The sequence below is a fragment of the Echiichthys vipera genome, assembly GCF_963691815.1.
Source record: "Echiichthys vipera genome assembly, chromosome: 21".
In the NCBI taxonomy this organism is placed as follows: domain Eukaryota; kingdom Metazoa; phylum Chordata; class Actinopteri; order Perciformes; family Trachinidae; genus Echiichthys; species Echiichthys vipera.
In genome coordinates this window covers 13,993,462-14,136,636 of record NC_139846.1, presented here as the reverse complement: position 1 = coordinate 14,136,636, position 143,175 = coordinate 13,993,462, and the positions used below count along the sequence as shown (strand labels likewise).

The 143,175-nt window shown below is 41.8% G+C and overlaps 4 protein-coding genes across 7 annotated transcripts; 3 read left to right on the top strand and 1 right to left on the bottom strand.

Moving 5' to 3' along the window:
* Positions 1-41,658: 41,658 nt before the first annotated feature.
* Positions 41,659-44,635, bottom strand: xkr9 (XK, Kell blood group complex subunit-related family, member 9). The gene is made up of 5 exons (XM_083936315.1): positions 44,607-44,635; positions 44,081-44,200; positions 43,545-43,989; positions 42,581-42,792; positions 41,659-42,506 (listed from the first exon to the last, which is right to left on the bottom strand). The coding sequence occupies exons 3-5, from the start codon at positions 43,871-43,873 to the stop codon at positions 41,860-41,862; spliced, it is 1,188 nt and encodes a 395-aa protein (XP_083792441.1). The 5' UTR covers positions 43,874-43,989; positions 44,081-44,200; positions 44,607-44,635; the 3' UTR covers positions 41,659-41,859.
* Positions 44,636-48,165: 3,530 nt separating this feature from the next.
* tram1 (translocation associated membrane protein 1) lies at positions 48,166-55,197 on the top strand. The gene is made up of 11 exons (XM_083935688.1): positions 48,166-48,409; positions 49,982-50,045; positions 51,459-51,577; positions 51,661-51,777; positions 51,875-51,933; positions 52,082-52,166; positions 52,378-52,448; positions 52,624-52,728; positions 52,830-52,973; positions 53,353-53,504; positions 53,713-55,197. Exons 1-11 carry the CDS (start codon positions 48,287-48,289, stop codon positions 53,781-53,783), a joined length of 1,110 nt encoding a protein of 369 aa, XP_083791814.1. The 5' UTR covers positions 48,166-48,286; the 3' UTR covers positions 53,784-55,197.
* A 1,557-nt stretch (positions 55,198-56,754) lies between these two features.
* On the top strand, positions 56,755-117,466 carry ncoa2 (nuclear receptor coactivator 2). Of its 4 annotated transcripts, none has more exons than XM_083936287.1 (22): positions 56,755-56,820; positions 71,442-71,527; positions 83,230-83,337; positions 84,152-84,324; positions 87,927-88,030; positions 92,695-92,872; positions 94,370-94,558; positions 97,323-97,424; positions 98,181-98,321; positions 98,654-98,801; positions 99,231-100,593; positions 106,445-106,643; positions 106,819-107,019; positions 107,560-107,769; positions 108,279-108,408; positions 108,582-108,756; positions 108,858-109,151; positions 109,555-109,632; positions 111,065-111,545; positions 112,430-112,607; positions 113,601-113,805; positions 116,232-117,466. In XM_083936287.1, exons 3-22 carry the CDS (start codon positions 83,249-83,251, stop codon positions 116,241-116,243), a joined length of 4,650 nt encoding a protein of 1,549 aa, XP_083792413.1. In that variant the 5' UTR covers positions 56,755-56,820; positions 71,442-71,527; positions 83,230-83,248; the 3' UTR covers positions 116,244-117,466. The 4 variants fall into 4 exon arrangements, with proteins under 4 accessions (XP_083792413.1, XP_083792414.1, XP_083792415.1 ...); XM_083936288.1 differs by lacking the exon at positions 56,755-56,820 and adding an exon at positions 56,964-57,083 and having other exon boundaries at positions 108,582-108,747; XM_083936289.1 differs by lacking the exon at positions 56,755-56,820 and adding an exon at positions 56,964-57,083 and having other exon boundaries at positions 111,065-111,299.
* A 4,269-nt stretch (positions 117,467-121,735) lies between these two features.
* prdm14 (PR domain containing 14) lies at positions 121,736-125,849 on the top strand (the record flags this gene model as incomplete). Its single annotated transcript, XM_083936085.1, has 8 exons — positions 121,736-122,372; positions 122,632-122,685; positions 122,801-122,961; positions 123,075-123,345; positions 123,439-123,641; positions 124,077-124,178; positions 125,153-125,372; positions 125,692-125,849. The coding sequence occupies 8 exons, from the start codon at positions 121,736-121,738 to the stop codon at positions 125,847-125,849; spliced, it is 1,806 nt and encodes a 601-aa protein (XP_083792211.1).
* Between the last annotated feature and the right edge of the window lie 17,326 nt (positions 125,850-143,175).

The following is a 143,175-nucleotide window of genomic DNA, read 5'->3' as shown; positions in this document are numbered from 1 at the left end:
CAAATTACATCACCCAGATCCTCTCTCTCTCTCTCTCTCTCTCTCTCTCTCTCTCTCTCGCTGTCTCTCTGCCTCTTTATGAGCTCCCCACATCCCCGAGAAGAGAGCAACGGAAAGGAGAAAAAAGAGGGCAATGAAACCCAGCTGATACCCATGTGTGTGTTTTTTCTTTTTACTCTCATCCCATAAACATCCTTCAACCTTGTAATAAAAAAGAATAATACTCATCTTTTCTACAAATACTGTTCAAAGAGATTTAGGGCACTGCTGCTTGAATATCATCAACCATGTTACATCAACAGAAAGAAAAAAAATGTATAAATCACCATAGATATTCTATGTGTACACAATAAGCAGTGTGTGTGTGTGTGTTTGTGTGTGTGTGTGTGTGTGTGTGTGTGTGTGTGTGTGTGTGTGTGTGTGTGTGTGTGTGTGTGTGTGTGTGTGTGTGTGTGTGTGTGTGTGTGTGTGTGTGTGTGCGTGTGTGTGTGTGTCTGCTCGTTTGTTAACGAGCAGGAAATTAATCAGGGGCCTGAGCTTTTCTCTCCTGATTATAGCACGGATGATCTACAGCGTCACACATATGTTTACACTTCATAAATGTACTTTCCCCTCCATAACATAACACAATACATACAAACTTGTAAACTATCGCGGGATTTATGAAGACATGTTTAAAACTCGCAGTCTTCAAAGTGTGCACGCCTTGTGGGCTCCTGTCACGGAACCAGAGGAACTCTCGAGCTGAAGACATGAAATCAAATAAAAGGGAATCTACTGAGCCACAGATACTGTTTTGCTAGCTGCAGGCTGTGGACCTCAGCCAACAGTAATCACTGCCCACTAGGAGGGAAACAGCCCCACCTGCTTCAAAACCATCACATGCAGGCTTCCACTTCTCACAGTTTTTTTTGCTCGTGTTATGCCATCATCTCACTCACTTAATTTTTTACAAAGGTGTAATCATTTCCTAAAAAGCTGGGCACTGTAGCTTTTTAGCAAATATCACTCAAACAGGAGTAAATTTGCATTTGCGAGGGACTATTGTCGACTCTGGATTAATATACGTTTGATGTGGCAGTGAATATTGCTGCACCAGGAAGGTGTACATTGACAAAAGCTTTAGAAGTTTATTGCAGTAATGGAAGATGTAACCCTGTGCGACAGTGTGACTTATTTATGTTTTTAATAGTTTAGTTTTATCGTATAATATTTAAAGTGTCTGCATTAGAATGTCTAAAAACGACTAGACCTAGATATATTTTGTTGATTTGCGTACTTAAATGTTTTCAACAACGTTCAAAGCAGAGAAATCTGTCATTTCAATTAAGGTAACGGTCCATTTGGTTCCATTTGGTCTGTCAATGGCGTCATAACTCCTTTGCACATGCGTGACCGTTGTGGGTGTCTGCCAGAAGCTGTCATAAACTGACTTTTTATCCAGTTTTAAGACACATCTTTACATTGCACTTTTTTAGTTCTTGGTCGTTTTTGTCAAGGAGCCAAAACTGGATTCAAAACTGGCTGGTAAATACCCCCTGGATGTCTGAATCATTTCAGATTCATCATTTGTCCACCAAACAGTGTCAGAGAAACACTGATTTTGAACGTTAAACTGCTGTATTCAGTGTTTTTTCCTAGCTGCAATGACGACCGTGGTAGTGAAGAACATGAACAACTTCAGGTCCCACGCTTTACAACGTCACCAAACTGCGCCTTTTGTAATTGTTTTGTCTAGCAGCAGAAGATTACATGTTATATGTTTGAATAGCTGTACAAGCCAGTGATATAATTCTGTGTTTTCACCTGCAGACTTTGTTACTTTAGTCAGACCTTCAACTATGGCACATACTAGTAACGCAGTGATTAGTGTTTGTTCTTCTTGGGTGCGATTATTTAATTACCATTTCGTAATCTCTTTTAATGGAAGTTTTGTATTAATTGGCAAGTTTTGCAGACTGGCTGCTTTAGACCTTTGGTTTATTTTACTGTAGCCATCAGTACATTTTTCCCCTCATCGTTAAAACACATTTCTTAATAAACTACATAGAATTGTTTCATCTGGCAAAAGGTTAATCTCCTAAAATCCTATGTTGGCTTGCCTGCAGCCTTTGGAAAGGTGTGCTTGGGTTGATAGGGATTGCATATTTTGATGTGATCCTGTTTCTTCATTTCCTGCATTGGCTTGGAATGGAGGGGGGGGGCAGCACAAGCTGTAGCTAGACCAGGCGTTCTCCCTTTTCTCGCTCTCTTCCTGTGTCATTCTTTCTCTTCCTGTCTCGCTCTGTCAGTCAGATGGAAGATGCCAATTTGACATTTCTCCTTGGAATGGGGACGATTGGAGCTCTTTGGCATCCAACCCCGGCCAGTCAGCACCGCTGTTCGATGCACCGGGGCCCCAGTCCACCTTCGAACACAGTTTTCGAGACTGGCGCACATTCCTGAGCATATGTGTGTGGTGCTGTGTGTGTGTGTGTGTGTGTGTGTGTGTGTGTGTGTCTATATTGCTTGTCTATCTGTAGCAGTTCACTCAGGTGCCAGGGCTTGTGACTGACCTGCTCTTTCCTGCTTCAAATGGAGTCTGCCTTGTCAAGCTGTCATGCTTCAGGACAGTAATATCTGAGCCCCCCCCCCCATCAGTCAGAAATTGGGTAAGCCAAAATCATGGCACACACACTCCAGTCCTTCTCTCTCTCTCTATCTTTCTTTCTTTCTTTCTCTGTCACTCCATCCCTCTCTCCTGTCGTCTAAGGTTTTCCTGTCACCAGGCCAACATCTAATTGTTCAAAGCTCTGTCAGCCTCCAACACTTTGATATTTTTCCCAGGCTTCAAAAGAGCATGACAACAATAGGCTTGTGACTGCAGGGCACGCCGAGGTAGCCAAGGATATATTAGTTATCACGTCTTTATGTCTTTATGTTCGCTGGCATGGCTCACAGACTTTTACCGGGGGGAGGAGGGTGTTTCGGAAGGAAGCAGACTTGTTAGTGGTTTCTCAGGCGGCTTGTTCGATGCCCCAGGATATTTTATTTTAGTTTGCGACTGACTTTCTTACGCCAGCTCAGGTAAATATCAGGGCGAGTGCGGTGTCAACGCTCAAAATGGTGGCGTGTCTTGTTCTATGTTAATAGCGATGTTGAGGTTTCTGTAATTGACACTATCTTAATGGTGCCAGTTTTACACATTGTTCCATGCCTAACCACAAGACCCAGTCTGTATTTAAGGGTCTGGGATGATTACGCCTGCAAAGAACAGACAGGGATCAGATAATTTGTTACAGATTTAATCTTGGCAACACTTTAATCAAACTGCAAGATAGTATCAGAGAGATATTTACCTCATAATTTCTTTTAACAAACCTCCGGACAAACCTCTTTTTTTTTTTTTTAAAGTCACTGTACTCAGCACTTTAATATAACATCAAATTAAAAATATTGTCTGTGTAAAGACATAGTGGAGTAATGATGTCCTCAGCAGAGAGTGTAGTCACTCTCCCTCTGTGTGCATTGTAATCCAAGTTTCTCTGTTATTTGTTGCCATAGATGGTCAGAAAAAAACAAAGTTATATCACGTATTGGGGTGAAAGCCATGTGGAGGCAATCCCAACCCACTTTTTTTCAGTATTTCAAGTAGAGCACATTTAAAGGGAGGCTACGTTACTTGCAAAACCGAGCAAAGGCGACTTAAAATTTGAATTCTAGCAAACTATTACTTAAAGCTGCAGTCGACAAGTCTGGCATAAACAGCATGGAATACACGCTACATGGAGGTAGGCTGGCTAACTTACTCATAGAAAGCAACTTCTAACATAATTTAGAGGATGCCTAGTTTGAGGCGAGTGCCTGTGATATTGTAACATGCGCGCACAGGGAGGGGGGATCTGTGGTGTGTGCACGAACTGTGCCTGAGAGTCAGCCCTGCGATGAGTGGACAGGATGACACGGGCGCTGTGGATTTTTGAAAAACACACAACTGGCTCTATGTGCACTTATAGGCGCGTTTAATTTTCTAAAACCAGATGATTTAAGTTGTTCTATCGGAGCATAGTGTCGGCTTCAGTCAATATGATCAAACAAATGTTGTAGGACAACTATGTTGTCTTGTATGACTTCTAGTCTAATGTTAGTTAAAGTTAGCAAATACTGGGTGAATTTAGCAGGATAAAGCTTATTCAGTTTGTTGATTTTATCACTCATCTCCAGTTGTGCTGGCTTTTACAATAGCTTAGCAAAATGCTAAATTGCTTTTTAGCTAAATTATTCAACAGAGTTTTAGCTAAATACAGACTGTCCTGACCAAAAAAACAAGAAACAAAGGGCAAAGGCTGCCCGGGGGGACCTTTGACAACCGAAAAAAAAAGGCTGGAGTCACAGCAAACTCTCCAGCACCCATAGTTATACACTGGGAATCAGGCAACTGACATCAAATACACACAAAGTTCTGAGTCGGTGTTTAAAGATACACCGTCAATTTGAGAAGCCACAGGGAGAACCTCTCACTACCTCTGAAGGTGAGATAATGAGTCAGCACAGAGCACTGGAGACTCAGGGCATATGACAACTCCCAGAGTGCACTGAGTTGATTCTCTCACCACTCTCACAGAGCCCAAAGATTGAGTGCCCTCACATCCTAAACTAACCTAACTAAGTAGTTTTGTTGCCTAAACTTAACCAAATCGTACCGTTTCACAACATAAAATAAAATGGTCACATGTTTAAAACTGCCACCGTGCCACCGTCTATTTCACATTGTTAAGTAAAAAACGGTCATTTAATTGTAATTTTTTTATTGTTTGACAACCGATTCTGTCATTTCGGGACTAGTCTGATGCGGGGACGTGGGGTATAATAGTCTTATCTCAGGACGTCTGTAATATAATTGGCCAATTTGCAGGGAATTAAGAAATCCCTGTATTCTACCAGAAATGTTACTCGATCTTTGTGCTGCTGTCACCTCCTTGTCGCCTTGTGCGTGTTACGTTGCTTCCTGTTATCACAAAATTAAGTAAATGCAAAACTAAAGGACAGAATCTATTATTTAAAAAAGTGCTTCGACAAGCGCCTCTGTGCCCAAAAATATGTGGAAACTACGTATTGATGGGATATGACAGTATATCAATATATGTTTTACAGAGGGTCGTATTCGGACTGGACTAGTTTTACCTGAGCTAGTTTTTCCAGACTGTTTTATAGAAGGTGAAAATCTAAATTTGACTGACATTCCCCAGAATAATTACTGACATGGCGCTTTCAGACGGACTAAAACCTAAAACCTCAAAAGTGACCTTACCCCATGTCCCAACATAAAACTAATCCCATCCCAATAGGGCTTTAGTAACTCCAACATGGATGAAAATGAAAACAGGAAACACACTAAATATCTAATTAGTTCGGTTGATTATTTTATAGTATTTTATTTGGAGTGAGAAACAGATTTTTAACATTAATCAGGTTGAGAATTTTGCCGAATCAGACTTATCACACAATCCAATCTAAAGACACCCCGTGTTGTTATTCAATTACTTGTAATGTAATTCTGTCAAGGGAACCAGCACTTGACAACAATAAACATTAGATTGCGTTACACTTTCTTGTGTTTTACTCCACATAACATTAGTTCACTTTTCACACAACAGTGATCCAATTTCTGTGTTTCTCTGTAACAAGTATTGTTTAGCGTGGAGGTTGCCAGCAGCAGGTTAGCACCTACTCAGCCCTGCTAACATGATATGCATTCACCTCCATGGGGGATATGCTCCACACGTTCTATATATGGAAGCTGAGTAAAATGACACTTCACCCTCAAACCCCTCTGCCTGAAAGGGGGAAAAAAGATAAAGACCATTCTCATATGTAACATGCAGGACAGATTAGGGCAAGAGATGGACAAGACATACAGAAGTCATGTCTGATATAACAACACATCCGCCAGGAAAGATAATCCTTCTTAGATCCAGATTTCATTGAGGACACTAAGGAGAAACTGTTCCTTTTAACTTAGAAATTTCACTTATTTGCTTTCTTTTCAAGAGTTAGGTGAGAAGACCGATATTACTCACATATGTGTCTGTCAACTATGAAGCTACACTCAGGAGATTATTGTCTTAGCTTAGCATGAGGACTGGATGAGACAGCTAGCCCATTTCTTGGTGACCAGCCGCAGAAATAGTCCCAGGATGTATCCCCATAAAACTTTTTAAACTTTTGTTTGTGTGCAGATTAAGCAAACAATGTACTAGTTACTTTTTTTCTGTTTTGGATAAAGCCAGGCTAGCTATTTCTCCTTTCCAGTCTGTATGCTAAACTAAGATAATCGTCTCTGCAGTCCCAAACGTATGGCCTTTGTGCACCAAGTCTGTATTTTTCATCCAAAACTGTCACACGTTTAAAAATACAAACCTAGACCTTAAAGTTTTTTGGAACAGTTTTGATTTTCTGCGTTTTTTAACACATTAAAATGGCTTTTTTTTAAACCACTAATACTGCTCCAAATAGCACCAAACCTCTGCAGTAGCATGAGAAGAGTCCCTACACATTAACCGAAGCACCAACAACGTAGTTAGTGAACACAGAGTTTATTAAAAAGAGTGTTTTGAAGGTAAAAAAAAATTGTCTCCAAGGCTTATTTGATGAGTGTATTTGCCTAAAAAGACCCTGGGAGGACTTTACACCGGAATTTCACTTTAAAGGATGGGAGAAAGATCAGACTGTAGTTATTGTGCTTTAGGCAGCTAAAGAATAGCTTGATTCTAATTCCATTCATTCATTAGACCTGTTTGGGACTTGCACTATCAATTGCACCCATGTAACTAATTCAGTTGCTAGAAGGCTTTGACTTTTTATAGAACAATGGCCACTGGCAACTTCATTTAAATCAGGAGAGACTTAATGATTCCAGTTCTATATGCGAAAGTTAGAATTTATTAAAAATGCATGACAATATTATTTAATACGATTGTGTTAATATGTCTTTGGCGATTAGACTCCATCGAGACATCAGTTTAAAGGGGTAGAGAATCCAAGGGAAGAGCAAGATACATTGTTATTATCAAATACAGACTTGGTGTGCAAAGACCCTCACAGTTTGAGTTTATAGTACACTCTCATGTCTGTACACTGTAAGTGTTATCCATCAGCCAAAATTACTGTCGTCAGACCCAAATAGTAATAAAATGGAATTTTCCCTTCAATGTAAAATACATCAAAATACATCATGTAAAACAACTTAGCCCCCTCTCCACCCATGCATGTAATAAGTAAAGTGACTGAAAACACCTTTACCAAGTAGAACAATGTGTGAAAATGGTTGTGGGCTCTGGCCCTGACAGGAGCCTTTGTTTTGACTGAGTCTCTTTTCAACTCTGTGGGATTTCCTCCAATATCCCAGTGGTCCCGTTGAACGAGGAATGGGATAAAGGCGGAGCGGTCTAACAAGCTGCCTTCTCCGTCTGAAACCAGACTTTCACTCGCTCTTGCAGAAAATGGCACTTTCCTCTGGGACAGGAGGTTTGGCCCGGGCTTCAGACGCAGTTCGCGGTCAGCTTCGCTGGCAGTAGCAGCCAGTCAGTCCCCAGCTCCTCTTCCCCACCTCGGCAGCTGGGAACAGTGGGAGGTGCGGGCTGCGATCGCTGGCCAGGACAGAGCCGAGGTGAGCTCAGACTTGCTGCTTTTCACTCACTCACCGGGAGCTCTGTTTTTACAAGTCCCCAAACGTGACAGGAAATGGGAAGCAAATGAGCTCCGATGTCCTTCATCAAAACACATTTGAATCCTGTTTTCCCATGGTAAATTTAAAACACAATTACATACTGTATACCCTCATGTTCTAAGCTACTGTATATGAAGCAGACGTTTGAGAGAAATGTAAACCAACACTTAAGATAGCCTGCCTGTATTCGTCAGGTATCAAATGTCAAATCTGCATTTATGTTCAAGAAACAGTTGAGACAGTATTTACACAACAGCTGGCCCTCACATACATTACCATAAAATCATTTGTACATACTACGGGAAGTACTACATCTTTATCTTTAGATTACCCCTTTTCTCTCTTTTCTAATCGCTCTCTTGTTTTTGTTCTGCAGACTGGGGAAGAAAAAGTTGTGGCTATTTTATGTTAGTTTGTTTTCAAAAGACAAACTTTATTTATTTCTGCATTTTGCCACCCTCGTCCCTCTGCCTCCCTGCCCGTGGAGCATCTCTGTTTATCGTCATATGCTCAAGCAAGCTATAGCAATAGAGAAAAACATATGGGATATGTAACACACTGGGTAATTTCCTTTGATAAGCAATCAGTGTCTGGTACATGCATTATGGAATCAGACATGGCTTCAGAGCAGATTGGCTCCCAAATGCAAAATGATCTTTTCATCATGTCAGCGAAGGGAAAACAGAGTGGGAACAATGAGAGATGGCCTACTTCTCTCTTACATGTATCTCACACAACAGCGAAGTTCATCCCAGTTCTCCAAACTGAGAGAAGTATGCGGCGTCTATTTTGACACATGCATACCGTTAAGTCTAGATTAAGTCTGGAAGAAATTAATTGTGATTCCAGAAGCTCCTTGTATATTTTTGCAGCAGCTGCAGTAGATATTAAACTTTTTTGCAGAAAAAAAAAGCTGCTTCCCTTAAAAAAAAAAAAAAAAAAGCTGAAATCATCTGCATCACCTGGCGATTCATGTGCTTTCACATGCCGCAATAAAACCGCATAGACGCTGTAAATTGTGGATGTCATGTAAAAGAAATGTGTAAAGTTTGATGATTTTCATGCTTTTGTTCACGACGTTCTTTTATATATTCGGGTGATTTACAGCCATGCATCACATGAAACTATCACCAAAAACCTTTATAGCTTAAAGATTGTCAATATAAAAAAAGCCCTTGAAAAAACTTTTTTTTTAAGCTTTAGGGTTAAGCGAAATCCTTATGCCACACTCTTACTGTGCCATTTCTTCTCATCCGGTGACAGCGAGTGGATTTATGTGTATGTGGTTGCCCAGAAGACCCTCTACTGTACCCTCCCTGCAGAGCCTGTCACACAGGCTGATGCATTCCCCTCCGCCTCCTCTCCCTCTCCGAGCTTTATGATGGAAACTGATACAAACACTGTGATAGGGTTTCGGGATAAATTATTCACGCTTCCAATGCTCTCTGCTGCTGTTCATAGAGGACGTCCATTCTACAAATGGAGCCCTTTTTTTAGACCTCATCCTTTTAATTGATCCGTGGCAAAGAAAATACACGTGTGATTGAGAGGATTGCACTGTAAAAGTTCAGCGCGGGCCCGTTTGTGTGTGTGTGTGTGTGTTGTCGGGTGCTGGCGGCTTGTGCTGCGGGGCATTAGGTGCCTTAAGATTTACTACCTGGTAAATGAAATGGCTGTCCATCGGTTGCAGGGGCGGCACATCAACAGAGCACTGGCCTAATGCCTCTACCATCTGGTAGGATAGGCCTTTAATTGAAAAGAATTTCTGGACTGAAGGGGAAGAGCTGGACCAAGTCTCCCAGTTCCCCAAGAGAGCGAAGTAATGAAAAGAAAATAACTTCTCTCCTCTTTAGTGCCTATGGAAGCCATAAAGAATAACAGGACATGGTGATATAACAGACACACTGCCGTAGTGAGTGGGTGAATAACTTTCATATTACAGCCTACCATCTGCTAAGACAGTTAAGAAGTCAATTGGATTAAACGTTATGGCCATTTTGCTCACCGCGATTTTTAGGACTACCTTCAGGTGGCAGTTCATAAAGCATTTCTTTGTCAGATTTATTTAGACATGAAAGATGTGTTTTTACGTTTGTGTCAGACGCACCCACTCCATACTCCCACTTTGAGATTTTTCTAAAAACAAACAGGAGGGAGGGAGGGATGGCAGACATCCTGGAAGCCATAGAGGATAACTGATGAGTCTAGCAGGACTGAACGCAGAATAACAACACTCACCTTTAATGTGGCTTTTACCGATGGGATTCACTGCGTCCCAGTCACAGCCGGTGTGTGTGTGTGTGTGTGTGTGTGTGTGTGTGTGTGGGGGGGGGGGGGTTAGGAATCATACAGAATTATTTTTATGTATCAAACAAATCCTGAATGGGTTTGTCTCATGTGTTTGGATCAGTTGTAGAGATTATGGGTGAAGTGTACATCACAGCTTTGGTATGCTCATGTGGCACACAGACACACTTGACAGTAATACCGTCTGTGATGAGCATACTCCCAGTAGCTTTGCATGTCTGCTACCAGGGCCAGCTGAGCTGAGCTGGCTCCGTCTGGGACGACCCTCCAGACTCTCAAAATGTGAGAAAATATATCAATTACATTCATTTTTTTTTTTTTTTTTATAAGAAAGAAAGAAAGCTGTACCAAAATGTTCTGTATGAGCCAATTCCCAGCTGACAAGTGTGTATACTGGATGAGGTCATTGGCGAAATCATTTCAAGCACCCAAAGGAATCACCCACACCCAACGTAAACAGATATAGATACTAAAGGTAAACAATAAAGAAAGTCAAATGTAGGCAACATCAATGGCCGACACTGTGCTGCAGCAGATGAAATAAAAACAAGCGGTAATAATGATGATTTTGAACATCTATTTTTCCACGTCTTCGTGAATGTCGGCAGTGTTGAAATTAGGCAGAGAGGCCCTCTTCGAGCACACATCTAATGTCTCTTGTGTGTTTTGGCATTTGTTGCTTTTTATGGGCATCACGCATTTGCACACAGAAATGAAATTCCACGCCAACCACACCCACACACACTTTTGATTTTTCACCAGTGTTTCCAAATTTGCTTAGGAGTGGTGCGTTTCTTAGACAGCTCATTGCATTACAAGTTTCTCCAAAGACAGGCAAAGGATGGACTGGCAAAGGCTGCGATACTTTTTACTTTCCGGCCCTGAGTTCTGAGTTGACAAAGTAAGAACCCCGTCACTGAATCTGCAAATAAGAAGGAAAACGCTCCTGTCAGCAGAGCTAGAGTGCCCAAGTAAACCACAGTCTTATGGCAAGAAAAAATGTAATCGGATATCTCTGGTCACAAATACAGCATTGAACAAATTGCACAAGAGTAAACCATTTTGTTAAAACAATAGTCAGGAATAGCCAGGGTGACACAGGCTCTGTCGCTTTGTGTGCATGTGTGTGCATGTGTGTGCATGTGTGCGTGTGCAGGAATGGGTCACAGCTTGTCCACTGACATGGAACCCATTAGATCAGATGACAGCACTTCATAATATTGACACATTCACAGTATGAGGTGTGCTATTCAAGAGGTCACAGGCTGATGATATACTGTATGCACCTGACGTGTCAAAGACTAATTTTGAAATGAGACAAAATGAGAGAAAGCTGAGCCTTATGAAATATTATATTCTAATGCAACTCTGAGAGAGAACATACATGTACACATACATTATGTGCATGCATACTAGTGTATATATACATATATATACATGCATAGCTTCACAAAGTTTTTAAAGCACAAGTTAAATATTTATATATAAATATTTAATGTGTTTGCTGTTTTTTTCTGCCTCTGGTGATGTTCCTGTTCATGTGCAGTTAAGGCATTAAGCTCATGGTCATATACAAAGAAAATCATTTTAAGTTATGTTGATTTTTAAATTGTCACACTTAGCAGATAATAAAACTGTGTGAACATTTTTCAGCAGCATATAATAGATCGTAACTATTTAAATGATTCAAGGTAATTATCTATACTCATTTAAAAAATATTATTTTATGTATTTGAATCCACCGTATTTGCCCTTTCAGAAAAGGTCAGATTAACTCTGAATAATTTGTCAGTGTTTGGAGGCCAAATGGGGTAATTATGATGTTGACGGCCCAGAGATGATTCAAACTCATGCTGAAGCCTCCGCAATTATGTGTGTGAGGTAAAGTGGCCTCAGCCAAAGCCAATGAGAGCGGCTGTGGCTCTCCTCGCCTCCTTGCTCTTAGACAAACACATCAGTCAGACATCAATAGGAAGTGTCTCTGTTTAAGCACGGCTGACCTTTAGCTGCTGTCCCAGTCTGTGCCCACCAAGACCAGTCCTGCACGTCCCAGACATTTAGCAGTAATCACTAACACCCACGTAGCTCGCCCACGCAAATTACATCGTAAACCTAGTGTGACCCTCCCCCGCCATCAGTGGCTGTGCCCAGCTGATCTGCAAAGCATAATGGACAGATGCATTGCTTGAGACAACAGCAGAAGACTAAAATAAATAAAACAGTGCTGGCGGATGACAGCGTGGGGCTGATGGAGGGTGGGAGAGGGAGAGGAGAGGAAAAAGAGTGAGAGGGCATGATTGTAAGTGTGTATATGGATGTTAGAGATAGCATACGCGGGGGCCCTTGCGGGGCTAACATAGTCTGTTATGCCATGCCACGGGGCCAGCTGGCAGGGTCCAAAGCTGGCATGACAGAATGTGACAGAGGATACGCAGAGCAGGGACTCGGGGAATCCCGACACAATAATGCTGATGGCAGGGGCTAAAGCCCAGATTTAATCACAGTCATCACCCACCTGCCAATAGAAAATTACACAACGGATATCAATGGCAGCCTCCCCATAGTGTTGAGCCCCCAACAGAGTTTCCAGGCCGGGCCCAGCTGTCAATCACTGGGCTTTTATGGTGGAGCTCCCAGCTCCTAGACAACACAATGACAATGCTATGTAGTGAGCACCATATAGTCACAGCTGAAGACTGCGACGGTCAAGTCTGTGGAAATAGAAAATTGATTTCCAGGACAGCTTTCTTAACCACCGTGTGTAATTCATTTTATAGTCGACAGAAATATATGTTAAGTGTTTTATTTTATTTTTTGGCGGTGATTTTATGAATGAATGAATCTAGAAATGATTATTTGTTTGCTCAATTTGTAGTCAATAAAATGTCAAAAGATAAAGACAAATGTATACATTACAGACAAAAGCAGGACATCTTCAGTGTGTTATAAGCCAGACCAATGAATTACTCCTAATTGCACTGAGTAATTTCTTGTAGACTAATTGTTTCAGAAGTTAGAAATGTATAATTACAGAATATACGTGTAGATGTCCATTTGGAAGGGATTTACCAGCATGCATGTGCATATTTCAATATCCCAATTTTTCTCTGTATCTAAAAACATATTTATAGTTTCAAATGTCAGCTGTCTTTTTCTTTTCTTTCTTTTTAAAAAAAAAAAAAAGCATTTGTCTGCCTCATCGAGGCTCAAGTTCTTTGCCAATTCCCTTTTTTTCCTCCTGCATTGTCAGATATCAAATCTCTGAGAATTTGGATTATACAATGCCGTTGTCAGTCTGGAGCGGAGCAGCACGCTCTGATTTTAACCAGAGCTTTTTTTTAGTGTCTCGAGCAGGCCTGGGTTTCAATCATATATAATCATGTACATACACACAAATTTACACAGGGACACGCACACACACATCTCATCAAGTTAGTCAACGCTGCTCGGACTTGACAGGTAACGGTCCTGCGGTTTGGATACCAATCAGTCTCCCAAAATGTTTACATTTCGACTGTGCTGCATGCTTTGACTCTCAGGTGCCCCTGTATAGATTGCTCAACCACAATTAAGATCTATTAAAATGAGAACGATTTTACACACACACACACACACACACACACACACACACACACACAAAGCATACAGTAATTTTTTTTGTAAGATTCACAACAACATATTTTAATTGCTAGAAATTTGAGTTTCTTGAATGGTTTCTGTTAGTTTGAGGTATTCCGTCAGATAATTTAACTTTTCAAAATTTTGTCATCATACTCTTTGCCTGCAGCATTGTTCATCAGATTAGATCAACCAAAAAGTGACTCAGCCTTAACCATTCACATACGCTTGATTTCAGTCTTTCTTTTATGTCGGTTTGGTTGGACTGCATGTGTTTACGTGTGTGTGTGCGTGTTTATGCTTCTGTGTGTTGGATCCTGACAGCTATCACTTCTGACACAAAGTGGTTGTTTTCTGAAGGCTTTGCTCCGTTTCATGTTGTAATAGCTTCCCTCTGATGGCGGAGAAGACCTCTGCTCCACGCTGCTCTCAGCCATGACTCCTGCAATATTTACATGTTTACGCTCAAAATTTCCATCTGTTGTTTCTGGAACAATCAGCAGCAGGGGCCTGGAGAGAAGCACGGGGAACTGCTGTAAGTTGCGCTCAACTTGGGTTTCATGATTGGGAGGCTGGGCCTGATTATGCTCGACTGAGGGGGGGGGGGGGGGGGGGGGGGGGTTCGTTTTCTTTCCTTCAAGGCCCTCTCAAGGTTTCTGACGGAGCGCTGGAAGAAAGCGAAAGCTCTCTGGGGATGTGTGTGAGCTCGCCCTCAGAAAGAAGCTTCTCCAGGGTGAGATCAGGGGCTGTAACCCCGCTCACCCCTAATCCAACTGGCCGGGGCCAAAATCACTAATGGATTTCAGATACGTTACAAAATCAATCACAAGGTTCAAACGTGGTTAAAAGTATTTTTATGTGGCCAATTATGATAGAAATTGGTATGTTTATCTGCCATGAAGTTACAACAATCATTTAGAAACGAGCGGAAAAAATTCAGTCATGGTTAATAAGAGAGAGTTTGTCTTAAGATATACGTGTTTCTTTTCAACTTTGCATGAGCAAAATAAATAAAGGTTATTCATCAGTCTTAAAATGTTGTCTTTCGAAAAACTAATTTCAAGAAGATGACTGACATCACTGGAAAATGTTACGTACACTTGAAGAGTAATTAGATCTTATCGAAGTATCAGCGACACTGTTATGTGCTGCAAAATGGAATGCTAAATAATCATTTAGAAGTCAAAAGAAAACTATTACTACTGAGAAGTATAGCTTAACCCCCCGAGGACAAATGGGAGCTCTAAAAGAAAGGGTGATACTGATGACTGTGTGGATAGAGGGTGAAAGAAAGCAAAGAAACACAGGCAGGATGAAAGGGTGTGTTGGTCCCTTGTGATGTGGGCTGCAGACGTAGCGGGTCCCAGCATCAGCCTGGCCCAGCGTCGGGTTTCCCCATGCCGGAAGTGGTGCGTTTCCCCTGGCGACAAGCTCTTCCTGCAAAATAAAGAAATCATTAGAAAGATGACAGCTGGGCCAGCCAACAGAAAGCCCAGGGGGCCCGGCCTCAGAGAGCTGCCACCCAGCATTAGCTAGCCGTGCATGGCTTCACCATCACATCCTTCAGAAGGTAAACAACGCCGCTGCAACACAGCTCACTGTTCTCTATGTCACACTCTATCTCATTCCTAATTTTTCTTTTTCTATCTCTGATCTGAATGCTTATCTGACACTCGCTCTCACACATCCTCTAACTTCTTATAGTCCCCTAGGAAGATGGGTGGAGGAACAACAAGCGGCGAAAATTTCTGACATGTGAACCCCCAATCATGCGTAGAAAGTCTGAAGCTGAAGGGTCCGGGCTCGGGCAGTGACCCCTGGCAATCACGGCGTGTGGCAGCCACACTGGGGCCTCTGCAGCATGGCCTTCTGGGAGCGCACCGCGGCGCATTCCAGCCCGAAGTCCTCCCAAAGCATTTCCTCCGAAAGCCATCGCTTACTTAGTCTGCCAGACTAACGTAGCCAAAGAGCCAAAGGACTTAAGGGTGCATTAAGAGAGCTCTCCTGAAAACCATCAGTACTTGACCTCAGCTGAAATGATTACACTGTAAGGAAGATATTATAAAGTTGATCCCAAAAGATAGTCTCATCTTGTGCTTAAGAGCCTACAGGGGATGAATTGATGCTGCCCTTGGAGCAAATGATGCTGTTCTTGCATTTCGTTGCTTATTATTTCAGGAGACGACTGAATCATTCAGAAAGACCTTTTAGTTCTTTACCTTTTTTTCCTCTTTGATTTGAGAGGGCGTATTAGGCTCATTTTCAGGTTCATACTTATATTTTGGGTTTCTACAAGAACATTTTTATTGGCTTTAATGTAAAAAAACAAACACAATATTGTTTCTCATACTATCTGTCTGAATATACCTGTGTGAAACTCTACATTTTAGCGCCTATCTTTTGAAGCCCCCTTTACGAAAAAGCCCAATCTGCTCTGATTGGTCACTTTTCTGCATCTGTTCTCTTGTCATGGCAGCCGGGGAATGACTTTAACAGCACTGCAGCAGCACTTTCTACCTATATAGAAATTTGCGACATCACAACCATACAAAAGTCCTGACGGCTCGTTTAAAGGCTCAGTTTCTGAATACAGGCTGTGTGCGCTTGTTGATTGAGCATTTTGATACTTTCACGTTATTTATATAGCCCCTCAATCTGCTTTATAATTTAAAAAGATATGGAATTCCAACCAGAAGTTGGATTGTGTTACCTTGAGACAGAGCCTGGCTAGCTATTTCCAGTCTTTATGCTAAACTAACTGGCTGCTGGCTTCATCCTCATGTTATAAAACATACGAGAGAAAAAAAAAGTAAATGAGTGTATCTCCCAAAATGTAGGACGATTATTTAGTGAAATTATAACATGTAGTCACAAACTGATGTTATTTGTCTCTCAGTGCTCTATTTTGTTCGTTTGTGTACATGTAGTGGGAGTGTGATGATCAAAACATGACACAACCTTACAGACACCTCCAGGTGCCACGACTCTGTTGCCATGGCGATTAGGAGTGACATAGGTTAACACCTGCTAGTGCTCACTCATGGAGATTAATGTGGCCGCTCAAGCAAGACACACACACACACGGGGACGCAAACACAGGCGTGCACACTCACACTCGAGCCCTGTCCTCTCTAATGGGGACTGATAAAAGACAGGCTCCATCTCTCACAAACAGGACTGACTGGGCAGCTTGGGTCAGCTCCACTGCAACCATTTCCATGTGCTGCATCATGTAGTCGTGCAGGCCCATGACTAGGAAGCAGGACCCAGTTTCTCTGGACACACTTGGCCTCACTACACTCCCCCGCAACACTGTGACAGAAGGCCAGTGACGACACAAGATCACTATGTTTTCTCTGTGATATTAAGTTACAAAAACTCATGTCAGCAGGTCAACGCGGCTGACAGGTAGACAGATGTTGGCTGCTCTTTACTGTCTCTCCAAGAGATGTTTTAAGCAAGCTAAAGGCAGACAAAAATAAAAACATTAATCTGAGGGGGAGAGGGAGAGAGAGAGAGAGAGAGGGAGAGGGAGAGAGAGAGAGAGAGAGAGAGAGAGAGAGAGAGAGAGAGAGAGAGAGAGAGAGAGAGAGAGAGAGAGAGAGAGAGAGAGAGAGAGAGTCAAGTCATCCGGTCAGCATTGTCACCATGGAGCAGAGAATCCTAAATGAAGCAGGATGAGCAAGTTGATCCAAACTGCTTTTTGGAGGTTGACACACTGTGACTCATTTCCATTGCCCAGCGTGGCCGTGGCTCAGGATTATTTACACAAACAAATGAGGCAGACTGTGGAGGCAGACGTTGCCCTGATGGAAAGATTGTCAGGATCTGCATTTGACAGGACGAGCATTGTTATGGTTGCCTTGTCTATTCTGAACTCCAATTTCACTTCCCTCTAGTGGTACACATCCTGCAGATTTGTTTTTTTTCTTTTCAGCATCCCAGTTACTCACACTCCACAGGCCTCCCTATCAGATTCACATGCACTATTTCTTCTTTTTAGGGTAACTCCAACATTGGTCTATTAAATCTTTTATCCATGCTATCGACCTGGCTCTAGCGATAGCAATGTGGGCCAATGTTGGACGGATTACTGCGATATTTTGTGGTGGTATTCTTGGCTCCCAGATGATTCATCCGGATGACTTTGGTTACCCCCTAACTTTTCCTCTAGCTTAAGAGCTAATTAGCATCTGAACACACAAAACTATGATGATGTGCATGCTAGCATTCTCACTGCATAGCTGTTTAGTTTAAGTCTTGTTTAAATGCCAATTCCATTTATCTCCATTGTATTTTGATGATGGTAAAAACCTCCAGAGGAGATAACTCAAAATCTGGGAACAATTATCTATGTATACACCAGGAGTAATCATAAACAGAATAAACTACAGGATCTGTAAGCAACAGGACAAGGTTTTGGTATCGGAAGTGTGGTAGTTTTCATTTGTAGCCCGAGTACAATCACGTTTGAGCAGTTTGGTTGCATGCAGGTAGACAGTCCATTTGTAGAGCAAGAGAGGCTGGACACATTGGCCAAAATGTAATCTTAGAAGCAAAATCATCATCTGACCCATCGGCCATTGTCTGATGACGATTTAGGTTTTTATTAACTTGTTTTTTTTTGCATTCATACCCATATCTGTATGTAGAGATATCATAACTCAACAACACTCGTCTCAAGTTAATTAAACCCAGCACAGGGAAGAGAGTCCACTGGCGACACCAGAAAGGCCAAAGTATTGGCTGTTGCCCCCAGAGCCTAAATCGTCAACCAACAGCCATAGGGTCTAAGATTGCATTTGGTTAAACTGACCCTTTAAACTTGTATTGCTTACTATTTCAAATAATGATGTATTACTCACAATTAGTGTTGTTGTTGATGTCCATTCAAAAGTGCAACTCTGATTCCACAAGTGGTTTTCATTGGACTGCGCAGCCTAGAGCGGCTCCTAGCCTCCATGCCGGTGTGTGTCCCACTGTAAAACCCATTTGGGACACTAAGCCCTTAATGATGAGGGGATGCTGAGGTAAGGCAGGTACCCTGACTTCCCTCCTAAACTCTGATGGTTTTTGGACAACTCTAACTCCCCTGGACTCGGGTGTCCATCTGGGCCAAATCACTCACATGGTACTATTTATTTGGCCTGTTAGAGACTAAGGGATAATCGGACCCCCCTGTTTTTTCTTTTTTTTCCCTTCTTTTTCCCCTCGTCCTATTAGCAATTGATATGCGCTATTAGAGGGTATTCACTGTGTAGTTGTGCTCACATGAAAGCAGTGGTCTGTTTACAGAATTTTAAATGATTGGGATTTGGAAAGCATTGTCATCACGGTTAAGACCAGGGAAAGGATACAAGGCACTTAATAACAATGAAGGGAAAGATCCACAGGCACGCTTCACAGACAGGGCAGAATGTTGCAGAGAACAGACGCCAAATGCATTCACCGACAAATAAGCAGTAAACTGTGGACTGTGGCATTTTTTTATATTCTCTGGAGAATCTAAGGAAGTACATTATTTTCTAATGACTTGAGGTTCAAAGTCAAACAAAATCCATCAGCCAGAATATTCTTGGTTTACCGTGACACAGTTGTATGTTTCTTTAAGGAAACGGATTTGAACTCAACATACTGTAAAAGACCTTCCAAAACCGCTCCTACCATAGTTATAAAAACAAGCTCATTCTGGTTAAAATGGACAGTAATACTTCATTTTTGAGGAGGGTGGCTCCCTTCAGCTAAATCAAACACTGTAGGAATAATATTCATAATAACAGTATTTTTTCCCGTATAACATATGCCAACTGCAGAACTCTCTAATACAAGCAACATGGTCAGTCTCAATCTGTTCATGATTATCAACAACACATCACTCCGCATTAAATCTGAAAGGAGCTGTTGTCACTGTGCTGTCACGCTATGGGCTGCCACCATAATGGCACACAACAACAACAAGGCCTTCAGTCTTTTGTGGAACAGCCCTTTGGGCGTCATGCACTTATTCCAAAGTTCCCAAAATACTTTTTTTGCAATTGATCAGCCTGTCATTTTGTACATTGCACAGAAAGAGAGAGGAGGGAAGACAACAAAGCTCGGAGGTGTAAAAATAGCCTTGAGGGTTTTGGGATGCATTGTAGTCTCTCAATACAAAAGGGAGGAGTGAGAGGAGCTGAGGCTGGGAATCACCCCGGGGGGTGAGGGTGGGAAGGTGGAGGCACGCAGAGAAACAAAGTCCAGGTGACATCCTAGTGTCAGTGTCGCCCAATTAGGGGACAGTGCAGCCATATCGGTGACAAAAAGCGCTGCTGGCTGTAAGCTCTGTCAATGCTTTCGTGATCCTGACAGGGAGGAAACAAGTCAAAGTTTTCAACATAGATCATAAAAAGACAATGCTTCTTATATAAAGACCCCACTTATTGTACAAGCTAAATGTTGCCCTCTTTCACTTGGTGATGGATGTGCTTTTCATGGGGGATTGTTCCTTAAAAACATACAGTATATGGATGAGACAGGGGAATTATTCTTGTCTCCATTGAACGTTATGAATGTGCAATGTTGGGTATGGCTTCTTGAACACAACTAGAACTCTGGTAATACACCAAACCAACTTTTTTTGAATCAGTTGTAGTTATTTATAAAGTGACACATTGTATCAGAGATCTCATTCTTTTGGCTTTACCTTTAGGCCCAGCCACCTCTTCACCTTGACAGTGCGGTATTATGGCCATGTCACTTAAAGCCAGATTAAGCGACCAGAACTACATCATCTGCAAAAACGCAGAGACTCTCCCCCAAAGCCATCAAACAGGAGACTCTCCATGTGTGTAGAAAGAAAACCATTGAGGGGCCTCAAGCATCTAATCAGGATGCTTTCCCACAGAGTTATCCTCCAACTTGGAGGAGACCCCGGTGCAAAACCCATTGGGAGGATTTGCTTATCTCAACTGGCCCAGTAATGTCTCAGAATCTCCAGGAAGACTTGGAGGACTCAGCTACTTTGCTTAGCCTGTAGCCACCTTGACATGGACCCATATAAGTGATTCAGATTGCAGCATAGGACTTTGGTTTTGCCTCTGTCTCTCTCAGGTGTGAGTCGTTTCTGTTTTGAGATCCAGGCTGGGCCTCCTTCCAATCGCTGTGGTGGTCGAGCATTTTCCTATGACGAAGTAGGGCCTAGAGTAATGGATCTATTTAGCAGTAATATTCCTTAATGGAAACAGCCTAATTACAACCGCGAATAACCACTAGCCTTCACAAAGGATTAAATATACAATAGCAGAAAAAGGGCAGGTATGCATTTTCCAAATGATGAAAAAGTGAAACATCTGCTGTTCTTAGCAGGTTTTGAAAAAAGAAATCTGGATAAGGGCTCGGAGGGAGAGAGAAAAATGCTTTGTCACTTTAGATTTCACAGCACCAATTTGAACTACAAGGCGGCTGGCTTGAATTTCAAAGCCCTCTTTTTCCAGGGAGAAAAGAAAAACAAATATTTGTTTTGTGGTTTATTTTTTATTTTAACATGGCAGAAAGACAAGACGCAGTAAGATGCAGCTGCTGAAATCAAACAAAAAGGATCTGTCTCTTCCTTTGAGGAAGATTTGTGATTTTGATTACTGCCCAGTTTGATTCTTTGGGTTTAAACTTACGTTATGGTGCGAATATTTCAGGAAATAGGAGCTGTTTTTCACTCTCTCAAAGGATTTGCTTGACTTGTCCTGTCCTCTCCGCGATGGTCTAATTTCGATTGTTACCTGTGAGATGATCTCAGATATGAAAGCACAGACAGAACAATCTTCTTTAGAACCCCTCAGACTCAAAGGGTATTAAACAGAAACTACCTCTCCCAAACAAATAACAGTATAATATCCTCTGCTGTGTGGATAATTTCATATAAGGCCTGAATAGAAAACCAAATCCAAATATCTAGGGTTATAAATAGTGTCTACAGTTGATGACACACCATAGTAAGTGGCAGGTATGGTGAATTGAGGTCACCAGGGACTGCTGATTGTGAGTGAGGGCCTGTGATCATCACTCATCGCCAGGCGTTACACCCCTGTCGCTGCTCTTGGTTAGCCCCACTGGCTGCTAAAATTGAATCTCAAGTTGTGTCCTATTTTGGTTCGAGGAACAGGTGATGTGCTTGGCCCGACACGTTCCCTCGCCTCCACGCCTCCCTCTCGGGGCTGTTAGCGAATGCAGTGACAACATAGTTTTCCAAGAAAAGGAGCGGCGAAGACGGCCCCTCATTCTTCAACACAGATCGATACCTGATTAGAGTTGGGAAAGTGCTGCAGAAACCGTGGCACGCATGGTTGTGTTTAGCATGGGGGAAAAAGACATGTTTCCCATAAGCACCTCAATGTAAGACATTTGTCTCTGCTTTTGTTTGGTAAACTAAATCCATGTTGGACAGCGAGCGGTAATCAGTCCAGCTCTGTTTAATTTGTTGTCAGCTTGCGTAGCGCAGAGCTGTCTGTCTCGCTTTGTTGGCCTTTGTTGAAATATGCTTGACTGACTTGAAAATATCCAGTCAAATTAGACAGATCCTTTGTTCCTCGTGTGCACTGACAGAGCTGCACTGGCAAGAAAGTTGAACATAACACTGCAATAAACGAAATTCTTTTTAATTTAAAATTTTATAAATGGGTAAATTAGATATTCCCTCTGGTTTTGTAGCTGGAAGACAAATGGCAAAAGCGCAGTGTGGATCTGTGTCATTGTCAGCGGCAGCACACCTGGACTCCTCTTTGCTCTGCACCTGCCTGCCTGCTTACAGTGTAAACTCCAAACCCACCATTTACATGTAGGTCAAATCCTATTCAAATGGCTCGCGCTAAACAGAGGAGCATTTCAAAACACACACCGTCAACTGACTTGTGATTATGTGTCAGTTTATTTAAGGTCTCCGCAGACTAATGGAAATAATCAAATTGATGCTTCAGACAATAACCTCTGACTGTTTACTCTGTCATAATAGAGCCTTAAATACATTTTAATTAGTCTACAAGTCAGCATATTCCTCTTGGTCATCGTAAATCAATTTCTGGCAACTGTAAACATAAATATCTTCCCTGTTACTCACACAGCAGGGGTGGGATTGAGAGAAATAATGCTGCCCCGCTGTGACAAAATAGTTGTTATTTGCCTGGCACACTACCTAAGACTTTCCTACAATCTTACAATTATTTCTACCATGTGGACGATTAAGGGGAGAGCAATAGATATGCACAGGCAAATTATAGTCGAATCTGGGATGCTTAGATTTGAATACCAGCATGCTTAACTACAAAGACCATACTAGAGAAGAGCATGAATCATATAAGAGGGGGGAAATAAGAGGAAGAAAGCATGCATCCAAAAGTTCCACATCCTTGGTTTCAGGGCTACAGAGCGGTATTAGTGTAGGGTTATATATTATATGTAATTATGAGACTACATTTAAAAGGTTTCAAGGTAAAAGTTCTGCAGCATGGCCAAACATTACATCCAAGGGGAATATACCCCAATGCTGTAACTTCATTCAAAGAAATGAGCCGTTTATATTAAACACAATGAAGACAAACTGGTACAGTGGCTGCTCTCTCCTGTGAAAGTGATCACATCTTTATGGCTCCCGTCACTGCTCTTTACAGATTTGTTTCCCAGAGGTATTTGATGGGGAGAGCCAAAGAGGGAGGAAGTGTGGGTCTGCAGGCCCCGTGTTAACAATGGTTCTCCTCAGACCCCCGGCCCAGGCCCAGCCAGTCATGAAACACCATGGAGATGTTATTGACCTCAAGGTTAACTCTCCTCAGGTAAGCCTGGGAGATAATGGACAAAGAGCAGTTCTTTTATAGGTGGAGTGACACGGCATATCTGCGCAGTGCAGCTCCTCTCGCATTGACAGATTTTCTAATTCACTGCAGATTCCCATAAAACTGGGTGGCCATGGCCAGCTCTGCCCAACAGAGGGCCCATTCATGCTGGGTGGGATAGGGGACCCGGCCAAATTAACCTGGATTAATTTAAAAGAGCAAAGGATCCTTACATCCGAATAAAATGAAGATCAATACATTAAATGTCCGGGTCAGGATGTCAAGTTGCAGCGATGATCGACTGACACACAGAAAGCTACGTTCTTTGGCTGAGAGCAGGAGAAAAAAATGGTCGAAAAAGATCCTTAATTACTTTATTCCAAGGAAGAGAAGTGCTTCCATGCGTCTCTCTTTACATGCTAGAGTTGCGCTCCTATAAACACACTCATGTCAGTAAAGAATGCTCATTACTTCTCTCATTTGGCCCTGGGATTAGTCTCTGCAACAGAAAAAGAAACCACTGGGAGATTTTTAAACTTGTTTGTATTCCACAGTAAGAGTTATTATTTAATGTGTGATTTATGTCTCTCAGGATTTTCCATCAACTTCTGTTTTTTTCTCCATTTTGGCTGGTTCTCTTCTCTTCTATAGAGTAGGAATGGATGAAATTTACCCCTTCATTTTTATCGAATCATATGCGTTCAGCTAATGTCTGATAGACATTAAAGGTACCATACTGTAAAACATGAAATACCCATTTTTTTTCCTGTGAAAGTAACAAAACACTCAGTCCACAGAGAAATGCACACAGCCTGTATTCAGAAACTGTGCCTTTGAACGAGCTATCGGGACTTTTGTACTGTTGTGATGACACAACTAAATTAGATATAGGTAGAAAGTGTCGCTACAGTGCCGTTAAGGTAACTCCCAGGCTGCAATTAAAGTGCAGAGATGCTGAGAGTGCAGATACAGAAGACCTGGAAACACTGAACAATCAGAGACTGGTCTTTTTTAGGAGGAGGCTTAAAGAGACAGGCGCTAAAATGGAGCGTTTCAGACAGAGGGTGAATACAGGTATATTCAGACAGGCAGCACATGAAAAATAATTTGTTCAAATGAACATTAAAGCATGCAAACATATTTAAGTAGAAACCCAAAGCACAAAGTATGAACCTGAAAATGAGCGTTATGCCCCCTTTAATTTGTCCATCTGAGACTAGAAGTTGTTACCTCAGAGAAAAGATGTGCCATAAAGAAAAAAGTTGGTCATGCCCTCGTGGTGGAGCAGACCTAAACCTGAACCACAACATGTCAATCACTACATGATCAATTATCCAGCAAGGGCAGCCTTGTAAGGAGGCCATCTCATCATGCAGCCATTAATATATTAACAGTGTCTGCCTGGAGATGACATACAGGACAATGGAAAGAGAGCCAAAGAAATGACCGAGTGGCCCAAACCCAAGCTGTTAGCAGATTAAAGTGACTTAAAGATGCACAGACCCGGATTCTCCAAGACAATAGTTAAGGTAGCTGATACAGAGATTTTGGGTAAGGTCATTTGAAGGGTTGTCTCTGCCTTTCCTCATTATGTTAGAGTAGTTTATCCAAAGCGCTTTACAATTCACAAACACACGCACACACACACACACACACACACACACACACACACACACTCACACACACACACACACGCGCGCATCACTCACAATACACTTTAAAATTAATTCAGGGTTGAATTTTGCTTGTCATCAGATTCTCTGACATGACATGACAGATTTCATCCCAGGCACAAACACTTCACCATTTAACCTTGTCATTATGACGATTTGTAATTTCACAGAAAGTTTAGTTCTTACTCAGAGACATAATCATATATGGGGTGTAAAATAGGAATTAACTCCATTCACACATTGTAATTGTTTTGTAAAGGAACAAAACCAGAAAAAAGGTTTTCCATTTCTGAAGTGTCCCAATCTGAATGAAGAAAAAATAACATTTGTTGATTTTCCCCTCAACTCCAGTGTTATGATGCCCACAATGGCTTTCTGATTGAAATACCAAACCATGTCGCCGAGGCAGGCTTCGCAAATATGCCAACAGGATACTTCCTCAGATTAGCAGGACTGTTTACACAGTCCCCTGGTAATCTGGGCCACAGGGGACATACCTGTACTGTGTCAGAGACCGAGCTAGAGTTACACAGTGGGACCAACCAGCCACAACGGCCCACACCAGAATACGATCCAGAAGGTCCAGCGGGACTGGCCTGGCTCCAGCGGGGTTGGCACTGGGTACAACTGGCCTCGTCTCCCCCTGCCAGATAAGGGGAGGGGTTTGTGTGTGTGTGTGTGTGTGTGTGTGTGTGTGTGTGTGTGTGTGTGTGTGTGTGTGTGTGTGTGTGTGTGTGTGTGTGTGTGTGTGTGTGTGTGTGGTAGTGGAAGTGGTAGTGGGAGGGGGTATACCGGCTGCCACCTCTTCATCCTTCCTTCCTGTTCTTGTTTTTTTAGGGACATACTTTGGTAATTGGCTTGTCTACAGGTCCATAAGCTATACTGTTGGTACACACTGGCACACACACACACATGCACAAATGAAGAGGAAGTTTTCCGTGAGGTAAAAAAAAAAACTGCTCTTTGGGTCTTGACAATGACAGCATACAGGGAATATTGGTGGTATTGTGCACTGAGGGTAGAGGAATTTAATGGAGCCTAGAGCTGATAGAAAGATAATAAGTGTGTGCTCGTGCATCCGTGTGTGAGTTTGTTCTCCGGATAGTCCCCTTCCTCCCAGGTGCTCCTCACTCTTCATCCTACTGCTCCTTCTACAAACAGATGTCTCAGAACAGGGATGGTCCCCTGGAGAGACAGTATGCCATTATATTTATTCTTGATAAGTCACAACAGCACCTGGTAAATGTTGTGTGCCAAGCTCTCTTCTCTTGCATAGTACAGCAGGAAGGTCTGGTGAGCTCGACCGGTTCAATATTGCTTTACCTGCGACCATCTACCCATTGGTACGTCCATCTTTAACCCAGTGGGATAGGGTACCAGTAAGCAGGAGTGTACCACACAAAGGCTTTCTTTATCACACCAAGGCTTCAGCAAACCCAGAGTTCAGTTTTCAGAGGCTTATCAAGATCTTCTGAAAGTGTGCTGGAAAGCCACTGATACAATGTAAAGAAACACCCCTGGGACTTCACAACCCCACGCATATGTTACATGTGAGGTAGACCGTATGTGTACACAACAGACAGAAATGTAAGCAAACCCAGGTTTCATTCTGTGTAGTTCAGACACAGTACGGTAGCCGTTTAAACGGAAACAAAAGATATGATGAGAGAAACATATCAATGCCACTATTGACAATGACGGTGATAATGATGTCAACACGCTGCCCACCCTCCTCCCTTCCTTCCCCCCCTGCTCTTCCTAATGGGAGAGCAGCCACAGGGTGTGTTCAACAAGCTAGTGAGGCAGGAGGATGATTCTGGAGTAAATCACTTGTGGAAAGGTGAAATGTGGCCAGCACGAGTCGGCCCTAATCCATGCCAGACATGTGCAGAACAGCGGAGGAGCAGGTGCAAACAATTGAAGCAGCTGTCAGTGAGCTGCCGTGATCTCTTCTGATATCTTAATTGTTAGTCAATCCAAGAGCAATTTTGGCAACATTGCTGTCAGCCCTGGGACTTGCCCCACTCAGCTCCCATCTGTCAGGGGCTCGCAGGGATCTGGTGCAGCTCTCCCTCCCTGACTGAGGGCACATGTCTCTGGGATGTGTGTGTCCAGCACATCCAGCATCTCTGAGGGAAATCGGGCCTGATTGCTGCCATTTCCGCTCACTTTGGCGGTTTGGGTCGGGGGTGCAGGCTAATGCTGATAATTGCCACGTTTCAAAACTACTGGAATTGGTCGGGCCTCCCACCCAAACTCTGTCCAGCGCAGTCCCGACCCCCTTGTCGGCTCAATGTTCCTAAACATTGTGATTAGCATAGGAGTAGAGTGTGTGTCAGTATAGATTCAGGTCTCGGATCTGAAACTCTCCAGATACCCCCGTCGTGGAGCCGTTAGGACAGGGGTGATCAGGAGCTGCTTGGCCCGAGCTCCGCAGATGTGAGGCCATGCAATCAGACAGTAAACAGCACCACAAAGAGCTCGGTGAGCTAATGCAACTCTCAGCCAAAAGTAGCAAAAACTATTGTTCTAATTTCAGTCAATGTCAAAAAATTAAAGCTGAGGAGTCCTTTAAAAAAAAAAACCTGGATAACATGTATTTTCACACACATTCACAGACAGCAGAGAGGCGTCATTATAAAGAGATAACTCACAGTGCAATGACAGTGAGTGACCTGCTTCTACCCATTCAACATGAGGTGGAGGCCTGACTCTAGGCCCTGCCTGACCCTCCCGGTGATTTATGTGGCCCCAGTAAGCCGGATCTATTTGAGGGCCCGGCGAGGAATGAAAGTGTTAACAGTGAGTGTTGGGGAAGGTGGGTGCTGAGGGGAGAGTTATGAGTTTTCTCAGCTGAGCGCCCAGCTTTGGGTTTCTGACATTGTTTTCATCGGAGAGGGAAGAGAAAGAAGGAGTAGTAAAAAGAAAAAGGGGGGGGGGGGGGGTCGGCAGAAGGGGGGGGGGCATGGAGCCCGCAGGCTTGAACTCCACAGCTGAACCACTGACCCCGACCATCCATCAGGGCAGGGGTGTGACAAGGCAGGGGCAGGGGTATGTGACGAGGAGGGGGAGCTGGTGACGGGGGAAAGGGACTGAGGGCTATAATGGGCTTTGGACATGGGAGGGGCCCGGCACTGGGGAGGGGGCAAGGAAAGTAAAGGACGGAGTGTGTTTTGGAGAAAGGGATGGATGAAATAGGTGTGGTGTGTGTGTGTGTGTGTGTGTGTGTGTGTGTGTGTGTGTGTGTGTGTGTGTGTGTGTGTGTGTGTGTTTAATAGAAAAAGTCATTGAAGAAATATTAAAATGATGTTTCCTCAGAGAAATCTAAATCTACTTAGGTTTTTCTTTGATTAACTTGACTCAGAAATGTTGTTGTTCATGTTCTTGATAGAAACTGATATTTATATTCACCATGGATGGGTTAAAACTGATCCGACACGACTAATCAAGAATGAAAATTGGGCTTTGTAATTTCATGTGAATAATTAATTATACAGTAAATCATTTGCTTCCAGCAGTAATGGCCATTTGCAACATTAATAAAGTATTGGTGATTTTGAAATCAATGTAATGTCACCTTGGTTTTAAAAAAGTATCTGTTTCTATCATTATTTGCTATATTTTACAGATTGCTGTTTACTGATAAAAGTGAGAGAAAAAAATAAGATTTGTTCAACTATTTTACCAACTTGGAGCAAAAATCAAAGGCGCAACCTAACTATTGGAACCAAAAACCAAACTTCTGCTCGAGACAACAGCTACATTTTTGTGTTACTACTGTTTCCACTTTTGTGAGATTTCGGCCTCACTCAAAGCCAACCCTCCCCCATGTAGGCTCATACTGCCAGCGTCTTTCAGCTGTTGCCCAGGACTCACTGTCACTTGGCTCCGCACAATGCATGGCCAATGGGTAGACTGGATCCCAGCATCCGTCCTCAGAGGGGCATTGGCCCTCAGCCAGACAAGCCTGAGCTGGGGCCCCTGTCCCACTGAAAGACTATAGCAACACTAATGGTTAAGTCTGGGGAAGAGTCTGTGTGAGAGAGAGGGGAGGATCATTTTAATATGATCTAGTTTGGAACTCCATAACACATATTCCGATTTCATTAGGGGCCAAAGATGGAGCCTTATGTCGGCAGCATTAGCAGTTATTGGGGTGACTGTGTTTGTCTGTTTGACACTGTGTAAAAGATGGTTAAGACGTAGTGGATGAAGAGGGATGCGGCAGTGGAGGTTGAAGAGAGATAGAGAAAGAGAGAGTTCGTGGCCCTCCCAGTTAGGTGATGCCACTGCTGCATGGACAAATCCATGAGCAAGCGAAACCACTGTTTTAAATAGCAGGTATCTGGTGTCAGCGTGCCCTGAGAGAGGCCCTCTCCATCAATATGTTCTTTTGCCCTTGTCTGCTCCTGATATCTTTATCTTGTCAGGACCTCTCCTGTACGTTCCACCTCAATGGCTTCCGTCTGCGCTCGCCCTGTCCTGTGCAGATGGACCGCTGCTGGTCGCTCAGCTTAAGGCCCTTGAGGCCGGATGGGGCAAGAGAGTGGGGAGGGGGTTAGCTGAAGGCAGTCTTATGTCAACCTGTAGTCTGCAGGGGCCTCATTACACAGACGCCAAAGGAGAAGCTTTTAGAGGGTAATTAGACCATTACAGATAGCCAGGGGAATAAATGAACACTCCCTATGTCCTCTGAATAAATGAGATGTTAAAACATCCGGTTATTGTTTTTTTTTTTTCAATTTGTGATGAATTTAGGAATTTTCCCTTATCCAGTAAATATTGAAAAAATACACAACAAAGGAAGAAAACTGATCCAAAACATGTCTTTGTTAGCAGTAATCCATAAAACTTTAAAAGTTACTGAAAGAACCTACGAAGAATTAAATGCAAATCAACATTTCTGTCAACTTTATATGTTGCAAAAATTAACTCGAATGTGGTTTACCTGTTCCTATCATAAATCCAATGTGTTGAAATAGACCAAGATTGTACTCTGGTGGCAAGAGGAAGTCTCCACTGTTCTTTCCTGTAATTTCGAGCTTACCCTGAGATGAAAATGGGAGCGGGATTGTGGGAAATGACAGATGCGGCTCGGGAGGGCCATTGAAGAGGTCATATGTCATCACAGGGTCGCACACGCCCTTTGAGCAAGGGGCCGAGGGAGGGGGTTGCCTTCCCACACTATACCTGGAGAAGAGATGAGGCCTGGGAATGCAGCTAACCTGGACCTGACTGACTCCACTCACATGTCAGTCTGGTCATAAGTGCGTCCTGGATTTATGTTGGCCAGTCTGGCTGGCTCTGTCCTTCTACATGAGCATCTGTCAAAAAAACTGTCTGTAAAATCGACACTTTCACCGTCACGCCTGCCTCCATAAAACGGAAACAAACCTCTTGTACTTGGTTTATCAAACATTACACCTATAAATCATCTCCATCATCAACGGCATGTTCCTCTGCCTGGTATGTCCTGCCGGTGTTAGAGTTTCTGACAGACCGGCGCCTGCACTATATTTAATCTCTTCCTCTCTCTCCATCTCTTTTAGTATCTTGCAATGTGATGTGTATGTGAATGTGTGTGTGAGTGTGTGAATATGTGTGTGTGTGTGTGTGTGTGTGTGTGTGTGTGTGTGTGTGTGTGTGTGTGTGTGTGTGTGTGTGTGTGTGTGTGTGTGTGTGTGTGTGTGTGTGTGTGTGTGTGTGTGTGTGTGTGTGTGTGTGTGTGTGAGAGAGAGAGTGGAAGAGAGTGAGAGGAGCTCAGGACCAAGTGTGTGTGATTTTAATAGCCGTCGGTTACCTGCTCACATATGATACCCCTCCAGCCTGCTTGGGCAGATGGCTATTACTCTCCAGTTGTGAAAATCAAGCTTATACAAACACAGGCAGGTCTGAGACGCGCTGGACCAAGTATCCCTCTGATAGATAGTATATGTGTATGTGTGTGTGTGTGTGTGTGTGTGTGTGTGTGTGTGTGTGTGTGTGTGTGTGTGTGTGTGTGTGTTATGATGAGGGCTGATTCTCTGGCGTCTGTCATGCGCAGCCTACCCTGTGGAAATCATTAAGTAGGAGCACTAGGCCGTCACTTCCTGGCAAAGCATGCGAGTGAGATGAAGAGCTTTATCACTTTCCAGGACAGGTGGGAACATTATTGAAGGCAGGACAGTGTCAGTGTCAGACCTGAATCGAATGTGAAAAGTCATTTCGATGGCTTTGCATTTGTTGAAAGTCGTTGGGAGCTTTTCATTTCTGCAAATTTGTGAACATTTTGAATTGAAATCTAAGTTTTAGACACTGACTTTGTTTCTAAGCCATTCAATTACGAATTCAGATAATGAGTAAAGATGTGATTATTTAGACTTTTAAATTGGCATGTATTCTGCTGCTCTTGTAAAAAAAACTAATTTCTAAATCTAAACCGCTTGCACAGCTTTGATTTGTAGACATCCAACAGCCAACTGTAATTTTCCGGTTTCATTAATTGCGGGCACTTCATTTTAGGTATGAAACCTGAACTTCTCCCTGTCTTGAAACTCAATAGTCCTTTTAGTGTCAAGGTTGGCCCTGTCCTGCTGCCTCTCTCATGGAATCTGCCGTCATGTGACTTGCCCCCACTGTCCCAAACCGCTGGGATTATTGATCACTGGCTGTTGTGAGTGAGACATTTACTGTATCCCATATTGCTGCACACCAGAGAGCTGCGCACGGATCACTTCTTTTCTGTACACTCAATCGATAGATAATATTGTGGTAAATTATTCAGCCTCTTCGACATGTCGCCAATGTATTGTTTAAATAAAATGAGTAATAATAATAATAATAAGAAGAATTTCCTAGAAATACTTTACTTTTGCATAGACAAGCCTGAATATGTTGCATATTATATTACCTACTTTACATGTTACATAGAATTAAAACAATAATTAATAATAATAATAATAATAATAATAATAATTACCGTAATTGCTCTATTAGAAAGTTCAGTTGAAATTAAAATTATATGAAATGCAACACGATGAATTAAAAAAACATATGTATTTATTAAAATAGCAGTTTATCCAATTAGACAGATTTACTGTGGAACTTTTGAAGGCTATTTTCATTATGTTATTATTATTATTATTATTATTTACCTTATATTATTACTTTTTTTAAATTGTTTCTTATAATATTGTGTTAAGATTCCCAACGTATGGATATTCTGTAATAATTCCAAGCATTAACCATGCTGATTAGAATTAAAGGCCCTATAGAGAGCTTTTGAAAAAGAGAAGCATTGCTGCAAGAGAAATATTAATTCTACATTTTTCTCTTTAAGTGTTCATGATTTTCTCTGCTAATATTTTTTAATTATCCGTTGAATTCATATATTTCAGCCCGTTTTGTACTGTGATATTTAGAGTTGAATCATCGATTTTTGTATTAGTAGTTATGGCGGCAAAAAAAAAAAGTGAGATTGTAAAACCAGTGCATGTCAATCGTTTGTCCGTGGAAGGGACACAAAATACAGACTTCTGGACTTAAAGCAGTGCATCCATTAAAAGGTATTCATTAAAAATGTCATTAGGCAAAGGGCCGGCTGCTCGAGCTTTGGCCGCTCCGGCTAATTAGTGCGGAGTGGTGATGAAGGCACTGAGGCCGGATCAGGTGTCTCTCTCTGACCGCTGGACTCTTGCTCAGACACGGGCAGCCAGCGACTGGGAGCCGTGGAAGGCCGGGGCCTTAAACCTCTGCTGCTGGATAGCGCTTCCATGTTTACATACCGCCATCTACTGGCCAGACACCAGGCAGTGGCATGCACTTAGTCTCTAGCTGTCATTTATTTGGAAATTTGAACATTAAAATAGTTAAGATGCTATATTCTCGAGCACTTATAAAATAAGCCTGCTGCATATTTGTATTTTTGCAGGGGGTGTAATGGAAAATGAATAGGCCTAGCTCATAATAGAGAAAATAACTCCAAATACACTCGTCAAGCCCTGTGTGCAGCAAGAATGAAAAGTGTGAGTAATCTTACATTTTCATGTTTCTGAATCAATATTAAGAAAACAAACAAAACAAATCAATATACCAACACCATAATGAGCTACAAAGGGCCCCATAAGCCGAATGCTGTACACAAGTTAAAAAAAGTTTTTTGCTGAAACTCTGTATGTAGTTGCGCGTCTGTGGGGGGAAATCCCACATGTGCCTGAACTCAGAGCCCTCTCTGGGTATATATGGTCAAGGCCGGCCCGGACAGCACCCTAAGGTGGCATAAAGTATACTTTTTGCTTCACACGGTTCATAAAATTATCAATAATAATCATAAGTCAAAGTCAGAGCTCCTATCACAGAATGATTTGTTGACATTGGGACGCAGGGGAGTGTTTGTTTGAGCTCCCCATTGCCCATTTAAGAATGAGGCACTTACGGCCTGAATTTGGTCCAAGTTCTCTATAAAACAGCACTTGTATCATTTCCACTTTACTCGTCAACTTTTACCCAGCATCACCTCTGACCGCACTCCTCTGTCTGAAACCTTCATAAACTTTCCACAGATTTCTCCAACAATATAAACTCTCAAACATGTTTGGCGAAAATTATAGTGTGCAATCCCTCTGGCATGGGCTGCATACAAAATAAACTGCCTCTAATTGTGATGCTTTGACCATCTTCCCCCTGACTGTTGTTTAGCTTGGCCGCTGCCCGGAGCTTTGTGGTTTCAACCCGAATAGCTTAGCCGGTGTGAGGGGGAGAACACGTTGTTATTCTTGCTGCCCGCTACACTGCACATGCTAATAAGGGAGGACCACTGGGATGCTTTAAAAAAATTTGAGGAGATGGTGATGTCATCAGTGTGCTTTATCTGAGTAGGGATCTGAGGGGAGTATAGTTTCCTCTGGTAGAGACTCTGGGGCCCAGGAGTGAACTCGTGGCTGTGCCAGGGAGCCTGTTTAAGGAGATTACTCAGTCACCACACCTTTGTTGCATTATGGGCCGGAGTGAAAGGCCGTGCACTGTGGACATCCCATGGAGACGGCACACTGACAGCTTTTTCGACACCCAAATCAACATGGACAGACAGCAGCGTTCATCTGAGCCCAGTTCTGTATTTCTGTCTCGGATGCAGAGAGATTATTAATTTATATCCCTGTGAAACCATGCGAGATGGTCCTTGAAAGCAAACTTGCCAATGAGAATTTAGTTAATGATCTGAGTCCTGCTTTATTTCCAATCAATCATCAAATGTTTGATCACAGACTATATGGCATTGTTAGTGCAGCGTTATATCAGTTACACAGCATTAAGTGTTCATGGCAGACTCATGAAATCAGATAAAACTAAAGACTACCTCATACAGTAAATTGGTGGTGGTCTCATACAGTACATGTGATCAGATCCAATGTCCTGAACAAATTACAATTACAAAGATGAGAAAGACACACTTTGAAAAAAGTGGATAGCCTCTTAGGAATTATTGTGGAACCCACAATTGAATCAAGTCATTTCCTCATGGTCTGGTAAAGAGATGGTTGAAGTCCTCAGTTACTTTCTGCATCCTCAGTATTTTAGAGGTAGCCTATAAGGTCAAGTCTAGGCAACAAGCAGCGGCAAAACGCGGTAAGCCTACATGTTTGGTCAAAACATATGTGTTTTTATGAGAAATAGCCTATGTCATAAAATGTACGATTTCTGTGAAAACAGCTTTTTACATCTGCAATTACAACAAAATGGAGCCAAAATAGATTTAAAGTCAAACCACAGTGCGCTCTGCTGATGTAGTTAACTACTGAATTCTGACTTCGTACTGGAGTCCATGTCTGCAGTAACTACACACTGTTCGGTCATTTCTGTTCTCTCTGCCACAGAAAGACAGCCAAAAAGAAAGCTATATCATGTTAAAGCTAGTTGGTGAAATAGCCACCCATGGCTAGCCTTAGCTAATATCTTGGTATCCAGTTAGTCACTGCGCATAACAAAATGAGGCAGTGGCTAAATCCTTTCAAGCAGAGGGGGCTGGAACATCCTGCTAATGCTAACTAGCTGTAGGCTAACAATAGGAGCATCACGTCCGGACATTTCTGTTACACACATGTAGCACATGAGATAACAAGAGATTCTCTGTGTCAGACACAGCCTCACTTACTGGAAATACTTTTATGTTTTGAAAGGTGCTATATAAATAAAATATGATGAGATAATGAGTATGTTCTTTATTATTTTCTTTAACAAAGAAAACAAGCAGAGAACACATTTTGGTGGCACTTGGTAGCCTTCTCTAGTTATTTCAAGTTCTATGGCAGTGATTTCTTTTTTTTACGGAGGCATTCCTTTGTACAGTAAGTGTTTCGCAGTAGGCCTATGCTAATCAGCCCAAAAACGTTCTTCTAAGCTGCACTGCTTTACTGCATTAAGGGCAAACTTGGGGTAAACTTTACACTTATTTCCCATGGCAGTAGAGGTGTGAGGGTGACAGTCTGAGACTCAGGCTGATCCTGGTGGGCGGGGGACTTCCACAGAGTTTTCCAGCCACACAGAGCCTGATTTTATTGCCCTGATAAAAAGTCCTCCAGGGTAATCGTGACAGGCAGTTGCCCCTTTTCATGCCCGCACTGCAACAGCATTGCAAGAGACTCACACATCCCATTTCTCACACTGGCCTGTCCCTCTTACTCTAGCCCGAAATGCGTTTTATGGGCATTTCCCCCCGTTCGCTGCAGATGGGTTAAATATTACATCAAAGCGTCTTTAATGTTTCACAGTACCTCTCATATTTCTCCTCAGTATCGAGTTCAAAACTGGTGCAGGCTGCATTTTTACAGTAGATTTAATGGATCAATGTCCATAATCACATTAGCACTGGCTTAACATATAACAAATTTCACCGTACCGGCATCAAAGAACTGACCTCTTGTTCTAATCAGGCATAGCATCTTTTCCTCCACTCAAGATCCATGGGCCCTCTATACTGGGAGAAACAGAAAATTGTCAAGGGGGTGATAAGTTGTAGTGAATGCAGCTCAGAGGGTAACTGTATGAGAGAAAAACATTTGTCCCCCATAGTCACACAGTCACAGATGCTGTGTGCACCTCCTCGCTATTTTCATGGATCATGCTGATAATCCTCTCCTTCCCCAGCTCAAAATCTGAGGCTGAAAAAAACACAAACTTCAAAATACCAGAAACTTTCGTTTTTAAGTATCAAAACGTTCAATCGACAGAGTCATGTGAACTCTGTGCCTTTAAACAAGCCCTCAGGACTCTCTACGGTTGTGATGTCACAACTACATAGGTAGAAAGTGCATCTACAGTCATTCCCCGGCTGCTGCAATAATGATGAAGACACGCAGAGAGTACAAATGCCGACCCGGAAACGCTAACCAATTAGAGTAGACTGGGCTTATTTGATGAGACAGTCGCTGAAGTGTTTCAGACAGAGGGTGAATACAGGTATATCTTCAGACAGACAGTATAAGAAAAAGAATGTGTTTTTTGAACATTAAAACCTGTTCTAGTAGAAACCAAAATACATGTATGAACGTGAAAATGAGTATAATAAAATATCATAATATGTCTCCTTTAAAGTCAGGGGGCAGATGAAGGTGGCCCAACTGAGAGGTGCAAGTTTTTGTGGGAAAAAAAGAAAGCAAGATGTATGATGTCTGTGTAAGAAATACCACGACAGTCTTCACTCAGCACTTCCCATACGAGGCCAACAGGCCATCACTGAAAAATACAGATTAACAAAAAATTCAAACAGACAAACTGCAGACAAACTAGAATTGATGGCTTCCACTAAGCCACTCAGGGACCAGGCCATGACGTAAAAGGAAAAACATGTCGGGTTCCCCCGGCCAGGTTAATCAAGACAAGCTTCCCCTGCAAAAAGACGAGTGAGTGTTTGTGTGTGTGTGTGATTGCAGCCCAGTACTTTTGTATGTATGTGTGAACCCATTTCTCATTCATAATATGCAATCTTATTTTACGGCTGATTGTATTTGCCATACATAGGCTGTATGCATGAGGTCTTTGCCCATATACCTCTACCCAGCACAGCATAAATAAACAGGAACACTCTATAATCCATCATCCTGTGTGCTGTGGGAGCGTGCCCAACACAAACATGGCTTCTGTTTTCTATCTGTGTTAGAGAGACTGTGTGTGAGGGCTAGGATGGGTAGCACTATTATGTTAGTGCTCAGTCCATAGACTGTGAAACATAAACCGGCTGCACTAAATGAGGATTATACAAATGAGCTTCCTTCCTCTTTGTTTCCCACTCCCTGGACAAGATGCAGAGTAGATACACTTTGATTAATTACTCCCAATTCTTTGAAGTCCTTTTAAGATGACTCCCATCTGAGTTTGAGAAGAGCTCATGATGTTAAAATGTCCTGTTAAAATGGGAAAATGGCTTACAATTAATTTATTTCATATTAATTTAGTTTAGTTTACAGTTTATGTCAAACAGTCATTGTGCTAACTGGAAAATCACAAGCTGGAGCCATGAAGCGGCTAGGACAACCAGGAAGTAATGGCACTTTCCTTCCTCAACAAGTATCATTGAATTTCCAAATACCACTTAATACCAACTGTCCCGATGGAGCTGCTCTGGGGACAACAGTAGGAGTCAGTATGACCAGCTACCTGATTTTATCATAAAGTTAGAGGGAGGACATGGTAAACTATATACCTGGTAAAGTGTGACGTAGCCATCTAACGTCACCCATTGGTTTGTGGGCGTTTGAAGCCTCAAGTTGGGCATTGTTGGCCGCCACTATCTTGTTTTTTTATGGAGCAGCCCCCTGCTGGCCATTACAAAGAATGCAGGTTTGAGGCATTTACGTTTTCGCTTCACTTTTCAGGCCTGGAGGTTACCACTTGGGCATGTTAGCATGCCACTATTAGCATTTAGGTCAAGTGCCACCATATCAAAGTACAGCCTTACAGATCTGCATGGCTGTGTCTCTTCTAGTTATCTATTTTAGCTATTGTAACAAATCACTGTTTAAAAAAAAATCGGATTACCTTTGATTGTTTGATAAAGGTAGCAAGTGCCGCTACAGTGGCGTTAAAGTCAGTCCCCGGCTGCAATGATCAGAGCGCAGATACGGAAGACCCAGAAGACCCAGAAGACCCAGAAGACCCGGAAATGCTCACTGAGCAGATTTAAGAGACAGACGCTCAAATCGAACATTTCAGATAGAGGGTGAATACAGCCTATGCCTAAATTAATTTCTGACATGATGCATTTCTATACAAAGGAAAAATACATTTTATTGATAGGGTCCCTTTAAAGTCCCAGAAAATAAAGATGTATCCTACCCAAAGCTCATTCTCTTTATGACTAGTTATTGTTGGTAATTGGTGCCTTATGTTGGATTTATGGTAACAACTGACCTCATCCACAATATTTTTTTCTTAAGTCTAGATTGACTGTTGACTGTTGCAGTCCTTGTCATACTTCACCAACTCTGAAGCAGAAATCCATATACCGTAGTAACAATGGTGGGGCTATTGTATCCAGCATAATGCACTTTACAATATCCTGATTCATTGCATGAGGACTTTATTTACAGAGCCCCCTTGGGTAATGCAATGCCATGCTCTGATCACACACCAGCCCACTGCATGTAATTATCCTCAGCCTGCTCTACAATCTGTCACTGCCCAAACTCATTTGTAAGAGTGCATGTACAGTGATTAAAGAAACTTATGTGCCATTGCAAAAAAGAAAAGGGGGGGGGGGGGGGGGTTGGGGCATCTAGTTCCATCAGTCCCCTCCCGTCTTCCTCCTTCTCAACATTCGGGGAATTCTCCAAGAACGAGGCGAAGCTGCCATGTCAGAGTGAGCCAGGCAGACATGTACAGATCGCCAACATTGCTAATGCATCTGCAGCACTGGTGCAGCAGTCAAGTCATAATAATTAAAGACATACAACATCTCAGGACTTCATTAATCATGGTTTATATGGACTTTGAAGCCCTAATGAAAAACAGCCTGCCTCTCTGTGTTTATTGTGTCTGTACAAATTGTGGGGATGGCGTACGCCAGGAATGCCCCCCTCCTGACCGGCTGTTACAGGATGTGGTGATGGAAAACAAAAAGATAAGATTTGGTGAAAAGCTAGGGATGTTATAGAGAGGTCAGCGGTCAAGGTTGTTTATGTAGACGCTGAGCACCATTCAATCAGACAAACGTGAGATGCTAACAGTGACTGCAGTGTGAGTTTACGCAATATTGCGGTTGCACATTTGTCCCCTTGTGTGTACACTCAGTGGTCAATGTTTTCTGTCCTTGGCTGAGCGAAATGAAGGCCTGTAGTTCTCTGAAGATTCATCTTGCACTGTCTCATATCATCATCTTTGATGTGCTATGAGATCTCAGATTCTCACCATGCTCTCTGGCCCTTCTGGAGGTGCATTACAGTGAGATCAGAGTGAGAGATTACTGGGTATTACGCTCTCAGAAGTGGAAATTACAGAAAGGTTGTCAACGCCAGAGTTGTCTCTGCTTGTTTTCTCCTGGAGAAGGGGGAGGTAATACTTTACTCACCGCGTTTCATCCCAATGGCTTGTGACTGGTCCCTGGCAGGGCAGTCAGTGGTGAGTCACAGCCAAAAGTATGTGTAGCTCTAAAGGAAAGGAAGACACAAATGGGACACACTGCTTAGCACTCCAGCCCAGGACATATGCATCTTCTCCCAATAAAAGTCCCTTTGGCAGGTTTACATTGCATTAGTCCGCTGAATCCAAGGAAATATACAGTGGAAAGGAGAGAGGGGACCATCCATTATCTGAAATGCAATGGGTGAAGTCATTTTTATTTTCTACCTAATGATGTGTCCTACCTACAAGTGCAGTGGTGCTTTATCCTTCTTTTGGTTCCAAAGGTAAGCTATCAGGATTCTATCCATCTTATCTACTCTACATTAAAGGTCCCATATTGTAAAAGAAAAAAATAGATTTGCCTGTCTTTTCTGTTTATAAAGCAGGTTGAGGTCCTATGTAAATATTGTGAAAGTATCAAAATGTCAGGTATTCCATATGATTGTGATGTCACTAGGTTGTGTAGCCTACTATATATAGGTAGAAAGTGGGCTGACAGTGCCGTTACAGTCATTCCCCTGGTGCAATGATGATGCAGAGACGCCCAGAGTGCAGATGTGGAAGACTCGGAAACACTGACCAATCAGAGCAGACGGGGCATTTTCCGGGAGGGGGGCTTAAAGAGACAGGAGCTAAAACCAAACATTTCAGAAAGAAGGTGAATACAGGTGTGTTCTTTTTTTAACATTAAAGCATTTGACAATGTTCTAGTAGAAGTATGAAAATGACAATGAGCATAATATGTTCCCTTTAGCATCGTATTTACTTTATAGCTATTAATGTGTCAAATACCTTTGCTTACTCTAAATGCGCATACAACAAAACAAAGACCCAAAGAGTTAGAATCTGTCCACTGTAGCTCCACTTTGAAACTGTATTCTGTGTGGTAACTACTTGGCAGTGATTCATTTCCTCTCCGACACAAGTTCATCACTTAAATTTGTCATTTTATGGAGTGCCTCTGACAGAGCGCAACTGACAGATGAAAGTTTAAGTGGCCCCTTGGAGTAAACAAGTCAAAAAAGCTATGAGTTTGGCTGAAATAAAGGAAGAGAGTTTATTTGAGAGCCAACAAGCATGGTGTTCTCTGGACCCTGCGGTTTGTCAGCGTTCCTACCAGGTGAGCTCACACTGGGCCAGTCGAGCCTGATCCACCCCCCCCCTTGTCCCCTCTGCCCTGGCCAGGAAGAAACAGCGTCCTCAGCTCTCCCGCTCAATATTTTGCTGGTAGTCAAAACAAAATTAGCACTGGTTTGTTATTTTTAGTTTGCTCACCCATACCTCCATCATTTATGAGGAGAGGGAAATGTTGAGTTGCCACCTTTGAGTTTCTAAGGATTAGGATGAGAAAGATCAGAGGCGTAGCTGATATATATACTTTATTTTGAAGTCAATGAGGTGATCTCGGTGGGTTCAAGAGCAGGAGAAGCTATATTTAAGCATGTGCTGGTCAGCATCTGTTCTGCTGCATTGTCACTGAGCGAGAGCTTTAATTCCTGGTCTTGGTAAACAGTACCTGATCCTGCACTTTAGTTGTTCTGTGAGGATTAGTTTTACCATTTTGTTATCATTTTTCATTATCATTAAGCTCAAATGCATCTCCACTTCAAATAAAGGACTTAATAATCTAATTAAAGAATCACATAAATCATACAGTTACAGTATGTTTTGTTCATGCGGATCGAGCAGAACAGAACCTCACCTTGGAAAGTCAGCCTAGACAATACCTCCACCTTGTGATCAACATGTGTATTACAGGCTGGAGAAAGGAGGGTCTGAGAATACAGCTTGCAAGTAAGCAACATAGCAATTATGCTTCTTGTTGTGTCTTTCTACATAAAAGTGTTTATCTAATACTGAAATGAGAGAAAACAAATGATTGTGATATCAGTTTTTTTTTATTAAAGCAAGAATAAATAAAATGTAACTCAAATTGCACTTCATTGCTTTACTAGTCGTTTGTATCAGTGATAAAAAAAATTAAACTTTCCTCAGAATATTTGTAAGATATAACTGATAGCAGCATTATTATATATTGAATAGCGAGCAAAATATCAAGAAAACACCTCTCTGTGCGGGCTTTTCTTTTAGTAGTCCAATTGCTCAGTAGTTTCAATCCTTTTCCCCTTTTCTCAGCACTCCCATGGCCAGAAATAGATCATCAAGGCTGTAAAAAGTTCCTTGTTCTCCTTGTGCTCTTTACTTCCTCCCCCAGGCCATCCACCTCATCCCCCTCATCCACCTCATCTGCCTCACGCAACTTCTCTTTGGGATGCAGAAGGAGGTAGTACAGCACGAGACACACCAAGCCCAGCAGTGAACCACCACAGATTAAACTGCTGACTGTCAATAAAAACGTGGCCGTGTACGACTCTGGCTTCAAGAAAACCAGCAGTGAAGGAGCCGTAATGTTTATTGAAACATAGAACAAGTAATAGATGATCATAGCTACTTTGGTCTTCTCTCCTTTGACGTTGAAATAGGTGAACGTGAGGATGACTCCGATGACTGCTCGGTACAGAAGTTCAAGCTTTCTGGATGTGCAGAACTTGGTCTGAAGCACATGTGCCCAGATTGTCCCCAGAAGCCAGAGGACAGTGAGGGCTACTGCGCTGTAGGGGCTCACTATGAGGAGGAGGGCGTAGCTGAGGACGTGGCTGGTGATGGTGAAGAGTTTATAGAGCAAGTAGACTGCTGTGGGGAGGCCAGAGGGCATCTCCCTGATGTGGGGGAGGGATCTGCGCAGGCAGCGGCGATAGTCAACCAGGGCCCAGGCAATGTTAAAGAAGGAGAAAGCCATCGATAAATCTGAAAGAAATGGACGGATGTTATAAATAATGATACATAAAATCATAAATCTATTGCATTCTGCTTCTACCTACACTGCATGACTGAGCACTCCTTGTGTCCCAGCAGTATGTATAGTTGCAGAAGGAGTTGGGGAACACTTTCCAGGAAAGCCTCAAACAGTTTGAGCATGCTTAGATCTGTAGCCAGGCAAAACAGATCGTGGTGCACTTCTCTCCTCTCCTCCGTGTCGGAATCTTTTTTAGTCCAAACCACTTTGAAACCTTTTTGTAGCAGGTCATAATACCTAGCAACAGGTGAACACAACAACAACAACAAAGTCAGACAGGTTGTTCCACCATGCAGGACATTTGCCACATATTTTTTTCATGTTGCAAAGACGATGATGCCCATCCTACAATACACAGCAGCTGAAATGTGGATATTCCAGTTTGCACATCCCATTATATAATGCCATTGTGCATGATTAGCATACTGTACATTCTGAGTCACAGCAGGCAGGCTCTACTTATTGCATACTTCAGCAGCTCATCATATTTTGCAGATATAATATAATGCAGTGCTCTAGAAAAGTGTACTTAAGTGTATTAGATCGCATACTAAAGTTGTTAAAAGTATACCTTTAGTGCTTAATTTAAAGTATATTTACTTTTACTACAAAATAGATGTCGTTGGATTCAACATCAATGTACTTATGCTGAATTAAAGGTTATTTCTTTATTCTAAGTCTAAGTTTTTAAAGTATACTAAATTGCAAATATTTACAATTGTAATTTAGTATAGTAATCAAAAATATATATTACATTTCAAGTCATTTGTAATAGCAAATTAGTATTAAGGTGTACTTTAATTTCACTTCATTTAAAATGTTGGTTAATTAAGTATACTTAAATAGTGCACTTTCATATATATATATATATATATACATATTCATTTTAAACTGTATTTGAGTGTATTTTAAGTAGAAACATTGTAAATGCTTACTGTGGTAGTTTGGTGTTCTTATAATATACTCATTTTAAATGATCACAGTCATACCTGGTGAATATGCCAAAGCCAAATAGGTGCAGGACAGCAAGTCCGGCTCTGGACAATCCTGATACGGTTGGTTTTCCCTCAGTGTTCATCAGAACATCATTCATGTCATCCTGGTACCAGGCATAACTGAAGATCTGTGTCACCAGCAGCCCAGCCAGAACAAACATTAGAGTCAGTCCAGTCCACACAAAATGTTTCTCTTGGAAATATTTCACTGCAAGTCTGACATCTGTCCCAATGTCCACCACATACAAGAAGAGTCCGGCAATGGTTAACAACCATCGCAGTTTAGTGTACCGAAAGTCCGACTGGAGCATTTTAGTTGTCATTTGAAAAGTTCAAGGAAGGCTTTGACTCTGTGACTTAGTTTTGCTTCGAAGGTTCTGAAGAAAAGCTGCTGTGGGCAGTTTCATGTTGGACCCCAGGCGGAGCAGTTCTGGTCAATCTGCAAGAGCATTACAATGTGATTTAGAAAAATATATATATATATGACATAAAGCGTGCAAACATTCTGTTGCAATCTTGTGCAGGTTTACCACAAATCTTGTGACGGTTGTGAAATGCAACGTGGCTGCAGTCAGCTGCTGTGTCACTCTCCTGCCCTTTGATCTATATCATAAAGACTTTATTATATGGAGGCCTGGTAAATGACATCCCTACAAGCTGTTACAAAGATAATCAATGACGTTATCAGTGGGAACAATAAATGGATATATAATGCTTATTCATGCTCACTCTTATATAAGGTATATGGTAGCACTGCTCACAGAATGGCATTTAAGACGTACTTACCGAATTACAAAATAGCTACATGTAGTGCCTCTTTACATCATTCAAGTCAATTGAAAACTGTTTTATGAATTGGCATGGTCCTATATTCTTCTCCTCAATGAAATGAAATCATAGCTGTGTTAGTTTATTGAATTTTCAGAGCGATTCTTTATTTTTTATTACTTTTTATTCATTTTCTTTCTGAGCTCGTATACAAATTCCAATTTGATCCCATTCTGACTTAAAATACACACAGTTATTAGTGCATGTCATCAAAAAAAATGAACTTACCGGTATATATATCGCCCATAGTAGACAGCCGCACAGTCACAGAGAGGCAGAAACTTCTGTATGCAGCAGTTCTCTTTCTCTTTCCTTGAAACTCACGACAAGCTCCACCTCAGTGACACACTCTGAACTAATATTATCAAGGTGGAGAAAAGATCCTGTGTGTGTGTGTGTGTGTGTGTCACAGCCTCCCATCCTTCAAACTTTAAAGACATTTTTTTGAACGGCTTACATATCTCATATTACATATCGGGGGAATTGTTTGGTCTTTGTTTATCATAGAGTGTGGTCTTATCCTAGTCTGTAAAGTGTCCTGCGATAACTTCTGTTATGATTTGGCACTATAAATAAAATTGAATTGAATTGAATTGAATTGAATTGAATATCAACCAGCCTGTGAGAAAATCCCTAAGTATCCCTGCGCCTTTTTACAAACGACACAAAGACAGGTGTATCTTTTGATTGCTGAAAACACAAAGGGTGGCCTAACACCTTGCCTCTAACCTTGTCATCTAAGTACTTACAGTAAGATGGGTTATATATTTATCTGGAATCAGGAACTGGGTAAAGGGCTTGATATATTTTCAATACACCAATACCCTCTTTTGTAAAAAAAAATTCCCCTTGGGGATTAATAAAATTTGATTGATTGTTTGATTGATTGAATGTAAAATTGAAATACTCGAATGAACAAATTGTGGTAGCTGTATTATGTCACATACAATTACATTTAAAATTAAACTTTTTGAAAGAAAACATTACACATTGTTTCCCCTAAAAAAGTTAAAGTTTGATCAATAAGTAATAAAAGACAATCTTGCTCCATTAAGTACTCTCACAGGTTTTACTGCTACAGCCTTATTTGGTGTGGTATCAACAGTAGCTTATGCAGGCTAATGTTAGCTAGTATTACCAAACTGACTTTATGACTCTTTGTACTTGTTCTACTGTTCTGCTAGCATTCACCTCTATAACTGCTACCAAAGTAGTCTTGCTTCAAGTCTAAATGTCAACATGCTGATCCTCCTCATGTGTATTCACATAAATCAAGACGGTGAGTCCTCACAGAACTCATTTCAAAGATCAGTTTATTCTTTTACGTCTTGTTCGTGATGAATAAAATAATGTGGGTAGTCCTTGTAGATAGAACTTTCCCCTTTTGACAGGTTCTCTCGTAATCTCAGGGCCGGATCAACCTGCCAGGGGGGCCCCAGAGCAAAAATGAGTAGTGGTTCCCTACTGAACCCTCCCACTCTCCCACTGTGTATGGTGTACCTGACCTATATATTACAGTAACCACCGGCAAAGCTGAAACCTGCCCCTGGCTTGTAGTATCTTCAGTTAGTTTGTGGTATTTAAACCTGTTCTCATCCTAGAGCGCCACACAGAGGGCCACTTTGTCAGGACCCTTTGGTGGGACTTTTCTATACACTGGGTAGCAATATGCGTAAACTGAGCCTGAGCTGTTTTAAACATGGTGAACACATAGTTAACATTGTGAATTCAAAAAAAGGTTATGTTTAAGCGACAAAACCATGTGGTAAGGTTTAAAGAAAGACCGTGGGTGGGTTAAAATAAGTGCATTTGTAATGGAACTACAGTGACACATGGGAACGTGGACGGGACACAAAACTGCAGTCTCCTGGGTGACAGTCCGGTGTTTGTTTGATCCATCCACCACTTCAACCTCCTCCCTGCACAGACTTTGTCGCACTTAATCACGTAGCACTAAATCCGAGAGTCGGGTATACAGTTGAAAGCCTTGAAAAATCTGCTGTATTTGATGTGAATGAGAACGGGCTGGTTGCTTTTGATTAAAGGACTGGTTTGACATTTTGGGAAATATGCTTATTTTCTTTCTTGCGGATAGTCAGAGGACGTGATTGATGCCACTCCCATACCTGTACAGTGAATCATATAAAACAGAGGAATCTGTGCTGGATTTTTTCTTGACCTTTTCTTTTTCTTGAGTAGCCTATAGCAACTTTGTGTAGTCTTAATGTCACCCTGAGGGCACCAGGCAACCAGCAGACAAGAAATAACTCTGTAACCTTCAAAACCTAATTTTTACACTTTTGTGTAGATGAATGGACCTGGGTAGACCTGTACTTATATAGCACCTTTCTAGACTTCTGACTACTCAAGGCACTTTCACACTACTTATCACATTCACCCATTCATTCACACTGACGGCAGTTGACATCTACATACCATCTAATCTAACCATTTCCACCACATTTAGAGCGTGATCACACTATCCTTTTGGCCGCGGCCAAAACCGGTTTTTCAGCTAAAGTCTAGTACCTTTAAGTAGTGTGAGCGCACCCGCTCCGCGCTCAACTGGGGCCAGCTGGCCCTCCACGGCCCGCTTGAAATAGGTGGGCTTTAGCGGAGCCGTTTGCACATGTACGAGCACGAGCGTGCGCACGTGTACGCGCACGAGCACGAGCCCTACGGCAGTAGCGTTATGTCCGCCTGTTCGGACATGTAAATAGAAGGACGGACCATGCGCGGATATTTAACAACAACAACAATGGTGGTGAAAGGTTCACGTTGGTGTGGTGCGGAGGTGGAGTGTTTACTGCAGATTTGGTCGGATGAAAATATTTAAAAACAGTCGACAAGACGCACAAAAACTCCGAGGTCTATGGAAAGATTTGTAAACAAAGCCACACACACGCGATCAATGTGTGTGACGTGTTACGGCGTGAAGGCGTATGGACAGCAAGAAGCATTGGCCGAGGCCCTGGTAGTGTGAGTACAAACGGGGCTGGGGCGCGGGGGGGAGAGGGAGGGGGGACAAGTACCCTAAAGTCCGGGTCTCGGCCCGGGAGGATAGTGTGAGTCCGCCCTTACACACCCATGCGCAGCACGGGGAGCAATTCGGGGTTCAAGTGTTTTGCCCAAGGACACTTCGACATGTGGACCAGGGGAGCTGGGGATCGAACTGCCAATTTCTCAAATGGAGCACAACCCACTCTGTCACTGAGCCACAGCCGACCAGATATATCATGTCAAGAGCCAGGCTAGCTGTTTTCCCCTAGTTCCAGTCCTTATGCTAAGCTAAGTGTCATACTACTTCAACAGACAGAGTGGTATCAATTATCAAGTCTTGGCAAGAAAGTATTCCCCATAATGTGTTAGTATTAGTGAATCGGCTCTGTGGGAATTCACTCCATTTACTCTATTGGCTCAAAAACAAAAAGGACACATTAAAATGAGTTTCATTTGAGAGTTGAATTATTATTAATTAAGTGTATGAAAGCATGGGCTGTGAGTAGATTCACTCGACTGTCGCCTAATTTGTGTCAAATGTGGTCTTTACCAGGCCTTTTGAGGCAGAACAAAAGCAGCATGGACTCCAAAATAGGAACCCCGTGTCAGCTGTGGGCCTAAGTGAGATTTACTCCCAGCCTGTAGGGGGCTGTAGAGAGCCCCCAGCTGTTCCTCTCCTGTGCGTAAAAGAGTCTCGTTGGTCAGTCGCAGCGGCTCTCTCTCCGTGGACCCTCCCATTAGCAGAAGAGTGACACGCCATTCAATTGCTGCCTGGCCCTTCGCTTGTTTGGAGGAAGCAGGAGGGAGCCGTGAGCGTTCGTGTACAGAAGGATAACAGTAATAGCTGATAGAAAGCGACCACGTCCGCGCTGCGTCAACAACAAAAAGTTGGACCGAATCGTGCAGACATGGGGATCCGCAAAAAGACTACCAAGAATCCGCCAGTGCTGAGCCATGAGTTTGTCATCCAGAACCATGCAGATATTGTTTCCTGTGTTGCTATGGTGTTCCTCCTCGGGTTGATGTTTGAGGTAAGTCCCGGTGCCCCACATGTTGAATGGGTTTTGAATAGTGGGTTCACGCGGGGATTCTCGCCCCCGTAAAGGCAGAGTGGACAGGGGTGGACAGGATGCCGAATACTCCCCATCTGTTCTCCCCTGGAAAGTGACATGGCTGTCTGATCTATTCTTCACACTACTTCCTCTCGTGATCGAAAGTTTTTTTTTGTTGTTGCTTTTATTCCACGAGACTGTCCAGTGTATTTGCAGTAGGTTTCCATACAGATCAAACGTGTGTGTGTGTGTATGTGTTAAAGTGACGCGGCCGCTGGAGTCCATCTGGCTGCTTCCCATGTTGAAATCGATCTTTGAAATCACTCCAGGCCAATGGTTTGATCCTAAAAACACACAAAAGTTTTTGCACGTGTAACACTATTTATGGAAGTATCTAGGCACGTTGCAAAACTTGCAACAGTATAACGATCTCAATGGCTGATATTGCTCAACGCGCACGACTTGGTTAGTTTAGACGTAGATGTGTTACGTGGCAATCACACAACGCCTGAGAGAGGGCTGCTCTCCCAGAAACCGAAAGTTTGTGCTCGATGATGAAAAGCAACTGCGTTTCAAATGTAACTCGATGCTGCGGGCTGTCAACCGGGACCCGTTCACCCGGCACGGCAGTGTCTGTGCTGCATGCTGGTTTACTTTCTCTACAATTTATGCAGGTTTCATCCTCAGTGAAAAGCAGCGCCATTAGCGTCAACGCGGCGTAGGTCTCAACTACTTCCTGTTTTTGCTCTACAAAGTAAAACCCATGTCCAGTAACAGTATTGTGTTTCTATTGATTGAATTGATTGAACTGTTAAAAAAAAAAAATGAAACAGAAAATTTAAACAGAAAAAAACACAATAAAGCAAAATAATTATACCATTGCAGGCAGACCAAAAACCTTAAAACATAGAAAAACACATAACATTATACCGTGTTTTGTATCATAATGGCAGCCTGGACACTTTTTTTCTTTGAAATTTTTCTTATTTATAACAGTTTCATTAAACAATGTATACTTTAAAATTTCACTGTTGGCCACGTAGTTCTTTTGTTTTGAAGGAGGAAGAAGCGACTTCCCGTTTTACCTCTATCATTTGGCTATCTTTATGCAGCTCTAGTCCCCTGCATTTACTTGGCTGGGTCATTTTGAATTGCTCATAATATTATTATTTGTAATAAAACAGATCATCTGTGTAATGTATCCCTGTATTCATTCCATTGAGTGCTTCTATTTAATCTAGTCCTGACACTTGGTTGAAAGGAGTTAGTGCTTTATCACCTTTTTTCTGTTGTTGCCATATGGTCTCCTAGTTTAGGCTGATCTTTGTGTATTATCACCCTGAAATTGCCATAATATATTGCTATAATAAAACATTATGTGACATTAAAGCCAGCGTGTCACTTTAACTTCAATTTGAGTCACAGTCACTCAGGAATCCTTGATGTGTACATACATTGCTCCATGTTTCAGGATGTATAAGTGACCCTATTTGACTGTATGTGTGCATGTGTGCAGACTAGCATTACTGATAACGTGTTTCACATCTACAGGTCACCTCAAAGTTTGCAGTGTTGTTCATAACCGTCCAGTACAATGTCACCATATCGACAAACGGTAAGTTGCAGATTGGGGGTATAAGATATATGGTACGAACAGATGTTTTCAGATGCTGTGTTATAATTAACACTGCAAGTGTTTGGCTTTGACACGTAATGCAGTATTTACTTAGACTTGTCCTGCAGGAAGCCTCTCATTTGGATTCTAGAGCGGTACTTGCGTGGCTTTACACAAAGCAATTTGAAAGCTCCTTTTTTGCCTTTGGAGCTAAATTTAGTCTGCCCGATTTGAAAAGTTCTCTTGTGGCAAGGTTGTGCTGGGTGAATTTTGGCTTAGGTGTAATATAAGGCTCTCAATTCAAGTCCTGCTTTTTTCAAGGTTATCAATTTCTTTGCCTACTTCAAATACTGTTGAAGGAATGTACAACCCCAGACCTTATTCATACTGCTGTACAGGCTGGAGGTTTTTGTAGGCTGCCAGCTGGTGATCCACTTTTTATCAGAGAGACCGTACCACGTAGCGAGCTCTGTAAATTATTTACAGCATTTATCAAATAGGACAAATAACCTGTAGCCCTTAAATCTCTCTGTAGTGAGAGAAATTCAATAAGCCCACTGTAGTCACAAATGATTGGACTGATTTGGTTATGTGGTTGTATAAACCATGATTAAAGGAGCACCACTCAGGCGTTCCTCTATCATCTATATCTGTGCCACAACTCATCACATTATCCACAGGGTTTCAAAGATACTGGGTTTGAGGTTGTATGGATAATATGTAACTTTAGAAAGACAGAAAAAACTCTGTATGACAGTTACTGTGCTGCGACGGTGCGTTGTAATACTGCCCAGTCAAGACATAGGAATTAAGGTTTGTAAACATGTGAATCCCTTGATTAAATTAAAATGGTCCAACAGTTCTCTCTTTTTTCCTTTTTTTGTAAAAAGCAGGTCGAGGTGCTATATGAATACTGTGAAACCATCAAAACACTAAATCCACAGAGAAACGCACACAGACTCTATTCAGAAACTGACTCTTTGAACGAGTCGTCAGCACTTTTGTGCAGTTGTGATGTCACAACTATACTATATATTAGTAGAACGTGCAGGTCGAGTCACGCCCTGGCTGCAACATTGACTAATCAGAGTAGATTGGGCTTTTTCAGGAGGGGGTCTTAAAGAGACAGGCGCTAAAACGGATTGTTTCAGGTATATTCAGACAGACAGTATGAGAAAAATGTGTGTTTTTTTTTCTTTGTTTTTACATTTAAGCATGTAAACATGTTTTGGAAGAAACTCAAAATATAAGTATGAAATGGAAAATGAACATAATATGGTAACTTTAAGGTTTATAAACCTGGGACACCTGGGTGCATCTGACATTTTGAATAATAATGAATTGATTTTTGAAACATTGACAGATAAAAAGTATTCATTGCAATGACTCTGACCTCTATGCATGCTACTGAAGGCCCGGAGGAGACCGCTGTGAACCATTTCCACCATGGCATCAAGGACCTTGCCACTACTTTCTTCTACATGCTGGTTGCCATCATCATGCATGCCATTATCCAGGAGTATGTGCTGGATGTAAGTGAGAAACAAACTTGAGTACACAGACTTTAATCATGAATGAACGCTTCTGCATGTTTCATTCTTGTTCATCTTTGCAGAAAATCAACAGGAAGAAGCACTTCTCCAAAACTAAGCACAGCAAGTTCAATGAGTCGGGCCAGCTCAGCGCCTTCTACTTATTCTCCTTCGGCTGGGGCGCGAGCATCCTGCTTTCTGTTCGTACAGTAGCTGAGCCGACATTATTCTCATTTTCTTATGTTATACATGCCAAAACTGTTCATGATTCTAATATGAATGCTTCTTTGTTGTTAGGAAAACCTCCTCTCCAATCCAGTCACGCTGTGGGAGGGCTATCCCCATACGCTGATGCCGTAAGTTTACATTGTGTGCGGAGGCCATGTGCGTTTTTAAGAGATGCTGTTACTTTGTGGTATGAATACAAAAGAATATCTGTCACATGCCAGATGCTGGCTCTGAATTGTCAAAACTAAATGTTTTAACAGCTGTTTTTTTCTTCAGATTCCAGATGAAATTCTACTTCATTTGTCAGCTGGGCTACTGGTTACACGCTCTCCCGGAACTGTATTTCCAAAAGACAAAGAAGGTAAGTGTTTGTGTACGAGTGTGGCGGGCCCTTAGATTTGTAATAGTGTGACGTTTTGTAGCGTCTGTGTAGACCCTGTGGCTACTTCCTGTTTGACTTCCTTGGTTATGTTGTATTGTTTCGAAGAATCATACTCTTTCTGCTTTATTCCACGCGCAGAGTAAATATTTTGACCGTTCTTGGACTCCCATCCTTTGTGTTTACTGTTTAGGAGGATATTCCACGTCAACTTGTGTACATCTTCCTGTACCTGGTCCATATTGCAGGCGCCTACATTCTGAAGTAAGAACTGCCACTGAAAGCCTGAAATTATATGTCTGATTATGTGAATAATGTGGCATTCTCCTGTGTTGACACACTCTCCCTCAACGGAAAGTTATTGTCGCCTAGTGGTGCTCCCCTGTCTTGTTCCTGTCAGTTGTATGAAAGGGGAATAACGTATCCTTGTGTGTTTCAGTCTGAACCGCCTGGGTCTGGTCCTGCTAGTGTTGCACTACTTTATTGAGCTTCTGTTCCACGTTTCCCGCCTGGTCTACTTCAGCAACGAGCACAGACAAACAGGGTGAGTTTTCATGCTTTAAAACGGCGTGTCTTCATCATCGCATTGTCTGTTTTCTACCAGTTAAGAATTAGAGATGGTGAGATGCTCTTCTTGTCTTCCAGTTTCACCATATGGGCCGTCTTGTTTGTCCTTGGACGACTGCTCACCCTGTCCTTGTCCGTCCTCACTGTGGGCTTTGGCCTCGCCACATCTGAGAATCAAGGCTTTGATTTGGCTGCGGGAAACTTTAATGTCATTTTTGTTCGGTAAGTGTGTCTGAGAAGAGAAATGGGACTACTTTAAGGTCCCATATAGTAAAAAGGGAAATGTCAGTGTCTTTTAATTGAAAATTATAAAGCAGATTGAGGTGCTATATAAATACTATGAAAGTATCTAAACACTCAACCAACAGAGAAACTCACACACACCCCTTTAGAAATCCACAATGCTCTGCTTAGAAGTATATTACCACACTTTATCACTACATAATGGACTGCTTTGGATATATGGAGTATCTGTACAGTGTCATTTTGACTAGGACTTGACGGAGGTCAAAATTTGTATTTGGTTTTTAGAGTATCACTGTGTGACACACAGCTTCTCTATTAACCTTCTGATTTACTGACTGTTTCCACTCTCTATCAGCATAACTGTCCTGGCTGCCATCTGCCTCACTCAGGCCTTCATGATGTGGAAATTTATCAACTTCCAGCTGCGCCGGTGGAGAGAGCATGCCCAAGCTCAGACCTTGAAAAAGAAACCAGTTCCTTCCAAGAGCAAATCAAAAAAAGACAAAGGTGAGCAACAAGCACAAAGTACGGGGAGCATTTAATTGATTATGAATGTGTTCTCCCGCTGAAAGCACTGGACATATCCTCCGAGCAATAAAATCAATCAACACGAGCATTTCTTCTCCTTATACGCATACTGTCAATGCTTACATACACTTAATGTAATTTATTTCTCAAAGGAAACTAATTTTAATGTGTCTTTTCTGTGTTTAAGCCAATGGAGTAAATGGAGTGAACTCCAACGGAGCCGATTCACCAAGAGCAAAAAAAGAGAAGTCATCATAAATACATTCCTGGGCCCCCTCCGTCACCCCCATTCTCAAAGAACCATCTTCCCCTTGCCTCTGTGGCTGTATCCAACAAACAGTCCCTCCAGCTCCCTCTACCACGATATGCATTTTTCAGCTCCCACACAGGACTGACCTTCCAGCTGGACTTCAAGGGCCAGAATGCATTTAGCTTTGCTTGTCGCCAGACGTCCAGCACGCCTTGATTTAAGAATCATTGCTCTGCTGTGCCATTTTGAATGAAAAGAAAACAAAATCCTAAATAAACTACAAAAAATACCTTATTTAAGAAGTGCCTATTGATACAGATTGTTTTGTACAGGGTGTGTAATTTTCAAATTTCAGGAATGATGACTTCAGTGTTTAATGTTTCTCCCGAGTCAGGTCATTTCAAGCTTTTTCCTAAATAGTGTGTACGCCAGCTTGTGATTGATTTCCCTTTTTTTGTATATATAAGTGCACGCCCAGCTCCTCTTCTTTGCCACTGACTCCTTTCCCTCTTTTGAGGGATATTTGTAAACATTTTATGGGGTTTATGACTTTTCTTATAATTTCTCTTATTTTTCCATCAGTGAAGGTTGCACACAGTCTCGTTTGGTTGGGTTTACACAACAGACTGTTCAAACTCACACAGCAGGATGTCGTGACAATGTCCTCCCCATTTCACTGGCCAACAGACACCTAAAGATGGAAAGAGAAGTGAAAAATATTAAATGTCTACTCGTGTGTGTATAATTGTAAAAGCAACCACGGAAGACCGGACACATCACCCTGTAATACTTTAAGTAGATTCACAGCCCATTGTGCAAAACTGCCAGCAAAGACGTAGTGCCCTGATGTAGCATTTAATTATCAGAGCAGCTTTTTTTTTTTTTTTATCACAACAGAATATATTCTTTGCCATGAAATTATATGAAATCTATTGCAATTCTGCCTATAACACTGTCAATAAATGAATACACTTTGTTTAAGTCCTGAGTGATTGAAAGAAAAAATCAGGCAAAACAACCCTTTAGTGAGTTTGATTGAATCACTCTTGTATGGTCCCTCTTCATTTGCTGCTTAAGTGTAATGGGTTAACTGTATTTGTTTGGCTATTGCATATTATGGGTTACCTTTTTAAAATGTCCACAGGAATAATTTGTTGTGACTGGGAATGAGAAAAACGTGTTTTGTTTGGCTGATTTCCCCCCTACCCTCTCCTAGACTGTGCCAAATGAGTCTGATTGACTGTTGATGTATGCCTTTCACTTTCATGCCATAAACGTAATTTACAAAGCTACAGAGTGCAGTCAACTGTATTGTAAGAACCAATCACCTAGGTAACAATGGCTTATTCTAAAGAATAAACCCTCTAACTACCTTAGTGAGTCATGGGTGCCTGTGGCCGTATACAGTATCAGTGTGGTTTTCTCGACTTGTCCTGATGGTTTATCTGTCACACAAAGGAATAAAATGTTTTATTGAAAAAACAAACAATCAGAATTATTTTTATTTCATTTATATAACCCAGTATCCAAAATTTGCCTAAAGGGCCCTCCCCCTTGAAAAAAGACTTGGTTTGGTTTGGTTGCGTAACAGAGGAGAGGTTTAGTAATTATATGGCATGTTGGTGCAGTCGTTCCCAAACTAGAGGCTTGCAAATATTGCTGCAAAAAAGAAGAAATATTCAATTTCAGTATTATTCAAAGTCCTGGAAGCATAAGGTCATAGCCAGGACTTTAGATGTGTTCAACTGTCACAACCCCCCCTCACCAGAACAAAGGTCCAAAAAGAAGGCATCTAAAATGTTGTTAGTACTTGGGTTGTTGTATTTCATTCATTCAGTCGACTTTTCAGCTACAGTGTGTACATATTACAACCCAACATGAAGGTGTGAATGGTGTTTCAAAGCTAATACACACACAAATATTTGCTTTACTGTGCGGATCACTGTCCAGAACATACCCTGTCCTTAGGCAAACAAAGACAAACGGGTGCACCTGCGAGAGAAAAACCTACACTAAAGGTGTTGTGTGGCTGAATGTGTCTACATGAAGTTTCTGTTCTCTGCAGTCTTTACTATAGTTCATGAAAACATGTAGAAGGCAGCCTGTTGATAGTGTGCCTACCCGCCACTTGGGGGCGATGTTGCACACGGTGTGACTGCTAGAAGACGCCTGCTGGCCTGTTTGACCCGTGGATAGGTGACCACAGTAAATCAAGGTAGCAAAGAAGTAGGACACGCTTATCTGTGCTGTTCCTAAAGCCTGTTATGTTAGCTTGTCGTTTGGGTTTTAATACACTTTTTAATAAGCTTTGCACATTTCTTTCCATCACTACTCCCGGGGATAGGTGTAACAGCAAATGGCCTCTTAAAAAGAAACTAGGTCCGATTACAATTGAACTTTTAGAGGTGTGTTTATGGGAAGCCCCAACTACCTTCCTTTTTATCAGCCTTTTTTTATTTGTGACACCGTGATTACACACATCGCTTTATAGGTTGACATAAATCTTTATGGCCTTAAACGTGGGCTACATACATGTTGGCAAGCAGTGTTTCCCACTGGTGTAAACGCATATTACACTCCCCTCCCATATTAGCAAACCTAGGATATTGGGGTCATAGTTAGTGCCCACGTTTTAATAATACGTTTATTTGGAATAGACTAGCACCTTCTACAAAGTCAAAAAGTGCTTCGCGTGATGATAAATCAGTTCAAATAAGACCCAACCCGTAAAATGAGAAAGCAAACATATATACCAATGAAAATACATTTTAAAAAGACTTAAAGCCATTTAAACAAACTGATCAGTTGTGTTTATCTATCCATCTTGATTCTCATATTTCATTTCTTACTATTTTTTTTATTTAACTATTTAATTTAATTCTTGAAAGCTGCTCAACTGTGTCCTAAGAAACAATGACACTAAAGAGTTCTGACTCTGGCAGTCATGGTGCGGTGTTTGTAAGTAACTGTCAGATGGCTGTCGGATTAAATGTCAGCAGATAAACGCTGTTCGATCAAACATCAGGCATGGTGCCATCCTAACAGGTAAATCGCCGTAAGGGTTTTCTTCACGATCCCCGGCGGTGCTGAGTTGATACTGCTGGAGCCCCGTGATGTGGTTTGGTTTGGTGTGGGGGAGGATATAGCAGCTACCAGCCAGATAAACACTCAGCATTGGTTTTTGCACAGCAGGAGTAACATGGCGGCACAGTCAGCCAGCAGAAATGTTGTTTCACTACCGCGAAGGTCAGAGCGGCGTCTGATAAACGGAATTTAACAGCGAGGACACAGAAGAAAGTATTAAAACCGTAAGTAGCCACACGTGTTGGTGCTCCTTGTTGGGACGGGACCGTGGTGTTTTCGTTGTCTTCAGTCTCGGTTGTGTGTCTGTCTGGCACGGGCTCTCGCTTCGGCGTTAGCTTTATTAGCAAAGCGTTAGCTTCTTGGCTAAGCCCGCTGCCTGTGTCAATGGTGTTTTCTGCAGCAAACTCAATTAAGAGACGGGTCAGGCAGCGAGCTTGCAAGCGAGTTGTTGCAATGTTTGTCAGCCGTTTTTATTTGTTTTTATCCGGTGTAAAGTAAAAACCAATGTGGCGTGCAAAATACTTTCGTATGTCATTGTTTTTTTGTGCTGAGTTAGCGGGTGACCGTGCATACATATACACATACAACACCGGACGAAGTTCGCCAGTTATAGCAGAAAACGTTAGTTAGCATGCTAACTGTTTTAGCTGCAGGCTAGTCTGGCTGAATTTCAACGTCGTTGTCAAGAGTGTGTATATATATATATATATATATATACATGAGCGAGCCAGGACTGTTCTCACCACCATGTGTTTGAGCGGGGCTGGTAACCATGTTTGTTGTGGTATTATTAACTGGGCCTCGGTACCACTTGTAATGAATAAAGTAACGAAATATTTGCATTTTTTGTCAGGGTGCATTCTCAATTTCTTTGCTGAACTCATGTGTTTGGCTCTTGTTGCTATGCATTGTCGAGGTGCTCTACTACTATAGGCTAGTTAGCACCCCAGCTATGATTTTAGCACATAATTAAACCAGTAGCTTTCACACATTTGCCAAAAAGTATTTTAGAAAAGTTGTCCATGGACTTACAGCTGCACAACCCGTCGCTCTCTACGCTCAAGCTTGAAAGAGGAAAACAGTGTTTGCAGCCTGTTGTGGCATTGTTTTAAAAAAAAAAACGTCACAATAATTAGGTGGCAACACAATTACTTGGCTTTCACGTATACTTCATTGTGGAGTTATAGAGTAAGGAAAATGTAAAGGCACCCCACGCAGTATGGGGGGATGCAGCTTTAGAGGTCTGACTTGCTTTTGTTGAGCTTGTGTTGAGAGTGCAGTGCACTCCTTGTTAAGTGGCCCTCCTGCTTGACTGATTCAGGACTATATAGGCAGACAGCTTGTGTCATTGCAGGTAGTCATTGTCAACTCCATTCTCAGTAATGCTGCAGGAACGCATCTTGTGGAACCAGTTGAGCTGTTTCTGTTACATCACTCTGCCCACCTGATGGTGCACAGCACTCCTGTCACATCACTGATATGAGAGTTAACATGGCATATTGTTCATCTGCGGTTTGGCTGCAACTTCAGGACTTCTGTGACGATGTGATGGATTTCACTCAGATCCACTGGTAGTAATAGGTAAAGTACATTCTGCAAGCGGTATTTGTTTCAGATTTTTCATCAACAGCGCATTGTCTGCTAGCCACTTCAAACATACTCCTCCTGTCAGCCTCAGCAGCATATTATCTCCAAAGCATGGTGCCTAAAGTAACTGACTTATAAAAGTATGAACTCAAAAAGTAAAACCTCCTCTACCACAACTAACTGGATTTAAATTTTTTTATAGTATGTTAAGTGAGGACACATAGTATGTCACCCGTGACAAACCTCTCAGTTACAAAAAATGCAGTCCTGTACAGATGGAAGCATGCATTCCTACAGTAAGTAATGTTGCGTTTGTGTTATGGTATGTGTTCAGGTCGAAGCAAAGTAGTTTGTGTTAAGAACAACAGGGACTTTGCCTGTGACTGGTACACTGGGAAAATTGGTTTTGTGTCATTTCGACTGAAGCTATATAACGACTGTTTGCATGGTGACAGCTCAGGAATTTATGCGAGTGTGTATGCAGTGTATGAGTTTTTTTTCACACAGGCTTTGCACAGTGAGTGTAATGGGTGGTACATAAAAGTAATGCTCAGCCTGAACACATTGTAAACTACAGCTCTAGCAACAAATGGCAACAACAATAATGGCCAGCCTTTCACATGGTTCAGAAACAATCTTCATCCATGTCTTGCTCACTGGTTGTTTTACTCTTCAGTCTTTGCTCCAACTCTGTAATTTCCTTCACACAAAGCCATCATTCTTTATTTTTGTTGCCTATCCCATGTTCAACGTGAGTTCATAATTCCAATAAAATAAAGCAGTATTTTCCAGTACACTTTTAGAGAAGCCTCTCATCTTGTAATCACTGACGTTTGCCTAGTGATAGGCTTGCTTTGTTGCATCACCTGAGTGATACTGTGATTATTTGACCCTTGTTCTGTAGCATACGCTGCCAGTTCTTGGGCTGCTGTCTGTCACCGTTGGCCTAATATGATAGTCCACTAATGATTTCTTTGTACTGCAGCTCCCTTATGATGAATAATAATTTTTTGTTTTGATGTCAGATATATGCTTTGTGATTTATGCAGACTTTTCATGTGTTATGAGACAATCTTCACACTTTTGTTTGTTGTAAGCTTAAATGATAGACTAATCTCTGAAAAATGAACTAAAATCTCTCTCGCCTCTGCCTAACTCAATATAAGGGGGAAAAACATAAATTCAATTGCATAATTGTCATGAGCCCTGTATTTGGGCCTTCCAGTGATGTGTTATAATTGCTGAAGTTGTCTGTGATCCAGCATCTCAATATTTAATTTTATTTAATGTAGCCTAATTTAATTTTTTGGGGCAAGCTGTAGTGAGAATAATACTTGAGGTGGAAACTGTCTATCCCCAGATAGTCAGAACGGTCAGTCGTATCTGGGTATGATCTAAAGGATTTGCTCAGCAAATAAAATGGAAATGTTTTTGTATCGCTGTGAATGCACAGCATGACACAGATTGGGGTGAATACCTAAATCACACAAGTCCCCAGGTAATTCTGCCCCATTGTTATTGGGGCATTAAGCTTAACATCTTAACAACCAAAGCCCTATTCAAGCAGTTTAGGAGGAATGAACACGTCTTTAAAACTCACCTCTAGGTATTTAAACAAATCTACAACTGAAATGATTCGTAATTAAATACTCTATCAATAGATAAAATATTCTGCATCTTTTTTTGAAAATTATCATTCGCCCTAAACTCATTGCTGGGCCTCCTTTTAGTCAAATATTCCGATCAAACTACTAATGATCAATTTTACTCTCACTAAGAAGTGCCATGTTGTGGAGATCTTCAATGTAATGCTAAAGATGATTAATGTTTGACACACCTAACCATCAAAGAAAAACTTCTGTTTGAATTAGGACAAATTCCTTTTTAAACATATCAAGTTTTACTAGTTTACTACTCCGTTCCCCTTGTTTCCACACACTCCTCTTTGCTTACAACATTAAGTTGACTCATTTGAACCGAGCTGGAAAATGACATCCCTGTCTCTGCTGCTTAGTACGTGCAGCTCCTGAACAACAACATACCCCTCTGTCTCACACAGGCTCTTTAATGTGTACTCCTGTGTTCCTTTTTAAAAGCGCTGTCAAATGTCAACATCCAGCTGGATGTTGCTAAGTATTACTGCTCAAATCTGTAAATTTCACTCAAAGATGTTCGGAGAAACTATAAGAGTTGCCTTGTTTTTAAGGAAGACTAGTCTGACCAGACCAGTTAAATAGCACTAGATTTATTACCTTTTTTTGTCTTGACATTTTTTTTAAATTTAAAAAATAACTTTTGTTCAAACTGGAAGATAGACTCTGACTGAGCGTTAAGACAGGTTACACAAACGCACAAGAAACCATGTGGTAGCTTGTCGGGTTTAGATGTAACGGATCACACTACATTGTGTTATCTGTCCATCAAATGTTGTATAAGGGCCACAGTCTATTCTTGACATGATCACCGCTCCCCCTGGTATCTGTTTGCCTTGTCTCACTGGGCATCTCACCCTGCTGTCTGTGCGTTTGTGTTGTCATGGAAACAGCAGTGTGACAGGTCCTGGGTGGGCGTGAGGGATGAGCTGTGGGGAAATGGCCAGGTTTTTACAGCAAAGGGAGAGAGGAGGGGGAAATGAGGAGAGACGTCTAAAGTGAGGAAGAGATGGTTGATGGAGAGCTCAGAGGGCTTTGACATGGAAGAGGAGGAGCTGAAGTATTTACTCCCTCTCTGCTTCGAGGCATCTTGTCATTGTGTGTTTGAGCTGACCTCAAATCAGCCATCACATCTATCTTTGCTACAAGTTAAGTCCTGTCTTGTTAACAGCAGCCTTTACAGGATCTTTTTTGGTTCAACTGCAGAACTGAAATGATCCAAGTACAGTGCATGTCATAAGAGCTGGGATTCAAATTGATTTGCATGTGAATGATCCAATATCGGTTTATAAATCCAGAGATCGATATTGTAAGAGGCTCTAGCAGAATCTGTTTTAACGCTAGAGTGAAGATATTGTCATTGTATGAAACTAGACACCCTAAGGCACTGGTTCTCAAACTGTGGAACTTGTACTACTGGTGGTACTCAAGCTCTCTCTCTGGCAGTACGCAAAGGAAAATGTGAATTACTAAATTAAATCATACTAAGAAAATACTTAAACTTTTAAGATCTGTGAAATGTAATTTGAAATAAGTTCAGCATTTCCTGTTTTTGTTTCAATATCAGTTCGCTACGTAGTCATGCTCAAGAGCTAAACTGTGATGACAAGATAGTAAGCAAAGGTGAAATAATTGGTTTGAAAACACTGACATATCAGTTCTGATGCTACCCCTTCCTACAGCGTGGCTGTGGCTGAAGACAGTCAACAATAAATAATCTTCTGATTTGGAATAAACCTTCCTGAATCATGTTGGCCCACGCTGCTGTATTTTAACATTGGTCTTAGTTGTGGTACTTAGGAGAGAGCCTGATATTTTGAGGTGGTACGTCATGTACAAAGGCATTTATTGGTACCATGCTAGCTTGTTAGGAGGAGGGCTCAATAATGCAACACAATTCAATTTGTAATTAGTTATAAAAGAAAACCTTCTGTTTTAAATGTAAATATTAATATTTTACTTATGCACCAGGTCAGAAGGTTTCTCTACAATTTACACCATTAGTTCTCTGAGAATCTCTTTCATATCCAAGCAAAATTGATATTGTAACTGAAATATTCCTAATCGATTTTAGGAGATCAATGGCGATACTAGGGAAAATCATAAAATTGTAGCTATTCATCAACTACTCAATTGGTCTCTCTAGATTAACTAAATTGTCCACAGTGCTCTGAGAGCGCTCTACCTGGTGGAGTTGTCCACCAAAGGGTGCAGGAGGTCAAGTTCCCTCATAACTGCAAGTAATCGAGGAAACGATTCCTCACCCCCATCCTTAATTCCTGTGACATCATAGTTGATTGCTATGTTGACAGCAATAATTGAGCTCAAATTTTCTCTTGGATAACTTGCGCCTTAAGTGTTTGGCTATTAAGTGTTCAGATTTGTGATGAATGGCCATTTGAAGAGTACACTTCTCAAAAGTAACATTCAAGAACATTTAAGCTCTATAGGAAGAAAAGCACTGTTCAAGTGTCCTTGACTTGTCTGTGGTTCTTTTTTCTGGTGGGTTAATTCCCTATGGCCGTCGTTTTTGTTTCAGAATGATATGATGTAGTTATTTGAATCTGTAATGTTTTTAAAAACTGAGATTTGTAACACCACACCATGGGCTTCCTCCTGCTCTACTCCCATGGAGACTTCACCGGGGCTCCAAGGATCTTGAGGCTCACAAGCAATCCAATGATTTTGACGGTCCACGCTCCTCCACTTATCTAGGTCAGCTACAGCAAAGTGCATATTGATCTTCCAAGCTAAATAATATTGTGGTGTCTACTGCTCATTGCTAAGAAGGTGCCCTCAGCCAGTTTGGCTTGAACAGAGGAGACAACAGAGGTCACATGACTATGTGACAATGCTCCCGCAGCTGTTTTCCCTGGTTGTGAGGCAGGTATTGCTTAGCTGTACAATATGGTAGCTCTAATAGCTGTTACTATTTAGGTACTCAGTGCCTCATTTTCATTCACACTATCCACAGTCATCATTGAAGTGATTGTGGTATTAAAATGTACAATATAAAGAGTCGTTATTCAAACATAGAGGTTATAAAGTGCTTTATTGAAATGCATAAACACTGAAAAAATGACAAAGGTGGACCATAAAGGTACAAGATGATATCATCTAAATTGATTCATTACCATATAGAGTTGTACATATAGGTTATGGATGGTGCTTTTTAATTCTGTCTCGTGTGAGTGGGTGAATTTCTTTCCCCTTTGCCACAACGTGTTGGTGGCACTGGGTGCTAGCATGTGGTTGGCACCTTTCCCACAGCCCAGGGTGGAATCCTTGGCACCGAGGGAGGGAGAGAAAACTTGGATTGAGCAAGCTTCCTGCTGGAGTTGGGCGGGTGGTCCAAAAATATGCAGCGTGAATCTGCCCTGAAAAAAATCTGGTATACCATGTTATTCTGGAATGGAGGTAAACGGCACCATGCCAGGCTGGGCTAAGATGGTATGCAATGACATGTGCAGGGCAGCAGCATTTCTCACTCACTTGTCATAGAGCCAGAGGAATGTGGGGATTCAGTTTCAGGCATTTTGTTTCTGTACACATTGTGAGGGTCAAACTCTGACCAGCATGATCTCTCTCCCTCTGTCTCTGTCTCTCTCTCTATCGCTCTCTCTCTCTCTCTCTCTCTCTCTCTCTCTCTCTCTCTCTCTCTCTCTCTCTCTCTCTCTCTCTCTCTCTCTCTCTCTCTGTCTCTGTCTCTGTCTCTGTCTCTCTCTCTCTGTCTCTCTCTCTGCTGACTCAGAAGTGTTCCTTCAGTGACCTATAATATGGTTTTGCTCGCTTTATCTTTACTGTTTTGAGCAGGGTAGGGAATCTCCTTAGCTGACCTGTGTTTTCCATCCATATTGTACAGTTCAGGTACACCGTAGGTTAAGATCATGGCTAAATTAAGCACAACCTCATCAGTCCAAGTACTTGTTTTCCTTTTATGAATCACTGAGAGCATGAAATGCTGCACAGGTTCATGAGCCTCACATCACGCCCAGTTAACTCCCACAATTAACCATAAATGGTGAGTGAAACGAATAGGTGAACATGATGTGCATGTAAATTGGCTCTACAGCACGTTACCTGATGGACATGCAGCCGTGTCTGACAGGTTATGTTTTCAATTAACAAGTAATCTAGTTTTTTCAAATAGTCATTAAATCCAGCGTGATATCATAAAACGACTGAGAAATAGAACAAAAAACACTCTGTACAGTTACGTAGCACAGGGTGTACTAATTGCTAATATGATAAATGTGTTGTTAGGGGTAATAGTAATAGAGGTAATAGTAATGACATAGAATTCCACAGGTCTTGAATGTGGGATAGAGGATAAAGAAAGCTTTTTTTCCACCTTCCCCCAGCAATGACCAGGCACTACATATGTTTTAGAAATTGAGATGCCATGAGCTCACCCGCATCACTAAAAGGGCAGCTCTTTTCAGTCAATTGGGTAATGATGGTGAGCTTAAGGCCATTTTTTGTCTTTGCTAACACAATGAGAATTAATTCCTGGTGCTTACATTTCAGAGCATTTCGAAGGATGATCTTTTGTAATAACATTTTTTCTCTCATTTGGGTTTTTATGTATTCGTGGTGATTCTTATCAGCAATAACTGAAATTCTGCATAATTTAATTGTATATCTGCCACTCCATTAGAAAAAAATACTTAGATTTGTCACACATAGTGTGTGTTTGGTTGCATTTCAATTTCCTTCTATTCAGGCCTTTACTCTAGAGATGTGTGGTTTTGGCACCTGAAGACGTGGCTCGTCTAAACAAAACCGCCTCCCAATTCATCTGGCAGTGGAGTGCAAAACAAAGGCACTCATTGGAGAGGAGATTACACAGGAGAGGCACAGCCATGACATTTGACTGATGCTCCTGCTACAGAAGCAGATAATATCTTAATTGATCAACTCAGCGCAGGGTGGCTGGAGTTCTTTGACCCTTAATAGGTTACAGGAGATGAAAGAATTAAGTCATCTCAGATGTTATCACACAGTATAGTTTCTCACAACCAATACATGGTTATCATTAAAAATGGACTTGGAAAATGGAATGTATAATATTCGACCAGAGTTTGCAAAGTTATTAATTGGACTCTTTCAGTCCCACTGTAACACGATGGTGAACTTATGATTTGTATCATACAGAGAAACAAAACCGCTAAATCGCACATGGCAAGCGGGACACCCGGCCAGATAGATACCACTGTGTCTCAACATAGCTGTCAATGACAACTGTAGGTGGATTTCAACATTATACTGGATACATCTCAGCGGATCTACCTAAAACATGGGTGTTGTTATTATAAGTTATTTCACTGAAAAACATCGTTATGGCTCCTATTAGTGACTTTTTCAGTCAAGGGTAAATAGCCATAGTTGTATGGTCTGCCTGACCTGGCTGTCACTGAGTGTTTCTGCAGCGGACTAAATGGAGAGAATGACAAAGAGAGGGAGAGAAGGCTGCTTCACTTTGCTCTTTGCTCTGTCTGGTCCAATTACATGTTCCACTGTCAGAGTAGCAGCACTCTTAATCAGGTAATGCTAGGGTTTAATGTCATCCCCCTAAACATGCTCTACAGATTATTGCCCTTCTCACAAGTTGGTTCAATGGAGCAGACAAAAACTATGGACCTCTTCTTTTCCTATCTACTTTATTCTACCTAATTTAAATCCAGATTAAACCACTTTTGTTTAGTTGTGTTTTGCAAATTTGTGAGGCGCTGTATGCTGTATGTGTATGTCGGCTGTGAGTCTGAGCATTGGCCTGTCACATTGTCTCAGTCTATGGCTGATAAAGTGACATAGTTGTGTCAGCTGATCTCCTCTTCCCCTCCCCTCTGTTGCTAACATGGCACCTCCTTATCCTGCTTCTACTGTATAGCCTCAGGCCTCCATGGGAACTAATTCCTTACAAACTGTGACAGGCAATGAAAGATGTCGGACACACACACATACACAGGCATAATAGATATAAATTTTATGTGCAGACCAGTAACAAGATGAGCTCCAAATCATCTTAAAAGCATTATGCAATCAGCTACACAAATTGTTCTTTCTGCACACACCCCTTCTCACTCTCTTAACACTGCATTTTCCTGACTCTTCGAGCTACACACACACATTTACTTTCTCTTGTCATTATGACTCACCATTTTTGCAGCACAACTTATCCGTCTCATAATAGTGCATAAACATATGTGTTTACTGTCCCTGAGGTCACAGCTGAAGGAGCTAGCTGTTGCTATTCAAGCAACAGATGTGAGGGCACCTGGCACAAGCTTGCATCTGCTTCAGAGCAGCCCATTGAAATCTGCTGCCACATCAGTGCCAAGGTGTACTACAGTTATGAGGATCTCTGTGTTGATGTCACCAATAATACTAATAATGATTTTCAGTCAAAATGGCACACATCTTTAGGAGCCACCTTCTTCATACCACTCTTTACTTTAATGTTGAAAACAAAAATTCAATTTGACATTTTTTTGCTTTAGACTCGAAGACTCTTGCTACAGTACTTCAATGAGATATACTTGGAACATTATTACCTAATACTTCAATGTTTTTTAATTGGCTTCATGAATTAAAGTTATATATGGGTTCTAATGCTGAAAGACGAGTTTGTGCCCTTTTTATGCCTTTTCGCAAGCACCAGCTGTGGCCAGAAGTATTGTGTTTTCATCTTGCCAGAAAAAAACACTTAATACCTTTTTCATTAAATACCTGCACTACATATATTATGTAAGTCTGTGCAGACATGGATGTAAACTACAACTGGTTGACTTGTTGGCGGAGGCGTACAACCACTAGCAGTAATTCTAGTTTGCATGCACTGTTTGGTTTACACTTTGAAGTAACCATGCTCTGAGTACAAGCAGGGATAGAAGTGCATTCTTTTTTATATATTGAAGAGTGTTGTGTCTTTCTTGAACAATGAATGTGGTATTGTTTATGTAGACTAATGTTTGTTCCTTCTACAGTGTGCACGATGCATCACGATGCAACTTAGCCTAAAACCTGAATATGAATATTTTTACACTATGTAAAAATCCATCTGCAAAAAAATCTTGCACACAAAATCTGTGTTTTATTTAGTTGACGTGTGAAACAAAATGCCATTTTTTTCACTTTCAGATTATGAGGAGGATTTAAAACTATATAGGTCAAATTGAAATTGAGGTCATACTCATATTCAGATGAAGATGGCAAGTTAAGAGGGCAGTAAGAGTTTTTTTTTTTAAGATTTTTTTTCGGCAGTTTTCCAAGCCTTTATTAGATAGGACAGACAGGAAATGGGACGTGAAGGGGGGTGTCATGCAGCAAAGGTTGGACTCGAACCCACATCTTAAAGAAGGTCTGCGAAAAGGTTAACAAAATACCAACTCTTCTATATCTATAAAGCTGTTCCTGATCATGGCTGTCATGTTATGCTTTACAGATGTACATTAAACATCTCTCCAGAGAAACCAAGTTCAACCACATCCCACTAATTTTGCATCACCACTGGCTTAAATGGGTGTCAAGTTGCTTGTTCTGGGGCATCCCAACACAACTGAGACAGTAAGTTTTAGATTGTTTATAACAAGTGCCATTGCCAGTCCATGAGTTTAAACCTGCTTTTAAAACAATACTTCTTAACCTTTAAGCTGTCACAAGCCCCATTTCTGGCAAAGTATGTATACTTTTGTCACCTTGTGACTTATACATATGGTGAATTCTTAATCTTTGTTTGTCAGAATAATCTGATTCTGTGTTTTACCACACCTCACAGTTGCTCCTTTGCAGCCTTCGTAGATTTCAAAAAATCAATAGATTATTGGTTAGGATGAGGGTCTTGACCCAACCTTGGTGTAACTAGAGCGAAAAAGCCAGGTGTTTTCATTAGGATAGACATCAGCCTTGATTCTTATTGAATTGGAGGCCATTAGTGGACCATTCAAAAGGCACCCAGTAGGAGCTCCATTGGTTTTTAGCCCTTCGGTGACCTGGCCATTATGGTCAATTTCTAGCACATGAACTATATACCCTTTGTGCCATCTGAACCCGATTAGCTGGCTTATTAGCATTGTTATACCAGCCTGAGTGACAAAGCCTTTTACTCAGATGGAGTTCATTGGCAACTCTGGGGGAAAAGAAGGGGTTTCAACTACTCATAATGTTTGGTTTCTGCCTACTCCCCATGAAGAATCTGCTTCCGTCAAAAGAAATGCCAGTCGTATTGATGGGAGTGAATTACATTTAAAGCTGCATGAACTGGGAGGTGAAATCTGTTGTCCTCACTCAGTTTATGGTGTTTTTCTGTTCACTTTTCTAATTTCAAAACTCACTTGATTCATTTTGTCACAAACATTGAGGATAGTGTGAGATTGTGCGCTGCATAATGAAACAGCCTATTACCAGTTATGGTTTAATTGGCTGCACTCTGTTTATGTGGAGCTTGAACTTTTCACCTCCATGGTCTTTCACCTCCCCTTAAATACCAACAGATGGTTAGACTGTGAGTGTTTTTGGTTTTTTTACTTTTTGAAACAGGCTTGACTTTAATTTACAATTAGCTGTATTGATTGTGACTCGCCAGTATTCAGGGTAACATGAAACTCAATTAATGTTGCCGCTGAAGCTCAGTGACAGTCTTGGCAGGGTTGAGTGTTTTTGTTTAGGTTACAGCATGTGTCATTCAACACTAGCGTGCCAAGTAGAATAGCCCTTCAAGGATGAAGAGTTCCTCAAGTCTTTCATGAGGATGATTTGCACACTTGCATGCAGGCATATTGGCTCCCCTACTTCTGGTGTGACTTGCCACTGGCCTTGGATAACACCACTAATGTCAGTAGCAGGTCCCCATCCCTATCAAAGGGAGTGTTTGCATGGCTCTGCTGGTCTAATATGCGAGTGGAAATGTAACTAGGTATACAGATGCAATTATTGCTCGTAATACAATATTTGTTTTTTGTTGCATGATATGATAACTAGGCTGTGATTCCTTTTTTATCCTGTGCACTGTTGATTGATTCTATGAGGGAAAACACGATCATTAAATTGATCTTCTAAGCAATTACAATTATAAACAAATACTCATCTCATTGTAAAAATCTATCACTTTTTGATCCAGTTTAGACAGTTTAAAAATGATTACTGTTAAACTAGCTCAATGGAGTGTTTTCACACTCTGCCTTATTCTGTCACTCAGTCCACAGATCAAGAGCCGGACTGAGACTGAGCATGTGACAGCATTAAAGCTCAGAGGAAATTCCTCCAGAGGATGAGAACTAAGAGCCATACAGGAAAAAGAAAAGGAGAAGGAGTTGAGATATACACAGCTATGAGATTTCAATAAAAATATGAAATTGTCTAGCATTTATGACATGCATATCAGCTATTTTATACATTTTTACTCTACATGATGATTAGTCCTATGCATGTTTAAACATGAAATCTTTTTATTTTTTTCATTTGTAGTCACCTTCCCCGACTCATCACAGATTTCAGCTGTCGAGTGTATGGTGTGCAGCAGTTTAGACTACTGAGTATCACCTTTCCGCATGGCTTCTAGCATTGGCATTGTGCAGGGTTCAATGGGGGAATCGGTTTACTCTCCAGTTATGTCAGCACATGACATCACGTGAGTGCATTCCTCAGCTGGCTTACTTGGCAGGTATTTGGTAGAAATCACCCAAGCTGAGAGGCACTGGCTGGCTCTCCCTCCATCATGGAGTGCAAGTGGAGCTCTTCCACGGAAGTCTTCCATTGGGAGCTTTTTCCAGCATAGCCAAATAGCCTACAACAGTCCCTTTACTAGTTGCGTTCTCTAATTATCCAAATGGGAATATAGTTTAAAATTGAAACTTTTCTCCTGTCTAATTAATTGTGATTAAAAGGGCACACTGTGTTCCACGTCATAATGGGCTTTGTGTTCCCAGAGGAGATAAAAAGACTCTGTAGACAAGACTTGCAGCTCAATGCTAACTTAATGCAAACAGTTAGATCATTTGTTATGAGTTTGAAGCACAAAGTAAGTTGGTTGAAAAAGGCTCGACATTTTGGTGCACATAACAAAATCTATACCAAGACACTTTACATATAGAGAAGGTCTAGACCAGTCTGATTGCACTCACATAATTAGGGCCCAACCTACATTTTTGAGATTGATACAGATTTTTTTCGAGGGGAAAAATTCACCGATTACTGATCTAGTGAATTTTCCAAAATAGACCTTACCAAGTGGATTGTTTACCGATATTGATCTGCAAAGGTATTTTTATTAAAGAAAATGAATAATAAAGAATATTAGAGAATATTTAACATTATATACACTGTATTACATTTAAACCAATTAAATAAATTAACCCTGAGGAAATAAAGTATAGATGAAATATTAGCTAAATAAACATCATGATTAGTATCAGTCAATTGCTGACCTGCTGTTTTTTTAAAATAAAGGATAAATAAAAAAGAAATAGCTAAATAGTATTATATGTTCAGTATCAATCCATTGCTGAAAATTAAATAAATAGCTAGACTCTATGACACTATTCCTAAATCACCCCACGTATAGTTTTCTGCATCATGTTCTGTTAAAAAGGTTTTCACATCCGCACATATCACAAAACGACCGATGGGTAAGTGATGGGCCAATATCAGCCAACCTATGTATCAGTCTGTTTCTACTTATAATACATAAGTACAGCACTTTGTAAAGAAAAAAGTTACTTCAACACAATTAGCCATTTTCAACGGTGTATTGTAACTCAGTCAGTAAACATTACTCAGTGGGGCTCAGCTGTGAGAACTCCAGGTGTTATTTGTGTACAGTGTTGTGTAGTGTAGCATTACTTTGTTTATATAGTTTTTCTATGCAGATCTTGTGCAGTTTTCACTATAGGAGTAAACAAATTAGCTCTGTGTGTGAGAAGTGGTTTCACTGTGAGGGGTTATTGTTTTCAAAATATTCTTTTGAAGCATTGTTATTTCAGGACAGTGAATGAAAGCAATACAAATAAAAGAACATAACATTTACTAACATTGTTAGAGCTGAAACAATCAATTAGTTGATCAACAATTGGCAACTGTTTTGATAATCATTTTTGCAAAATTAACAATTTTAGCAAAACGATTAAGAAGAAAATAATCAGAGGATGAATCAATAATAAAAACAAGTTGCAGGCCTTAATGTATTACTGTTCAATTTGTAAGTTTGTAACTCTTAAAGTACATAAATGAAACAGCACATTTCTCAGTACAATCTTAAAGCACCCCCCTACTATACACTGTTCTACCTTTGTGATGAGAGTTGTGCTGATTCACACTACATCCCAATTGTGCTGTTATTTCTTTCAGCAGGGAGACGTGGATGATGCTTAAAGGTTTCCTAGCATTACCCTCATGCAGCAATGGCCTGAGGGACTCTCTGGACTGAAACCAAGGTGAGAAGCATAGCCACATCCAACACCTTTTACGAAACTGTACTGTGCATTGTGTCAAATGGACACTCCAGTCAACACACAAAATGAACAGCTGTACAGATGATGCAAAGATCTAATCTAAAAAATGATTTAAAAAAAGTATGTCTATGAAAACTATCTGTATCTCCCCTCATGCAGCAGTTGTTTTATATGCTTGTGTCTATATGGTAATAACTGGGACCTGCCACCATTATTTCTGCGAGGTGTTGTTACTTTACAGTTCATAGATCACAAGCTCACGTATGAGTCCATTTGTCAAGCCAGGTTTTCTGCTCGCCGTGTATTGCGTCATTTAACTAACCCTTTCAAAATGGATCACAGTCCGCGTATTTCATTCGAGAGGAGCAGATCAAAAGTACGATAAATGCAAGGGGCAACACAGTTGCACATAATAAGACTAGGGAGGCATGCTGGCAAATAAAAATAAATAACCAATCGTGTAAATTCGTAAGTGAAAAGATTCTGCATATTGTCTAAGAATAACTATGCTATGTGCAGAATTGTTCGACATTAATCCCAATAGTGATCACGATTGAAAAATGCAAAAGCAAAGTCCAACCTGCTTTATTCTATATTTCAGCTATTTCACTTTAAATACACCCTTTCTATAGCATATGTATTCACTACCTTACTGTAGGACCTGAGTGTCAGCGGCCGGAGATTTAATCCCGGCTGTCCCTCATCTTGTTTTTACCCACGTCTGGATGTGGTGGCCATCATGAAGCACCATTACAAAGTTTTAGTAGGCTACCGACATGCAATTCACTTCCCACATGATCTAATACTTTACCTGCACATTGATGCTATGTGTTGACTTTCTATTCTCAAAGTCCAAATGGATTAGAAAAATGTAGAATGTTACAAATGCAAATGTGTAATACACCACACTGGCCATAATTCCATATCCTTTAGTTAATAAGTATTCAATATGAGATAAGAATTGAAACTTTTTAATCTACACAAAAATGCACATCGCATATGAGACGAACCAGCAGAATTTCATGACTAACGCACTACCTCCACTCTACTACTGTCTCAAGAGAAGCAGAATTTTTTTTTACCGGAAAGACTTTAAAATCCTTCCTTGACAGTTTGAGTGGGCGAAAAACCCGGAAACGTCAACAAACATAATGAGCAATAAATTGAGCACAGCTACAACCTTGCGGATAGCACGCTACACCGTATTTTTGCTTAGATTTTCAGCATCACCAAAAGCATGCAAATATGTACCTGTGGCAGAGGATCGCAGCCAAACACAGACACACTGCGCAACACTAAGTGCACGGCCTCATCAAATAGCGAATACCCTCCAATAATCCTGTAAAATTATTATTTTTTTGATTCATTCTGTGGCTTAAAGCAGCTATAGTAGGGATCATTAATTGAAACTGTTTTCTGTTCAGAAAAGAGTTTCCAGTGTTTTAACGGGGCACAAGAAAATGCTTAAGGGTAGCAGGCCTGCACAATATATCATATTTTTATCGTCATTGACATGTCAACGTGCGCGATAAACACCACGAAAGACTGCGATATTGCACATTGAAAATATATGTAACAACATTAAATTACATTCTGTCTCGGAGGTGCTATTTTGTCTGATAATCACCAAGCTGTGAACTTTCTGGCCAATCAGACTGATTGTTAGCTAACTGTTAGCCATTATTTGATTAGTCAGAATCTACACACATGCAAGTGAAGTTTGTTCTACTACTGCTGCCATACTACTCTGCACAGCTGAAGAAGAATGCCAGAGAGGAGCTGCTGCTTAAAAAAATACTGAGTCCGCCATCTGGCAATATTTTGGATACAGAAGAGATGATGTGGCTCGAGCACAGGTATTGTGCAACTCTGAGTCAAGGAGTGTGTACACTTCATCCGTATATTGTCGCAATTAATATCATTCACAATATACTTGATATCATTATATTGAACAACGTTATCGCATATGTTCTTCCTATCAAGCATATACAATGAATAAAGAATCAAAATACTGATTTGTGACAATTCTGACATCTCAATCTGCTCTCAGCCACAGATTGTTGTGGAGAGGTGCTCATTTATACCAGTTAATCAATTTTGTCATCCCTTTTACTCTTTGTCTCTCTTCACCCTCGTGATTCTAGCTCTCTTCCCCTCTCAGTGTATCTCACTGACAGATAGAGCCCAGCATTCTGTGCTTATTAAACAGAAAGCCCTCCCTTTCCCATCCTGCGACATCCTGAAGTGACTGCCAATTTTAAAGATTCATGAGCATGATCAGCTTTCAGTAAATGGGGGGAGCCTGACTCTTGGTTGCACTCCTGCACTTTAGAGCCATTACGTTGCAGTGATTCTAGAGTCGACGCGCTCATGAGTTGGTAGAAGATGTGTCCATTTTTGTGTCCAAATTAATTAGACAGAAAATTCTCTAGATATATTCACTATCTATTTTAATGTTTTCAATAACTTTGGGGAAGGTAAAATGTCAAGATGTGTGAAATATAATGCACAAAAATGATTTAAAATGAAAATCAATTCCTTACAATAATGTTTGCTGACAGTATGGGTAAAGCTGAGTGGTAGTAATGATATTGGAAAAGTATAAAAAATATTTCTGTTACACTGTGACATTTTAGTAGGGTGGTTTCTGTGAATCATATTCAAACCGTGTAATAGCCATTATTTTAGCTCAAAAATATTAAAATTGCATGTGATACATTGCAATGTACAGTAAAAAGGCAAGAGGGTCAATTGTATTGTACTTTGAATTTTTGTATGCTTGAAAACCTTTTTTCGTCAAAAGTGGCCTGTTTTTTGTTTTCTTTTATCAGATTTTCTGGACACATGTCATTTGAATAAAGTCTATTTGCTTCATGAGGAGGCCTCGGGGAAGACCCAGGACCAGGTGGAGAGATTATATCTCCACACTGGCCTGGGAACGCCTCGGGATCCCCCAGTTAGAGCTGGTTAATGTGGCCCAGGAAAGGGAAGTTTGGGGTCCCCTGCTAAAGCTGCTGCCCCCGCGACCCGACCCCAGATAAGCGGTTGAAGATGAGAAGATGAGATGCTTAATGAGTGACCAGATGACCGGGGGGTTTAAATGTAATTTGACTGACTCTGAAAACTTGACGGCGCACACGTAGGCAAGGGAGATGGAGGAGAAAAGAGTTACCTACAGTGCTGTGAAAAGTATGTGCCCCCCTTTCACTTTTTCCAATCTTTTTTGCATTATAAAAATGGATAAAAATCCATCTTATTACTCATAAATCTTCACACAAAACATCATAAAAACAAAGCAAAATCAGATTGTTAAAAACTTTATTGGAAAAAAAAATAATTAAAAACTTAAATATCACGTGTGCAAGAGTTTATGAACCCTTTACTCTGTACGCTGTTGAAGCACGTTTGGAAGTAAATCCAGCCTGGATTCCTCTTGTGTTTGAAGCTACAGGCTTTACACACTCATCAACAGACTCTTTATTTCTTATTTTCATGGACCCTTACAAGAAATAATAAAACCTCTCTGCATTTGAATGGATCTCTATGAGAATTGAGGGCGGAACTAGATTCAGATGTAAATGACAGTGGTACAGTATGGAGCGGGTGGTTGGATAAAAGCAGTAAGTCATCAAGGGTCTGACGGGTCAAGTGAGCCTCAAATCATGTGCAGCAGAGGGGGGCAAGTACTTTGTCACATTACTGTATATGGACTTGTATAATGCAGATATGTGCTTTTAAAAGTGGTGTTACAGGTAGGACATACCGTTTCAGACTGGTGTCTGTGAAAGTCATACACTCAGTGAACCGTCTCTGTGAAAAAGGCCCATGACCTATTTTTGTTTCCTTTGTTTCCCCGTCTTCTCTTACTGTCTCGACACTCTCCTTTTCTCCCTAGATCGCTCCCCGTCATTGATCTAATTTTTCTATATGTTCCCAGTCACTCAAGTCTCATTAAATTCACCCAAGATTCAGGTTTGCAAATGCACATTGCTGTTAATCTCTTTCATTCCATCATCAAATTCCTCCCTCCATCTTCCTATGCCTCCGCCTTGACCCAAACCTAATATCAGAACATCTGGTTCAAGGTAACAGCAGCTGTCAGCAAGGCCAGAGTTCACGCCAGACCCCCACCCAAGTTACGTTCAGTTGAAATTGATATTGTTTTTAAATACACGTTTGTCTTTAATACCATCTGACATGGTTCCAACATGTTTCTGTGTGTTTTGGCTCTCTCGGCACTTCTTCTCACCCTTGCAAATATTGAGATGTAAAATGAGAAGACGTGAATCCTCTGGGCCCCTCCCCTGTCATGATTTCCTCTTCAGTGTTGTATAATAATTGGCCCATGTTGCAGCCCACCAGAAGCAGTCTTTTATTGGTGCGCTCTTGTTCTCCATTTCCCTCTCAGGGCATGTTGTGCCAAGAAGCCATGTGAGGACAGATTACACACCAGCGAGACATTGTTCAGTGCCCCACAGTGGTTTTGCACTTTCTGGAAGGGCCCTCATTATTATAGTGCAGGAGACTTCAAACACTTCCCCCATAGCCAAAACTGCTAGATGCAGTTTAATGCGCAGTCATGCCCAGCTCTCTGAGTTCCAGAAGCACTGGGTGTGTCTTTATAATCAAAGCCCTGCTAACCCACATGATTACAGGAATGGCACACTGGCCCTCTCCCCTTGGCACTCAGACCCCCCACCTCCCCCTCTGCATCCGTTTTTCCCCTCTGTTATACTATGACTGGAATGGGTGATTCAGCCCCAACCCCCTGGTGATGTGCATACAGTCGTCTCCCTCTGTGGTTATGGCAGCTGAATTTTGTTTAAGAAAATCTGTCTAGTGATGATAGTAGTTGGAAGTTGGATGTCACAGCTGTGAACTGTTGTTCTTTTAAGAAACGCATCACAAAGTTCTCTGATGTGGAAGAAACCTCTGCATTGTGTAGGGTTGTGTGACATGGTTGAAGATAGTATTGATTTCACTATACATGCTCGCCATTGTATTAGGTACACCTGTTAAATCCAACTCGACCCAATACCACAGCTCAGCCATAAATTCTATCTTTGCAAAGATAAGTGTTTAATTTACACTGTCAGGGAGGTATGTATTTAACTGTATGCTAATTATTGAAGTCGTAGTTTGCAGTGGTGTTGAATTTACACCTCTGAAAGTTTTAACAAGGACGTGCTGGATTTTATGAGATAGGTGTTTGTAATAGCGGTCAGGGAGTTTATATTACAATATGGAAAAGGTAAGCAAAATCATGTATATCTAAAACAGAAACTTTAACAACTGATTTTTTTAGTTTGGGTTAGTTACACCACAGAGATTTGTTTAACAATAAAAGGATATGATCAAATCATCACAGTATAACTGAAAAAAGTCAACCAATGACATAATTGAATTATTAATTATCACTAATGCGAGACCTGTATAGTCACACTCAGAAGTATTGCTTGATAGTCCAAAATATCACTATATTCCGTTTGTAGTACTTGTTCCTTTTTTATTTTAAAAACAACTAGCTCATTTATTGGATTTAAGTCTGTTACACCTTTCAAAATCAGCATCTATTTTCCCTCTTATGTAAAAATGGAGCTGTCTTCAAAAATTTTAGGATTTCTTTCACAGATGTCAAACGGGCATCAGGAGATGACATAGCAGTGATGAAGCTCCACATTTGCAGACCAAAAGAGACCACGGCATCTCACAATGGTGGACATCTGAAATTCTAAAACGTGGAAAATAGCTGTATACTGCGACCCTGACTGTTTATGAGTCCCCCCTGCAGCCATCGGCACCATGTTGTTTGGCATCACTGTTTAGCCCAACTGCACAGTTAGACATAAATTGCCTGGCAGAGTGTGACCTTAGGTGAAACATTTTGTCATGTCATTCAGACAGCCTTACAGCTGCACAGGTGCAGTTAAAGGTTTAATTTGTTGTGCTTTTAGGGCATTTACTGCAGTCGGATACAGTACGTCATGTACAGGTTGTACCAGCTGAGTTTGACAGGAGGAAACGCTGTCTTCTCAAGCTCTCCGGGGCGGCAGCAGCAGCAACCCCTTGTTGTTGCTGCATTCCTCTCTCGCCAGACTGGTTGGCTCCAGCTCAGTCCGGGAGAGTCTGCTCTTGTGACACCTAAGACATAAGCAATGACACGCACCTATGATCACCTCCCTCAAGTGCACCGAGTGCTTTCAAAGTCAATTGATTTTTCAAACTTCAACTCTTGTCTTTAAGTTTCTCCATATTCATGCACCATCCATATCCTTTTCTTTTTATTGTTTTGCCAAATAAGCTGTTTGTTAATTGAACACTGTGTTGTCTTTTCTTTTTTTGCATATCTCTTATATCGCATATTTTGGAGTCATGACCTTAAAATCCAGTTTCTGGTGCTTCAGCCTTTTTGCTGTTGTGTACAGTTTTTTCTTCATGTTTTGTGTATTATACGCTGCACATGGGACAACAAATTATTGAATTTAATTGAATTAATAAACAGCTTGTAGGGGTGGGATGGTTTACCGAAAAAAATCCGCCCCGTTCTGCACGCATGACACTGTTCGGTACACGTGTTTATGAGGTGCAACGTAGCGTAAGCTACGTCTCAGCACTACGTCTCAGCACTACGTCTCAGCGTGTCAAATCCGGGCGCGCTGGGAGACTTGCTCCACGCACTCCCTGTAGGCACACGGCCACAACGCTATGCACGCTCCCGATACGCTCTTCTTCGTGGGTGACAGCTCGCTAGGGTCCGCTCTGTTGTTGTTCTCGATCGTTTCTGTCTGGTCAAATCCGTGGTTAAATCACCACATCGTCTCTTTCTACTCTGAAAAAAGAAAAGTTGACACAAAATAACCGTCAGAAGTTTTTTTTTTTCTGTCTTTGTGAAGCCTGTGTTTACTCTGCAGCCATATCTGCGTGTAAAGAGGAGAAGTTGATAAAAATCCATCAACTCTGCATTTATGTTACGTTCTTTTGTGTCAGTCCAGTTTTTGATGAATAAACTAATGTTTCATATGTGCTTGTTAGCCTGGTAAAGTAACTAGTAACTGAAGTAATCGGATACATGTAGAGGAGTAAAGAGTAGAATATTTCCACTGATTTATAGTGGAGCAGAAGAATAAAGTAGCATGTAAATAAAATACTCAAGTAAAGGAGAAGAGCCTCAAACTTGTACTTTAGTCTGATAATTGAGTGAAAACCTCTGGTTAACAGGTTTGTTCATTCAACAAGGATTGTTTTTTGACAAGCTTGTTGCACTTTGAGGTCATGACTAATATTTACATGTCTCTCCTACTGTTTCAAAATCTCATTTAAGATTGTTAGAGTAATCTCTTAGCAAGCTGCCTTATTATTTCAGTTTTTTTAATTATTAAGCTACAAATCTGATACATGGTATTTTTAGAATCTAAAAGAAATAGAAAAGAACAACCGAACCGAAAAACTGTGATATGAACCGAACAGTGGATTTTGTGAACCGTTCCACCATTAACAGCTTGAGATATTGGGAAATCTTCAATGTTGTGTTGCTGAGGCAGAGTTGTGCTTCAATAACATAACCCTTCATTTAGCCGTGTGAGTCAGTCGCGCAGATAGGTCATGATGAAGATGAAAACCTGTAATGAAGTGTTACGTTCACACTGGCAATGCTGACCTGTCAGCACACAAATACAATTATGGTTGGTGTCTTGTGTTTGTGCGAGAGAGATGGGAAGAGAGGGAGAGTCTGGGTAGAGCTGTTTACTACACTTATTTAAATGGAAACCTAAGCTCATCCGAACTCGAGTGGCAAAACAACAGCCTGGAAGGATACCTGCTCCAATAAACCTTGTGACCCCAGCGTCATTTTCAGTCAGATCTCAGTTTGTACTTGGTCAGCCTGCCAGTGCTTTGCCTGCAACAGCAAACAGTTGGCCAAATCAACTGTAGATAGCAGTTCACCCTTCAGATGTTGAATATTTCCCCAAAAAATGAAGATCTCACACTTCTACTTTTACCCTTTAAACCTTTTCTCTTTACCCTTTATTACTCCAATTGAAATATGGCACAGTCCTACCATCCAATACGCTTATTTAAAGAATATATATTTAAAAGCTGCATTGCTTTCATTCATTTTTCCCGCATGGACAATAAATTCACACCGTCTATGACTAACATAAGGTAGCTTGCAGTGACTGATGGGCCATATGTCTCAACTTCCAGTACTAATGAACTAAATGAGCAGACAGCTTGATGAACTGCAAATTTGGTAGATGCCCTCCAGAATATGTCAATGAGTTCTTCGTAAAATGAGGTTACTCACCCAACCCCCACTTACCCTACATCGCACGGAGTGAATGATATCAGCACTCCACACAGGTGTACGGATGAATGTCTGTCTGTAATTCATGCATGAATCTATGCTCAGCTTTATCAGCCATGTTACCACAGCTTTTAACATGGCCTGGAGGTCATTTTATGTCTGCATGCTAGCTTAAGCTAATGCTAGCTCAGTCTTGAGATGGTGTAGCAATAAAATATAATTGTCTTAATAGTCTTAAGTGCTTTTTGGTTGTTGTTTTCCCCCATTACCACTCCTTCCTTTTATAATTCTGTGCAGTTTACAGTAAATTAAATGAGTGGGTGCTAGTCTATAAATATTCTTCCTTTTTTAACTAGAATATGTTTTTTTCAACCACAGATTAAGATTCTTAAATGCTGAAAACCAGAAAGTTCTATTTAGAGCTGTGGTGCACACAGCAGTGGACTGTGATTGAGCTGTGTTGTCCTGTCATCTTCACAGCCTCTGAGCTGTGTCGGATATGGCTTTTAGTTGCACTCGGTGTCCCCCTTTTCTCTGTTTAACAGGGTGAAATTAGTTGTCGTCTTACTGAATATAGATCAGGAAACATCAACATGGACTAAGCTCAGAGCCCTACCATCACAGAAAACTGAAAAATAAACTTCTACAGCACATAATGTGTAAAGAGTCCAGATTGAGCGTTTTTTTCCTTAATAGTGGTTACATAACATATTAGAATTGTAGAAGCTACAGTATCTGTGGCATCCCGATTCCTGTATCAGTGCCCTGTGAAAACAAATCTCGCGAATCACGTAAAAGGTGTGTATGCAATGTTTTTTCTTAATGATTTAGTTTTAGCGTGTTAAATCGGCAACATGAGAGCATTTTTGATATCCAGAAAATGACCAGGCAGTTGTTGCAGAAGATGGATATCCAATTTGCAGAGCATGCTGTTGTGTAGTGACATCAAAGGGTCCAACACTTTCGATATGTTCCAATATTTTTGAGATAATCATCTATCCTTTTATGGGCAGCACGGTGGTGTGGTGGTTAGCAGTGTCGCCTCACAGCAAGATTGTTCTTCCCTTCTGTGGGGGGATTGCATGTTCTCCCCGTGTCAGCGTGGGTTCTCTCCGGGTTCTCCGGCCTCCTCTCAAAGTCCAAAGAAATGCAAGTGTTAGGTTAATTGATTATTCTAAATTGCCCATGAATGGCTGTCTGTCTTTGTCTCTCTCTAATAATCATGAAGACCATGATAATTGTGATTCTTCCTTTCGCAATAATAGTGATATCAAAATCTCGTATTGTGACATCCCTAGCTACTATTCACTTAGGTCCAGACTTACTGTAGCCTATGAAAGCCTTGGCAAGAAGAAGGAACCCTCCCCTAGCGAACAATGATGATAATTAGCTCAGTGACAGAGTTTTAACAGTAAGAGCTAATACCAATGCCCAGCTGTTTATAGCTGCCCAGAGATCCCTCGCTAGTCTGCCCATGTGATAATCGGACACCCCAGCAACAAAAAGGCCCTGCCAACCCTCTTGCCCGGCAGTCTGACTGTCTGTGTTGGTGTCATTGAGACGTGCCTGGTACTTCCAATCTTTCTTTTTGTCTTAACATACACTGACCCATCATCACTGCCATGTCAAGGAGACGAAGGCAACCAATCCTATCCGGCCCGACAGAACAAGCACAACCAATCAGGTCTAGAATCCCCATGGTAACTTGTGCTGTAAAGCCCAACCAATAGGAACAGAGAGTGCCACTTTGCTATGAGAGTATTAATGGCCTGTTTCTGTTGTCATTAATAAAAGCACATAACCTCTGCTACGGAGAAATGTTATAATTTCTGTGGAGATCACAGTGCCACAGCATAAACACACCCTGATGGCATTCAAAAGAGCATAATGCAAGGACATGCATGCACAGTGACATTTGTGTTCATTACCTGTCCATACACTGCAAGCCTGAGTACTCAAGTCAACTGAACAGTGGAAATGTATTTTACCCTTCAGAGTCTCCTCTGCCTCTCTGGCCGGTCACCGCTGCTTTGACTTCATCCATTTGAGCACAGACCCTACCATTAGCTTAAAGTAGGTCACTCCAGGCCAGAAGGGAGCCAGACTCAAGTTTGCATGGTCACTAGCTCCCTTTTTAGTTTAGCCAGCTTCAACTAAGCTATGCTACTGCTCTCTGCTCTACATTGTGTTGTGCTGTACACCGTTATGCGTTATGTAATGGCTGAGCAATGAGAGCTGTGTGTCACAAGCCGTTTCCATGGTTAGAGTGGCTGAGAGTGTATCACAACACAGCGAGCCCCAGCCTTGTGCATTCTGCTGGGAGGGATCTTTAGGTCTCTTTTTCTGTCAGTCTTGTCTTTTTTTTCCCCTCCCTCCATAACCCTCTTAAAGCAAAATGGCTGCAGATTACTCATCTTGCAAGAAGAAATAATTTATATGCATTATACTTTTGAATGCCACACAATTTGTTTTGGAAGATGACACGTCTTCACATCGTCTATGCAGCAGATATCATCCTATATTGAAAGCCTAGTCCATTAGTAATTAATAAGACATTACTTTGATCAATAATTGATACTTTCATTAATTGGCATGAAGTTCAGCAGGGTAAAAGGAGGAGCAGAATAAAATATATGTTGGTATAGATGCTTCTGTAGATCTGTAGAGGGACAGTTCTCCAAGTGCTCTCAAGTTTAGATTAAGGACATAACATAAATTCATACCATAACCCAATGGCGTTAAATTGCAGAGAAACCCAAGATAGCAGTGTGGGGGTGAAACAGAAAACAGAAACAGCCCTCTGCCAGCTTTTCACTTTAGAGCACACGAAACAGTCACAACATGAATTCATACTTACTAAGATGTCATGCTCTGTAGCTTGATTTCAAAAAGCAGATATTGTGGTAACATTTCATATTTGAGTGACACTTACAAACCACTACAGGTAAAGCATTCTCAGAGGTACTCGGTAAACACATGTTGTGATTATATACCCACTCTGCTCTTAGTGTGAGCTGGCTTTGCTTGGTATCGTGTAACGAATGGGCTTTTCTTGGTACATAGTTGAGCGCTCAGTCTGGTGCTGTGGGCAAAGCGCCGTGTTCTCATTTCAGTGTCTCTGGGGAGAGCTGCCCCATCAGAGAGAAATGATTGAATCTCTTTCTCCGCTCCATTTTCACTCATTTCTCCTGGAGTGGATCAACCTGTGCCCCCAGTGCAGGATTGTGCCTGCGTGCGTGTGTTGTATGCAGATGCCTGTAGGCTCACACACATACAGTATACACATGGTTTCCACATAATTCACCCTTTGGAGTTTGAAGTCGATCTATCGAATGTCGTATGTGTGGTTTCCTACATTTTGTCTCTGTTAATTTTCCAGACGCTGATATGCATTGAGGATGAGTGGAGTCGGTGAAAACTCGTCTGACCCTGCCAGGGCAGAGTCAAGAAAACGCAAAGAATGTCCTGCCGAACTTCTAGGACCCAGGTAAGACTTGTAGCTGCAGCCAAAATAAGTCAAAGGAGTCCCATGTCTCTCCACACAAGATATTTCTACTTGATTAAACACATGAAGGCAATGAGATGATAAAGTATGTATATATTTCATGCAACGAAGGTCAGGTCCATAGTCGATCTCTTTTATAGTGTGTGGTCAGCAACTAAACCCACTTCTTTGCAAAACTGTCTGTTTTCAAACCTTCTATCAACTTTTAAACAAAGATGGTGGCAGAGTTTTGAAGATGGTTAAAGTGAAATCAAGCTCTGGCCTCTTAAAATACTGTACAGTAACATCCTAGTTAACAATAATGGCGATATGCTACTGTGGCAGCTAACCTTGGAGCACTGTTGAAGGCTGATACTATAAATCTGCATAATTTATATGGACAAGCACTCAAGAATGAGGGTTGACTTTATTGACTCATTGCTCCATGTTGGCACAATGAAGAAGCCTAGAGAAATAGTTCAATCCATATGGATAAATAGACTTATCCCTTCTCTGACTCTCCTTAATACCAAGGTTTTAAGTAGATGTTGCACTATCATTTGGAGTCTATGAAAATGAAAGGGCTCTGACATGTCCATAGATGTGTGCAAATACTCATCCCTGGTACAGTTTTGTAGATGATCTTCTTTTCTGCCCTGCTCCAGGTCCTTTCTTACTGCCTATTTATTCTGTCATTGTGGCGGAAATGCCTTTCCCTTCCTACATTTACCCACCTCTTTTACATACTTTATCCCTCTAGCTCTTTCCATTTCCTTCATTGCATTTTCTCACCCCAGTCTCCTTTTTGTCTCCGTAGTCCAAAGCGGAGCAACGAGAAGCGCAACCGCGAGCACGAGAACAAATACATCGAAGAGCTTGCCGAGCTGATCTTCGCCAACTTCAACGACATTGACAACTTCAATGTCAAGCCCGACAAATGTGCAATCCTGAAGGAAACTGTGAAACAGATCAGACAAATAAAAGAGCAAGGTACGACCTGTAATGATTTATGACACTTTATCTATGTCTGTTGAAGAAACGGTTAAGGTGACGCGCACGACAGTGAAAGGAATACAGAGCTACTGAAGCATTCACTTCACAATAATCTACAGTCCCTTCTTCTTCTTAATAACACACAGCCTAAATATATACTACGCCTATAGCCTAAGTGAACACCTGAAAATTCATCTAACACTGGTTCGAGTTGAAGCAGTGAATAAGGTGCTAAAATATCATGCATATGCTTAGGATGTGGTTGTGGTTTTAAGACTTCAATATATCCACAAGTGCCACAGGTGGCAAAAAACATCAGATTTGCTGCCATAAATATTATGTTTTGGGATCTGCTCCACACGCAGTAATTGACATTGTTATTAAAGGGAACCACACTTAATTTAATGTTCCCTCCATCACTTCATCTTATAATGTGCATGAACCAGAGCAGTTTTTTGTTGGCGGACAGTCTTTCCCACTTCCACCCTGAGCCAGAACATCAGGCAAATGGATCAGTCTGTACAGTTGAACATGCCAGGTTCTCTTTTTCTTAGTCATCTTTAGTAATTACTTGAGTACTGTCTTTTCACTTTAAAATGTTGGATTTACCAGACCAAGATCAATAGATTTTCCTCCTTCAGGTCCAAACATAGCAACAACAAAACAAAGGTGTAACCTTCCTTAGGTTAACATTCAGGCATGTACTAAATTGTAAATAAGTCTGGACCATGCATACAAGAGAAAAGCAGCAAAGTGACTGGTAGACAAAGAGTGGCCCAGTCAAGGTATACATGAATCAGACCGGCTGATGATGTCATCTTGTTTTATGTGACTCACACAGCCAAGAGTTATGTAATGGTGAGCAATGTGATGCAAAAATCACACACAAACTCTGGCTACTGCCTATCCGTCCCTCCCCCACTCTACTGCCTTATTCCATACTCCCCTCCCTCCCCCTTACAACCCTTCCTTTCCTCACTCTCATTTTTACAGTAGACTCAAGTGACATCCGCTGCCTGCGTCTGAAGGCATCATTTTGTTTGTACAGCGACAACAGAGGGAAGGGCCAAACAGTCCTTGCTTTTCTGCTTTGTTCTCGAGATCTCAATGGCGAGCAAGAGAGATATCTTTATAGCTCACATGGGGAGCTGCTGCACCTCATCTTGCACAGTTCAAGGCGGCATCAATTCAAGCAGCTATTCATTTTTCTTGTTGCACTTTGTTGTTGAGCCAGGTGCGTACTGAAAGCTCATTTAGACGATGTTGTTCTCAAGGCTGGTGTTCATTTTGCAACCAACATTTGTTCCTTCCATTGCCCCTCATCATTTCGTGACATTACTGGATGTATTAAATTGCACTAATGTGACTTAATAATTCTCTGATGTGTGTCACAGCCCTGCAGAGAAGTGCTGTGCAGCAATGATGGCCCTTGAAAAAGCGGCCTTCTACTGAAAGCTGTTAATTCATCCCTATTTGCTCCTCTTTTGCCGTCGGCATACATTTCCCCTAATTGAAATAAGGATGTAGTTGTTTGCTTGGCGCAGGCCTTGCTTTACTTCACCTTCCAGCTTGTTGCTTCTTAATAGACAATATCTTGAGTTATGATATCTTTACAGAGCCTATAAAATCAGGGCATAGCTAAGAGTTACAGCTTCCTTAACACTCTTAACTGCTGGCCCGTGCCAACACGGTAAAGACTAGCTCTCGTTGGCTGGAGGCTGACACATACAGTAGCTGCTGAGCTGCAGCCAATAGATAGTATAGTACATTATTTTTATTCATTATACATATGTGAAAGTCTCCTAATGCACTGGATGGAGAATGGCATATATATGGCAAAAGTAAAATATTATGCAGCAGTAATAACCAGATATAACCCTTATAAAAATTCAGTTCCTCCCTCTTATCTGTGGCACAGTCCTACAGACGGACAGAGAGCCAGTGAGGGCTGCACTGACATTGAGTGATGGGTCTGTACCCAGGGCAGCTGTGCTGGTATACTGGGCCCCGCTGGGCTTGGAGAGGTCCTGCTGATGCACACATCATTAATGCTGAAAGAGATGAATGTGGGTCTGCGCCGTGTTGCACAAGCCCACAGAGGGGAAACCGACATTCGTGTCAACGTTCACACATCTACTCTCCCCAATAAAAGGAAGGACATGATTTTGTTTGCTTTTCACCACAACATTCTCTCACCATATGGTCAGCCCTCTTTTTGGCACGGTGCGACAGTTAAATGTGTCCCCCCCAACAGCCCACTCATATTCCGCCTCTCATCGTCATCTCCAAAAGTAGGGCAGCCTACGCTCTGAACATAAGGCTTCTCTGCATGGTTATTAACCCAATCACTCACATGGACAAATGTAGAGCACCATAGTGCAGGTACAGGAGCATACAGGATACTCAGACTTTCACTTCTTAGTAAATCAACGGCACAACCACTACATTAAAGCTCGTCAAATTAGTGTTATTGGGTTTTGCAAAGGTCCGGTTTTGGTAATATTATAGACCATAAGTACCTGTATGTGCAACAAGTCACACACTCTACAGTATATACATACTTGGAAATCCAATAGGAGTATGAGGCCACAAGGAATCACTGCCAGCTAAGTTATTTGAGAAAGGCAGGCCATATGAACAGAGGCAACCCCTGACTAAAGTATCAACGTTGAGGCGCTTTCTAAAGTGAAAGGTGGTTCTGTAGGAACAGTCAAAAATAAAGGCTCTCAAACGACTGTTCATAGTTTAATCACCATCCTATATATCTGCTCAAATTGCAAAAACATCATACCAGCTTAAAGATCTAACCACTGTTTTGTTTATAAATGTATGTCAGTTATAAGTTGTATTCTAAAAACAATTCATACTATCCTGTTGATTAATCTATTTTTGGAAGTTTATTTCCCTCAATTTAAAAGCTGTTTTTAATTGTCTAGCTCATCCCTTTTAATTGTTTAATCATAATACATCCAAAAATAGTTCTGTCTTCAAAACGCTGTGATCACGGAATGTATATTTTTTAGAATAAGAAAGGTTTATGGTCAACTTTTTAGTTTAATTCTAATGTCTGTCCTTTCTGCTTGACCACATAGAAACAACTTGGTACTTTATTGGGAGCATGAGTTGCTTACACACTGTCACTGTTTCCATAATAGCCTTTTTTTTTGTACAAGACAATGCAATCCATCCAGTGGCTGCCACCAGCGTGGCAGCTGCATGCTCTGACAGTCATTTACAGCAACCTTTCACTCTGCTCGCTGCTCAAGGCTTGGGTTTGAGCCACGGCAGCATGTTTTGATGAAGGGGACAAAATGTGTTCGCTTTTTAGTCAGAAAGACACTTGTTTAAAGTCTTGTTTACAAGTGGCCCCTTTTAAAGTATGTGGGTCAATTTCATTGTGGAAGCAAAAAATTGCTTCTCCATTTTTTTTCTCTCTCTGACCTGTGTGATTTGGGGCCATGTGTTCTGTTTTGTGATGTAGTGTTGTTCCCCACTACAACAAAATATATTACTTATTACATTTCTAAAATTAAGATCCATGTTCTCTTGGTGTTTTGTTTTTGCCTCTCAACTTATGTCACTGACCTTCCTGTCAACAGAAAAAGCTGCAGCAGCAAATGAGGAGGAGGTACAGAAGGCTGATGTCTCATCAACAGGCCAAAGTGTGATTGACAAAGATGCCTTGGGACCAATGATGCTGGAGGTAGGTGGAGGGCGTTCGCTAGCTTATTCGTCATGTCATATTGAAATACCACACACTGAAAACTCATTCTGACACTCACAGGGTATACACGATTGGTATAAAATGAAGAGTGCTATCCACGGAAAGCTATCCCAAATGGGTCAGTAGTGGTTGTGTGTGAGTGTAGCTGAATTAAAAGCTGCCAGCATCTTGTCTCTGCCCCGGATTGGCTGTAAATCACCGAGCAGAGCAATGGCCTCGTTGTCCTGTGGAGGGCCACTGAAGTGCTTACGTATAATGGGAAAGAAAGCAAGAGACTGACGAATGAATCAGTCCATTGAGCCTCTATTCTCACTCACTTCCTCCCTCCCCTTTTCTCTCTTACTTGTTCAGTTCTCCTTTCTCTCTTCCTCCCCATCTTCTCTTCATTTGCCTCTAGATCTGTCCTGTCATGGAATATTTATAGCTTCCTGGTCCAGCGTCACTGAATCGACTGAATACTAACTTGCGGCTAAATATAGCCCTATGCAGCCTCCATGCTTTCCCATCTGTCAGCAGCCCCAAAACACAGCGAATGCCCATTCACACCCACTCTGCTCTAGCTGTGGCCCCGTCCGCCAGCCCGGGCTCATTACAGGATGCTCTGAGGAGAATGGCTGTCGGCAGGAAATTCACCCACGCACCCCATGTCCCTCCTCCAAGGCTCTCTGCTGCCCACTGTGATGCGAGCACAGAAGGACGGGGATGGCCGTGAAAAAAAAAAACATTAATATGCTGTTGTTGTAACCCTCTGGGGGCAAGTCTTGTTCTGTCACATGACTGCTGTGGCACATAGTTTGCATTCCTGGTACATTACTCCATATGCTTGCTGTTGTGTGTGTTATGACGACATGATCAGAGAATAGAAGACTAGGGCTGAATATGTTTTTAAATATAGGGACAATGTAAGTTTCATAACCGATACAAAAACATGTATTTTCATATCTAATATAAAGAAATATAAATGTTTCTTTACAAACCTCTTTTTTATTTTCTAACAAAAAAGGTCAAAGTTAATGATGCCCCTCGGTCGGTCTAAATTTTGCTAAACTAGTAGTTAAAGGGGGCATATTATTCTTATTTGCAGGTTCATACAAGAACATGTTTTCATGCTTTAAAGGTATAATATGTAGAAAGTATTGCTTGCTTTTAGTAAACACGCAGCATTCAGAGTCGACCCGTGAGCAAGAGAGTGAGAGCCCATCAGAGGAATCAGTGATTTAAAATTAAAATGGTATTTTCTTATGATTATTATTTTGTGTGTGTCTGGCTTGGAAATGTGATCTCAATTTGGCAACCCTGACTGTGGCGTGTTCGCATTGAGAACTAGTGATCCATCTTTTTCAGTCTCGATACCTGGGCTTTGCATATAAATCGATACCCGATACCATTATTTCATTAATAAACTGTACACCTCACCGTGTGAAAGAGACTAAAGGCATCAGGCTTGACACAAACATTCCTTCCCTATACAAATGTACTAAACAGTTATTTATTTATTTGCTATTAAAATAAACAAGTGTGCACCAACTTAAACTTCTTTAAAACTTCTTCTAAAATTGAAAAAAAAATGTAACTGCTGAACCTCAGAGTTGGGTTACTTAAATAGCAAACACTTGAGAAACTTATTTGTAAATATTTAGGAATATGCAGGAATATAAAATAAAGCAGCTGAACCTGATGACCTGGTAACAATGTTTTGCTATTATTTCCTCAGTTGTACCTTAAGGAACGTCTATGAGCAACCAGCTATATTTGAGTTGAATATGTTACATTTAGACCAGGGAAACTTAATTAAAACTGTTGTTGGTCCATGGTTAAATATTATGCTAATCTCACCATCTGTGAATTAACCACCGCACAAAATCTGAAGAATATGAAAAGCTTCGGCAGTCAGTGGTCACCACCGGCCAGCTAAGGTACCGATGACAAAACACACTTTGGCAGCATCATTCGGCAAGGCAGTGCCTTATGACAAGAAGAGCAACAGATGGTAAACAATATTTCAAAAGCGGTCACCAACCTTTGCAATATTTGACACTTGAAGCCTTGATTGGGAGACTTGGTTTGTTCTTGCCTATGCTGTATGCAATGCAAGTCACCTTACAACACAAAAGTTAAATGTGTACCCACATTCTAAAGTTCATGCCTTGTAGTTCAAATATAATGAGTAGTGTTTACATTAGGGGTGTGTCAGTTAGTGCAATATTTTAAGGTAAATCCTCTTAGCTACTTAGAAATGGTTAACGTATACTTGCACTGCTTGATCTCAACACTGGGGATTTCAGTGTTTTTGTATTGTAATTACTTGAATGACTTAGTTTTAAGTTAATAAATAGACCAGTCTTCTCTGATTGGTCAGTGTTTCCGGCTCTTCCACATCTGCACTCTTCGCGTGTCTGCACTACCATTGCAGCCAGGGAATGACTGAATCGGCACTAAACAAGCACAAATGTAACGAGACATTTGATGCAGAATTTAGGAACTTGACAGTTTTTGATATTGTGTGCTACAGACACATTTCTGTCCAGAGCAAAAAAGAGTAGAGACTTGTTTGAATTGTTTTAGGGTAGGCAGTAATGCTTTGTCTTGCTAAAACAATACAGCATGTTTAGCAAGAATTTCTGTGAAGAGAGACCCTGTTTATAATGCACAAGTATCATATAAATAACAGTGGGGAGAGGGTTGACCAGACCCTATTCCCTATGCTATAACAATTCACTGCCTACTGTACATTGCTATGGGAGGTTAAGCAATATAGAGTCATATATCAAGACAATAGGCCCGGTGCAAAATGGAGCGTGGAGAGGATGGTGCCTCAGAGTGTATTTATTTAGAGTATATTCATTTGTATCAGCTTTAGTCACCTCTACAGTGTACATTTAATCAGGGCATTATAAATGAATGTATTGCCTAACAGCATTATTCAAGAATGTCGAAAAGAAGGCAAGAGTTGGCACTAAAGAGTGTTTGTTCAGTTTCTGTTTGCCCTACTTGTCCAGTACATGGCCTTTCTTCACACAGGGTGGACTTGCACAACATGGACATGTTGCGTTTTGGAACCGCTCTGCTACACACAGTGATAGATGAGATCTCCTTAGTCTATTTTCAGCGTGTGCTGTGTTAATGCAGGCAAGGGAAAACTTCTCTGACAATGTGATCATATGTAACCCGGGACGACTTTGCTCCGCCCCAAAATTGAGCCCGCTGGTTAATTGCTATCTTATGCAGCATAGTTGCAGACACAGGTAGTTGATTATAAGTGCACACAGGGTTCTGTATCAGGTGAAGGGTTAGACAACCTAATATGCAACTGAAAATGTGCATTAAATGCAGAAATATGAATATAAGACATTTGTTTCATGATCAGTTTATGCATTAAAAATGTCTATAAATGCATGTAATGTTAACTGTGTGTCTGTGCTGTGTAGGTAATGGTTATTTAAGCAGTAGCCAGGAGCAGACACCTTGGCAGGAGTCCCTTGTCTCTTATCTTGACACTAGATTTTACAGCTTTACAACCACCAGAATTCCCTTTTAAGGGCTCTGGGTGATTTGATGGCCTAATTGACACCATCTTGTGTGTAATGGCTGACCTGGGGCTGTATTCTTTCAATTAAGTGTTCCTCCTTCACATCCTCCAATCTCTGCAGGCACATGCTTTTATCCTGCTTTCTATCAGACACACTTCTGTTGAGCATCTGCAGGAGGGAGGGATGTACCAGGCAACACATGGCACTAATTGCCTCTTTCCAGACACAATGTAGATGTGCTGCATATTTACTTAACTTGATGAGACATGCCAAAAATTCAGTTTAAGTATTGTATTTGCATGCTGTCTGATATACAGTAACCCCAACTCAGGTACAGCAGGCACAAGTGGCACATCCCTGAAGAAAATAAGCTAACAAGCAGGAAGCCCAGGAATTACCAAAATAGTTACTTTAGTTGTTCTTTTCCATAATTTTTAAAATGTGATTATTTTGACCTCTATAGATAAAAAACAATGGCAGTCTGCTGAATTTTGGCTCTTTACAAAGCCCTGGAAATCCTGTTTATGAACCAAACCTTTAGTTTCAAACTAGAACATTAAAATGATCTCAATAATCCAGTATATGTAAATATAATCAATAATAAAGTGGAGAAAAACATATCATGTAAGGCATGTGTGATTAGGCTTTAAACAACCTACTTGGTTACAGTGTTGATAGTTGGCAGTCAGTATTAGTGGCAAATGTCAGGGATTTGTTGGTGTAAATTTAATAAAAGATCTCTTTCTTTCAAGCTTTCTCTTTATATGCACCCAGAGAATGGAATGAGCTGTAAACCATTACTACCTAAGAACTGCTCTCTTCTTTTAACACATTAAAAGTTTTTTTTTAACAAACTGCCCTGAAGGAAACATGTTGCCATTCCTCATAATCCTTGACTTACTTGGAATCATGCGCTATGGATATCACTAGTATGACCTGTATTCCTCTCTTTTACTATTTCCCTTGTGTTGCTTTTATGTGTTCTAACATGTAGCATTGTTTTGTTTTTTATATGTATCTTAACGAGGCCTACCTTGCTAAATAAAGGATAAATAAAATAAACTTTCTTCTTCTGAGCTCTCTTAAAGTACTTTACTCTTTTGTTTTTCACAGGCGCTGGATGGCTTCTTCTTTGTGGTGAACATGGAGGGTAACATCGTGTTCGTGTCTGAAAATGTGACCCAGTACCTGCGCTACAACCAGGAGGAGCTGATGAACACCAGTGTGTACAGCGTGCTGCACGTCGGGGATCATGCCGAGTTCATCAAGAACCTGCTGCCCAAATCCCTCGGTTAGCCTCAAGCTTATTTTCCCTACCCACATTTGCATTGCTCTCTGGCTTATTCTACCTGTCAGTTTGGGTCTCGATGTGTAACTTTTATTCCATCTCTCTCTCTCAATTCTCTTGCTTTCCCTCTCCTTCCTTCCTTCCTTCCTCTGTCTATTGCTGGACAAATATTTCTCTCTCTGTCTCTCTCTCTCTCTCTGTGTCTCTCACTCTCTCGCTTTTTACAGTGTACATCCTCTGTCACTTAGCATTCTCACCTCGCTTCTTCTCCCTGTTCAGACAGGTGTAGGTGGCTGTTTGATCGTGATGTCAGTTTAATTAAAATGGAAGATTAAACTGTGACAGAGTATGTGGGATAACTAGATAATTCAAAGTCTTATGTAAGCTTTATAAACAGGGTTGGCACCATGGCATATAACCTATAGGTTCTTCATTTTCTCTTTTGCTGATGCATGACCCAGACATTTGCTTTCACTCTTCTATTCTTCCTCCCTCCCTTTTCAGCTAATTAACTTCCTTTTTTCAGCTTCCCTCCCCTGTCAGCAGCATCTCTCCCTTCCTATATTTTCTTCTCATGCCCTTCCTTCCCCCTCTCTTCACGTTGTGTGTTAATTCTCACCCTCACCAAGTTCCCGTTTTCTGTTCCCTCTCCCATTTCCTAGCCTCCCTGAAAAGCGTTGTCTTCATGCTAGCATTGCTCATCTCATGAAAACAGGCCATATATTTCCGTACAGTCCAGTTTTGCCTCCTTTCTCTTCTTTCATGCCTCCACTCCTCCCCCATATCCTACCTCTCTGTCTCCTCTGCATAAGATGTGATTGTAATGTATGTCAGTGCACGCCACCAGGAGCGCTTTCTAAGTCCCTTCACCCCTTCCTCTCCTCTTGTCTCCTGGTGCTTCGGATTGAGGTCTTGAGTGCCCAACCATCTGGGTGGGAGAGCAGCACAGAGCCGAGTACCCTGGAAACGATCAGCGGGCTGTGTCCCAGATACTGGGAGATTATCAATGCACTGAATGAGATCACAAACCAGATGGAGTGTGATGGGAGTTTGCTTGAGTTAAATGAGTTGTGTGCGTGACTGTACATGTCTCTTTTTCTTGTGAAAGTGTGCACATGTGTGTACATGCGTGTTTGCTCACGCCTGTATAAGTGTTGGAGAGAAGTAGAAAGATTGGCAATGATATTTTAGAGGACATGCATATGGAGGCCTGGCTGTGATGTATGGCTGTGGATAGATGGCACAGGGCTTAGGGTTCCAACTGCTCATTATGACTGATCTCTACCCAGCAACTGCTCTCTCCTTTTGCACTTTTTCTGCCTTCACTCTCTGTCTTGCTCTCATTATGTCTTTCACTTGCTGTGTGGTAGCCTCTCTTGGCTCGCTCGTCCCAGCTCACTGTTTTGTTGTTCACTTTTGGCTGCAGTAAAATTCATCAAATAAAATGCTCAGGAGGCCACATTGTAAATCTCCTTTTCCCCCCTTCTTGCTCCCCTGCAGTGAATGGCGTCCCATGGTCCAGCGAGGGTCCGCGGAGGAACAGTCACACATTCAACTGCCGAATGTTGGTCAATCCTCACAGCGACAACCAGGACGAGACACACGAGCACGAGCCTCAGCAACAGAAATACGAGACCATGCAGTGTTTCGCCGTTTCGGAGCCCAAGTCCATCAAAGAGGAAGGAGATGGTATGGATGGAGAGGGGGGAGATGTTGGGGGAGAGAGAGTGGATAGGGTTTAGTTTATTTGACGAAATTCAAACAAAAAAGACATTGGCAGGGATAACACGACTGAGCCCACGACTTATTTCCGTTGTGGTCCCCGTGGATGGAGATAGCCGATCATTATTCCAAACCCGGAGAGACACGGCCACAACATACCACATCCTGACATGACAATCCACTTACCGTTTATATGTAAAAAAAAAATATATATATATAGATATATATATCTATATATATATAGATATATAGATATAGATATATATAGATATGTGTGTGTGTGTGTATTTAAAATATCAGTTTATTAAAATAGCCATATCCTTATCTGCAGATGTTGTCTAGCTACATCTATTTAAACTTTTTCTTAAAGGCTTGTGGGTTTTGTACCTCCGTAATAGCAAGGGGAGATTATTCCAGCATATATAAAATAAACTTTTGGAGTTGGAAGATCATTTGACACTTAAGTAGGGACCCTACAAAACAACCTTAAAACAAGATTAGTTTTGGTGCTGATGGTGGATCTGATCTTCAGGACCTGTAATATGCATCGTAGCATCAATCACAATTTTGACCATCTCATATTTGAATGATGATGATTAAATATATATTAACTGTAAACACTTGAGCAATTGGAGAACTTAAAAATACAATATTGAATGGTGAGAAATGTTAGCAACTTTGGAGTCTGTTTATGATCTCAGAGTTTGGAATTTATCATGTCCTGAAATACAAAAGTAATAGGTGGAACAATTTCCAAAACCCTAAGCAGTCATAATGGAAGAAAAGATTCAGAAGAGCCAAAAAGTAAACTATTATTGATACGATTGGTTTGGAAGGGTGCCTTAGGGAGAAATGAGCCTAAAACTATCTTTGAAGGCCAGCGCATGGGGGAAAACTCAAAGTAGGCAGAGCAAGATCAACAACAAATTCATAAGCATCTCATCAGACTGATTGCTGTAGTCTTCACTTGACAGCTGAATGAAAGTTGACAGAATAGGAATTCTTAAATAGTTCAAATTGATTTCCCATGTTGTAGCGCAATAACCTTGATTAGGACAAAAATATTTGGATGCTTTCTTGGGTGTAAAAACTCTGCAGAATGGAAGCAGTTTTTAATATAAATTGCAGTCATTTATCTTTTTAAAATTAACTTCTGAATAGATCATCAAGAATTAGCAGGATTTAGTCTTTTAACAAGCATTGTACACTGTGAAAATCAGTATAAGGAGCAACTGATGAGGAGAAGATCTGGTGGCACTCAACTTACAGCCATGAAAAGTTAAGTGACACAAGGGAGACGGGAGGCCGGGCAGCTGTCATTAAAGCCTATCTATAATTCATGTACATCCCTCACAAACCTAGGCGTAAGACTCCATAGAAAGGGTGTAGCTGTTTCGATCTAGTGCTTCAGTAAAGTTGTCATTTTTTAATAAACTTGAAATCATTTTCAACATATCAACACGTTGAGTGTGTTTTGGGGCATATGTGAGCAGAGAACCTCTGTTTGTGGTAGCCACTAGTATCAACATCTGCTTGCCTTTCCTGGGAAATGATTTAAAAATGTGTGCTGGCTCTGCTCTCCTTACAGTGCTCAGTCACTGAGAGGTCACTGGGCTTTTCCAGTGGTTTCATGGCTTTTGCCTGGAACTTGAGATCCTGTAGTTTGAGTACATTTCGATCAAAAGTGACTGTCCTTAATCCAAAAACTTTGAACAGTTCGTAAGGATTGATACATAATGCTCTCAAAACAACTGCAATATTATGCATCTGAACTACCCAAATCGTTTTGACTTGATGAGCAACCATAACGTCCTACTGTCAAACTATAACTTGGATGGTAATTAACACAATAAGGGAAAATGCAAATGTTTCACTCCAAGTCTCAACCTGTCTTTTCCCTCTCTGGCTTCCTTTGTGCACCAGCTGCTTGCCAGCCATACTTTGGCAAAGTGACTGACTGGAACCCAGGAGAAAGAGAGAGAGAGAGAGAGGGAGAAGGGGAGAGAGAATCAGTGGTTGCAGGAATTTGTCCAGCAATAGACAGAGGAAGGAAGGAAGGAGAGGGAAAGCAAGAGAATTGAGAGAGATTCACAGATCTAAGGGCCGGACCACCCAAGAGGCTCTGTTTACAAGTCAAAATGAGGAATGTGTGTGTGTGTCAGCCCTGGCATGAATTTCTTTGCCAGAAACATGTGTGGGATTGTGGGTATTACTGGCACAGGGAAGTTAGATGGCAGACTTTTTGGGGTCACCCCAGTCCTGGACCTAGCTGTGTATGTGTGTGTGTGTGTGTGTTTCAACTGTCTTGATTGAGTGATGGCAATCTTTAATGTTGGGCCAGGGGATGTGTCATCAGTGTGAGATGGCACTGTAGGTGAGACCAGCCGGAGACACGTGCACATAAGCATGCATGCACTCACACATACACATACGCACCTTCAAAGGTCACACTTTATCATTTCCCTTGCCAACGTTAGCTGCTCCTCCTCGTGAAAGGAGCGGAGCCCTGATCCCCATGCTCATTAATAACTGTATTAATTATGCTGCCTGGGAATAACATGCATTTCATTTTCTTTCCCTGTCTCCGTTTCTATCATTTACACCCCCATCCTCCCCTCTCCTCCCCTTTCCCATCCCCCTTCATCCCTTCTGTCTCTGCCCTGTCCTCTTTTTTTCATCCTCTACCTCATCTCTCTCTCTCTCTGTGTCTCTGTCTCTCTCTCTCTCTCAGACTTTCAGTCGTGTCTGATCTGTGTGGCACGTAGGGTGCCCATGAAGGAAAGACCCATGCTTCCCACACATGAGAGCTTCACCACGCGCCAGGACCTGCAAGGTACAAAAAACAGTCACACAGCCAGGAACTACAAACTGATATAGTGAAGGACATTCACAGCAAATTTTTATTTTTTATTTTCAGCAGACTACACCAAATGTTCTCAGCCCCAATAAAGCAATTCAAATGAATTGCAGATTAATTGACCCCATGTCACCAGTCAATAAATCATCTCACACTAACAGTTAAGCTATTTAAAGATTAGTATATCCTTGGTAAAGGCCCTTAGGTCTATGTTTGCTAGGGCAATAATGGATAAAATCATTAAATTGCAAAGCGTTTAAGCACAACTTTTAGACTGATATGAGTGAGTATCCATGCGTTTACATGTCTTTGAGTCTAACCTGCCCTTACAAAATAAATCCTTCTACCTGTTGTTTCTGAATGTCAGGCATGACAGGCACACATAAGTACAAATACTATCTAATCTTTTGTAGCCAGAACTTTCTCCTTAGTTGATTTCAGTGACTTGCTGGCTGGCACAGAAGAAAGCGAAAGCTTTTGACAAGTTGTAATTGTAATGTAAACAGAGTAAAGCCTCAGTATTTCTTCAATCAATAGCAAACCACAGAGCTGTTGTACAGCAGAGTGGCAAAGTGTACAGCATATTCTAGTCAACAAGCTGCTCTCTATGTTTAGGTTTGAGAGAGAAATTGAATCTCCATCAGCTCAGCTGGTGTGGGTTTGTATATGTGTACAGAAACCCTTACTTCCATGTGTGACTAAGGCCTCCCTAATCCGTCCCTCTGTGTTTAGGTAAGATAACGTCCCTGGATACCAGTCTGCTGCGGGCGTCCATGAAGCCAGGCTGGGAGGATCTGGTGAGACGCTGCATCCAGAGGTTCCACCTACAGAACGACGGGGAGATGTCTTTTGCCAAGAGACATCAACAGGAAGGTAATGCCACTAAATGCAAAGAATATCTTGTTTAATTATTGGCTCTTGACAGTAACTTCTTTATAATGCTGATGATGCATTCATATAAAATGGTGATTTGATCATGTGTCTAACCATGGGTCACTTTTAAACAAAGCTCATGGTTAATCATAGGCTACTGCTTTGAGACCCTCAATCCAATCACCATTTATTACTGTAGCAAAAACAAACTGAAACAAGAACCATAACCATATACAACCAAACACACAAATACAACCCACACCAGGTTGTCCATTATTTGTATACATATTGATGGTGTGTGCATCTACTGATATAAGTCCATGTGTCCCTAGTGCTCCGTCATGGCCAGGCATTTAGCCCCATCTACCGTTTCTCCCTCTCTGATGGAACCATCGTGTCAGCCCACACCAAGAGTAAACTGGTGCGCTCGCCCGCCACCAATGAACCCCAGCTCTACATGTCCTTGCACATTCTTCAGAGGTATGCCTTGTTACCTACACCTGTGTCAGGAAGAGAGAGACAAATCTGTGGCATGAATTTAGTTACATGTTTTAGCCTGTTAATGCCCTGCAGCAGGACCTGATGGCTTCATGTATTCTGTGTGGATGTGATGATATGCAAGTGGTCTGGGTCTGATACAATACAATCAGACATTAAGGTTACATTATTCAAAAACATTTTCATTGTTCACCCCCATGGTATGTGCAGATAGTTTTGGTTGGATTTGTTTAGACATAACTAAAAAGGAAGATAATATTAGAAAAACAATGTCACATTTACTCAGGATAAAAAAAACAACCTGGCAGCAGCAAATTTTCTCTGTTTTCTAACTTCTACAAAGGATTCTTGGTAATGAAAACTGTTTAACTGATCAACTATATTATCTATGTGTCTATTTTTAATCTCTAGGGAGCAGACTGTATGTGGAATGGGCCAGGACATGGGTCCTGGCAGTCAGGCCACAGGGATGGCTCCCAAACCGATGAACTCCTCCACTCCCTCCATGACTCCTCCAACCCCAGGCAGTTTGCCAGGTTCAGGGCTTCAGGGGCAAGACACTACCATCAGCAGCAACAGCACGCCTTTTTCCTCTGCAGGCCCTGCTGGCCCCAGAGAACCAGCAGCTATGGGGGGCCATATGCAGGGCTACCGTTTTGGCTGTCCCCCGCCACACAACCACACTGGGGGCATGCAACCGCCACAGCAGGGGCCCAACTGGAGGATGAACAGTCCTTCTCGTGCTAGCCCCAGCCCAGCCGGTGGGCCTCATCCACCTCAACAGAACTCTATGCTGTCACCTAGGCACCGAGGTAGTCCTGGGGGGGCAGGTAGCCCTCGTGTAGCAGGAGGCCTGCACTCACCATCCCCAGTGGGGATGTGTGGTGGAGGGCCAGGAGTTGCAGGCAGTAGTAGCACGACCAGCACTCATGGGAGCAGCTATACTAGCAGTTCTCTGTCAGCTCTGCAGGCCCTTAGTGAGTGCCACGGTGTAGGACATGGGCATGGGCCCCCTCATGCACACACACTGGGGTCCCCTGACCGAAAGATAGGCTCCCCAGCTGGGGTCACACCAGGGTCAGGGGTGAACACTCATCTGATGTCAAAACTTGGAGGAGGCAGTGGTGGTGCTGCTGGTGTTGCAGGAGACTCATTTGGACCTCACACAGAGGTGGGTCAGGGCCACACCCAGAGCCAGACAGAGAGCAACCTAGTTGAGCCCAAGGAGGAGAGAGAAGGGCCCTCTGAGGGCCATGACGCTCACAGTCGTCTTCATGACAACAAGGGCCACACGAAGCTACTGCAACTGCTCACTACCAAGCCAGAGCCTCTGGAAACACCCCTGTCCCCTGGCGCAGGAGGTGAGGGTAAGGACCAGGCAGGGACCGGGGGTCGGGGTGGCCACACTGGAGGAAACACTCATGCCACATCCCTCAAGGAAAAACACAAGATTCTCCACCAACTACTTCAAAATAGTACGTCTCCAGTAGATCTGGCCAAACTCACTGCAGAGGCCACAGGCAAAGAGCTGGGCCAAGACCAACCCCAGGGTGCTGGTAGTACAGCTTCTGGGGCAGAAATTGCTCCTAAGCAGGAACCCTTGAGCCCCAAGAAGAAGGACAATGCCCTGCTACGCTACCTACTGGATAAAGATGACACTGGACTGAAGGACAAGATCCCTAAACTGGAGCCTGGGGAGGTGAAGGTTGAAGGGGGGAAACACCCTCTTGTTAAGACAGAGAAACAAGACACAGGATATGACCGGGCTGAACAGGTTAGTTTTTTACGGCTTTGTTTCCATCTTTGAAATGCTGAAAGAACTAGAGCTGCCCTAAACTGATTTTGTAACCTCCTTCTCTTTAGCTCACTGCAAAGACCAAAACTTTTTTCACCCTGTACTGCTCCACTTGCCTCCCCTCTGTCTGAATGTTAATCTGGGTTAGGTAGCAGATGTTGGCTCCTCCAAGTCCCATGTCCACACAGGATGCTACAGCTAAACACACAAATGGTCTGACACTGTAGAGGTCAGACAGACAGCATTTGTGGAATTTATATACAGTGCCATTCAGTTTTACAATCTCATAATATACATTTAAGACACCATGCATGTTTCTTATTCACCTATATAAACACATCTGGTGCTAAATCTTAACTATGCGTTGGCAGCACAATCTGACGGAAGCTATCCACCAGCTTCAAACAACCGTGACATTTGGAAGGAGCCCCTGTGGTTCTCCAGCCATTTGATCCTGGTTTCATTTGGCCAGAATCCTCAGGTTTGGCACTGAGCTCAGATCAGGCCTGGCACTGAAAGAGAGAAGAGGAGGAAAGAGTAAAACCGAGCGAGCAGGGAGAGTGCTGGTAAAACTCTAAAGTTCTGTTTAGTGGAGGTTTCAGCTCGCTGGTTCTCTAATGCAGCAAAGAAAACCAGTGTTTGGTGAGACTCAACCTTTCATACAGGAAACCTGTGTATGACACGTTCTACTAAATGTCTCGCAAAATGTAGTTCTGTCACAGACATCATTGCTAAACCACAGAATTACATAGAATTACACAAAAGTACATGAACGCGCTTGCACGCTTTGCTGTCTATTTCTCTCATTACCTCCCTCTTCTTAGACCAGTCAGTAGTCTAGGCGACACTCATACCAATAGAATGTCAATAACATTAAACTTCTTTCCTTCTTTCTTTGTGGCACATTTCTGTAGAAACAGTGTGGACAGAGGGTCGGCGGTGCAGAACGTCTGGTAGCTGTGCGTGCCAGTTGCATGTGTATAGTATTTGTTAGTCCACTTGGGTACATATGGTATGAAGAAGAGGAAGGATGTATGATAAAAGCTGCTGCTGAACTGAACAAAGAAGGAGAGATGAGAGAGGTGTAGATACCCCCAGGAGAGCCCAGCCTCGGCAGGCAGAGTGAAAATGATGAGCCATATGCTCCTGCATGTCCTCTCTGCTACCATGGAGATGGAGGAGAGAGGGAGTGGTGTGTTTAAAGAACAAGCAACCTACCAGAAACAATAGAAGGAAATAGAAATTGAGAGAAATAGAATTTAATATGCATGTCTTGATACTGAATGCTTTATTTTCTATAATTGGCGAGTGTTCTACGCATCCCCCCCAAAATTGCTTAATTTCTGCCTACCATTGAAATCGATAACAATCTGTGTTTCACAGTTAGATTGCAAATAAATCGCTCAGAGCTTCAAACAGTCATAATGATGGCTCATTCCAGTTAACTGTGGTTTCTAACCCAGAACAAGGGCATTTGTTAGACATGAACTAAGCCATGACTTCATTAGATGTGTGCAAGAGGGTTTCTGTTCTTTACTGGTGAATTGCTGCTTGGCCATTTGTGAAAGCTGAGTGTACTAGTTAAAAAGTCCTCTCATTCTTCTCTCTACTTACCTCACCCACTGATTTCTCACTGCCTCTTCTTCCCTCCCTCCCTCTTCCTCTCTCCTCCTCATGATTGTTTGAGGGCTGAATTATTGATGGCTGCAGCCGAGCTAAATGGGAAATCAGAGCAGAGCTCTGTAGTAGCGGCTCAGCTGATGGCTGAAAGAACTATAGGTATGGTCATTTTAGTCCGATGGCCCGATGGGAGCCGTGTGTGTGTTCCTGTGGTTATTGCAGACATTGTCAAGTAAACATACTGTCTACTGACACTGAACCTGTTTCCACAACAACAGTATCCTTGTTTTAATCTGTGTTAAAAATGTAGTTAATGTTTCAGTTTCAATCTACACCGTATGTGACTCATCACAAAACAGACATTCTTAATTATAACATCAATAAAAATCTGTCAAATTAAGCAAAAAATCCCCAGTAATATTGTAGAATCTGTTCACTGTGGTAGCATGAGTTGTTAGTTGCTTCAGCATTTGCAAACACTGCAGCTCAGCTCAACAAGTGTTCGACCGATATGGGATTTTTGAGACCAATACCGATTTTAGGCTTGACATAGTACATTTTTAAGCTGGAATTAAAATGGACCTTTTCTATGACTCTTCAAAGATAATCAGAAGGCTGCTTTTTGAAACAAATAACTGTTACATAATATTTAACATTAGTTCACATTATTTTAGTTATGAACACTGAGAAAATAAAGAATAAATAAAAAAATAACTGACAGCTAAATAAACATCATGTTAAGTGTCATTCAATTACTGACCATTTAAATAAAGAATATATAAAAAATAAGATAAAATGCTTTATGACAACATTTCTAAATCAACCCTGCATTAAATGTTCTGTTAAAAAAAGGTTTCCATATCAGCGTGTGTCGCAAAACATATACGCTGATAACAATTGATATCGATATGTCTGTGATAGACCATTATTGGCCAATTTATACATCAGTCTAGGTCTAAGCGCAATATTGATTGTTTCTTTTATTTAAGAACAGTATACCAGATGTAGGTCATAATAGCTACAGCTCCTCAATGACACTGAATGAGTAAGTGGGTCAAGAAGATGAAAAAATGAATGAATTTATCTCCTCCAATACTGCTCCTCTATTTTAATAGGTCCTTTAGTAGTTTCTCTAGGCCAGTTCTTCTTTTTCTTTTACATAGGACATGATAATATATATATATATATATATATATATATATATATATACCTACTGTCTCATCAGGCAGGTTCTTTTGTCCAGTATGTCAAGTTTTCAGGGAGTAATTCTATATCATTGAAATAATTGCGCCTCTATCATTATTTGAAGAGTAAGCTCTACCATCAGAAAATACTGACAGCATGTTATACTGGATGTGTTGGTGAATATGTGACCATTAAAACATCAGATTGCTTGGAATTGTTATTACCAGCCCTTCAGTAAAACATAATCCAGCAGTGTTACAAATTACAACATAAATGAAGTTGCTGTGTTCAACTTTTCCCTTTTCAATTGAACTTCAAAACCCCAAGATGTCACACAAATCAGTAATTACTAATCATGTAATGGGATTCATCTCATCATAATGAATACCAGAAACAAAGAAGGAACAAGAAGTACTCACTAGTAACACTTCCACGAGTTACCCTTTAAACAGTGCAGTACGAGGATTTCACTTAAAGCTATACTTGGTACCTTTCTGTAAATGTTTTTTTTTTCTTTTTCATATTTGCTGAATTTGTCACTACATCCGACAGCACAGTGACACAGACTTCCATGCAATCCAGTTTAAATGTTGCAGTAGTTGATGTAACTTAAAAAAAAATGCCATTTCAGCTCTTTTAGACTGTGACTAGATTGACCAGCATGATTCTGGAGTGAAATCACTTTTTCTTTTGCCTTACTTTGACAGTGGCAGTTCTGCTTTACCCACCCTGATTCTCAGTTCCTTTTCCTATGAAACTGCATGGGCCGGGTCAAAAGGGGCATAGTGCTCGTACTGCCCTTACATCCCCATTGACATTAGGGCACATACTGTACGTGAAATTGGGATCAGGAAGTTGTATCACATAATGATTACAACGTACTTATTTACAGTCATGATCAGTTTAAGTTGAGGGATTCAAGTCGAACTGTAAGAATACACATTTAGCAGAGGCTCATCGCCACCCTGCTGTGAGGAAGTCGGCCTCTGCTGTTCCTAAGCACGCAACTGACAAAACGGGGTGAGTCCCCACTGTATCAAACAAGCTTGAAATCTACAAGACCTTGTCAAAGTACATGGAAGTGTTGCTGGTATTTGTAACCACAATTTAAAAACGGACCAAATGAAGTTACATTTTATTAGGTATCGATGCTAATGTGTGCTGGTTGCGGGGGGAATTAAGAGATAATGCCAGAAGCGAAAAACACAGGATTTTAAAAAATGCATGTGTACTCTTAAACAAACATGACTTGTAATGTATAGTGGGTCTCCTGAGCTGCTCCCATTGTGAGTAACGTTAAAACATTAAGAACTTGACTAATGATCGTCAGATGGGATATGCCTTGAGACTAAATATTTGATAATGCTCATTTCGTCTTACAAATCCCTGCAGTTTTAACTGATTGCAGTATACCAGCCCAAGATGCAGAAAAGCAGGACGCAGATTGCCATGCATGCACTGACATGCATTGAAAGAAGAGAGTAACAGGGATTGATAGAAATGGGACCCATTAAGGGTAAAAGCAACTAGAGAAGACAAGAGAATAGAAAGTGGGAGGAGAGAGAATTGGAGAGGAGGAGGAATAGAGCAAACGGAGAGAGTACAGGAGCATTACATCATTCCTGACCTCATTAGGGCTTTTCTCCCACCACTACCACCCCCCAACCCTCACTCTGTTACACTCTATCTCTCCCGCATCTTACAATAAAACATAGGCAGTCTTAAATCCTTGGCCACTTGAGATAACCATTCTATCAGGCATTTTTTTGCCAGTCTTGTTATCTTTAGTAGCATTAACATGCCTAACAGATACAGGTCTATTGTCTAGAACAGTGAAGTACAACAGTGGCTGGTGTGCTGTTTTCCTGCTGTACAGTATGTCACGATCAGGAGTTGTCAGTGATTCCAAGTGTGCTGCACTCTGGTGGCCAGTTCCAGCCAGTGCAACTTATTTACCATAAGTCCCTCAGGCCTCTCAAAGAAGCAATATGATCACCGATGTTGGGGTTTCTGTCCCATTTTGACCACAACCTACATTGTTTTGGGTTTTTTTGTCTTTCCGCAAAATGAAATTCAATACATTAACGCTGAAATGTATGTTGCCTTTTGTTAAGTTTATAATGTTCCACTTTTGGTGAAATTGTGTCACATTGGTGTTTTTCTACTGTAGGTTAAGGCATTCTATCCAACTGCGATATACTGTTATTTTGAGAGAAAGAGATGTACAGAGGAGACAGTGCCATTGTCAGGAAAAAAAACTGAAAATTATTTCCAAGAGATCCATCTTTCATAGTCTTAGCAAATCTTCAGTTCAGCAAGTGAAAGCAGATCCCAGCATGGCCTTGTCTTTGTTGAAGATAGTTGTGTGAAAAACTAAACAAAAACGAGCCAGATAGTCCAAAGCCCAGCTGTGGATGAATGCAGCCTTGGGCTGTATTGGGCAGGCTCAGTCCAGCTGTTTACAGTAGGGGGGCAGAGAGCAGTTCAAACTTTGGCACCAACCAAACTCCTGCCGCCTCATGCTGCCACCCCCATGTTACTCAGTAGAAAGCAGCTTCAGTAGCCTCTTCTTTTCTGTCTTTGCTGTGTTTTTCACTCAATGGGGACAAAAATAATGTTGAAATGAATATAAAATTCTCAAATATGTGTGAAAAATTGTGGAAAGGAGAGCAGTTGGGCATTTTGAGAGCACCAGTCTGTAATCGAGGACTAGTACGTGTCTGATAACCTAAGTCAAAATGACATGTGGCCTAGATTTGATGGAAAGTGGTCCATTTTATCCCAGGGTTACTGCTGTATTACAAACAAGGCCAACCCTGCTGTTCCCATCTCCCAGATAAAGACTCCTCATGCGAGTGTTGTAATGTTTACAGACCAAGTGTGCTCTTGGTAAATGCGTATGCCCTCCCCAAGTATATTTGTCTTTTTGTGTCTGCAGGTGAAGCATCAATTGGTTTCTAAATGGAAGCCTAAGTGGTTTCTTGTTTTCACACTTTCCCTTTCTCGCTCTGTGTGTTCTCTTTAGTCCTCAGAGCTGGATGACATCCTGAATGACCTGCAGAATGCTCAGCCGCAGCTTTTCTGTGAGCCGCGGCCTGTTTCGTTGCCCAGTCCCATGGACAAACAGAACATCATCAATGACATCCTGCAGATGTCCGAGAACAATCCTGCCATGGCAGCGCAGCAGCAACATAGGGGCATTGGGACTGGCATGGGCCCGACGAGTGAGTCTCTTACTTACTCGGAAGACCTCTTGTTATTATAATGTTACAGAGTTCAGAAAATATTCCTATCATGAGGTCATGAGAATATGTAGCTATGGAATACTTTTAACTATTTTTAAAATGGACTTTTCTGTTATTGCAATTTAGACTTAAACCCATTTATTCCTGCATTTAGATTTTGCAGGTATACGACCAGGCCAGCCAGGCAGGGGTCTCCCTGTGAGGAGCGTCTCTCTAGACATGAATGTGTCCCCCCAGCAGCCCTCGATGCAGTACCCCATAAGGGCTTCTAGCCCATACACTATTATGCAGCAGCAGCAGGGCATGGTGGGAAGTCACAGCATGATGGCTAACCAGGCCGGTATGGTCAGCACAGGTGGGTGACAGTCATGCTTTTGTGATCACAGTGGTACCTTGATAACAAAATGATCCAATGCTTGTTCAAACAATGTATGCTCTGAATTAGTTGTAGAAAATGAATTACACTTCCTACACAACATGTCAGGTTAGAAAACTTACAGTAACTTTATGGAACTTGGTTTTAAGCACAAAAAGAAATGAAATGAATTCATTTTCTAATGTGTGATTCCTACTTTGCAATCTGACAATGACAAAAACAAGTGGATGAAAATTCTGAGGAGAGACCTTTTTCACTCTATCTCAGTGTCACTCAAAGCCTGTGACATATCATGTCATGGCACAGTGACTCACTTCCTGTGACAGGAAATATTCAGTCACCCAAATTGGCACAAAGTTTCTGTCATTGTCACTACCACATATTGGCAGTCCTCAAATTTCCCCGTGAACCACATAGATGGTGTTTCCCCATATATGACACCATTGCATCATGGAGACAGAGGACATCCACTGAGGTCTGTCCTGAGGCATGTTTTCATCTGTCTGTTTGCTCCCCTAGGACTGATGACTCAAGGCGGTCCACGGCCAGGCATACAGCAGCAGCAGCAGGAGGGCTGGGTGGGTTCAGCCTCTGCGCCTCCTTTGGGAGCATCCGGCCCCGGGCAGCAAGGTCCCATGCAGGTTAGGATGGGGCCGAACGGGGCTCCCATGAGGCCAAATAGCCAGCCAGGGCCCCGACAGATGCTCCAGTCTCCAATGATGGCCAATGGTGAGAGCTCAGAGAGTCCAAAAAACACAAGTTACATTGAGTTATACGCAGAAATTAGATGATTTTATGTTATATACAGAATCCAGATTGACACATGACAGTAAAGCCCCTGTTTCTTCGTCTAACCTGTCTCCCTAAGAAAACAGCAGGTGCAGCAGGTGTATATTTTAATACAGAAACCTAATGAAACACTAACATTTTATAGTCACCTTTACAGAATTATCAGACACAGTCCCTTAAATGTATGGTGCAGAGAGACTAGTGAGGCCCGATGCAAAGACTTCAACTTACACATCTTATATTATTGAGTGTTAAAGGTTGCCACCCAGTGGCTAACAAAAGAACAACACCTACAGAAATAATTGTAACATCTAACAGTTCTGGGTTTAAGAGAATATTGACCATCATCTAGGTTGCATGTTGGTTTTCCTCATGACCAAAACTCCAGAATTGACTCTCCATACTCTGCTATCCTGCCTTAATCTGTTATGTTTTATCCCCCCATTTAGCCCAATCTGATATGGATATTGGTATGGTCAGCCACCATTTTTCCCAACAACAGGCTCCACCCAATCAGACAGCCCCCTGGCCAGACAGCATGATGCCCATCGACCAGACAGCTTTTGTGAACCAGACCAGGTAACATACTCACTTGTACTATTACATGATATTAAAAATATTAAAACTAAAAATCTTACTGGCCTCCTTACTCAAGATTACATTACATTGTTTGTAGATTTGTGGTCAAAGAGTTTTCTACAGTTTATATTGGGGAAAAAATGAGAACCTACTCCTACATCCACTCTGCTCAGGTCGGTACACTCCGTGCCCCAGGATGAAATGCTGTGCAGTACGGGGCACGGCTCTGGTGAGGGCAGTGGAGTAGACGAGGGGGTCCTGATGTCCCAGCTGTATACTGCACTAAAAGATTTCGATGGCCTGGAGGAGATTGACCGTGCTCTGGGGATCCCTGCTCTGGTAGAACAAGTGAGATCACATTCATGATTTTAGTTTTTTAGTGACTTTTTGTTATTATCTTTTTATGGTTCTACATTTTTTTAATCTGTTTCTGTGGCTGCCTGTTTCAGAACCAATCAATGGAGCCGGAACAGTTCCCCCAGGACCCCTCCATGATGATAGACCAAAAGCCCCCCATGTACACCCAGCAATTTGCTCCCCCACCATCCCACATGGCCCAAAGGGGCTACCCTGGTGCTCCCATGCAAGAGCCAGGCTTTCACCCCATGTCTAGCCAGTTAGGTCCACGTCCAGGTTACCCCATGGTGAGGATGCAGACCCGGCCAGGTCTCAGGCCCACTGTTGTCCCAAACCAGCCCAACGCGCTACGACTACAGCTCCAGCACCGGCTACAGTCACAGCAGGTACACATGATTGACTAGACATGACATGACACTGCTGGAAATTATCCTGTCCAATGTTTTTTTTTAGTCTTTCTGATGTAACTACACTGTTTGGAAACTTTGTGACCGAACGCACAGATAGCAGTTGTGTAATCCTAGGTTGACATTTTGGCGGGTCACACAAGGAATAGTTGGGACATTTAGGTCTACCTGCCATGGCATTTATTGTAATATTATTTCAATCCACATGATCTCATGCAGAATACTTATTTTGATCGTTTCTAGTTTGTATTAGTCAACTATTTACTAGCTGGAAGTGACCAGTAGATCTTTTTTATGCATTTGCATGAATTAAGGATTCTAAAGATATTTTGATTTGCTGGTGATTCTCTTAACCTCTTTTTCTGTCTCTTGTCTCCACCAGAACCGTCAGCCAATGATGACTCAGCTGAGTAGTGTGTCAAATGTGAACCTACCTCTTAGAGCCAGTGCTCCAAACCAGGTAGGTCACCTCACTGTCACATAATCTGTCTGCACAGACATGGTGTCATAACTATAGGTAGTGTTTAGTTTGTTGATTGCTTGAAGTACAGGGGCATCTAAAGCAAATTGACTATTGTGCAAAAGTACCATCATTTCATTCCAAAAGTGAAACACTCATCTATTCTAGATTAATTTCACATAAAGTGAAATATTTAAAGCCTTTTTTTGTTTTTTGATAATTAAGGCTTACAGCTCATGGAAATCCCTTTACAGCAATTAATTACCGCATCAATGCCTCGTGGCATGGAGGTGATCAGCCTGTGACACTGCTGAGTGGTTATGGAAGCCCCTGTTGCATTGATAGTGGCCTTCAGCTCATCTGTATTGTTGGGTCTGGTGTCTCTCATCTACCTCATGGTAATACCCCATAGATACTTTGTGGGTTTCAGGTCAGGCCAGTCAAACACAGTAATACTATGGTCAGCAAACCAGGTACTGTTTTTTGCACCATGGGCAGGTGCCAGGTCCTACTGGGAAAGGAAATCAGCATCTTCATAAAGCTTCAGCAGATGGAGGCATGAAGTGCTCTCAAATCTCCTGTTGGAAGTCCACTTTGACATTGGACTTGATAAAACAGTGGACCAACACCAGCAGATGACACGGCACCCACAATCCTCACTGACTGTGGAAACTTCACACTGGACTTCAAGCTACTTGGATTCTGTACTTCTCTGGGACATTGATGTCCAAATGAAATGCAACGTTTAGTCTCATCTGAAAAGTGGACTTTTCTCTAGGAATGGGACACATGCGGCCCATTCTCTGGACATGTCTGTGTGTGGTGGCTCTTTACACACTGACTCCAGCCTCAGTCCACTCCATGTGAAGCTCCCACACGTTCTTGAATCGTCTTTGCTTGACAATCTTCTCAAGGCCGTGGTCGTCCCTGTTGCTTGTGCACCTTTTCCTACCACACTTTTGCCTTCCAGTCAACTTTCTATGAATATGCTTTGGTTCAGCACTATGCGAACAGTCAGTCCTTTCAGGAATGATCTTCTGTGGCTTACCCTCATTGGGGAGGGGGTCATGATTGCGGTTGTGTGTACTGAACCAGATTGAGCGATTCATGGTATTTATACGGCATGAATAGATTAACTCAAAATGAAATATTCTAATATTTTGATACATTTTTCCTATTGATTTTAGCTGTATGCCGTAAAACATTTAAGTTAGCATGTAATGACTCTAGAATATATACAATTTTGACTTTCTTAAATGACTTTCTCACATTATTCACATTTTTGAGATGCACCTGTAATTGTAATGGCTTTATTTCTGTTGCTCTGTTTGTTGTGTTGTAGGCACAAGTACATTTACTTAATGTAGATCCAGGACACTTTTTCTTTTTTGTATTCCTCTATACTTACACATCATTCCCCTCCCACCTCCAGGGGACCATCAATGCTCAGATGTTGGCGCAGCGTCAGCGGGAGCTGCTGAGTAATCACCTGAGACAGAGGCAGCAGCAGCAGCAGCAGCAGCAGGCCCAACAGGTCCAGCAGCAAAGAAGCATGGCCATGAGGGCCCAGGGCCTCAACCTGCCTCCCAACATGGCCGCCGGAGGCATGAGTAACCCTCGGATCCCCCAGGCCAACCCCCAGCAGTTCCCCTACCCGCCCAGCTACGGTACCAGTACAGGCCTGGCCTCGCCACCTCCCCCTACTAGCCCCTTTTCCTCCCCTCTCTCCCCCAGCCTGCCCTCTCTCCCCCCCAACCCTCAGCTACACATGCATGGCACCTCCTCCTCTTCCTCCACCTCCTCCTCCTCCTCCTCACAGATGATGATGGGAAACACAAACATGATGGGCGGACAGTACGGGGCCGTACTCAGCCCCCAAATGCAGCACAGTGCCTTTCAGTTTCCCAACTCAGGTACTGCTCCCACAACCCAGCCTACCACACACTTCGCCCTACAACCTGTGTGTACTTATGTGTGTGTGTGTGCGTGTGTGTGTGTGTGTGTGTGTGTGTGTGTGTGTGCCATTGTGTCTGTGCGTTGACATGACTTGCACAGCATCACACGCTTGCAGCAATCATCGGATTTGTAATGTCATGTACTGATGACTGCATTATTCAGCTGCCATTTAATGTTCCAGGTCATACTACATTTTTTACTCCTCCATTATTTTTATGACATAAAGGGTAGTTTTCAGGAAGCGTGATCGTGTATTGCCATTGTTCTATGCACTTTCCAAAATGGTGTCCTTGCTTTACACTCTTGCTCCAGCAGAGGGCACCAAGAGCACAGTACTCAAATCTTAATTGAGGATACACACTGACACCAAACAGCACTTATCCAGTCTGTACCTGGTGTGTAATCTGGACATAATCTATGATCTAGTATAATACTGATTTGTATAATGACATGTTTGATTCATCCCTCACTCCTTAATCTGAGTCTGGCCTGTGGGTTTGTACAGAGCAGTAACTTCCCTTAGACATTACTTCTCTCTTACCCTTTTCTCCTAAACCACCTCCTTATTCCCTTTCCTCCTAGTTCCTTGCCTGTTCACTGCTTACATGCATGTAGGAAGTATGAACTGTCAATAATCCTGAATGCAGACTGGAATGGACAGTCTTCAGTCACACTAATCATTGTATTTGCTCATTTGCTCGTTCTCCGCCAAAACGTTCATGATTATGTGGCATGGTTGTGTAAATTGCTTGGAATGCTGCTCTTACACTCAGTGCGTCACTTTGTAATCGGGTCCCTGCAGAGGCAGTCTAGTTGACCTTTCTTGATGCGTCCACCACAGGTATGAGCCAACAGGCAGACGGTGGCTTTGGAGGTCCCGGCACACCACAGAGCCCCCTGCTTTCTCCACGCATGGCCCACACACAGTCCCCAATGATGCAGCAGGGCCAAGGAAACGCTGCATTTCAGGGCTCCCCTGACATGAACGGCTGGCCACAGGGCAACATGGGAGGCAACAGGTAAAGATGGATATAACTTCCTTATCAATAAACTAGGGATCCTTCGATTATCGATTGTCAATAAAAAATGACTCTATCAAAATTAATTAATTGCGTTTTGAACTCTTAATTCCCCACCAGTCCAGCTACATCGCGGCTAACACAAGTACTATGCAAAGACACCTGCAGCACCACCACAGCTCTTTGCTAAAATTAGGCCCCCTGTAAAGAAAATACTGACATTTTAGTGTTAAAGTTTAGTGTTAAAATCTTGTTGCGTCTCGATCTCGTGGTCATAATATCGTGTATTGTCTCGCCACACCCCATATTTTGAATGTATGGTATATTTTTTTAATATAGTACTTTCATGACAGTGATTGTGCTGTCGATTTACCTTCTATGTTGCATCTTCAAAAGAGTACAATAAAAATGATACACTGAATTTGAAACAGCACATTGTAATTTCTGCATCTTTTATTGATTTACCATGTATGCTCCTAAAATTTCTGGTTGAAATTTTCAGTTTGGGGCCACAGTGCTCCTAGTGAAATGTATATGTATGTCTATAAATCCCTTTAGAAATCATAGAAAAAGACACTACCTATAAGTGCAGAACGTGCCTACGAATCATCACGTTTTTCATTTTTCTTCAGAATAGTAATAATTCAGTGAGCGTTGTCTGTCCATGAGTGAAGTGCAAACAGGAATGTAAATTTAAAAAGAAAAAGGGTTCATCTTGTAGCCACAGCTTACTCACTGACTCTATGCCAGCCCTCTACTTCCTGTTCACAGTTTGTTTGGAAACACATTTTTTGCTAATTTCACAAGTCAAAATTGCTATGAATTGTATGCCTGCTTCTCGGAAACGACAACATTTGAATCATGTTAAAGGACTACCCAAATTCAAATAGAATTCCATCCAAATGTGTACTTTTCTTTGTGCTCTAAAGGGACTTTTCTGTTCCCACAGTAAAACATTTAAGCTCACCAATTTTTTTTCCTCCCTTTCCCCAGTATGTTCCCACAGCAGCAGGCGTCACCGCAGTTCACCCAGCAGAGTAACGGCAACATGTACAACAGCAACGGCATGGGCCTCAACAATGTCTCCATGGCCAGCAACATGGCAACCAGCAGCATGGGCCAGATGGCCGGTCAGATGAGTGTCACGTCCATGGCCTCAGGGCCCTCACCCGGCTTGCCCTCCATGGGGCAAGAACAGGTAAATACCAGGCTCAATGACTCTCAAAATAGGGTAAGAATTAAGATACTTTTGGAACTAGGAGGAGCAAGAATTAGCCAAAATGTACTTTTCTATTGCTGTTTTCTAGTGTTTCAAAGTTGGACATCGTTAAGCGTGGCCCGACCAAATTAGCGATTTTGGAGTGATCCAGTTATATTCTCAGATACTTTCAATATTTAAGCCTTAGAGGTTAACAAAATGGACCCCTTACACTTTTACACAGTAATCGGGGGACCAAGTAAAACTAAAAGGTTCGCCTTTCTCTCTCACCGCTCCCAGCTGCCTATGTATGTGTTTGTCTTATCGTAAGACCCTAAGTGTTTGGGTACACTTATTGAACAGCCGTGCTAGTGAATAATTTACTCGGTAGTTTACGTAACTCCTCTAGCTGGAGTTCTGATACTTCACTTGAACTTAGAGGACAATGATGTAATTAGCAGCAGGCACTTTAGAGCCAGACCATTTAGACTATAAAGACGTTACTGTATAATGTTCAAAGCTGGCCAGTCTGGACTTTGGACAAATCAGCTCCTTCACTTAACATAAGAAAACTCAACTCGCATATAAACTTTCTGATGGAATTAAAGTGGCTGAGAGCTAATCCTGTTTTATGTTATATTTTTATTATTATTATTATAATGATGTAATTTATTATTTGTCCAACACTCAAATTTTGTATCAAAACTTTTTTTTTTCTGTATGCATTTATTAACTATTTCAATTCATCATGCTCACACTGAATTTGCATATGAATTTTCGTAGTTATGTGAGTGAAAAACAAAACAATGTTATCACTTATTTTACTTGTCTTTACTTTCCGTTTGGCCACTGTATCATATAATTTCCCTCAAATTCCCTTCATCTGTAGTTCACATGCATTCAGATGACAGTCAACAAGAGCGGTGTATGTTTGCTATATCCACTTAGGTTCAGTCTTGTTAATCTCCTTCTGAATTCTGATTTTATGACATTCAGACCAGAAAAAGCTGCCTGCAGACATGTTCAGAGCTGCTTAGTGAAGGTTTTTATCGTTTTATGGCACTAGTTGGTTCCAGAAATGTTGTGAATGCTGTTGAGATTCTACTTGAGGGCTATTGCACGAAGGTAGAATTAAGACATCCGGGATGAATGAAAAAGCCAGCCTTGAACTAGTCTGGTCTGATCATTCTGGCTTAATCGCTCGCACGTACACCAAGCTGGGATGAGAAGCGGCTATGTCAAGCCAGGTGCAAGTAATTTTGTTGAGTGCACACTCATGGAAAAGACGTGTGCAGCGCTCTTCTCTGCGTCCAAACAGCAAGAACTAATGCAAACTTATAAGGAAGTGAAGCACGTCATTTGCAAATATTCGGCCGCCATTAATAAACAACGTGAAAACGGGTGACGGAATATATCACTTAGAAGAGCAGTGGAAAGACGGCTAACTGCAAACAATCTCTCTCTCTCTCTCTCTCTCTCTCTCTCTATCTATCTCTCTCTCTCTATCTATCTATCTCTCTCTCTCGTTTTTATTTGCATGGTTATTTTCTATGGTCGTCAATCTGGTGTGTGCTTGCTAGCCTGCTAACATCGCCTGATGTTACGTAACCAAATGTGACGGTAGCCCAACTTGTTTGACTGACACCTATGATCATTTGCTCTCAGAATGGGGCAGTATGCCTGTGAATTTGGATAGAATTCAGGTGTACCAAGTCCCTTTTATGTTATTAAATCTATTTAATATTTACATATTCTTTCAACTGTTAGCGAGCCACTCAGAAAGGGGTTGCGAGCTACTGGTAGCTTGCGAGTTAGTCGTTGGAGACCTCTGCTCCAGGTGCATACACACGATGATAAACTTTGATTTGGCCAGATGACAAGTCAGACTTTCACTTGCACAACTGACATCAGGCAAAAGTTCAAATATTTACACCTAGTCGGCACTCTATTTCTGGTTAGTATTTAATGTCAACCAAGTTAATTCTTCTTCTTTGTCTCCCTGGTATTGTTCGCTTGGTATTTGAATTGCATTGTTGTTGTCCGTGATGCTTTTAAGCCCAATAAAGGGTCATGAATATTTAACCAAGGTGCTGCTGTTTGATTGTCTGCACTTCAGACTGTTGTAACATATCAGTATATCTGTCACTTGATTTATCCTCCTTCCAGGATTATAGAAATATATTGGCACTTAGATTACTTCAATTATTTACCGTTGGCCATTAGCGCAGGCTGTTGTGCTTCACTGACTTGTTTTAGACATGATGGTGTGTTCCAAGATGGTTTCTAATTGTTTATAGTCTTTTTGCACATGTGACTGATTTACTTCGGACAAGTTCAAGTTCTGCAAGTTCAAGTGTTCAGTTGCATTGTGTATTTATTAAATGCTTTGCAAGTTGTGACCTTTTTCTCTTTTTCCTTCTCTGCAGAAATACTGTTGACCCTCATGGAGTTCTTAACCTGAACCTCAGTGATCAGCTGGAGCAAGGAGCGCGTCGGCCCTTTAAAAATTGTACAAACATGTAACCAACCGACTGCCCCTTGAACCAGCCTGGCCGTGCCCCGACCACGTCTCTCCAGCCCAAGTTTGCAGTCTGTCCCGGCCGGGCCTCCTCGGCAGTCCCAGAGGAGCCTGGCCTCTAACAGACCCAGGAGAGTGGAGAGGGCTGGGGAAGGATGGTGGATCTCTGTTCAACATGCCTAACCCTCCTGGAAGAGAGCCTTGTGATGAGCCAGTCTGTCTGCCTGTCCAGCTGCATTCACCGTAGTGTGACTTACTGTAAGGCCTCCTGGCGGGGTACACTGACCTAAGGGGGCAGCAGTGGGTGGGATCCCTTGTTCTGATGAATGTATTCCTCTCAGTGGACAGCGGCCATTTACAATCTCATCTCAAAAAATGACACTGATTTTTTTATTTTTTATTTTTATTTTTTTTTTTTTTCCTGTCCTACCTTTCTCACACATTTGTGACATTTCCACATAGTTCCAAAATGGCAGCAAAGACTCCCAAGTTATGTTCACATTTATGGATGGAGCTCAAACACTTAGCCGGTTTTGCCTTTTTGCTGTTCTTTATTTTATTATTATTTTAGTTGTTGTTATTGTCGTTGTTGTGAGAATTAAGATGTAGAATGAAGATCCGGTTGGAAAAAAAGCGGATCTTGAAAAACACTGCAGAAGAATGGTTTGAGTGGAATGGTGATTTGTATGATTAGACTAATTTAGTCAAGAGGTTTATATAGTGTATTAAATTAAGTTTTATTTTTCTGTATAGATTCATTTTAATTATTGTAGATGATTCTTTATCCTAGTAGCAACATGAAAAAGATTTCTAAAAGTGTGAAAGAGGCACTTTTTTTTATAATTTTAACAGTAATGGTTGTATTCTTTCTGAGAAGATTCTTCGATTAACCTGAATAATGGATTATACCTTGGTCCTTTAGTTTCAGAAGAAGATGTCAAAATCATATATGGTTTAAAAAATGAATTACAGAGATTGTACATACCAATAAGTAAAACATTTTCGTTCCTATTTATTTTATTCCTTAGGGTTTGGTTCCCCCTTCTGGTCACAACTGCCTCTTGAAGCAGAGCAGGGTTTTTGTTTCGTTTTTTCTTTTCTTTTTTTTTTGGGAAGTGGAGTGGGAGCCTTCACGTGCTGATGTCCTGGTACGATGCAGACGGGTGGGGTTGGGAGGGGGTGTGCTGTGTATACAGTGTACAGATTATCGCTTGCTTCTCTGCCTCTAGCATAGAACACCACAGAAAAGAAAAAAAACAAAGACAAATTGAACACAGCCATACAATAACTCGAGAAATAACAGACGTGTGCTTTCTATGTTGTCTGGAGTGAAAAAATGCTTCATACAAGCTGCTAGGTGCAAACTGTCCCGGTGTGATGTAAACAAGCAATAACGATTACTTGAGAATCTCTTGGGGTTTTTTTTGTCTTTTTCTTTTTTTGTTTTTGTAATTTTTGTACAGTTTCCTGAATAAAAAGGACACCTTTTTGCTCCACGTTTGGATGCAGTATTAAACACAGTTTTTTATTGCAGTTTGTACCAAGAAAGTCTACATCCACACACAGCGTTCCTATTAGATTATGCAGCATTGGCTGAGGCGTGGAGAGGGAGGTAGTTTGTGATCCCCTTGTCGACACACACCCTCTCTGCCTCCAGCCACACCTCTATAGCAGAGGTCAGAGTGAAGACTGCACGGTTCATGAGACCTGCTCTGACAGACACTTAGCCATATTTTATGACCTCAGGCAGTTAGTTCAACTGTAAAGTGTTCGGTAATGACCTGCTATTCTTGTGCCCCAGTAGGGGTTTGGTTTGACCTTCACAAGATCTAAAGCAAGTCATCTTCTCTAACCTCAAAAGTACATTTTCCTCAACAAAAAAAAAATTCACCTTTTTATATCGACTATTTTAACCCAGGACAGACTTGGAGCAAGCCAAATATTCCTCATCTTTCAATTGGATTTCAGAATTCTATCAGCTTTTTATTTTCCTAGTGAGAGACGACCTGTTGGTCAGCATGCTTTGAGGCCCACAGAAAATAAGAAATTTACGATGATGTCACTTAACAGGGTCCTAAAGTCGATGTTGCAGCATCAAACTGGAAGAGAATCATTCTGAATGTATTGTCATTAAAGGCCTAAGGATGTGACTGATGGTGTTTTTCCATGCTGACAACGTGGTGGTGCTGTACAGTTCCACCGCGCTCTTCTCTGCGTTTAGATAGGAAGTCGCCCATTGTTGCTTCTTTTTTGCTTCTTGTGTAAATGAAATTTGAAGCCGTAGCAAGTCAACTTCGGGACACAAGTCTGCGTTAATGTTTCGGTCGTCATGACTGCAGATGTCCTGCAGTTGTCTCGCTGTAGGCCTAACAGGAGATATCACACTCTTTTGATAAATGCTGTTTTGATTGTACCATACAGTCGTGCGGAACAAGCCTTTTTGAGTCATTTGAAAAGAATGATTCACAGCCCTTTGCAAATTTCCAAAGATTGTCAAGATTTAAAAAAAAAAAATGAAAAAATGAAGAAAAAAAAAAAAGATTTAAAGCCATGTGGTAGCAATGCATTTTCTTTTTTTAGCATTTATAATGAGGACGGGTGCAAATAAATGTTTTTGCCCCTTACAAATATCCAGGCTTTGGACCCACTAAACGAAAACTATTTTTTTCTCTTTAACTTATGGTTTTGAAGATCTTTAAATGCCCTTTTGTATTGTCTGCTAATTTCTTAGAGCTAAGATGCAACCTTGAAATGCTAAAAACCCTAGCATAATGCCTTAGATTTTGTCCGTTCTCGTTCTTGTACATTACACCGCTGTATAAATTTGTATAATGACTCGTGTACAATATTGAATGGGTGTGTCATCGCTCAGCTCATGGCAGTTGCTGGAGACTTGGACACAGTTGAACTGTCCCTCATTATGCTCTCTGTTGTGTTGGGTTGAACACTCTTATTTCATTCCCCCCCCCCCCCCCCACTGTTTGTATGGAAAAGATGATACATAGGGATATTGAAGCAATATGTAATATACTATATGGACTTTCTGAAGAAAGCTTACTCGTTGTGTTTTCCCCCAGATATTTTTTTTTCTGCATTGTTCACAGGAATCACACTGTACCCGCATCCACCTTTGTACCCCTAGTGTGTGTGAGCGTTTTATGCAAAATTAGATATACAAGAGAAGTTAAAACCACAGTTATGCAAGTTGTGAACTAATATGGCTTCGCTGATGCTATTTGCCTTGTAAATAAAGAATTCTGTTATTGCAGTATTTAATTGAGTGACTTTTATTTCATGTGATTGAAAGTTAAAAACATATTTAAGCCCTCCGTATATGGCTTTTACATGTTGGAAAAACATGTAAAAGCCATATATGAAGCTTTAGAGACTAGAAACCATCAACTAACATACAATACATATTTTTGAAACAATTATTTTCTGGACCAATGTTAAAGTAGATACAATTTAACATTGGAACAATTCATTTTTAAGATATTAAAGCATTAGGAATAACCTAATTAAGGATTGCCTAGGGTTTTGGCATGTCTTTCATGTCATGTTTTTTTTTTTACTGTGATGTAATGTGAATAGCCCAAAGATTACTGAACCCAATACGTTTATTATGTATTTAATGTTTTATATGAATATACATATGGACCAATAACAGCCTACCAGCAGTCTGCCCATAGCTCCAACCCTAGATGAGCCTTTATTCAAAACGTGACAAGAAAATACATTTAAAATAGGACAAAACTTAAACAATGAAAGCTTACAATATAATTGTAATATATATATATATATATATATATATATATATATATATATATATACCTATAAAATCCATACAAGCATAGTCTTAAGTACCAAAGCAGAGATTCGTTTCAGTTTTTCCCATTTTTTCTATAGGTGCAGTGGGAGAGAGAAAGAGATGCAGCTGATAAAGGACCATTCTTTTCTCTTCTCCTAATTCACCACATCCAAGTCATAACAGCACACATCTTCACTCCACAGGGGGTCCCTCTGAGACAATCCTATCGGGTGTGTGTGTGTGTGTGCGCGCGCGCGCGCGCTGGGGGGCGGGGGGTCCTCGTATGGAAATGTTTGGGAACCTCTCAGTCGAAGCAGAGAAAGCAGACTGTTGTGGAGAAGTTAACGGGGTGGGTTGTCCCTTAGAAAAAAAGATCTCTTCCTACGGGACCATTGAGATGCATGGGGTCGAGCTGAGCTTCCTGGCCAATAGGAAGAAGGTGCTGGGCAGCATCTGCAGCGGACCACAGAGCACCCCGTCATACAGGTCCCTGCAGCACACACGCACTCTGAAGTTTAGACCTGCACAAACTGGAGCTTTTGTCGGTTGTGTTTGATTTCTTTATTCTTTGTTGTTTGAAACTGAAGCCTGGACATGACAAAGACAACTTCACCGTGGAGCATCTCATTTATTTAACAAGGTAAGCTCCCTTTTTCAATGTATGTTAGATTTTTAGCCTATATAGGAATTTACAGTCTTGACTTTGTTGTGACTCACTCTTTTATGTGACGGGCCTATTTGTATTTCAAATTAAACTACAGGATTAACACAGAAGGTTCTTTCATATACTGTAGGGTTGAAATTACGCACATGCATGATACTCCAATCTTTATTTCTTGTTTTATTTTTCTTAATCGTAATAATTTCCTTTAGCCCACAAAATGCACCAACTATAAACCCTCCTCATGTCTTTTTTTTTGCAACGACGGTAATTGTCAAGTCTATAAAATGCTTCATTAATGCTGACCTCTGCTCCGGCCGACTGTTCCTTAATGAGTGTCATGACCCTGATTGGTCCCTCTATTTACTGGCTGATCGGGAAACGGTTCCTAAAACAACACACCTTATTCCAGCCGGCAATTTCAATCCTGATGGATATCTGATGTGTGACCTCTCAGCTGGATATATTGCAAAATCGGCTGTCCAGTTTGGGTCGCTTTGACTTATTATTCGATATTTGGGCGAGGTTTTAATTTTAAAACGGATATTCTGAATACATGTTTATCATTGTAGACATATTAACAAATATTATTAATGGGGGAAATGTGTGTCTTCAGTTCTCAATAATGAATGTACAGCCTTTTTGTTCTGTTTCTGGTATTCCCGTGTCTTCATTCCCTGTGGTTTCATTGGGGGTTATCCACTTTACTACACTAAGTTTGCAGCATTAGTTCACCTCTGTTCGGAGAAAGGGTGGAATTACCAAAGTAAATGTAAAGAACTAATTCAGGTGTGGTCAGCCTCTCTTGATGTCATGTTTCCTTTTTTAGATGTCTTGCATTAAACTTTTATAACTCAACCCCCCCCCCCCCCCCCTCTCTCTCTCTCTCTCATCCACTGAAGGAAACTCTCCATCTGAACCTTTGCCTCACCTCGGTGCTGTCATGTCGGTGTCCCTGTCCAGCATCCCTGTAGTGCTGAAGGACAAGAGCTGCTACCAAGCAGGCATGCTGAAAGCCAGTCCCGCTCGAGGCTTCTACCCTGCCCCTCTCCCCGGCCCGCACCACCACCATCACTACGTGGACTTCTTCCCGCGGACGCACAGCCTCCTCCACCCTCTCAAGTCCCTCGGTCGCCTGGTGTCGGACACTCAGGCGTCCCTGCCGCTCAACCTGCACGGCGGCGCCCCTCAGTTCCACCACCACCACGCCTCGGTCCTGCACGAACACATGTTGAGCGCCTCTGGCATCCCTTACCTGAGCCAGATGTTGCCCGGACACCCGCTCTACTCCAAATCAGAGGAGCTGGCTGCCGTGGTGACCGAGCACGCCGCCGGCCCGCTGTCCTCGGACTTCAGCAGCCCGTCCAGTGAGAGGTCTTCCTGCCCCTCTTCTTCCGCCACCTCACCGCCTAAAGAGAGTTTGTTTCGCCTCAGGAGCGCGGAGCTGTCGTCAGAAAAAACGCGCACTTGTTATAATTTTAGCGAGGATGATTTGTTCATGGTGCTCTACGGTTACTCCGGCAGCCAGGAGCGCAGCGTGGGGCACGCTATATCCGGACTGACCCTGCCGGAAAAGTCAGGTGAGACTGTTTATTTAGGTTTATGTGAAAATATAAAACGGTGCTCTGGCATTGGTTTGACCTGTCCTGCAAGCAGAAATGTCCTAAAACATAAGGGCATGTGTCTGCTGATTGTGTCTATTATTTCTTATCATTTTTAACAAATAATAATATTCAGTTATAGTCACCGATACCTGCTTAAATTCCCCAGAGAAATCTGATGAACGAACCAGAGAGTTGATCCCCCTTTTGCTCATTTGTGCTTGTTTCCTTTTCCCAGTGCCTGACTCTCGCATTCTCCCACTGGACAAAGAAACACTTGATCTCCCAGATGGTAAGTTATTCCAACTTTTTTTGTTGTTTTTTCATACATCCCTTTCAACTCCGCGTCTCTGGATTGATAGTGGCGCGGCTGAAAAGTGACGCTGTTTTGCACGCGTGTGTTGCAGGCTTAACCGTGGCCCAGGCAGCGTGGGGAAACGTGTCCCACTGTGGAGTGTTCTCAGACAAAAGCAGCGTGCCTAAAGGAACGCGCTTCGGACCTTTCCAAGGAAAACTGGTCAATACCAGCGAGATCAAAACATACGACGACAACACTCTGATGTGGGAGGTAATAAAGAGATGCAACTATCCCCGGAGTCTTGTTCCAACTGTGGTCTAGCCCATCGAGAGAAGAACTCTGAACTAATGCAAAGAAAAAAAACAACCTTTGTTCTCCTTCAGGTGTTTGAAAACGGCCGGTTGAGTCACTTCGTAGACGGCAGGGGAGGCTCAGGAAACTGGATGTCTTTAGTGAAGTGTGCTCGTTTCCCAGAGGAGCAGAACCTAATCGCTGTGCAGGTCCAGGGTCAGATTTTCTATGAGGCCTGCAAAGACATCCGGCCCGGACAGGAGCTGCTGGTGTGGTATGGAGACTGCTACATGCAGTTCCTCGGTATCCCTCTCACTCTGAAAGACACCAGAGAGGACAGCAGCGTGCTCCCTGCCGCCGAAGGTCAGAATCTAAAACCTGCTCCAATCGACCACACTTTCTTTCACTTTTACTTTGGCCAGGTTCTAAACATATCATTTCTTTAATTTCCTCCAGATACCGGCGAGGGTTTCAAGTGTGACAGATGCGGGAAGGTGTTCGCATACAAATACTACAGAGACAAACATCTCAAGTACACGCGCTGCGTGGATCAGGGCGACAGGAAGTTCCCCTGTCACCTCTGCAACAGATCCTTCGAGAAGAGAGACAGATTAAGGATCCACATTTTGCACGTGCACGAAAAACACAGGCCTCACAAGGTAGGGATGCTGCGCGTGCATGTCTGTTGCATTAAGTGCAGGAGAATCCACCCCCGTGCTGCTGCGGACCATTAGGCCACATCACTGCATCGCGCAGAAAAAGTCGATGCAGAAGTTGACGTGGTGCTGAAAGAACAGCTCCCCGCTGCGTCACGTAGAAACGGATGCATCAGACTTTTATTAGGCCTCTTAAAAAGGCAAATTACTGTAAGACATTATGTATACTGTGGAAGCCGTATAACCTAAAAAATATATTTTTTGTTTTAAACTATTAGACCCTTAGAAATAGAACTCTGTTTTACCTTGTAGAACAATATCAATGTGGAGAAACATTTTAATGAGTTTAAGTTAGCGTGTCTTCCATTGTTTTAAATAAATATGACTAATATAAACAATTGACTAAATAACTCATACGTGTATGTGTCTGATCTGCAGTGCTCAGTGTGCGGAAAGAGTTTCTCCCAGTCGTCCAGTCTCAACAAACACATGCGTGTGCACTCTGGAGAGCGGCCATACAAGTGTGTCTACTGCAACAAGGTAAGGAGCCTTTTTGTTTCCTTTTTCTCCAAAGCAATAATAATAATAATAATAATAATTTAAAATTTTTAATTATTATTATTATTATTATTATTATTATTATTATTATTATTGTTATTATTATTATTATTATTATTATTATAGCCTTTTGGACTTTGACTTTGCGAGCCTTTTAAAACGAATTGTCTTTAAATATTCAGTAACATTTGAATACAGTTTAAAAAAAATAAAAAAGTCACATCGATGATAATGAGCAGAAGAGACGAAACTTGAAATAATAGCAGTATCGAACGCTTGCATGTGCCGGCCCTCCTGTACTCCGGCTCGCGTCTCTTCCTTATTTCGGATCCTTTTAGTGCGTCCTCGTGTCATGGTGCATTTAGCTCGAGCGCCTCGTTATTGTCCCTCTCGCCGGGCACGCTCCGAGGAGACACTTAGATGCTAATTATCGCCAGATGTACACCCACCCTTTTGTCTGCAGAGATTATACTTTTAATTCACAGCCCGTGAATGGGCAGACGTTTTTGTTTTCTGTCCTCCCCCCTTTTTTTACGCATCCTGAGAAGGTCTTGTGTGACCCAGTCCCCTTTCTCCTTATCTGGGACCATTTACGCGAAACGCCACGAGACCAGAGGGCACAGCCACTTTATGAGTGCGAGGAGGTGTTTGTTGGCTTCCTGTTTGTTTGTTTATTTTACCAATAGGTTCTGCATACAGTCATTAAACGGCCAAATGCAATTGGAGACACTTTAACCCCCATTTGCTTAAATTGCTTTATTAAATAGAAACAGAAACAAAGGAGCCAAACCAATCCAAATCAATGTACTGATGTTAAAACCCTCCACCTTCTCAGATGTGTCCCTTAGTGGCCGACATTGTGAATCAAAAAACCCCAAAACACATATAATGATGTAAATATTAATATAATATTAATATATATACTCAGTGTTTCGTTTTCCTTCCCTCTCCTCCAGGCCTTCACTGCCTCCAGTATTCTGCGCACACACATCCGCCAGCACTCCGGAGAGCGGCCCTTCAAGTGCAAACACTGCGGGAAGGCCTTCGCCTCCCACGCCGCACACGACAGCCACGTCCGGCGGACCCACGCCAAGGACAAGCCCCATCCCTGCAACCTGTGCGGAGCTCACTTTCAAGACGAGCAGGAGCTGAAATATCACATGAAAAATCACCAAAGTAAGAAACGATTGTTCAGATTCACCTTAAGTTTTTACCTTTTTTAAAAAAAATGTTGTGGATATAAATAATTCAAGGTTAATTGTGGTGATGTGAAAATCGAATCAAATATTCAGAGGGATAGAAAGTTAATTGTAATCAGATGAAATCAGAAACACAACTGTGGGTGTCTTTTTATGGCAGTACATAGGCCTATATAATATATATATTATTATTATATATTATTATGTATGTATTTAAATGCAGTTGGTTACAGGCTATGTGGTGTTGTTGTTTTTTTGTGCTGGTTATTTTATTGAACCATTTTTTCGCTCTGCAGACAGGCAAATCCTGGACAGCACAGTTCTTTCGTCTTCTCCAGGGGGTGGATTACAGGAGGACTCCGTGTTTCCAGTGAAGGACAATCCAAAAACACAGAAAAACTTCCCTTACACCGGGTTACCTGCTTTAAACCCAGAATATCGGCCCTGGAAGTAGTCTATCTGAGCTGAACTGCACTCACTGAATCCTGATAAAGACAACTATTCTTTGTCTGTAATGATACTAATATCACAAAAAGACTGCATCTATACAGGAACATTGTGGTATTACCGTGAGAATAAATAAGGCCTGCAATAATGTAGGCTCTCTTGGGTTTTCTTTATGTACATGCAGCTTTAAAATGTTGTTCAATAATAGGCTTATTTAAAAATGCTCATCATAATTTAAATTGTTCGCAAAATTGTGTCTAAAGTTATTTATAATATGTTGTCTGTTTTGTGGGGCTTAAAGCTTTACCTGCAATGGTTTTGTGAACCCAGTGTGCTGCCATAATGAAAATAACAACTTATTATTATAATTATTATTATTATTATTATTATTACATTGGGTTTTCTTGCATCGATTAAACGCTTAAAAAGCAAAGCTATTTTTTATCATTGTAGATTTGAGCCTATTTCTGTATAAAATAAATGTCTCTTAATTTAAAATGTATGATATTTTCTATTGTAATGTAAGGCTGCAAAAGCAATCGTAAGTGTCCTCTGTTCTCTATGAGCGTACGCTTTTTCATGATTAACAAATAAAAAAGTCAGCGCATGGAAACAAGTTTGTTGGTTTTTGGTTAATGTCCGAATTGAGCGGTGTCAGTCGAGAAGAATTACATTTGGTAAGAAAAGCTCTGGGGCTACTCCAGGTTTGGGTGTCCGTAATGTTTCATAAATCTTTGCTACATTGTTGAGTGAATCTTCTGAATGATATTTGTCACAACAACAAGGTCATTTTAAAAATGAAGGGGATGGGGCCTTTATTGTATTTACTCCAGCACTCTGATGAAAATCACTTACATGTTACTCCATCTGTTCTTTTAAATCTCTCCAAGAGTTTTATGAGTGTTTATCAGCCTTATTCAGGTTATACAAATCTGTGTGTGTGTGTGTGTGTGTGTGTGTGTGTGTGTGTGTGTGTGTGTGTGTGTGTGTGTGTGTGTGTGTGTGTGTGTGTGTGTGTGTGTGTGTGTGTGTGTGTGTGTGTGTGTGTGTGTGTGTGTGTGTGTGTGTGTGTGTGTGTGTGTGTGTGTGTGTGTGTGTGTGTGTGTGTGTGGACCCCTTTTCATTTATCACCTACATGAGTACGCATCAGTCCAGTCAGTGCACACTGTGTCCCTTCACAGTCTGGTGTGTGTTTATATGGAGCCAAGTGATGGATTGGAGACTGAATGCTCACAGTTAAAAAAAAAAAAAAATAAAATGAACAAACCCCACTGGACCAAATGAATAACAATAGAGTGCGGCAGTAAGGTGGTCTATTGCTCCACACACAAAGGAGCTCTCCATGACATCTGCCCTCACGCTGTCACCAACTGTCCCACATGTGTAGTCCTGGGATAGATAGATAGATAGATAGATAGATAGATAGATAGATAGATAGATAGATAGATAGATGGATAGCTGAATCGATAGATAGATAGAGAGATAGAGAGAGATATAGATACATAGATAGAGAGATGGATGTACAGATAGATAGATAGATACATAGATAGAGAGATGGATGTACAGATAGATAGATAGATACATAGATAGAGAGATGGATGTACAGATAGATAGATAGATAGATACATAGAGAGATGGATGTACAGATAGAGTTTGTCTGTCTGTGTGTTGGGGTTAATGTGAGGAAAGCTCCCACAGTGGTAGCGGTGGTGGCAGCAGCATGGGGTCAGACAGATGACACATTGTCCAGCTCTTGTCTCAGTGTCACCTTTAACCTCTGGGTCACCATTTCTTCACACTGAGGACATGCAATCAGACACAACAGTGCTGCGACAGTGCTAAGTGAGAGCTTCGACACCAATTCAGGCTTTGGGAGATGGAGAAAAAAAAGGACAAGAAAGAAGGGACTCCTTTTTTCCAGGCCTGAAGGTTAGATCTCTCCCTCTACTGTGCATCTTTCTGTGCAGTCGGCAGGGAGAAGAGCAGTAAAGTCTCTCTCTCTCTCTCTCTCTCTCTCTCTCTCTCTCTCTCTCTCTCTCTCTCTCTCTCTCTCTCTCTCTCTCTCTCTCTCTCTCTCTCTCTCTCTCTCTCTCTCTCTCTCTCTCTCTCTCTCTCTCTCCGTGTTTATGTTCTGTAACGGATGGACAGCAGCCCTCGGGGGTCAGGGGTCACCTCCTCACTGTATGTTTAACAGCCTCCCTCTCCCGTCAAATAGCCTAAATATGGATGCTTGAACAAGTGCAGATCGCCCTGCGCCTCCCATTTATACAACCCCCGAGCCTCCACGAGGGGCCTGCTGTGAAAGGAGAGGAAACTCCCCTTTGTGGCCTTCCAGGAGCGGAGGGGTGGAGGGGAAGGATGGGACGAGAAACAAAGACAAAAAAAGAAAGACAGAAGGAGAAGAATGGAGAATGAGCTGCCAGTGCTGAAATACTGAGATTGTTAGCGAGCCGTGCTAAAAGACTGGTTTTACTAGCACCTCTCTGATTGGCTGATTTAGGACTTAACTGCTCCAGCATGGGAGAATTTTTTATCCAGGTCGTTTATACAAATTGATTTCACACTTAACCTCCTGGCCAGTTAACAGGGCCCCTCTGGAGGGCTATCCTTCAGATGAATCTCTATATTAATGTGATATTAATGATAGGAGCTCTAGAGTTTTATGTTTTACTGAGGTTAATTCCCTCTGAGGTCGAAGCCCAACGGCCATAACTCTCTCTCTCCAAAACAATGTATGATGTCATCCCCGTAAATGCAACCACAACTGAGAGAAGATGTTGTTGTGATCAATTAGTAATGTCTATTGATATAAATGAGAAATTGCTGTTGCGGGGATAGGTTTACCACCTGTGTGCTTCGTGCTTGTAAAATGCATTTCGTCATACAGCATGATTGATGGATCTCTGCTCTTCTCTTCGCTCGTCTTCCTCTCCTGTCTGCTAAGCTAGTGGAGCTGAGTGGTCGAATGCTCTGATGTATTAGCTTCTATTGATTGCCTAATAGCTGTCAATGTGTGTGTGTGTGTGTGTGTGTGTGTGTGTGTGTGTGCGTGCGTGCGTGCGTGCGTGCGTGCGTGCGTGCGTGCGTGCGTTCGTGCGTGTGTGTGTGTGTGTGTGTAGTCTGCCTGATGTTGAGGCTAGTCCCTGGTACCAGATAGGCCTCAGACTCTCAGCTGAGTGGACTCATAAACTATAACCACACCAGCTCTCTCTCTCTCTCTCTCTCTGTCTCTCTCTCTCTTTCTTTCTCTCTCTCTCTATCTCTCTGTCCCTGTCCATGTGTACCTCAGTTTGCTTCAAACCATATGAAAAGTCAGCGATGATGAAGATAAAGGAGAAAAACTTGCCACTTTTTAGTGCAACAGAGTCGATCATGTGACACCTGACCCCTCCCTGTCCGTAATATACCAGCGTATACACCTTCAAAACCTTTATAACACTTACCACTTGTCTCTCTTTTCCACTGGAAACCATTCCATCTCTGCGTGAATTTAGTTTTGAACGATCAGCGAAATACCATCTTTGCAGAAGTGAGTTACATAGTTTTAGTACCTCTTGTGTTAACTACATTTATTTCCTTTTTTGTATTAGAAGCAGCTTGTGACTGCAGCTGTAATTCTGGTCCATCATTTTATGTAGATTTCTAAAAAAAATAAAATTTTACCTCATTTTATATTGTTTTTTTCCCTTTTTCCTTTTGTTTCTTCATATTCTCATGAATTTCTTCACCTTAATTGAAACACTTTGAATTGTTTTTGTTTGAACAATGCCATACCAATTAACTCATGCCTTGTTTTATATTCAGCTCTAAGTGCACAGTCGATGAATGCAGTTGTTCTGCTGTTTCTATTCTTTCATCTGCTTTAGCTTTTCTGCATTTCTGATGCCTGCCTTTACTCTGAATTCTAGTTTTAATTCGGTCAGGTCACAATAATGAGTTAACTGTGACTTTTGCCTTTAAAGGAACATTTGAGTTAAGTCATTTAAGTTTGAATGGATCCACTGAGCTGTGCACCCCCCTCCTGTTCCCTCAGTCAAGAGATGAGGCTGATCAGCTTGTGTCCTGCCATTCATGCCTCAGGTTGGAGCTGTTGTTATACACTGGTGATTTCCACTGGGACAGTGGACAGTACAGCAGGAGACACACGGAGAGAGGCTCAGCGGCGTGCATGCTGCTGCCTGGATGAAAGACAGATCAAACACTGTCTGTAAAGCCTCCCCATATTGCTGCCTAGCACTCTGTGTGTGTGTGTGTGTGTGTGTGTGTGTGTGTGTGTGTGTGTGTGTGTGTGTGTGTGTGTGTGTGTGTGTGTGTGTGTGTGTGTGTGTGTGTGTGTGTGTGTGTGTGTGTGTGTGTGTGTGTGTGTGTCTTATAGGTGGGATTGATGAGTAAAGAGGGCAGATGGCCTTATCCTTCTCTGTGGGGGCTGGTGTGAGGTTCCACTGTGGTCCCATGGGGCAACATATTTTGGCCCTACCGCCCCCGACACACACACCACATAACCTCCAAAGTAACCCATCATAAAATACTATATACCTGAGTCTCATGGGTTCTATCTATCTTTACTTGTAAAATAGCTTACAAATGCCGAACATTAATTCCTTGCCCCTGTTTGAACTATTTAACCCCCGGACAGACTGTCAAGCTCTTCTTTTCGGCCGATTCATATGCAACAGCGCTGAAAGGAGTAAATCTGCTTGTAGGTTGACATCTGGCATTGTCATTCGCTATGTTAGAAAGTGTTATAGGTTTCTTCTCCCCATGCGATGTGCTTTACAATAGTTCTCCGTGTGCTAGTTGTGTGTCTTTATGCGCAGGGCTATTGTATAAACTCAACTGTTATTCCTGTGGGTGATGAACCTTGCAGTTTGGGAGCAAGGAGAGGAACTACTGTTACAGTACTCCCTGCCTCTTCCCTCCCTCTCTCACACACACTAGTGTTTCCAAATAACTCCACATTTCTTGTTTGCCCTCTGTTTGCATGTTTCCATTTAAAAAAAAAAAAATGCCAGTAATTGCAGCCTTTCCAACAAAAAAATATAAGCAAATTCTCCGCATGTGTTTTGTATTCTGATTAGACTATGACCATGTGACAGTAACCTCGTGGTTTTGGCTGCCCCTGTTGTGCCAGTCTATTCTCAGGCGAATGTTTCTCTCAGTGGGACAGAGGTGTCGAAAGGCTGTGGGATGTCTTAAACGGATACTTTAGGACAGTGGAGACCACATGCTGCTACGACACTGTTGACCAGAGGAAAGAAACACACTGGTGCATGCTTGCTTAAATTCACTGATGTGAAAGTTCAGAACGTATCTTTAAATGTAGACATTTCTAATCCATTTGTGCATTTGTGCAGTTTTTCAACAGGCAATTTGAGGTGTAATTGGCATTTCAGAAAACATGGTTTTCAGGAACCAAAGGGAGACTGAAAACGTTAAAAAGCCGAAGAGTGTGTACCGGTCAAAGCAGGACAGCATGTGTTGTCCCTGAGGGAGGGATTTACAACATATGGACACTGTACTCCTACCACATGCACATCCATGCACAGATGAGGTGACCTCCCTGCCTCTGATGATGTTTGCTGTTAGTCCAACTAATCCTAACTAAGCTGTCAATTTAGACCAACACACGTATGGCAGACATCGACTGCACTATCCTGTCAAACAGAGATCTGTTTTTTCCCTCTGCTGCTGTCAGAGAAGGGGAGGAAGATAAATGTGGAGTGTGTTTCATTTATTTGAGGAAAAGAAAGAAATAAGTGAACGGAGTGGAAGATTTCAACCCTCTCGAAGTGGATTAGCTAATAAGCACTCTTGTCTTTTCCTCGCCTCCCTTGTTCCCGTCATCTGCTCTTCCTGGAGAATGCACAGTCACCAGCCACACAGGACAGCTGATGATTGATTTCTTTGTGGGCCATCATGAGTGTACAGGAGTGAGCCACACAGTGCACTATAAGCCTGCACACAAACCTGCAATGTACAGAAATCTACACACTCACGCGTAGATATGCATTCGGTACATGCACGTAAGGACAGAGGAGGCAGTACAGCTACATATCCATCAATAGCTGTGGCATTTAACTCAGCTAACGGCGCAGAGACAAGGGAGGACAACTGCTTCATCAGCTAGTTAGTTCCCTACTCCTCTCATCACCTTCTCTGCCCCGAGCCAACCCTCTCTAATCACTGTTATACTGCCGCTCTATCAACCTGCAGTCTGATTTGGACGCCGACACTGTAGCTAAAAGAAGTTAAAGTGTGTGAGGCAGCAAGAGATTAAGCCCAGGGGTTGCTCTTAAAGTGAAATACCGGCGTGAAATCCTCCCAGGGTCTTTTTCAGCAAATACACTCATCAAATAAGCCAGCAAGACAATTTTTTTCATGTAACAACTATTGATGGAGATATCTTGATGGAGAGACGCTAACAGTCGAATGCAATGACAACAGCCGGCTAACACTGATTAGCTCGGGGCAGCACGGTGAACACATTGAAACGGCTTTTTTAACCACTAATATTGCTCATGATTACAACAAACCTCTGCAGTAGCATGATAAGAGTCCTCACACATTAACCAAAGCACCAAAAACGTAGTTAGTGAACCCGGAGCTTATTAAAAGAGTGTTTTGAAAGACTTACCAACATGCCCGGTACCAGCTCCTCTCATAGTAAAGTCAATTCAAGTCAATTACCAATGCATCCAAAAGGAAGGAGCCCATTGGTGCTTCGGTTAATGTGTAGGGATGCTTATCATGCTACTGCAGAGGTTTGGTGTTATGAGCAGTATTAGTGGTTAACAAAGCTGTTTTATTGCGTTCACCTTGCTGCCCCGAGCTAATCAGTGTTGTTAGCCGCATTCGGCTATTAGAGACTGTTAGCGTCTCTCCCGGATATCTCCAGCAATAGTTGTTACATAAAGAAAATTGTCTCAATGGCTTATTTGATGAGTGCATTCGCCGAAAAAGACCCTAGGATGATTTTACACCGGAATTTCACTTTCTGTGTTTGTGGCATTGTTCGATTGTGACTCCTTTATATTGTGTCATTTGATCCAGGATCATAACATATACTGTCATATTGAAGTGTAAATCCAAATGTATTCAAATTACTTGAAAGTTGCCGTGATTGGCACTCAATGGGACAATGATGACGCAGCTCAGAGGTTGCCCGACGTTAAGCAGTGGCCAAAATCAAAATGTAACAATGCCCTCATATAGATATTAGAAAACAGGAAGCTCAAATCAAGCAATGTGGTTGGTTCATAGTTGTAGTATAACCGTATACGGGGAAAAAAATGTTACTTTGCTGACAATGAACTTAAGCCGTTATCTCTGCCCTTTTCAAAGCCACCAGACTCCATTAACAAAAACAGCAATTTTACCTCACAGAACACAGGAGATGCTGCTCTACCGCTGCCTCGTTCAGTAAGTTTGTTTGGGTTATTGGTGATTGCTAGCTGCTAGTGTAGTTCCATAGAAGCCGCTGCGATATGTGCACGTGGCCAGCCAAGGAGGTCCTATTTCATTCCGAAACAAATTGGAATGTGTCCTTAACTTTCATAACACCATACTTGATGATCATTTCGGGTCGGGCTTAACAATAACACTCACTATTGCTTAACTGAAACACAAGTCATGCAGAAGCAGATACTGCCATTCTTTATGCTAACATGTTAATGTCAGTGTCAATATCCTTCTCTTTAAAGGTCTATTTCTTCCTTCCACTGACTTCTAAAAAACACTTTACCAACAAGGTTATAAAGGCTCTGTTGCTATCACAGCTACACTTCTATTGTTCACGGGACAATTGACCATGACCCCAGGCAGCTCCCAAAGGCCTGCATAGGTCAGAGGGGAGAGGAGGCTGAAAAAACCCTGGGGGTGTGGATGTTTTGCAGCTAGCTCTGAGCTGGAATGGCTGTTTAAGCACCTGATGCTTTGCAATAGTGCCAAACATTAGTGAGTGTAAAGCTGAAAGGTCTTAAACCTGCTCATCCAGGAGACAAGCAGCAATGATTCAACAACGCGCGTTGACAGTGATGGAGATGAATACAGCGAGGGATGAGGCGAGCGTTGAGTGCACTACCACAGCTAAGAGTATATGTACTTCTGTTGGTTTGTCATGCTGACTGCGAGTGTTCCTCGGTGTGTTTGTGTGCACGCTCTGCCACAGGGAAATAGAGTGTCTTGGCCCTGGAGCCGCAGCCCCACCCCCAACACTGAGTCATGATGGCTTTTTGACAGTAGAGCTAGAAGACAAACGCCCCCCCCGTCCTGCTGAAACATTCATGAAGCCTTATGACCCTCTCCTCCACCTAATGTACCCTAACAAGCCTTTATGGCTTCTCTCTAGCCTAGCACCACCTTAGTGCTGCTTCCCGACATCTAACTTCTTAACACCCTGCCACCACTGGTCTTTTTTACGCCCGTTCAGCAGTCTGTCGGAGAAGCCTCGCCCTGGTCATTCTCCTCAGCAGACAAAGGATAGCTATACAGCACAATTACCCCGAGACATCCATTAAATCACGCTGCAGGTATGTGATTGGTACACACGTGTCTCGGCTGACTTTGTCGTATGCTTTCAGTGTCATGTTGTTCCCCTTCTTTTTTCTTTTTTTTTTGTGCCTCTCCTTCACGTGTGGTCATTGACGGTCTTTGTAATCCGAGTCCTAAGGGGTGCATTGATCTGTTAAGATTGTCACTTTTTTAAAAAGCCCCATTAGGGTTTAAGGTTTGACAGCTGATATCAACATCCTTTAGTGTAGGGACACGCTTGAATGCACCCGAAGAGAGAGGGAAATAAAGGTTGTAGGATACGTAGGAAGAGAGGACTCGGGAGAGAGAAACAGGAGTCTAAAGTCAGAAGAAGAAGAGACTGAATTAAAGGAAAAGACACAAAGTATATCTTCCCGTATTGAGCAGAGTGCCCTCAGCTCGTCATTGGGACTTGACACTGTGTCCTCTGTGTGTGTCCACCCTGTGTGGGTCCACAGGGAGATCTGGCCAGAGCAGAGTGTTTTACTGTTCTCCTGGCCTCCCCACTGTGTTTACCTCTCTGTGGTAAAAAAAAATGCCATATGCTAAATGGGTTTGTGTTACGGCTCTGGTTACCAAGTGGTCCGTCGGCCTCACACACACTCCAGCATCAAGCAGAACGGATATCTAAGCCATATCCAAGAATATAAAGTGGAGCTCCATTGATCTGTTTATTCTTTTTTAACAATCTCCCAACACATGAGATTCATCTCGGCCACAGACAATCTTCGGATGGTCATTGATTCATCTGGTAACACCAGGCCAATTAATTAGTGGGGGCGATCATTGCTGCTTTTGGAAGTCAGTCATAATCAGAACATTATCAGTTCCCCCATGAAACTTGCCTTTCAATAATGCAATAATGCAACTCCATAAATACCGCAGTTTCTTTAGTTTGAACTAAATATTCAATACTTGAAAAAGACACAATACAGCCATGCACACCCCAGACTGCTTTATTGACAATGTTCTTATTGACTGAGGTAATAGAAGTCACAGAGGCTGGCTCAGACTCAAGATACGGTAAGAGTCAGTCTATATTTCTGATAATGTACATTCATCAGAGGAAAACTGCCGAGCTCTGCATTTATTTGCTTCACTTCAGGATTTAGTGGTGCTTGCTAAGTGTCCAGACTCTGGGTATAAAACGTATTCCTGGCTTTTTTCCTTTTTTAAATGGATTTTTGTCAAATAGATTCCTGTACATGTCAACCTTCTGTATTTCCGTACACATCCAAACCAACAAGATCAAAGCATTTATCCAGGCGCACGGGTTAGAATGCAACAGGGAATTCCTCTAATATATGCAGAGAATTTAAAGTGATATAATACTATTATCGGTGGCGTTAGTTCTTAATATGCATCCCATTTCATCTGTATCGTCCTGGTTTTGTATTAACCTTTTTATTTTCATTAATCCATGTTTTTGTACTAGATAAAATCATAGGTTTTCACACAGTGTTTTACTTAGTTAAGTCCACCTGTGTATACCATATCAACCATAGCATGGGGGGAATAAAAAAAGAAAAAAATTTTATATGAAGAAATTTCACCAAAAAAACTCGTATAGAAATGAATTTCTCGGATTAAAGAGGGGTAAAATTGTGAGCATTATGTCCATGGAAATGGTGAAGCGTGATCAAGCTCTCCGCTTTCTTGTGAAATATCACTAGTTAATCTGTAACCTTTGTGACAGTATGACAGAGATAGTTCAATGCTCCTGTGTTCATATTCTTCTTTTTCCTTGGAAGTTCTCTGGCCTCGAGCTAATAGCACCTGATTTCACACTGCTGGAACATGGACAAGGAACCCTGTTGCAGTCTTTCCCAAAAGTTAGGTTAGGGACCAAAAATGGGTCTCTTCTGGGTCTCAAGCTGAAAAAAGTTTGTGAACCTCTGCAATAGTAAAAACATTTAGCGCCCACAGTATTCCGGCATTAACACCCCTCATTACATCACTTTTAGCTCCGCCACTGGTCCTTCTCTTCAACCTCTCAGACTCAGCTCTACTGCCAAGCCGCTCTGTAAGCTCTAGCAGCAGATCGATGCCTCTGAAATGGAGCCGACCTACAGCCACATTAATGGCGCGCATCATCTTAAAGGGCTCTTCCCAGAAGACCGTCGTGCTCACACTCTCACACGTGCTCCAAACAGCCAGCAGAGGGGAAACAAAGGTCAATACGAACTCTCCTGCACCATGTATTGTTTAGCCTAGCCAGGTCTGCTAACAGTTAAAGGCTTACATTACAGAGTCCTGTTCATTAAGGACCCGGACAAAACCAGAGATAGTTCTCAGACACGAGGGCGTGTGTGTGTGGGGGGGGGGGGGGGGGGGGAATATCGTGTCGTCTGCATCTTCTATTGCAACAGGAAGCATCTGTTTTCTTAACATGAAAAATGAATCAAACACCTTTCAGCTCTCTTGCACGCGTGTATCAATGACCACAATACATCGATACTGGAACCTCTTAACATAAAAGATTGAATCTGCAGCACAAAAAAATGATCAATATCAGAGTGTGAAGAGGGGAAAATGCTTTTTTTTTTCCTTTGGCTCCGAGGTGCAGACAGACACATGGCACCTTCCTCAGTAATAATCTCCTATTCAAAGGATTATCAATTAAGATGTCACCTTCAAGCACTATCTGTCCAGTGCTGTATAGCCTTCATTGGAGGTCAAATTAGCTTCAATGATGAGCGTCTCATTTCTAAAGGCCCTGGTGGCGCTGAAAGGCCTCCTCAGGGGAATAAGGTTTAGATGAAACCCTTCTTCATCTGCTGCCTCCTGGATGCTGCCAGGAGGCCTCCTGAGTGTAAATCAGTAGTGGGAGCTAATGTATGAGGGGTATTATTGTTTATTAAAAGAATAAAAGTTTGAGTAGTTGTTGAATGATTGGCTTTGAGCTCCAAAACAAGTTTTTTTTGGGGGGGGGGGTTCATTTCTTTTTATAGCAAGTGAAGCCAAATTAACTTAATTGTTGTTGATTTTTTAAAGTGACACAACTCAACACAAGCATAGAAAAAATGCTCTTTAGAAAGATCAAGAATATTTATAAACTCATTTGTGTTTGACATCATCTCCCTTAAAGGGGACAATTCCCTACCCCATACTTGTATATGGCTTTCTAACAGAACATGTTTTCATGCTTTAATGTTCAAAGAAATATATTTTTCTCATACTGTCTGTCTGAACACACCTGTATTCACCCTCTGTCTGAATGTCTGTTTTAGTGTCTGTCTATTTAACCCCCCCCTCCTGAAAAAGCCCTGTATGCTCTGTTTGGCAAGCGTTTCTGGGTCTTCTCCATTTATGCTCTCAGTCAGTGTGTTTTCATGCAGTTTAAAACCCTGATTATATTCGGGTTAAGGGTATACCCCGATTTCTTAAACATCATGTAAACACCATACCCCGGGTACAATCTGGCTTCTCATACCACGATTAACAGAACTAGAGAACTCCTTCAGTTCCCCCATTGTTCGCGCATAGATGACTTTAAGATGATTAGATCATAGAGGATTTTAACCTTGCATTAAAATACCCTCCACATCAAGTTGTTTTTAACTCTGTGAGGATTAAATAAGCATTTTATGATCAATTTCAGTCTGAAGAATTTAATAACTTTGCATTTATTTTATCATGAAAGTCACAGGAAGACTGACACTTAACGCCACATCAACTTAAAGTAATCCAGAAAATCCATCCGACCTTACTCCACTCTCCACAGAATGGCCGGATTGGTTGCACGCTAATCATGTGTGTTGATTTCATCCCTTGCTGCCAGCGTGGAGGAGCAGCAGCAGCGCAGCAGTTTCCTCTCTGTCCTTGCAGTGTTCGAGCCCAGCGCCTTATTGATCAGAACGAGTAAGTTAATAAGCTTTAGACTCATTCATCAGCAGGGTAGAGACTGGAACTGCACGGGGCAGGCTTAATCAAGTCATCAGTGCCCGTCAAGCATGAACACAGTAATTAAAGGAAGAGGGAACATGGAGATGAGGAGAGAGGAGAGGAGTCTATAGGATCCACCTAGGAAAGAGATAGAGAACTTCATTTATAAAGCACCGATTTATAAAGACAGTGGCTGAGGAGCAACACCGATGTATCACTCTTTCTTTTTTTTCTCCATATATAGCTCTCACATTAATCCAGCCTCAGTCAATCAGCAGCTGAAATACAATCAGCCAGGTGATCCAAACAGTGACCTGAGGACGGACCATTCATCCCACCCTTGAGTAGACCCTCTACACATAAACAAGACAAAGAACAACAATCCCTTCCTCCCTTTACACAGCTGAGGAAATCACCAATAATCACCACCACCAGCATCATCATCATCATCATTATCATCATCATCATCCTCGATATTTCACCGCTGCAACAGAGGTGCCACGTGAAGCCAAAAGGATGAGCTCATTTGGCTTCCTTGGCGGATGGATGAGGAGATTTACAGGAGCAGCTGTGAGCGATGATGCTTCGCCGCAAAACAAAAGCTATCGGCCCTGTCTGGAGCAGAGGAGGAGAAAAGCTGGGGGAAAAGGAGAACAGGCTCCAGGGCCTGAGATGTGGATCCTCGCTGTTGCCACAGAGGTAACTGCGTGTGAGTTATGCAAACCAGACCTGCTCTATGAGGTCAGGGTCAGACAACTGCCATAAGTATCCTGCTTTCGACTGCGTTTTAAAGGACATCTTCACATTTTTTCAAATCTGTCTTAAAACAATACTCACACACCCGTATGTACGTTCAAGATTTATTTTATTTTTTTTGGCTTATTATGCCTTTATTTGTTAGGACAATTTTGCCACAATCCATATAAGTAAATCAATTTTATGGTGCTCAGAGGATTTTAAAGTCAATAGATCTCTCTAAACCATTTTTATTGTCCTTAATACCTTTCTACCAAAGAAATCAAAAAGCATCCGCAGATAAAACTCAAACTCTGTACAGCTGAAAGGAAAGTGTGTAAATATGTGGACTAATCCTTTAATGAGAAAGTATTTGGCTTACTCCCTTAAGTTATCAGCCACTTTAATAGAACAGTCACTATTTTGCCTCTTTATTCTATTTTGCATGTGAACCCTGCTTCAATCCATGAATAAATATGTTAGTGTGTGTCTGTAATATGTGAGCAACGGACCTCACCTCAAGTGCTCCTATCCCCCTGTGCCCTATTAGCCTTAAACCTGACCATTAGACTGTCCCTTCAACTTCTGCAGAAAACACACACCTAATGAAGGCAGCTCCCAGACTGAGCGTCCATTAATTGTGACTGTTGTTGTCCTGTAACCTATCTCCTGCTGGACGCAAAGCTCTGAGCGGCGGTTGTGGTGTGTGTGTGTGTGTGTGTGTGTGCGCGCGTGTGTGTGTGTGTGTGTGTGTGTGTGTGTGTGTGTGTGTGTGTGTGTGTGTGTGTGTGTGTGTGTGTGTGCTAGTTAGCCAGTGCATCTCACCAGTATGGCTGTTGTGGTGAGGGAGCTGACAGGTAACATTAGCATCATAGGTGGTCATGGAGGCATGAAAGCGCATACGTGTGAACTTACATAAACACAGTTTCAGTCGCTAGTTGTTTGTTTAACTTAATTAGTATCATAAGTAATGTCCGATGGTAAAAACAACATAAAATGGAACAAACAGTTGTTCTTAGACATGTTAAAATGTATTTTTTTAACTCTCAAACGGCCAATTGAATACATTTCCTGGACAAAATCAAATAATTTCAATAATAATAATACATCAACTTTGCATTTGTTTCTTGTAATGTTATAGTGTTTTTGTTGCTACTCAAACATACCTCTTTTTTTCAGTGTTCCCAAAGTCTGTGTTGTTTATTATTTGTTTAGGCTTCACATCTACAACTTACTTTCACTTCTGGTAATTGGCACATGGGTGGGGTTTCACTTTATGTACCTCTTCACTTGTATGGAGGGATTCAGACAAAGAAGGCGAGTAAGGCCCCGGTATATTTAACCTTCATTTGAGAAGGAATACAATTCTCACTGTTTCATACATAGCACAAACATACAGTATAACAATTAAACAGTTTAAATACACAACTGGACTTCTGGATGGATTTGAACAAATTTGTCCGGGTAAAGAACCTACTTTGGCTCTAAGCAGCTTTTTTCATTGATAGTAGTCATTACAAATGTCTTATCCCTAACGTGTTGAGAAGACTGTATGTTGCTATAAGGGTTTACTGTTGTACTGTCATCTTTTTCATTCTTCATCGCAGAAATCAAATGAAAAGGAATTTTTACACAAGTCGAATTTGGTGAATTTTAAAGGAATACTTCAGCCTCAAAATGATAATTTGTGAATTATTCACCATTACCTGAATTTTTTAAGACAAAAGTGTTTTTCTTGCATGCCTGCAGCATGAAGAACGATGAATTACCCCTTTTGTTGAGTTTGGGTTATCCATACTCCGTGGAGACCTGCAAGAAAAACAAATACTTTCTCAACAATTCAAGGCAACACGACGGGAGTAACTGATGTACAAATAATTTTCAGGGTGAATTCTATATCTTTAAGATGCGTGCACTCCAGTCAAACACAACAAAATGACAGAAATAAATACATACGAGGGGATTCTCCCCCTATCTTAATTGGTCCAACATCTCAACCTAAACTTTACCCCCCTCTTCTCCCCGTCTCTCTAATCACACAGCGCAGTGGACAGACTGAATACTGATCCCCCTCTGGGATTCAAACCAACAACCGCAATCACAACCCGCTTTACAACTCATAATTAGCACAGGGAGCGCATCTCCCAATTGGAACGACAGTGTGAAACACACACACACACACACACACACACACACACACACACACACACACACACACACACACACACACACACACACACACACACACACACACACAAAAAGGCAACACTATGTGCCTACAGTGTACTGATAATCCTCCAGGATCATACCATGAGCATATACAATATGCCTGCGAACACATGTGCTTGAAAAAGCACATACACACCCACACACACATACACACACACACACACACACACACTCCCACAGAGCAACTCAATCACAGCACGAGTCCTTCATAGATCTGTTAGCTTGTCTGATAGCCAGATCACCTGATCGATAGAGAACAACCGCGGAGGGTTTATTTAAGTCAGCCGATCATTAATGTGGGTCCTGCAGCGCAGCCACGGAGCAGCAGTGGAAACCTGTTGAGGTGCTCCAACACAGCGCAAGAGCATGAACAAGGTATGTGTCATTCTGTGTATTTGTAAGAGGGAATAGTGTGCAAACTAAATGTCCTACTCTTTTTCCTCAAAGCAGTTTACAGTAAAGAAATAAAACACACACCCCGTCTCAGATAGAAATTGCCCCCACTGTATTGATCCCCATATAATCATTGACAGAGCAATCTGTGAATGACTTGCATGGGATTCAATTAAAGGCGGCACAGCCCACTGATGATTTGTTTTTTTACATCCACCCTGTGTAACACCATCTCCATCATCGCCTCAATGGCAACTCTTTGCCTCCCCAATTAATGGGTAACTAATAAATGAAATGAATGACCGCTTGTTTCTCATTCACAAAGGCCTGGGATGAGAGTGGCCAGGCTCTAAGCACCGAGGCACGAGGCAGCACACTCCAGTGTTTGCGTTAAAGTGTCGTATAAAAGTTTGTCCCCATTGTGCGCCACGCTTCCTGGCCCAAGCTGGGGCTTACTGTCACAGGGCTAATTGTGCTTTCTTTTTTAGGCCCTTTGTAGGGCAGCACACTTCTCTTGTGTGTGGGGCGGAGGGAGGAGAAAGAGAGACTGTCTTTTGGAAGGGTATGGGGGTGGTTCGAGGGACAGGGAGGGAGGGTGAGTGTTGGTAATAATGAAGGAGCAGGCACGTATGACCAACAATGGTTCTCCTGGATTATGGTCCAGACAAAGACAGTGTTGCAGTAATTACAGCGCAAACACGGCTGTATTGTGTGTATGTGTGTGTGTGTGTGTGTGTGTGTGTGTGTGTGTGTGTGTGTGTGTGTGTGTGTGTGTGTGTGTGTGTGTGTGTGTGTGGGTGTGTGTGTGTGTGTGTGTGTGTGTGTGTGTGTGTGTATTCTAGGTGGGATTGGCGTGTGGATCGGGGACAGAAGGCATTGCTCTATTAGCAGCTGTGTCTCAAGAACCTGACTACTGTAAGAGGAGGGTGTGTGTGTGTGTGTGTGTGTGTGTGTGTGTGTGTGTGTGTGTGTGTGTGTGTGTGTGTGTGTGTGTGTGTGTGTGTGAGAGAGGACTTCAGGACGACCCAGAAGGAAAGACAGATCTGCAGTTTTTGTGCCTTTATCAGACAAATTAAAAGATATGGCCGGAGATATGCTATACTTTTTGGTATTGTAAAAACCGCGTGGCTCTCAGCCCAAAGCCCATTTACCCCTACTGAAGAAGTAAATGTTTAAAAATGGATCACAAATAAATTCATCCTTAAAAATGGCTAAATATTTTCCTGGATATTGTATTTTTTAGTAAACTTTATACAAATAGGAGTAATACAAAACATTTATACACAGAAGACTATTTCCTGCTTTTGTTTGGTGCACAAGTGAGTATTGACTGCACATGGATCATGTATTTTGGCTTGATTTAAGAAATGAACTACAGTGCCATGGTTCATATTATTGAAGGAACATTTCAGCCAGTGCAACGGTTTTTAATCATTTTTTGGACAATAATGGGGCCCTATGACACACAGGAATAAGCAGGCTTTAGTTCATAGGATGAATTCATTGTTGGTTTTTGGTCTTTTCATAGGATTTGTTGACAATAAAAAAAAAACCATCAACAT

Coding starts and splice junctions, on each gene's coding strand:
- ncoa2 (XM_083936287.1), top strand. CDS start 83,249: ATGAGTGGAGTCGGTGAAAACTCGTCTGACCCTGCCAGGGCAGAGTCA. Junction 84,325..87,926: donor CAGACAAATAAAAGAGCAAG/GTACGACCTGTA, acceptor TCCTGTCAACAG/AAAAAGCTGCAGCAGCAAAT. Junction 88,031..92,694: donor TGGGACCAATGATGCTGGAG/GTAGGTGGAGGG, acceptor TGTTTTTCACAG/GCGCTGGATGGCTTCTTCTT.
- xkr9 (XM_083936315.1), bottom strand. CDS start 43,873: ATGACAACTAAAATGCTCCAGTCGGACTTTCGGTACACTAAACTGCGA. Junction 42,793..43,544: donor GGCTTTGGCATATTCACCAG/GTATGACTGTGA, acceptor ACCTGTTGCTAG/GTATTATGACCTGCTACAAA. Junction 42,507..42,580: donor GGAGTGCTCAGTCATGCAGT/GTAGGTAGAAGC, acceptor CATTTCTTTCAG/ATTTATCGATGGCTTTCTCC.
- tram1 (XM_083935688.1), top strand. CDS start 48,287: ATGGGGATCCGCAAAAAGACTACCAAGAATCCGCCAGTGCTGAGCCAT. Junction 51,934..52,081: donor TATCCCCATACGCTGATGCC/GTAAGTTTACAT, acceptor TTTTTTCTTCAG/ATTCCAGATGAAATTCTACT. Junction 52,729..52,829: donor AACGAGCACAGACAAACAGG/GTGAGTTTTCAT, acceptor CTTGTCTTCCAG/TTTCACCATATGGGCCGTCT.